The sequence below is a fragment of the Carettochelys insculpta genome, chromosome 17 (genome assembly GCF_033958435.1).
Source record: "Carettochelys insculpta isolate YL-2023 chromosome 17, ASM3395843v1, whole genome shotgun sequence".
In the NCBI taxonomy this organism is placed as follows: Eukaryota; Metazoa; Chordata; order Testudines; family Carettochelyidae; genus Carettochelys; species Carettochelys insculpta.
In genome coordinates, this window is record NC_134153.1 from 13,013,973 (window position 1) to 13,158,151 (window position 144,179).

At 42.9% G+C, this 144,179-nt stretch overlaps 3 protein-coding genes across 6 annotated transcripts; 1 reads left to right on the forward strand and 2 right to left on the reverse strand.

Annotated features, from left to right (window-relative positions):
* The first annotated feature begins 999 nt into the window (after nt 1-999).
* On the forward strand, nt 1,000-77,250 carry LOC142022386 (piezo-type mechanosensitive ion channel component 2-like). Its single transcript, XM_075012159.1, has 48 exons — nt 1,000-1,058; nt 2,064-2,244; nt 2,776-2,977; nt 3,547-3,760; nt 4,443-4,605; nt 4,959-5,051; nt 8,461-8,724; nt 9,955-10,060; nt 10,574-10,755; nt 11,515-11,663; nt 14,333-14,506; nt 16,578-16,619; nt 18,464-18,496; nt 19,108-19,211; nt 21,449-21,612; nt 28,117-28,293; nt 28,355-28,363; nt 30,028-30,128; nt 30,747-30,981; nt 32,861-33,065; nt 33,658-33,759; nt 33,907-34,072; nt 36,454-36,697; nt 38,439-38,535; nt 39,833-39,995; nt 41,810-41,899; nt 45,507-45,622; nt 47,018-47,178; nt 47,709-47,910; nt 49,292-49,363; nt 50,896-51,062; nt 52,531-52,679; nt 54,709-54,930; nt 56,203-56,461; nt 57,163-57,351; nt 57,954-58,149; nt 58,587-58,716; nt 58,911-59,058; nt 61,537-61,751; nt 63,186-63,344; nt 65,464-65,611; nt 68,355-68,543; nt 69,133-69,225; nt 70,563-70,732; nt 71,697-71,813; nt 72,724-72,803; nt 74,328-74,556; nt 76,495-77,250. The coding sequence occupies exons 1-48, from the start codon at nt 1,000-1,002 to the stop codon at nt 76,748-76,750; spliced, it is 7,386 nt and encodes a 2,461-aa protein (XP_074868260.1). The 3' UTR covers nt 76,751-77,250.
* A 927-nt stretch (nt 77,251-78,177) lies between these two features.
* Nucleotides 78,178-111,985, reverse strand: NPEPL1 (aminopeptidase like 1). Its single transcript, XM_075011434.1, has 12 exons — nt 111,811-111,985; nt 109,721-109,906; nt 107,886-108,056; nt 103,078-103,167; nt 102,104-102,185; nt 101,625-101,767; nt 98,230-98,307; nt 86,610-86,710; nt 84,881-85,004; nt 81,378-81,554; nt 80,483-80,593; nt 78,178-78,966 (listed from the first exon to the last, which is right to left on the reverse strand). The coding sequence occupies exons 1-12, from the start codon at nt 111,958-111,960 to the stop codon at nt 78,808-78,810; spliced, it is 1,572 nt and encodes a 523-aa protein (XP_074867535.1). The 5' UTR covers nt 111,961-111,985; the 3' UTR covers nt 78,178-78,807.
* A 6,719-nt stretch (nt 111,986-118,704) lies between these two features.
* STX16 (syntaxin 16) lies at nt 118,705-141,733 on the reverse strand. Of its 4 annotated transcripts, XM_075011436.1 has the most exons (9): nt 141,596-141,730; nt 136,338-136,349; nt 132,124-132,231; nt 130,906-131,046; nt 129,277-129,439; nt 126,818-126,909; nt 124,860-125,003; nt 124,045-124,125; nt 118,705-121,266 (listed from the first exon to the last, which is right to left on the reverse strand). In XM_075011436.1, the coding sequence occupies exons 1-9, from the start codon at nt 141,728-141,730 to the stop codon at nt 121,162-121,164; spliced, it is 981 nt and encodes a 326-aa protein (XP_074867537.1). In that variant the 3' UTR covers nt 118,705-121,161. The 4 variants fall into 4 exon arrangements, with proteins under 4 accessions (XP_074867537.1, XP_074867539.1, XP_074867538.1 ...); XM_075011438.1 differs by lacking the exon at nt 136,338-136,349 and having other exon boundaries at nt 141,650-141,733; XM_075011437.1 differs by lacking the exon at nt 136,338-136,349.
* Between the last annotated feature and the right edge of the window lie 2,446 nt (nt 141,734-144,179).

The window sequence follows — 144,179 nt, forward strand, 5'->3', positions numbered from 1 at the left end:
CGTGTATGCTCCAGCTGCTGAAATCCCACAATTGCTAGTCCTCTTGGGAATCTTGGCCCACAGGCTACACACATGCAAGTGAAACATTTTGCTTGTACAAACAATGAAAGCCATGCTCCATGGAAATCTTTTCAAAGTCTTTAAACTTATATAGATTACATTGCTGTCACCCTAATTTTGTTGCAGTATAATCTGATCCATGACAATAAATCTTTATTTTTGCTGTTATACTGCCCTCCCTGAAGACAATAACAAAAGCCCTCCACTATATTATTGTTCTGCATATTATACAGTACTTCCACAGTTGATAGGTTTCCTTTCCAGAAGAATGCAGGCAGGAAAGAGAGACACTAGCCTATTGATGAGAATGAATGTTTGAATTTGAAATCATTAGGGAATCTCAGTTTATGAACAAGCCTCTTTGTTCTTTCCAATTAGACTACGGCTGGGAGGACTCGCTTGGTCATTTTGGAATTCTAAGGTAGAGTATCATTTGCAAGTCTCTTCTATAAACTGCAGACACTGAAAATTTAAGGCTTAATCATACCAGAGAGGTTTGTTTATCTCTGTAAGAAGGTGCCAAATTATACATGAAAACACTACATGTCGCAGGGAATGATAATAGTTCTGTAAGCTTTGTGCGCATAGCTTGAAAGGGAGAATTGATTCTTTAGGGCAGGGATTGTCTCTTTTTCCCATGTTTATGCAGTACGTAGGACACAAAGGATCTGACCCCTGACTGGGGCCTCCAGGCCAGTGATGGGCAATCTGTGGCCCACAGACCTCCTAGCTGCCCCTACCCCTGCATGCGCCTTGCACGCACTGGGGTACTGGAGCCAAGCACTTCCTACACCTCCCACTCCGTAACAGCACTTTTGGAACACACAAATTGCCTGATTTGCACTTTATCCCTGCTCCTCCTCCCCACGTCTGCCCCAGAGCTGGAATGCTAGGAATCAGCTGTCCCTGGCGTTCCAGCTCTGGGAGGGTGGAGCAGGAATGGAGCGTGAATCAGCTGCTTCATGTGCTCTGAAAGTGCTGGGGGTTGGGGGGAGCAGGTAAGTTTGGGGTGTGAGAGGTACATGGGAGGTCTGGGTGGCTGCAGGTGGAACTCCACTGGGCCACAGGCTGTTGCAGCCTACTGAAGTAAAGGAGGGCCACTCATTCAGCCCATCCACTGTTTGGGGTTGCCCATTCCTGCTCTAGGCCATATTGTACTGTACTGTACTGTACTGTACTCTACTATAATTAAAAACAAGAGCAATACTGTATCTGTTTTCATGGTTGATATAGCAAGTATGATCAATTCAGTATATACTTAGATATTGCCTGTTAATATTGTCTTTTAATATTGTACATATCTTTTATTTGCTGATCTAAAAGATCCATATTGGCCTATGGGTGTGAGGGGAAAAGACATCTATTGAAGCTCTTTTTACAGAGGTCTCCACTTTGTCAGGCTTTCTAGTTTGCTCTGAAAAAATTTACTACAAATTCAAAGCCATTTAAACCAGAAATGCAGATTAAATGGACATGAAAGATGCATCCCTGGTGCTGGTAATTTTGACAAGGCATACTAAAGATGATTGTTCAGTGACCTATTGACTTTGTATTTAAAAAATCATTTATTAATTTATATTATAAGAGCATCAACCATTCTTAATGTTGTAACTATTATAAGCTACATTTGTTAACAAACTAAGGGTTTTATTACATTCTGCAATAAAAGATCAAGAGATTTGAAGATTATATTTCTTCACTTCAGCAGATGTTCAAAGCCACTTGTAGAAAAAAGGCAGCTTAAAATATTCTGCTCGGTATCTGAGTGTAATATTACCTACCATTTAATAATGTGATATTGTTCTCTGCTGATGAATACTGAAACTATAGTAAAGCAAATTGCAATAGGATAACCAAGTGCACTGCATTCTTGTGTCCTTTTATTAAAGTACAGATGCTTCTCTGGGATTAGTTGCCAGATTAATTATTAAAGGAGGATTTGGAAAAAATCAGGCTGCTGTTTCGGAGCTTTATGTCTCACTTGTACGCTTTCTGTTCTGCAGGCTCAGTAAAGTCAATGCTGGGAATATCTTCCGCCTACTGCTTCCTGATATTGGAATGTTTTTCACTGGCTTCGTGGTTACAAGGATTTGTAAAAAACAGGTGAAACCTCATATTTCCAAGATGCGCCTTCATTCTGAAGACCAGGAGCAGGATGAGGAAGAGGATGATGACGAGGAGATGGTATGTTTAGCATCCTCTTGGTTAAGACTTCAACAAGCCAACCCACTGGATGTTTTCAGATGGGGCAAAAAGGAACTGGGCTTCATGTGTGGGCACTACATGGGCGCTGGATTACATTCATGCTTAGAGATGAAAAATGAAATAACTGTTTCATAGTGGGACTGATATGCAGAGAACTAAAGAAACAATTCTACTCCCTCAACCAGTGGAGTGAGTCCTGCTTTATGTATACAGACATGAGATTTGCTTTTTTCCTATTCATCATGTCTGTCTAGCCTGATGAGACCCCAGGAACAAGTGTTCACACCTCAGACAGGATGTTTTCAGTGAGATATTTAGGGACTCAACTGTGCCATAACCATTCCTTTTTTCAGTAGGATATTGTGACTAATTCTGCATTGCTGTATATGCATGCTGTAAAATGTAGTCCTGTCAACGACTTGAGGTGGCACAGGTAAGCAGTATCAGATCTATTTGGCAACAACTTGATTTTCATGCTCAGTTCCTGCTTGGTCATTGTTATTTCTACAGGACTATGAAATGGAAGCAGAAGACAATGATGAAGAAGAGACCAACAATTTATCTGAAGAGGATCTGGGAAATGAGGAAGGTGACCAAAAACCAGGTTTCATTCAGAAAGTCACTGCATTCCTAGCAGGCTTGAAAATCATATTTGAAGCCATCCTGACAAGTGCTGGAAAGGTGGTAGCAACTCTCCTTTTAGGGTTAGCAGGTAAGAATATTAAAGCAGGGGTTCAAAGGAAGAAAGAATCTTTGTCCCCTAAACAAAGAACGAAAACCAAGGCAACCAGCTAGAAGCCTCTATCATTCAAGTGTCTTGCTTATTGTTTGCTGTTGCCCATTATTTTTAGTTTGAGCTATGCATCATCATTTTGTTGTCAGCCTTCATTTTCATAGGTTATTGTTGCAAAATTGCAATCTCTCATGGGACAACATTTCCCTTTCAGAGCAGAAACGAGACGATCACACAGCTGTTCTGATCTCTTAATGTGGGAGGTGGGAGAGGGGAATTTGTCTGCAGTGGGGAAATCTCTTGGCCCACTGAATCCTGAGAGGGCCTCACTTTTTCTTCTGGTTTGTTAAGATGATTGAAGGAGTCACTTGCGACTGTTCCGGTTGCTTAATTATTATTCATTTGGAAGTACATCAATGGCACTTCAATAGTGGCTTCTCTTACTAATTGTGGTAATTGTCCATTCATTGAGAAGCCTATTTGGCCTCATCTGTGTATTCTACTTGCTGTGGAATAAAAGCCCTTTCATGTTCTAATTTTCCCCCAAGGTATAATTTTGCCTTCTGTGACTTCTGCAGTCTACTTCTTCACCTTCCTGGGTTTGTGCTCTTGGTGGGCTTGTCATCGTCCCATTACCCTGGCCACCTTCAGCAGTTTGTGTGTGATGATGGCTATATTCAGTGCAGGCCACCTTGTTGCACTCTACCTGTACCAGCTGCCATATTTCCAGGATCTGGTTCCTCCTGATGACATTTATGCCAGGTAAAGATATCAACTTCTTTGCAAAAAAGGATAAGGCTAATACTTAAAAACAAACTGTTCTAAAGGCAGGACTGAAATATATATGAATGATTCTAAGTAGACCCACTGAGGCAGTATGGCAACAAGTGACATAGCAACATTTCCCAAGAAGAGGAAGCTGTAAGGAATATTTTTGCTTTCAAGATTTTAGGACTTCTATTCCTTTGCTGTGGCCTCGTACCGTTTATCTGAGGAATTCCTGGCAATTTATGAACATTAACTCAGGCATAAGTCTTCTGTGATTTATCAAAATTTCAATTTTATAGATGGAGCAGTTGAGGCTAGATAACTTCCCCATAATCACACAGGAAAACTGTGGTAGGAGAATAACACAATAAAATCCAGGAGTTTTGCTATTGATTTCAGTGGATCAAGAATTCACCTGAGAAATGATGCTCATTTACCTTTTCTAACCCCAAGGCCACATTCAGGAATTGTTTCTTTAATAAGCATGTTGACTTGCAAATAAAGGCAGTTTTCCAGAATAATAAAAATGAGGATGATCATTGAACTCTTATTTCTACTGGTAAAGCATTTAGTATTATTTGATGCATCTCTTAAAATTCTCAATATAAAAACAGCAATTGTGAAAGTTATAGCAGACAACCAGTGCAAGCACTGCCTCTAACTTTGGTTTTGCCAGGCTCCTGGGGATGGTGGCGCTCATCAAGACAAACACGACAGAAATCTGGAAGGTGCAGATTCATTCAGGATTAAGCTGGCCTGTGTTTTTAAATCCTCCTTTACTGCTGGTACTATATTATTCGCTGGTCATGTTGCTACAGCAGTGGACTCTGAGTCCTAAGGTAAGGCATGGGTCAAAGGGCAGAAGAGACCAGACAGATCACAAATGGCATCATAGATAAATATAGGCACATTCTGAAAAAATGTGCATCTTTCCACATTATTTCTCTGATTGCCCCCTGGGATTTATGAGGGAAGCCTTGCAGGAAGTTCTTAAAGTATTCATCACTCTTGTCCTGTGTACTGCACATCTGTGAAAACAGGACACGTCAGCTGTTCCAGTTGCCACCTGGATTTTGTCCATGGAATAATTATATGACTGGTAGCCAATAAAAGGACAGTAACAATTGCACTGGACAGTATGTAGCTGTGTCCAGAGGCAGTGTGACATCTTTATATTATTTCTGTAATACAGGAATGCAAAGAGCATATCCAGTCAGCACCCGAAGAGCAGAGTAACTTGGAGCTGGACACCATGCTCTGGAGGGCAAAGAACGAGAAGACAAGGGTAATGGCTATCTTAAATAGTTCTTGCCACTGTCACGGAGGATATTAGCAGTCCTGAACAGGCCCATCCTTTGGATTTTGTATGAAGGGCCAACATTTTCAGAAATGAATGCCTATAGGTAGGCCCCTGAATCCATTATTAGGTGCCTAACTAAGTGGTTGAATTTCCAAGATGGCTGACCACCCAAGAGTTCCCATAGACACCACATTCCTTGCCGTCACTCCACTTTGCTGTTTGCTTGGGGCACACTGGTGATGTTTAAAGGGTTTGCTGCATCTCTGCCCCCTTTCTGTCCTCTGAGTACACCCCCTTAGGTACCAGCCTTTGTGTTTTTTTCCTACCCCAACATGGAACAGTGCTGTTTTTCCACTCTTGGACTGGGCCCAGGGATGCAGTACCTTGTGTATCAGCTGAGCTTATACAGTTACATGAATTCTGACTGAATTTGGGTCCTTGGAGTTCTTCCCTTTGGAAGTCTGACCAATGGTGAATGCTGTGCTCAGACAGCTTTCTGGGAAACAAGTATTATTTATTCTAACAGTAGGAACAAAGGTTTTTAACCAACCAGTCCACATTCATCTTTTGCCTAAAAGCTTACCAGTTCCAATGGTAATCTAAGCAGGTGTAACTTCTTCAGATACCCCAGTATGCCTTCATCTTAATCTGGTTCTTCCAAACAGCCTCCCACTTTTGATCTCTTACATTTGCAGGACTTTTCCTATCCTGGCTTTTTCTCTTCAAAACTCTCAGGTGTTTGCTCTAAAGTGGCTTATCCTGAACCATTATTTGCCTTCCTGCATGTTCACCTGCTTCCAGTCCCCAATATAGTCATGCAATAAACATCCCAATAAGCAAGCAAGTATTCATCAGTTACAGCACAGCTCCACCTCTGTCGCATGAGCATCCTAGACTAAGGCACGGCACAGCGTTGGTAGAAAAGCGAGGCAGGAGAGACAATATATTTTTTTCCTTTTCTAGGTGGCTTATTTTCCAAATGGAAGCTGGCAGGACATGCCCCTTTTAAATTGTGAACGTAGCACTGTTTGTGAAGCATCTGCCGATGTCAGTGAAGGACACAGCACTCCTGTGTCAGGTACTGTACGCTGAGAGGGTGTTTGCATGGCAAAGCATGACTCACAAACCACAAAGTGTAGTAGGCAGCTAGCAGCTTGGAAATCAGGCCATAGGACTGAAAATTGGATTTCATTTTGCATTTGTCATACACCTGCAGGCCTGTCAATGGGAGGTGGGTAAGGGGGACAACTGCTCTGGGGCCTGGTGGTTCAAAAGGGAGATGCAGTGGCCTTTTCTGTCACCTCCAGAGACCCACGAGGTGTGCTTCGGGCAGCACTAAGGGTTAGTGGGGGAGGTGAGGTGGTGTGGTCTGAGCGGCAGTGTGGTCTAGAGGCCACAGCTCCACCCCTTCTGCCTGAGGCTCTGCCCCTTCCAGGAGTGGAGAGGCAAACCTCCTGGCACCTTGCCTGCAAATTCTGTTGGCCCCTCCACTCCCGATGCATATGGTATCCCCAGTACATTTTTCTGGTAGAGGTTACATGGGCATACAGGATTCCCTCCTTCTACGACTGGTTCTGTCACTGCCATCCTGGAAAATAAGCTAAGTACTGAATGAGGTGCGGAATGCTGCCTCCTCGGTGGGTGTGGCCAAGAAGTTTTGCTCATTATAGCATCCCTCCAGCCAGGCCAAAGCTGCAGGTAGATGAGCTTGAGGTATGGGGAGTTATATTTGCACATGTAATGCAAGAACTTATCTCCAGCCATTTAACATGGATTATATAGATTTGTGGACATTTGGTCAACTGCTTTCAAGGTGCTGGGGAGTTGCGTGCCTCCCCCTCAAGAGCAACCACAAACCCGCCCCCCTCAAACAAGACTTCTGAAGGATACAGAACATCATCAGTTCTCAGTGCAAGGGCTCAGCTGTGTATTATCAATCACCTTCATCTGTGTGTCAATATACTTTACATTTCTTCCAGAGAAAAGCACCTGTCCTGACAAAGCAGACACGGACGGTAATGGGACTAACAGTATGGCAGTACTGGGGCAATTCATTATGAATCAAAGTTATGTCAGTGCACTGATTGCCATGATGGTAAGATATGAAGTTGATTGGACTCTTTGTATATTTGGGTAATTTTCTGGGTTCCCTGAACCTTCTTAAAAAGTTTGTTACACAGGTTGAACCTCTCTCATCTGGTACCCATGGGACCTGACTGGTGCTGGATGAAAGAATTTGCTGGATGACGGGAGATCAATAGTGTCTAGCACACTACCAACACTTCCACTGCTTAGTGAGCTCTTAGAAGACATTTAGGGGTAAATTACAGCTAAATAACAGCACAGAACACTGAGAGCCAGGACTGGTGTTTGTAAAACAAACTTTATAGGACCACGGGAAACTTGGCCACACCCATAATAAGTGGACATCCAGCTAACTAAACTCATGCCGGATTACAGATTATGATGGATGAGAGTTCCAACCTGTAGAGTGGAATGCCTTAACTGATGTGGGAAGGAAAGCATTGTATAGTGCCTCATACCTTGTAAAAGACAGGGGTTCACTGCTTTCTTCTAGGGCAGTAACAATGAGGAGTCCCATGGCACCTTAAAGACCAACAGATTTGGGGATAAGCTTTCATGGGCTGGAGCATCTGACAAAGTGGATTTCCATCCAGGAAAGCTTATGCCCAAATAACTATGTTTGTCTTTAAAGTGCCACAGAACTCCGTATTGTTTTGGCTGAAACAGACTAACATGGCTTCCCGTCTGCAGCTTCTAAGGCAATGCTTCATACTATGCACCTCTTCCATGAAACCCAACAAAATTCTGCACACATTGTACATGTGGAATGTGACATAGCAGCAGGAGTGGTGAATAGATCAGCCATGGCCACTGCAGAGTAAAATGTTAGGAAGGAGTAATACAGCAATGACTGGATTCCGATACTTTGGTATAAATCCAGATCAAGTTCACTTTTAAAGCAAATTCTGAGAATATTCTCCCCTTGCCATTGTAATGAAGAAGACTAATAGAAAAAGCATATCTAGCAATAAGAAATCCCATCTACTCTGATTTTGTAATGGGCCACACACTTTGGGTGAAATTACCAGCTAATTTCAAACTGGCCTACAGTTTTGGGTCTACTCTTGTACGGATGAGCGCATGAGAGAACCTGCACATGGGTGTAAATCAAGCTGCTGGTTGTTTGGCTGCCTGACAGAGGGACACAAAATAGAAATATGTTCACTTGGCCATTGTCATGTGAATGTGCCGAAGTGGAGTGCAAAATTAAAGGATGAGGCTGATAATATGGCTCTTGTTTTTCAGATGATTTTGGCTCCATTAAGATTTAAACAGCAGCATTCTTCCACTTAGCTGTATCTGTTTGCAGGTGTGGAGCATCACCCATAACAGCTGGCTGACTTTTGTTCTGCTGATTTGGTCTTGTATCATTTGGATGGTCCGTGACCGGCGTCGTTATGCCATGTGTTGTTCTCCATTTCTTGCCATCTACGGGAACATACTGGTGATCCTCAATTTCTTCGTAGGGTTCAATATTTCACAAGAAGAGCTGTTTCCTGAAATTCCAACATCCGTGCTCACTGACTTTGATTTAAAACCATACCCTTTGCCATGTGTGCATCTCAGTGCTAAGGTACAGACTTAGCGTTTTCTTATTTAATTGCAAGGACAAAGGGCAGAACCAAGAAAATACAGATTCATAAACTGCACCTCCCATTGTGGAAAATAATTTAGAGGTCATGATCAGGACCAAATGAGAAAAACTCCCAGCCAGGATAGAAATATCCCCAGAAGATTCATACAGCATGGTTTTCTTTTACTTATCAAACCCGGCTTAAGTCCCGGCTGGACAAGGTCCTGGCTGGGATGACTTAGTAGGGGTTGATCCTGCTTGAAGCAGGGGGCTGGACTAGATGACCTACTGAGGTCCCTTCCAGCTCTATGATTCTGTGATTCTGTGAAACCCACTTCATTTATTTGAAAGAGCGGCAAAGAGAGCAGAGAGGCATGATAAAGTAAGTTTAATTTGCTTGAACTTTCAAGAGCCTTTTGATTCAGCACAGCTTGCTAAGAGATGGGCCTGAGTTACAAAATTGGGAACCAGATATCGATATAGAAATAGATATAAAGTTTCAGGAAGATTCAGGATGTTCAACTTTGGGGTTTGGGCTCAGTGCTTCATACAGATTGAGATCAGTTGCAAAATTCAGATCTGAATCCAGACTCTTCCAGAGTTTAGTGTTTTGCTCCAGACCCATCTAGTTGGTGGAGATGGGTTAATACACAGCTGGTTAAAAATTGGCTTTGTAAGAAAGACTGTGAAGTGGTAGCAAATAGTTAAGCTTGAGTACAAGTAAGTATAAACAGAGGTGAATGAGAATTCCTACAAATTAACAAATCTGCACAGCAAGGTTTTATTTTCTCTTTATATACTCCACCTCAGGACTTGGGTAGTTTTTATATAGGGTTCTGGGGAGGAAGAACGTTTGGGATGGTGTCACACAAGTCACATTTAGCCTTCTGCCTAAGCAAAAATCATAAAGTTGGCAACAAATAAAGCAATGTTTTCACTAAAAAAGTTGGTTTGTAAAGGAGTATTCTCAGTCAGTAGTGCATGGGATCAACCCCACACCTAATAAAAGATAGTTGTGGCCCCTAAGACTTTGCAATCGAGACTCTGTGCCTTAGTTATAAGTTAAACATATGCAAAATCTAAGCATTGGTCCAGCTGTTTTTTAAATAGTGCTTCTATTTTCCCACTGCATTTGCACAGAGAATTAAGAAGAATTCCTAAGGAGAGGACTTTTTGACTTTCTATGTGGGTTCTTTCAATGGAAAAGTAAGACATGTGGTTTAATTGCAGATCTTATATGCATTCACATTCTGGCTATTGCTGAGGCAGTATATGATCAAAAGACATACAGAGGAGAAGCAAGAAACCCTCACAGAAGTGACAGTGGATGCAAGTGGTAAGAGTTGTAACAGTATAACATCAACCTACCTGATATGCCATCTGTCTGTTTTGGTTTTAGCTCCATTGTACCCATGCCATCTGTCTGTTTTGGTTTTAGCTCCATTGTACCCATGAGTCGCCATTAAACAAATCTTGCAATGTATTAGGTCCATTAGCAAGAAAACTTTAGACCATTGCTCTATTATTACTACATTAACAATATATTATATTGCTGTATTATTTCTTTAGTAGTCTTACTTTAGTATTTAGGAGTTCAAGTCCTGGGCCCTGATCCCATGGTGCTAGGGTCTGTACAAACACGGAACAAAAGGATGATCCCTCCCCAAAAAATATGAGTATATAATTACAATTTTCATCCGTGATATAGTTTAGCATAGGACATAAAACACTTTAGGATAGACACTTGCGAGCCTGGGAATGCTGAACGTTAATAAAGGTATTAGCATGTTACAACAACCAATCACATCCTAGTGTCACACCTGACAGATCTGCATTGTTCTTGTTACAGAAAGGGAAGTAACACACAACCCTCTGCTGGAAATCTTTGGCTCTCTGATTAAAGGAATGCTGGTTAAATACTGGATCTATTTCTGTGCTGCCATGTTTTTCGTTGTCAGTTTCAATGGCAAAGTAGTGGTATACAAAATTCTGTACATTATGCTCTTTCTGTTCTGTGTAGCTTTATATCAGGTAAGCAAACTGGAATTTCAAGTGCTCGTATTCTCTGTGTTGTTTCCTACTGCGCAGGTCCAACTCTGGGGCAAATTGACAGAGCACCATAGACTTCAGTGCAGCAATGACAATTTGCACCAGCTATGGATCTACCCTTTTGTATCTTTGCTTTGCTTTCAGTATGATTATCTTGATATAGCTGCTGGCCTAAGTTTTATTCTTAGTTTAGAAAGCTTCTCATGCGGTATGGCCACCATTCCATTTAAATTAAAATCAAAGATTTGCATGCTCTCTCTCTCTCTCATTCATTCTCTTGGTCAAATGCTCCAAACTCATCAATAGGAGTTCAGCATTTTGGAGTGGAGAGGGGTTTTGCCCTAGATCAGGGCTCAGCAACCTTTCCGAGGTGGAGTGCTGAAATTTGACCTTTCTGTACAGTCTGAGTGCCAATAAAACTTTTTAAAGTCACTAATGGTCAGACTTACAACAGTTTCATTAATAAATAAATTAAGATGCTGAACTTTCCCCTTTGGATTGTGATGGTAGCATTAGCTGGTCTTTTGTTAATCCACCTGCTTTGAGCATGCTGCTGGCTGCTTGGAGGAGGAGAGGCGGGCTTGAGCTCTTGCCTGATGTGCCACTGAAAATTGGCTCACGTGCCACTTTTGGCCCCTATGCTGGAGGTTGCTGACCCCTGGCCTAGATGCTATCAGTGGACTGTCATCAGCTTACTTAGCAACCTGAATGTCATTTAACCTGAGATGCATTTGGTTTCAGGTTCACTATGAGTGGTGGAGACGAATTCTGAAGTATTTTTGGCACATGGTTGTCTCTTACTCAATGGTGGTCCTCATTGCTGTGTATGCCTACCAGTTTAAAACCATTTCTGGGTTCTTGCTCTTGACTTTGGGTCTGTCAGAGGAGGGGTAAGGACGCTATATTTTTTAAAAAATGAAACAAAGTTTTGTTTCTGGAAATCTTATGTCACTCATTTTATTTTGGAATCTATGTTATTATTTATATGGACTGTGGGTGTGGTTTGAGGCACTAATCCTAGATTAAGGCTCACTGTGCTTGGTAGTATACAAACATAGCAAGTAACATTCCCTGCCCTAAAGACTCTCATGCACCTGACGAAGTAGGTCTTTGCCCATGAAAGCTTATGCTCCAAACCATGTGTTAGTCTATAAGGTGCCACAGGACTTCTTCTTGTTTCTAAAGTCCTTAGAGTCTAATAGACAAGACAGAGATTATAGAGCGGACTGTGATGTGTTCACTTACCCTGAATGGTGCCCAGCTCCCCAAGTAGTGCTTTGACATCAATGGGACTTTGCCATTGAGGATGGGACTCAGAATCCACTCATCTGATGATGACCATACTGAGAAAAAATGATAATTTATTGACCCATCCAAAAAATCACTCATCCCAGGCAAGGATAGCTACTGATGTCAATGGAACTAAGAGTAATTATAAGTCACACAACATGAGTAAAGATGGCAATATCTTGCTCATGGATCACCCCAGACACACTATGTCAGTCTTCCCCCTTAACAGCCACATGAAGCCACTAAAATCTCCATCATCAGGTGTAACTGCTCCTTTAGTTTCCCATCAGGATCATTACCTAATGGGAGTGGACATTTTACCCCTTGGCCAGGTTTACAAGGCCAATCCTTGCAGAATATCCAGAGTCCCAAGAAAACTGGTCAGCCTTGCCACAAGAGTTCACTATGCACACAGCCTTCTCATCAGGTGCAAAGCCATAAAGAAGGGAAAGAGGGCCCCAAATACTCAGTCCCTGACTATTTGATCACAGGGTCCCTCAGCTGAAGTGAGGAATGGGGAGTTTCCTTCCTTGCTCTGTTGGCAGGAACACAAAACCCTGATCACTTTACCCAGGACAAGAAAACTCTTAGACAAAGCCCCAAATAAATTCCTTGTTCTAAAGCTTTTGTCTTTATCCCACCCCCGCAGCCTACTTTCTCAGATACCTTTGCTCACTTCCCAGGTCTATCCTGGAGAAATCCATCAGCAGCTACGACTCTTCTCAAAACCCCTCTGGGAGGAGAGACAGAAGGGTTTATAAACCAGACCCTCTTTCCCAGCATACCCTGCAGTCCAGTAGGCCTGTTTTTAAAGGGCTCATATACACAATTATACTAATCACCCATTCAATTATAATTCTCACCCCATTACTCTTTATAGTGCAGTTAAATTACAGCCTCCAACTCTCATATCCTATGAGTCCATCCTATGATCACCCCCAAAGGCCTGATTCTGAAGCCTAGGGGAAGATTCCCTTTGACTTCAGCAGGCTTTGGATTAGGGCCTAAATGCTTGTGAAGGTTACTAAGTGTGTGTCCGGAAGGTTAGCAAGTCTAGGCTATGGGGTATTAATTAATTAGTGATTGTGGCATACAGAGGGGCTTGGATGAAAGGACTGATATGAATACAGCCCTACACAGTGCTGAGTGCCGCCTGTGATTTCACTGTGAGCTGTGATGCCTCAGCACTTCTTTTGATAAAGCCAGGTGGAGGGATTGCTCAGTGGTTTGAGCATTGGCCTTGTAAACCCAGGGTTGTGAGCTCAATTGTTGAGGGGGCAATTTAGGGGTCTGGGGCAAAGGAAAAAATCCATCAGCTCTGGTGATATACGTCCTGCTGTGAGTGCAGGGGACTGGATGTGATGACCTCTCAAGGTCCCTTCCAGCTCTATTAGATACGTATGTATATCTCCAACACATTTCAGAGCATTATTATGAGATGCAGTCTGTTACCCTAATCACCTTGTGGGCATATACAAGAACTCCCAGTGGTTTCTGTACTTTCAATGCTGTGGCTAAGGCAGCAGGATGTAGGGCATAACCCAAACAAACCACAACAGATGACTTGCTGAAATATAAACCCAAGATTGCTTGAGGGACTTTCCGTTGGGAGCTATCATTGATGTTAGACTGAAAATACTGTAGCCAGCTTTTCTGGAAACACTCTGTACTTTGTTTAGTTAAACAGTTAGAGGGTTTTTATAGTAACTGTAGCCACTTAGTGGCAGCTTTTCTAAGATCAGTGGAGTTTAACCCCCGCATCGCCTCCCAAAAATTGGGTCTTGGATTTTTTCTGAATTGGGAGGTTAGACAGAGACAGTAGAAAGGCAATTTAGGGAATTACCATCTGTGCTAGAAAGAGACAACCAGGTTCTTCACGTGAACTCAAGATAACATTGAAAATAAAGGGATGCATTTCTCAGGATGAAGTGCAGTCAGTAGCCCCCGCCATGACTTCGCAATTCAAGACATAACTTAGGGAGATCATGACTGGTAGCAAAAGGCTCCATCAATCATCTAGCATCTTGAGATCTAAAGAGAAAGATATGGTCTCTCTGCATCCAAAAAGCCTCAGTGAAGAATTCTCTTGATGCTCATTAAAACTGAGGTCAGTTTATTCTCTGCGTTGAGGGACACCACAACAGCTCCATATGACTGGCTACCTCACTATATCTATCCTTGAGTAACCTTTTTCAGTATCCTTACCAGAAATGTGTCCCTTAGTTTATGAGGCTGGTCTGTGAGAGGTTTTTTCCTTTTTACTGGACAGGTTAAAAGATCTGGGTCTGGAACAGTATGACACAGTAGAACTGTTTGCCAAAATTCTGCTTCCTTCTACTTTTCTCCTGGCCTGCATCCTTCAGCTTCACTATTTTAGTGAGGATTTTCTGAAGATCACTGACCTGAATAATATTCCCATCGAGCCTGAATGTACTTCTGGCAGGTATGTGAACAGACTGGTACACTGGTAAACCACAAACTATGTGAGCATGTCCTTACCAAAGAGCTATTATCAGTGCCTTTTTTGTGAAAAAAAAGAGGAGCCAGTACTCAGCTGGCTCCCCACCCGCTATCCCAATCCCATGGCTGTGACTGCCAAGGTGCTGGTACGCAGTGCTGACAAGTACTGGCACAAAAAATGCACTGGGTATTATCAGTTAGAAGAGGAGACTTGAATGTGCTTTACATACATTTCATATACTTACAACAATTTGTATTATTTTTTTGAGGAACATGGGGGAACAAATGAACAACACAGATAAGTTAGGTCTGCATTTACGACATGTCTAATTGGTACATGCTTTTATTGTGGCTGTACATACAAAGTGGCAGCTGTAGAAATAAATGTTTAATTGCCATAATTTGTCCTGCACTTATTCACTTCACTTAGGCTATGTCTCCAGGAGCCTTCTGCTGACATCCTGGTCATGCTTGTTCCACAAGAAAGACGGGATGTGTCAGCAGAGGGGTTTCCCTGACATTTGACCCCTGTCAGGAAACACACTAATGCTTTGCGCAATAGGGTATCTTTGGCCGACAATTCTCGGCAATCTAGACATAGCCTTAATGATTAAAGGTCTAGAGAACATGAGCTATGAGGGAAGACTGAAAGAACTGGACTTCTTTAGTTTAGAAAAGAGAATACTGAGAGGGGACATGATAGTGGTTTTAAAGTATTTAAAGGAGAGTTACAAGGAGGAAGGAGAAAAATTGTTCTCCTTAGCCTCTGAGGACAGGACAAGATGCAATGGACTTAAACTGTAGCAAGGGAGGTTTAGGTCGGACATTAGGAAAACTTACTGTCAGGGTGGTCAAACAGTGGAATAAATTGCCTAGGGAGGTTGTGGAATCTCCCTCCCTGAGATAGTTCGGAGCAGGTTAAATAAACACTGATCAGGGATGGTCTAGAGGCTCTGGACAGTGCTTAGTCCTGCCATGAGGGCAGGGGACTGGACCTGATGACCTCTCGAGGCCATGTCCAGTTCACGTACGCACTAGTCACGTATGTACATGTGCAATTACTGTGCCTCGCTTATTTGAAATCTGGTCTTTTAATCATATCAGGCCAAATTTTAAAAGCCAGGCACAGTGATTGTGTTGATAAAGAGTGTGCACATCTTGCACCAGTAACCCCACTTTTTCTTTTCATGCAAAACTGTGGGGTTTTCTGAGTACATTAGCATGGAAATCATGCGTCTTGATTTGAAAATTTCCCTCAAAATAAGACCACGAGAAGACCAGAGCAGCACATCTTTTCCTTAACTTCCTAAACATTGACAGGAAAGGATTGTAATGGTTTAACTTTTACAAGGAATTTTCAAAGAAATCGTATTACTTGTGGAAATACCTGAATGTTACTTCCCTTTAATGAAGTCTAATGATCCCTGTACCTATAATACTCCATTTTGATTTTGCTGGTTTTCTTTGGATAATATATATTGCAGTTTTTTCGTGAGAGGTGGGGATGGGTAAAACAGAAATATGGCAGTATATATGATATATATCTAAATAGCCTGATTCTGCTCCCACTGAAATTCCTAGCAGCTTTGTTATTGATTTCAGTAGGAGCAACATTGAGCAAGTAAACTCATCTTTGGTAGAATACACATTGAAGCATTGCCACGTAGCACACAACATAGGAAAGTGTTCCTAATAGAAAAAAGGCCCTGTGTTCAAATTTGGGTGCCTAAAACCCTAACCCTCCATTAGGATATGTCAGCATGGAGCCCCATGCCCACAAATGCAAAAGTTATCCTTGAAACCCATACATTATGTGCTTATGTGTTAATTTGAGCACCCTGAAGCCCAAATACATTCCGTGATATAGTAACCCAGCTTTGAAAATTGGACTCTGTATAATACTGAACATATTGGGTTCATCTTATTTTTGGAGGGGTTTTTGGAAAGGAAGCTACTGGCACTGAACTTTATTGTGACTGGGAGGATGAGTCACATGCTATCAGGCCTGTGCTACAGAGAATACATGTTGAGTTTATGCTATATTTTCTCCCTAGTAAAAAGAAAACTGAAACTCAGGTGTATCTTCTGGCTGACATGTAAGTTCATTTGATCTCTTTACCCTTTTCCAAACTTTTTAAACTGCTTTTTAACATTTTAATGGAGTTCCAGAAGATGACTGTGTGTTGTGTGAAGAAATACTTCCTTTTGTTTAATAACAGAGAGGAAGCCGTGCTAGTCTATATACTATCAAAACAAAAAAGCAGTCAAGTAGCACTTTAAAGACTAACCAAATAATTTATTAGGTGAGCTTTTGTGGGACAGACCAACTTTTTCAGACCATAGCCATACCAGAACAGACTCAATATTTAAGGCACAGAGAACCAAAAATAGTAATCAAGGTTCAACCGCATCCTGGTTCAAACAAAGTGGTCCACTCCATTAAAACCTTATGAGGATTCTCACCAACGGCCATAGTCTATACTACAGTAACACCAGTCCTGGAACTTTTCCTTGCACCAAAGCCCGCTGCCAGCTTTGTCCACATATCTATTGTGGAGGTACCATCACTGGACCTAACCAGGTTATTCACAGAATCACGGGCACATTCTCATGTTTCTCAACTAACATCATATATGCTATCATGTACCAACAATGCCCAGATGCTTTGTATATTGGACAGACTTCAAACTCTCTCAGACAAAGAGTTAATGGGCACAAAACAGACATAAAAACACTCCTGATCCACAAACTGGTCAGCCAACATTTTAATGGAGTGGGCTATTCTGTTAACGACTTAAAAGTCTACGTTTTACTGAAGAGAAAATTTCACAACAGTCTTGAAAGGGAGGCTGCTGAACTCTCTTTTATATTCAAATTCAACGCATTAACATGTGGTTTGAACCAGGATGTGAATTTTCTGGGTCATTTTAGGGGCTCTTTTGCATACTTGGCTTAATCTAATTCTTAACTCCCCCCCCCACTCTCTGATTTGCTCACCTTGATATTTTTTTTTTCTGATTTGTCCACCTTGATTACTATTTTTGGTTTTTGGTGCCTTAAATATTGAGTCTGTTCTGGTCTGGCTATGGTCTGAAGAAGTGGGTCTGTTCCACAAAAGCTCACTTAATAAATTATTTTGTTAGTCTTTAAAGTCCTATTTTACTGCTTTTTTGTTTTGATGGCATATATGATGTTAGTTGAGGAACATGAGAATGTGCCCGTGATTCTGTGAATAACCTTGGTTAGGTCCAGTGATGGCATCTCCACAATAGATATGTGGACAAAGCTGGCAGTGGGCTTTTCCTTTTGTTTGTTTTAAACCTGCTGCAGACTAATTTCATTTGGTGACCCCCCACTTCTTGTGTTATGAGAAGTAAATAGCACTTCCTTATCTACTTCCTGTATAGATTTTATAAATCTCAGCCATATTCCCCGTCTTTTTTCCTAGCCTGAAAGTCCCAATCTTATTAATCTTTCCTCATATGGAAGACTTTCCATCTCTTAATAATTTTGTTGCCCTTTTCTGAACTTGTTCCAATTCTAAAGTATCTTTTTGTGAGATGAGGCAACCACATCTACATGCAGTATTCAGTATTCAAATGTCATCTAATGACAGCTCAATCTGGGACAGTTCTTCAGATTTGTCACTTGAAAAGAATTGTTTAGGTTTAAGAATCTCTCCAACATCCTCCGAGAAGAAGTCTGATGCAAAGAATTCATTTAGTTTCTCCACAATGGCTTGAGTGTTTTTGATTGTCCAGTGGCCCCACTAATTGTTTAGCAGGCTGCCTGCTTCTGAGGTACTTACAAATTTTGCTATTACAAAATTCCATGTTGGAAGGAAGGCTCCATAAATGTGTAAGGGATTCATATCAATGGCTGTAGAAAACTAGACAGATAGAATCCAATATTTGATGTTATTTTTCCTCTTAATTTTCAGGCTTAAAGAAAGTATTTGGAAAGTGCAAAGCAGGTGAGAATGAAATAACAGTGAGAAATACCCTTTGCTATATGCTTCATCAGGGGTTGGTCTGCTCTTGCTTCCTGGATGATGCATCAGTGTAGCTCTGATTAAAAGTAAATGGATTTGCTAACGTTACTTCTCCATGAACCTCTAATACCACTAACTGGTGTATTTTCTACATAGAAATCTGACATTGGGAACTGTCATAGCCCGTCTAACAAAATACTGGAGATGGATTTTTTTTTTAAATATTGATTAATATGAGATTTGTTTACTGTAGTCCCCATGCTCACAACACATTAATATTATTTATAAACCTAAGGTCTAAAACTTGCTCAGCTTTGGTCCAATTCTGTTCCATTAAAGTCAGTGGGAAAGCTATCTTTGATTTTAACTGGAGCAGAGCTAAGCAAACATTGAGTTAATTTGAAAATCCCTCCCATAAATTGTCCACAGTCACAGGTGTTTCTCTCTCCTTTGTACTCTGTTCCCTTTGGGGTTAGCTATAGACAATTACAAATAAATCACAAATTAGATTATATTAGAACATGCCTAACTTTTTGTCAAAGGATCAATGTCTAAGTTGTCTGGCATTAACAACTTTCTGGCTTTCTCAACAGGCTGGTGGCCAATGAACTGCATGGTGAAAATCAAACCACCTTGGACACAACAGAGAAAACAACAGTGGATGGAACCACGGGACAGGCTCAGCAGGAGAAATCAGGTGATTATACGTAGCTCCTTGCAGCATTAGTTAAATGATTTTTTTTTGTAAGGAGCAGAGCAAATAATGAGTCGTTTATAGACAAGTGCTTATTCTTATTCTAGGGGTTGGCTTAAGGCCTTGTAGATGTATAGCTGTGGGACTCTTGACCAATGGCTGGTCATAAATGCAGTTCTTGTCCTCCCTAAACACAAATGCTGTAGGGAGCAAGAACAATTATATAAATAGGGATGTTAATGATTATCCAGTTAATTAGAAAGTCTCGCCCTAAATGGATGAGGCTTACCAATTACAGTTAACTGGTGGGGGCTCGAGCAGCCCCTGCTGACCATTAAGCATAATGTTTAACCAGTTAGCTAATTAAACAGGATTTTTCATCCTTAATATAAATTATAATGGGTATATCATTTTTCCAGGTCTAGGTCCCATGGGTGGCAGGTATACCAGGCAAAGTGAGGCAGTGACTTACCTGCGTCTTAATACTCAACCTTTCTCCTATTCCCATCTCTATTTTGACCATTCCTGCCAGCTCCCATGGCAGGCTGCTGCAGCCTGGTGAGTCTTCCCCCTGGATTAGATCTAGTAACTTAAAATTGAAAGCCTTCCAGCTTGCCAGACTGATGAGCATAACATTGAACCTGTGAAAGAGCCCGTAAGCAGTAATGAAGGCATGTGCCAACTTGGGATGTGCCAACCTGTAGTGTCATTCTGTCATTTTCTGAATTTACAAAAAAAAATGTGTATTACTGTAACATGTCTACTGAACTTTAGTTTAAAATTTACTTTAAAGATTTAATTAGTTTATTCCTGAAGTTTATAAAATCACATCTCTAAAAGTCCTTGCATAGATTTTTAGATGCACAAGCTTGAGTACTCAGCTTTGGCTTTAATTGCTTGGCCTGCAGACATATAGTTTTCTAAAATAAATTCTTCAAAAACCCACATTTAATCTAAAATACACATTTTAATTTTCATTACTGTAGTACAAAAGCTTGCTTCCAAACTCCTCCTGTCCTTTATATCTCTATTGTAATCCTTCTCCTTTTAATCTCCCTGTGGAAAAGAGCCTTTAAAAGGGAGTACATCCCTTTTCTTCCAGATAGCTGGACAAAGCAGTTTCCTTTTCTTTACTTCTGACTATTTGATGAACTAGTTTTAGGCAAACCCTCTAAAATTACTGCTTTAGCACGAGATAAAATCCTTTGTTATGCCTAGAGTCTTTAGTAACATGTTTTTAATATAAACATATGGTGTTATGGAGATCACAAAATAAATTAATGTTCATTTTTTCTAAAAGCAATGAACTTTGTTCTGAACACACTAACCCGGTCTGACCGATTAGTTTAAAATAATGTCTTTGTTTCAGTGCATTAAATATATGTAGTAAACTGGAATGATTACTTTATGAAGGCTTAAGAGTACATTTAAAATACATAATCAGCATAGAAATACTGATTAAGAAAATGTAAAACAGAGGAGAGATGCCTCATGTATTCCATAATATTTAATATATTCAGCAGGACAACTGGCTTGCCCTAACTACAAAGTTTTGGCAAATAAATCTCAGGTATATAAAAAAAAAACCCTGTGACTGACATTTTTTATTCCCAAATTTAGTACTTTTAATTAATACCTTCTGCATGTCCAGTCTTCACAATCTGGCATGCAATGGAAAACATGCTTCATTTTCTTTAGAAAAATAGAGTTATTTTTTCTAAATGTCATTTGCTACATTTGGGTTCAGGGATTTGACTGGAAGCCATGAACAGAAAGGGGAGGGAAGAGAAGATAGAGGCAATGGTGTGGGGGTGAGGCCTGGACAAAGCAGAGGTGGGCGGGGCACAGGCTGGGGATCCTGCCTCCCCAGCAGCAGCTTCACCCAGCACCCATGCTAGGGTCCAAATACAATTTTACATGGTTCTTTATTCCCAACCTGACTTTTCTCTAGCAAGAACTGGCAGTGGAAATCTCAGCTCCTTCCTCATAGTTTAATTGTCCCAATACAAAATAGGCACCAAAGGCAGAGAAGGAAATAGCTGTCCATGTCTGACAGCTATTGTTGACCATTTCAATCCCATATTTCTCCATCACAATACTGCCACCCCTATACTCTCCCTTCCTTCTAATGTGATGGGCAAAGACAGCCAACAGGGCATCTGGCAAAGCTGTTTCTCTGTCTCTAAAGTAATCTCTAAAGGTTATTTTAAAGCTCTAACCCAGCATATTTGTTTTCTTAGTGGAAAAGTCTAATAAATGGAGTCTGGTGATCGACAAGTTGGCTCTTCGTCTCCTACAGCTTTTGGAAATGGTTCAGAAAACTCAAGTATTAGCATGGAGACTACTAGAGCTGCATGTCCTTAAAATTGTGTCTACTTGGGTCATCTGGATCACACTCCAGGAGGTCAGTGAATAGTCTGAGGAATGTGAAAATATCATTTGTTTTCTGCAAACTCTTTCCCTGGTGTTACAAGAGAGTCTGATATCCATGGCCAGTAATGTTGTTTGTATTTTAGATCAGTAACTGTAATCCTCTAAGCACACACAAATGTATACAGATTTACTGATGGTTTCTTCCCACTTCAGATGAGGTCTACATGCTCTGCATTTCCTCCAAACCAAGCAGCTCAGTCTAGACAATCCTCAGGCTAAATAGTCTCTGCAAGTCGGCTGTTTCAGGGTTTTCCATCCAACACCACGCTCCAGTTTCCTCTTTTATGTATTCTGGATGGACCTGACTGAATTGACCTAACTTCTGCTCAGTTTTAGTCAGCCCTGCCCTGAATATACTCACCCATTATGCCATTGGCAGTTTGTATGTAACTCCTATTAAGGATCATGATGGATGTTTCCCGTGTATATTCCCTGGCCATCATTGGCAGAGTGGTAGCCAGAAACACCAAAATACCAACTTACTATGCAGCTGGACTGCCCTTGCAACTGCTTAATCAATGATCCTTTTAATATAATTTATAATAGCACTCCCACATACTAGGGCTCTTGGAACACTGAACAGGATAACATAACAATGACTAATATACAATAAACACCCCACTTAACTTCTATAGGTCTTTGTAATACTAAAATAAGAAAGGTGGAAAAAAATTGCAGTATGAACTACTGAAGTACAATTTATTTGTATTTCTGTTATACTATGAATTACATATTAGAACAAATTTCCAATCAAAGCTCCAACAATTGTTCTCTGTACATCTGTAATTTATTTTGTTTTAAGAGCCTTTCCAAGATTGTCTGACACAATTCATTATTATGTAATAATGAATATTAGTTTTACTCGGCAAGTTAGTTTATTGTGACAGTTAGCAGATAGTGTAAATCAAGAAACTATTATGTGTGAAAAATGCACCTCTTGCAGCTGTATTGTATTTTTAAGTGAGCAGAAGAAAAGGTTTTTAATAAAGTTAAATAGGTCTTTTTCCTATTTTGGCTACTCAGTCCATCTGCTTTCCCCTGAGGTCACTCCTGAAAAAGACTCCAAACGAAGACATGAATGCTTCATATGGAGAGCACCTTCTGGTTCTCTCCCCTGTTCTGTCTGGCATTCCTACTGTTCTCAGGCATTGCCAACATACAGACAGAAAAGATAAATTTATTTCCATAATAATAAAGCAGCTGCTGAATAACTTCAAACAATAGTTTGCAAGCTACATAAAGCATATATGTGCTGTGTAGATATCATGCATCACTCAAAACGTGTTGCATATCCAGCAAATATTAGTAAGTTGCAGTTTTATCTGAATGCTGAATTACTGAATTTACAAGATTTTGAGTTGTCTTTGTAATCAAATATTAGAGTTTTATTACCCTTTTTCTTATATGTTTTGCTATACTGTTAACCAGATAATTTCTTATTTGGTTAGATCTTCATCAGGAGACTTCCACAAAAACTTGAATTTAGTTCAAGTATGTATAATCCCATTTACCGCTACTGCAAAATTTTTAATACAAATGTGTTAAATTTTGAAAAGTTACCTTTAATTCTTGATGAACTTGGAATTTAAAAATAATTAATCAAATATTTCTAGGGGACACCAAATTACATTAATGGGCAGTAGGTTTAAAACAAATAAAAGGAAGTTCTTCACACAGCTCACAGTCAACATGTGGAACTTCTTGCCAGAGGCTATGAAAGATTATAACAGGGTTTAAAAAAGAGCTAGATAGATTCATGGAGCTTAGGTCTATTAATGATGATTAGCCAGGATGAGTGAGGAATAGTGTCCCTAGCCTCTGTTTGTCAGAGGCTGGAGATGGATGGCAGGAAAGAGGCTGTTACCTGTTCAGGTCACTCCCTCTGGGGCACCTGGCATTGGCCACTGTTGGCAGACAGGATACTGGGCTGGATGGACCGTTGGTCTGACCCAGCATGGCTGTTTTTATGTTCTTGTAACTTACAGTATTTATCTGCTGTAGTTCCAGTGCACCACCGTAAAACAATTGTTTATATGTAGAGCCCTGGAGTCTGCCAACCTGCTACAATATTTCACTGTGCTTTTAATGCAGCTACATGCACACTGCCCCCCAGATCTCCTGCATGCTCCTCATTAAAGAAGGTGTAGGATTAACTCATCTGAAGATGAAGAGCTCTGCTAACTGCTCTGGTGGAAGATGCAGAGCCATGGCCTCTTTCCTTCCATGTTCTTTCTTATTCCTTTAGTTAAGCCATGTAGTCTTTGAATTCAGGAGAGCACAGTGACTTCTACTGTGCCCAGACAGGGAACATCACCTGACTTGTTTTAGATAGTTGATAATGATGTGATATGGTAAAACAGAACCTACTTTGGCTATGTCTACACTAGTCATAGCAGTCGACCACTGATATGCAATTTTAGCTACGCCACTTGTGTAGTTAAAATCAACTTATCAGCGGTCTGCTGCTATGGCTGTCCGCACAGAAGCAGGTTGATGGGACCATTTCTCCCATTGACCTACCTTAATCCTTGTCACTCACGAGGAGTTCTGGGGTCAACTTTGACCCCAGAAAGCACCATTCATACATATACAAAACAAAACCTCAGAAGATTGACCCTGACCGGGTTGATCTTCCATGGCAATATAGATGTAGGGTTTGTTTCCTTCTCGCTTTGCTAAGCAAACTCCTTTCCTCCCTGCAGCCATCATAAGAACATAAGAACGGCCATACTGAGTCAGACCAAAGGTCCATCCAGCCCAGTATCCCGTCTGCCAACAGTGGCCAGTGCCAGGTGCCCCAGAGGAGGTGAACCAAAGACAATGATCCAGCGATTTGTCTCCTGCCATCTGTCTCCAGCCTTTGACTAAAGGCTAGGGGCACCATACTTTACCCGTGGCTAATAGCCATTTATGGACCTAACCTGCAAAAATTTATCAAGCTCTTTTTTAAACTCTGTTAGAGTGCTGGCCTTCACAGCCTCCTCCGGCAAGGAGTTCCACAGGTTGACTGTGCACTGTGTGAAGAAAAATTTTCTTTATTAGTTTTGAACCTATTACCCATCAATTTCATTTGGTGTCCCCTAGTTCTTGTATTATGGGAAAAGGTAAATAATTTTTCTATGTTCACTTTCTCCACACCATTCATGATTTTATATACCTCTATCATATCGCCCCTCAACTTCCTCTTTTCTAGACTGAAAAGTCCCAGTCTCTCTAGCCTCTCTTCATATGGGACCCTTTCCAAACCCTTAGTCATTTTAGTTGCCCTTTTCTGAACTTTTTCTAATGCCAGTATATCTTTTTTTGAGGTGAGGAGACCACATCTGCACACAGTAGTCAAGATGTGGGTGTACCATAGTTTTATATAGGGGAAGTATGATATTCTTTGTTTTATTCTCTATCCCTTTTTTAATAATTCCTAACATCCTATTTGCTTTACTGACTGCCGCTGCACACTGCGTGGATGTTTTCAGAGAACTATCCGCTATAATTCCAAGATCCCTTTCCTGATCTGTTGTAGCTAAATTTGCCCCCATCACATTGCATGTGTAATTGGGGTTATTTTTCCCAATGCGCGCTACCTTACACTTACCCACATTAAATTTCATTTGCCATTTTTCTGCCCAGTCACTCAGTTTGCTGAGATCTTTTTGAAGTTCTTCACAATATACTTTGGTTTTGACTATCCTGAACAGCTTGGTATCATCTGCAAACTTTGCCACCTCACTGCTTACCCCTTTCTCTAGATCACTGATGAACAAGTTGAACAGGATTGGTCCCAGGACTGACCCTTGGAGAACACCACTAGTTACCCCCCTCCATTGTGAAAATTTACCATTTATTCCAACCCTTTGTTTCCTGTCTTTTAACCAGTTTCCAATCCATGAAAGGATCTTTCCTCCTATCCCATGACCACCTAATTTACATAAGAGACTTTGGTGAGGGACCCTGTCAAAGGCTTTCTGGAAAACTATGTATATTATGTCCACTGGATCCCCCCTGTCTGCATGTTTGTTAACCCCTTCAAAGAACTCTAATAGATTAATAAGACACGACTTCCCTCTACAGAAACCATGCTGACTTTTGCCCAACAAATCATGTTCTTCTATGTGTCTGACAATTTTATTCTTTACTGTTGTTTCTACTAATTTGCCCGGTACTGATGTTAGACTTACCGGTCTGTAATTGCCAGGGTCTCCTCTAGAGCCCTTTTTAAATATTGGCATTATATTAGCTGTCTTCCAGTCATTGGGTACCGAAGCTGATTTAAAGGATAGGTTACAAACCACCATTAATAGCTCTGCAATTTCACATTCGAGTTCTTTCAGAACCCTTGGGTGAATGCCATCTGGTCCGGGAGACTTGTTACTGTTTAGCTTATCAATTAGTTCCAAAACGTCTTCTACTGACACTTCAATCTGGGACAGTTCCTCAGATTTGTCACCTACAAAGGACGGCTCAGATTTGGGAACCTCTGTAATATCCTCAGCCGTGAAGACTGAAGCATAGAAATCATTTAGTTTCTCTGCAATGGCATCATCTTCCTTGATTGCTCCTTTTATATCTCCATCGTCCAGGGGTCCCACTGCTTTTTTAGCAGGCTTCCTGCTTCTAATGTACTTAAAAAACATTTTACTATTGTTTTTTGAATTTATGGCTAACTGTTCCTCAAAATCTTTTTTGGCTTTTCTTATTACATTTTTACACTTAATTTGGCAGTGTTTATGCTCCTTTCTATTTTTCTCATTAGGATTTGACTTCCACTTTTGAAAGGATGCCTTTTTATCTCTCACTGCCTCTTTTACACGGTTGTTAAGCCACGGTGGCTCTTTTTTAGGTCTCTTACTGTGTTTTTTAATTTGGGGTATACATTTAAGTTGGGCCTCTAATATGGTGTCCTTGAAAAGTTTCCATGCAGCCTGCAGGGATTTTACTTTAGTTACTCTACCTTTTAATTTCTGTTTCACTAACCTCCTCATTTTTGTATAATTCCCCTTTTTGAAATTAAATGCCAGAGTGTTGAACTGCTGCGGTGTTCTTCCCAACACAGGAATATTAAACGTTATTATAATATGGTCACTATTTCCAAGCGGTCCTGTAATAGTTACTTCTTGGACCAGATCCTGCATTCCAGTCAGTACTAGATTGAGAATTGACTCTCCCCTTGTGGGTTCCTGTACCAGCTGCTCCAAGAAGCAGTCATTTAAGGCATTGAGAAATTTTATCTCTGAATCCCGTCCTGAGGTGACATGTACCCAGTCAATATGGGGATAATTGAAATCCCCTATTATTACTGAATTTTTTATTTTGATAGCCTCTCTAATCTCCCTTAACATCTCAGCATCACTATCACTGTCCTGGTTAGGTGGTCAATAACATATTCCTAGTGCCATAGTCCTATTAAAGGAAGGAATTGCTATCCATAATGATTCTATAGAACAATTTGATTCATTTAGGATTTTTACTTCATTTGAGTCTATATTATCTTTTACATATAGTACCACTCCACCACCTGCACAACCCGTTCTGTCTTTCCGATATATTTTATATCCCGGTATGATTGTGTCCCACTGATTGTCCTCATTTCACCAGGTTTCTGTGATGCCTGTTATGTCAATCTCCTCCTTTGATATGAGGTACTCTAGTTCATCCATCTTATTAGACTGACTTCTAGCATTTGTGTAAAAGCACTTTAAAAAACTACCACTATCTATACGTCTGCCCTTCACTGATGCGTTGGATTTTTTTTTTTTATATGTGACTGTTTCTCATCTGATCTGGCCCATACTTTACCATTTCCCATCTTCTCTTTCTGACTGAGTTCAAGGCAATCTCTATCAATGGAGTCTCGTCTAAGAGAAGTCTCCGTCCGATCCACGTGCTCCCCTGCACCAATCGGCTTTCCCCTATCTCTTAGATGGAAGTCAAATGGCCTATGTCTTTCAGACCCAAGATTTCATAATTAAATACGTGTGAATGGCTAGTTAGGATTTCTGCATAACCCAAATCATTCCTGTTTGATTCTGTTAAGATCCAGGTTTTCATAAATGTTTTTCATGATTATGCGTGCAACTTCAATATCTGTCTGTGCAAACTGTCAGTTAAACATCTAGCTTTGCAGAGGTAGGAAACTACTTAATAGTGACCTAAATGTCACGTAGTTCCTTGTAAGGTAAGAGTTCACCTTAAATATTAATGAGAGAAATGTAAATAAAACTGTATCACTTACTAAATTTACTTGTGTCCTTGCCTGACCATTAGAAAATCATTCTGCCCAGCATTGTTATTTGCCATCCCAAACCATCAGGGCATATTTGTTTCTTTAAATAGTCTTTTGCTTTATCAAATAGTTTAGCTGTTATTCTGTATTGTGTGGTTGCAAATTCCACAAGCTGAATTCCTGAACTCACGTACACACCAGCAAGGCGGTAAGTTACAGTGAAATGACTCAGATTTTTTCTTGCAATGATTGTAGGTATCTTTGATGAATTACCCTTTCTTCGTTCTTTGGGTGTTTGCGCTGCCCTATCCTAAGCTCCGTCCTTACGCATCAAGGATCTGCACTGTGTGGTCCTGTGTGATGGTTGTCTGTAAAATGATGTACCAGCTGAAATTTGTCAGGCCCCAGGACTACTCCTCAAACTGTATGCAGGTGAGCACACTAGAACGCTCAGGCCCTGATTTGGCAAATACTTGGGATATACGTAGCACAGCCTTCTGGAGTGAATGGATGCAAACCTGCCAGCTTGAGTTGAAAGATACAGATCAGCAAGGCCCACCCTGGTACACTAACAATACCTGTATAGCCATCACTCTGTTGCTGCATCCCAGACTAAAGGTCAGGCTTTGAAACCCAGGGAGAGGGGCTGAGATTTTTAATGCATTATACTAAGCAAACATCTATGAACAGCTAGCAAGCAGTGTCCTTCTTCTCAAGTTCAAGAATATCTTCCATGCCTTATAAAGACAAGATTTAACACAGTCTTGGGAAAGCAGTTCTCTCAGCCAAAGCTTTTCAGAGCAGCTTTTGTAGGTTTGCATTTGATAAACATCCATGTAATATGAAGGGATGTGGAAAGTTCTGAAGCTACAATTTTCATGTCTGCAGAATGGATGGGTTCAATTTTTGTGTCAGAAATAAGAATTATGGTCTCAACTCTCACTGTAGGATGAATACCTACTTGATTTGCACTTGCACTTTGGATTGGTGGAAAAAGAAGAAAAAGAAGTTACTTGGTTGTGGTCAGACAGCAAGTAGGACCCCAGGATTCATGAGTCCTGACGGAGGGCATGTCTATATGCAGGGCTGCTGACAAAGGAGAGAGGGCAAAAGGGGCACTTCCCTTGATGCTGGGTGATTTAAAAGAACCTAGGTCTCTGGGCTGCCCCAGGCCCTTTAAATCACAACCGGAGACCTGTGCAGTACAATCCGGGTGGTGCTGAGGACTGGCTGGGGAAGGACAGTCCCAGGCTCCAACCCTTCTGCTGGGGGCCCCACCCCTTCCAGAGGCCTAGAGCCAAACCCCTTCACCCCTATTGCCCATGGGTCAGGGAAGTCTGTCGCCGGCCCTGCATACATGAATACTTCATGCACTTCAAACCAGATGTAAATCTACTGTTCTCCAACATGCCTTGCTCAGACAGTGAGTGTGGATCCTGCCCATTAAGATACCCTGTTTCAGCACTGGTTCAAAGTGCTCCAGAGCAGTGTTTCTTAGACTATGTTCCATGGAACATGAGTGTTCCATGAACGACTCACAGGTGTGCCACCAGCGTATGACATTTTTTTGATATCATATACTGATGGGATATATTTTCGGTTATTAAAACCAGATACAATGTTTCTTCTTCACTGCTATGACACCTGATTAAATTATTTCATTTTGGTTTTGCTGTCGATGTTTTTGTTTGTTTGTTTGTTTGATCTGAAAACAGTTTTTTGAAGAATATTTTCACATGTGTATTAGGTATCATTGCTTGGTGTGCCATGTTCTCAAAAGTTTAAGAAAGACTGCTTTAGGGAACTTCATTTCTTTTGCTCAGTTGCTTATCTCTCATGTTACTCCTTGTGCACAGATAAATGAATTGGCAGTAGGTTTATAAAATTAAAAAGGTTTATAAATGACAATGGTGCATACGGGAGTGATGCCCAGCAAGAAATGAACCAAGGACTCTTTGGTGAAATTTCTGGCATAGAAATCACCTATGCCTATGACAAAAGCTAAATTACACTCTGGATATATATTGGTAGAAATTAAAAAAAAAAAAACCCTTTAAACACAGTGGGAGGGCTCCTAAGACTCATGTGTCCCCCTGGTATTCAAGGAGTTAGTTTCTGAGAGAGTATTTCAGACAAACGTGCTTCTTTCCATAGGGCCTGTACAAGAACAAAACCTACTATCATGACAACCTGGATGAGCTGTTGCAGAAATCAGTGCTGTACGTTGCTCCTGTTGACCCTGCTGACTGGTATGGAGGATTACAGAAGTGCAATGACAATGTTTTACCCTGCCTGAAGGTATGATTCTTACTGTGCTGTCATCTGACACTCTCTCTAACTTGAGTAACTGGAGTAATTAGCAGCTTTACTCGGGACAAACCCTCTGCAGATAGCTGAGACTTTGTCACACGCAAGCAGAAAGTGGAGCTTGAAATAGGAAGTGGGCTCAGCATGGAGATCAGAACATTTCTTTTAAATAAATCCAGTTTAGAGCTTCTGCTTCAGCAGCTGACAAAACACCAGAAAATATTCTCCATACCTTCGAGGGTTATTATTGTTTGTCTCCAGGAACATCTTATCCCTTGAAAATGCCACTTCCCTGGATCAAGTAATCTATTCCACTCATATGGGGGAGAAGTCTATGGCGAGGATCCTTTCCAAGTCACCGTGTTGTAATGTTCCAAGAAAGAAAAGAAGCATTTATTGTTCAGTTCTCCTATCACTTATTCCCATGGGACATTTCTATAATGCTGTAAAGGTATCTGGTAGTCAACAGAACATAGCAAAATCAGAGTCCCTGGCATCCAAAGTAACAGTCTAGCTGTTGTAAACTTCATTTGTTCTGCTGTTTGCCTTTGTCAGGGGAGTTCATTCAACATCAACAGTAACATCTGGTACCATTTCATTCTGCCCTTGCAGAACCATCTTACCATGTTGGCATTAATGGTGATAGAAGTGACTGTGCATCACCACCAGTTCTTCTACCGGACTCAAAAGCAGCAAACACCGCCAGTTACGGGGATCATTTTTGATACCATCACCCGAGAGCACCTTGATGATGGGTTACTCAGCTGCATCAAATACTTTATCAACTATAGTTTCTACAAGTTTGGATTAGAGGTGAGCAAATATCAGTGGTGATCAGTCCTCTTTGGACTTGGTTCCCAACAACAGCTCACTGAGGCATTAAGGAGCCTGTGGAAAACACACATGGACAGAGAATTTAAATTCCCTTCTGCTATAAACTAGCACAGCTCCATTGATTCCCCTATAAAATGTGCTCCCACGCAGATATGGGGAGCAATTGTCAGCAATATATGATATGCACAGATGCAGAGTTCTTAGGGCTTGATTCACCTCCCTGGTTAGAGGTGGCTGCAGTTTCAAGTCTCTCCTGTCCAGGTCACTAGACCAGTGAGTAGATTACAGATTCAGGGATTCAATTTGGAGAGGGCAGCTTTAAAATCCAGGCTGCCTGCAGCTTCTCTGGCTAGGTCTTCTTGGGCTTCCTATGCTCTCCTTCGGGGTGGTAGCTAGTGGCTCCTGTGCCCTGATGTAGTGCTGCAGTCTCTCCCAATAAAGAAGGATGGAGTTGAGCAGAAAATTTTTATTGATTTCATAAACAGTTTTACATGTCAGCAGGTTCTTTTTTTGTTCTTCTGGTGAGGGTTTTCATTGTAGTGTGAGGAGAAAGCATTATTTATTGGGTTGGTCCCCTTCCCCAGCCTTTGAAAACCTATTGTCACAGCCACTCTTTTCACTACATGGGCCTCTTCTGGAATTTCCTTTCATAACATTGGTTCAGGGGAAGTCACCCTTGTGGAAGGAAAGGCAGAATTTGCCTCTTCATATCTTATTTTCTAGTGATGAACAAGCCTTTGTTTCATCTACCCACTTTGACTATGACCTCGTCTATGTGGGAGAGTTTTATCAGTGCAGTTCAAGTGAGCCAACAGACTTGCGAGGCCCCTGGGCAAGGTGGGGAGGGCTGGCATCACACTCCTGAAAGAGGCGGAGCCCTAGGCAGAAGAGGCAGGGCAGCCAGCCTTCAGTAGTGCCTGGACTGTGCTCCTGCCCCGTGTCTTCTGGAGCACACCACCCAGGGCTCTGCACTGTGCCATGCAGAGCTTAAAGGACCGGGGCTTCAGCCACTACTGCAGTTGGGAGGTCCAGGCCCCTTTAAATCACTGGTCCCAGGACAGTAGCCTCCTTGAACACCCTCCCTCACCCCCATCAGTGAGCCTGATACAGCTAAAGCATTATGGCTATGTCTACACTACAGCGATCTATCAACAGAAGTTACTGTTAGAAGAGATTTTCTAGCAAAACTTCTGTCAATAGATCACATCCACACACACAAGCGGATCAAGAGAGCAATCTGCTCTGTCGACAGACAGCAGCCAGACTGCCCAGCCATTCTCTCGACAGAATGGCAAACCAGAAGCTCAGCAAAGAAGACTGCCTGGTGAACTGGAAGCCCAGTCTGTTGACAGAAGACCCTCCAGAGTGTCTACATGGCTTTTTTTGTCAACAGAAGGTGTTATCTCTCATTGTGGAGAGGCAGAAAGCTGTCAGCAGAAGTGCTGAGTTTTGTCAACAGATTGTCGACAAAACGCATTTTGTATGTAGATGCTCTGCAAGTTTTTTTCGATAAAACCCTGGTTCTATCAACAAAACTCTCTGGTGTAGACATAGCCTATAGGTGGACATGTGGACACATTTGTTCTGGAATGAGTGCTTTTTTGCAGATTAGCTTGAACTCTGTCTCAAGCAATGTAAGGTAAACTGAAAAAAAAGCTTTCCTTATCCCAGTTGATCTGACCTTATCGCTTATCTTATACTGCAAAAATTATAGGGGTTTATTCACATCTCAGCTGATACCAGTAGGACTTTCCATTCCCCGCAATGGTGACCTTTGAAAAATTAAGCAATCAGGAGAGCTTGCGAGTGACCATGGGCTTTGACAAAGCTGGCTTAGTGGAAAATTCCGTTCTTTCAGGTGTGTCTAATCGTGGCTGTGAATGTCATTAAGCAGCGTATGGATTTCTATGCCCTTCTCCACGGTGGCTGGCTCATCTACTTGCTGCACCGCCGCCGAAGGAAGGCAGTGGCTGAAGTCTGGCCGAGATACTGCTGTTTCCTTGCCAGTGTCATGACCTTTCAGTATTTGCTGTGCATTGGCCTCCCTCCTGCTTTCTGCACAGGTAAATGCGACACAGTGCATTGTATGAGGAGGAAAGACCTCAGCAGTCGCTGATAACCTGACAGGGGACTGGCCAAAACATGAGTGGTGCGATCTGTTGGGCCACATTCAGGTCTGCTGACAGCAGGAGCAGACAGGACAGTTGCCCCAGGGCCCAGCATTTGAAAGGGGCCCAGAGCTCCAGCTGCTGCCACTCACACTTTGGCAGCAGCAGCAACCAGAGATCCAGGCGCCTTTGGAGTGCAATGGCAGTGCTGCTCCAGCACTGCACATAGCTGAGGGGGTGTCAGCACTGTGATCCAGTTGGCGCTAAGGGCTGACTGCCACCGCCCCAGGCCCTTGCATCCTTGGCCCAGCCCCTTCCAGGATGTGGAGCCCCGACCTTTACCCTTGGGCCCAGGGTGGCTGTCAGCCCTGCTGGCCACATCCCATTCAGCTCTTCAAGGAGAGGACACACAGGGAATCCCTGGTGATGATGGATAAGCTAGTGGGGGAGAAATGCCGGTGTGCTTCAATTTGAACATTTTGAGCCTGGAAGCTCAAAAATTAGCTTAAAATGTTTTGTGTGATGAAAAGAACCCTTTTGCCAACAGATTATCCATGGAGAACCTCCCGCTGGGCGATTCATTCCAATTTGATTAAGTGGCTCTATCTGCCTGATTTTGCCAAGAGACCTGATGCCAGTTTTCTCCTATGTAAGTATCAATCCTCTGATGCAACATTTTACTGCCTGAAATTCTTCCTGCTGATTACTAATCATGCTCACTTAATATTAACCATCATCAGAACAGGTTTATCTGACATTGCTCAGAAGCTGTTTGCTGTGGTTTCTCTCCTCCCAGATGACTTCCTGCTTCTGCTTTTTGCCTCCCTGCAATGGCAGGTTTTTGAAGACGAGAATAAGACTTGTGTGCGAAGAGAGGCAGGGGATAATGTAGAGATAAGCCATGAATTAGACCCAGCTGTTCTCAGCCAGTACAGCCCTGTGCCAAACTTTATTCACTGCAGGTAGGACTCAGCAAAATTTGCATTGGCCAAGTATAACAGGTAAAAACATGGAAGCTGGATTTTGAAAGTGTTTGAATGTAAGATTTTATCTGGGTCTTTCAGGGTATGTCTGTACAGCCTTATTTAGAAATATGCTACTCCAGAATATCTGATATAGAAATAACACAGCTACACACAAAATGCATTTTGAAATAGCCCTCACCCTATTTTGAAATAGAGCCATTGGACACACTATGGATTATTTTGAAATAGGCTCTATTCCCTGTCTACACAGCCCCTATTTTGAAATAGACACTATTCATTGTGGAGCAAGGTTGACCTATTTCAAAATAAGCCAGTCGCTATTTCAAAATTATTTTGAAACTATTTCAAAATAATGGTTGCGTTGTGTGGACAATAGCAAAGTTATTACATAATAAAGGTTGTTATTTTGAAATAACTTTGCGGAGTTGAAATACCCTAAGGCTGCATCTATACTGCCCCTCCCTTGTGGAAGGGGCATGTAAATGCAGTGGATTGAAAATGCTAATAAGGTGCTGATATGAATATTCAGCACTGTATTTGCATAATGACAGCCACTTGCCATATCAAAAGGGCTGCTTTCAAAATGCAAACTAGCTGAGTAGATGGGTTTCCTTTGAAAGGAAGCCCTGCTTTTGAAAGCACCTTTCTTGAAAAAAATTAGGAAGAAGGATGCTTTTGAAAGTGGGACTTCCTTTCAAAGGAACCCTGTCTACATGGCTAGTTTGCGTTTCAAAAGTAGCACTTTCAACAGGGTGAGTTGCTGTCATTATACAAATGAGGCACTGAATATTCATATCAGTGCCTCATTAGCATTTTCGATCCACTGCATTTACATGCCCCTTCTGAAAGGGACGGGCAGCGTAGATGCAGCCTAAGTGAAGTAAAAGGCAACTGTGCAGTTTGCATCTGGAGCCAGGTTTGTGCTCAGTGTCCCCTTCCAATCCAAAGTCTGATGGTGTTTGCAGGCAGAGTTCATTGTTAGTTATAAACCCTTTAAAATTAATTCATTTCAAAGCCCAGAGGGACCAGTAGATCAACCACTGTGGCTTCCTGTGCAATGCAAGACAGAGAATTTCACTGTATTGCTCCTCCTTGAGCCCAGTAACTTGTGTCTGACTAAATCAAAGTGGGCATCCAGTCTTTATCTGAAGACAACACAAGGTGAGGAATCCACAACTTCTTTACGTAGTCTGTTCCAACTATTCCTCACCCTCAAAAATTATAACCTAACTCAATGTAGTCAAATAAAAAGTCTTTTCATTACAAGGAGGTCCAATATCAGAGAATGTACTACTATAATATCCTAGGATAAAGATCAAAAATCAATTGACAGTTAACGGTATCACCTCATTAGCAAAAGCGCTGGAATGGGCCTATGCAAAAAGTTAATACTGCACGAAAAATTTTTGCAAGCAGAGGTTGAACCTCTCTAGACTGGCATGCTTGGGAACTAACTAGTACTGAACCAGAGAATTTGCTGAATCATGGGAGGTCACTATTGTCTCACAACATTACCAACACTTCCACTGCTTACTGGGATCTTAGAAGGCATTTAGGGGTAAATTAGAGCTAAATGACAGCACAGAACACTGAGAGCCAGGACTGGTGGATGTAAAAAAACTTCATGGGACTGTGTGAAACTTAGTTGGATGTCCACTTACAGTACGGGAGGTGGCCGGATATTCAAATATTCTGGATAGTAGTCAGGTATACCTAGCAATGCATAACACTGAGCAGAAACTGATGAGATATTAAGAAATTAACAAAAATGTATGCAGCGTACTTTATTTACCAACAATGGTATTATTGTATGCTGTACACTTATACTGTATTTGCCGTATTTATTTGTGTTTACTTTCGCTATACTGTACTTATGGAAAACTTAACTAAATTTACTTGTGGTTAAAATGCCGGTTATTTGAGAGTTCCAGATAATAGAATGCCAGATATGAAAGAGTTTACTGAATTATAGGTGCAGTCAACTAAAATCACACTGGACCACAAGTGTTGCTGGACCAGAGCGTGCCTTACTAGAGAGGTTCAACCAGTACCATCTTTCCTCTTCTTGTATAAGCCAGCAACACATGTATGAACTACTTTCGTTGTTCATGTAATGGGCAGATAAAATAATTGTTTGCTAAAGGAGCGGGCATGCCTGTTACTTTAGTTCACCTGGTGGAACTTCTAGCTAGGCAACACAAAGCTCACTGATCTAATCTCGACTGAGCTGTTTAATGTTGAGGCACATTGCGGTGCTGCCGTAAGTCAAGGAACACTGTTGATTTAAATATTTACAGTCATGACCACCAGTTGACAGACATAAGAATCACTCTGACACTTTATTTTCCCTCCTGCAGATCCTATCTGGATATGGCTAAAATGGTTGTGTTCAGCTATCACTTCTGGTTTGTGCTCTGCTTGATTTTTATCACTGGGACAACTCGAATTAACATATTCTGCCTGGGCTATCTGATGGCCTGTTTCTACTTTATGCTCTTTGGAAGCAGTCTCCTTCTACAGCCGGTCAAGAACATTCTCAGATTGTGGGACTATTTGATTACCTACACTGCCTTAGTTATAGTGATGAAGAATCTTCTGGCTGTATGTATTGTCCGGCACACAGTTAGGGAAATACCTGTCCTCTGTTAATTTTTTTTTATTACAGTAGAACCTAGAGTCACCAGCTGGGATCTGGGCCCCAGGGGGTTAGGAATTTTACATATGCATGGTGAAAAATGTCTCTTCCCCTAGAGTTTACAGTCTATGGCCCTCATTACATGAGGACCCCCTTATAGGCAGATCCTTGAAGTCAGTGAAGTTCTTGATAGACAAAAGGTGGACGAAAGGGACATATTAGTATCCGCACTTTTTAGATGGGGGGGACCGAGGGATACAGAGTTCATCTGACTTTCCTGAAAGTCACGCAGGTAGTGTGCAGCAGGGTGAGGTATGTCACACAGAACTCATGAGTACTGGTCCAGTGCTTGAATCTCAAAACCAGTCATCCTCTCTACTTCCACAGCCAAAGAATAACCACCTGGCAGCAGAACCATGGGCTTCTGCTGCATGTGTGTATAGGTGTGTGTGGGGTGTGGGGAAGAGAAGCTGGATGTGGAGATCATGGGATGGGGGCCCACATTTCCTGTGTCTACAGAGCTGTGCATGAGATTGGTTTTCAGGAGCTGTGGTGTGCAGGGGAAGTGAGTTTCAGGGCTTGATCGGCTAGTAACAAGGACCTGGCCAGGGCCTCTGCACTGAAGAAGCTGCACTGGCTATAACCTCTGTCTCCATGCATGAAGAGTTGGGGACCCATAGTCCTGAGGTCACATTGTGTCTGCATTTGGTCTCTGGGGCAGGATTCTGCCACCCTTTTACGGAACATCCCTGGCACAACCTGCTTACTTTCTCTGTGACAGTGATTGGAATATGACCCTGTTCGATTGTTCCAGGTCAGTCAATGTAAAACCTTCTATATCATGATAACTATTACACAGAAAATATGCACCTTTCAAAATAATTGCCTGGCCCTCTATCTGAATTACTCTTTCTCCAGAGAGCGGGGAAGCATTCACAGCGGTGCTGTGTGCTGTGGATGTCTTCTGGGGATAAAAGGAAGATGTCTTTCCCCAGCCTATTCATGTGGCAACTTTAATGAGAACTATATCCACCGAAAAAAGTAAAAAAAAAAAGTTGTCAAAAATGGCTTCCTGCTCATGAAAATCAGCTCAGTCCATCCATGAGAGATGCATGGCATGGCTCAGTCCCAGCTTTCCATGTGCATACCCTCTCAACAGCAACCAGAGAGCGAAGTATTCTTCTGCTGTTACAGGCTTGTCTTCTCTGGTCCTTTGCAGGAAAGGCTGGTGATATATGAGGGCAGGTCTACACTAGACCTGGAAGTCAATCCTAGGTATGTGATTCCAGCTGTGACAATTGCATAGCTGGAATCAACATATCTAATATTGACTTAGGCTGTCCTCACAGAGGGAAGTCAATGGGAGAAACTCTCCTGTTGATCTCCCTTACTCCTTGCACTAATGTGGAGTACCAGGATCAACTGTTGAGCCCTGATGGTTTGATTTCTCACATTCCCAGTAGGCATGCAAAATCAAACCCCAGAAGATTGACCCCAACTGGGTCGATTTTCTGGTAAGTATAGACATAACCCGACAATCCTCTTCTCTAAGCCAATTCAGGAACAGCAGCCAGAAAGGTTCATTAAAATGGCCTGCCATACTGGGTTGGATAAAAACAGCAAGTGCAATTACACTAGAACTGAGCTGAATGAATACAAAGGAACAGAATGCTACTGAGCCTTTCACAGCCTCCTTTTTGATTGTAGATTGGAGCATGTGCCTATCTTGAGAAGTTACTGAAAAACCACTGCTGGTTAATACAGACCTTTGGCATGTTCTGTACAATACCAGGGTACGACTTGGGTAAGTAGCAAATAATGAACAAGCAGAGAAGGGGTACTATGTGATGGTAGTTTCAGGAAAACATTTTCTTGCTAGGGGTAAACAATAGCCTACAAAGCCAATAAAACGCAGTATCAGTAGCAGTGTAAGCAGAGACGTGCTTTATTGAAGTGGAAGTCACAAACGGATGGTTTGATATGCAACAGTTTTGTGCGGAAATATACCAGTCACCCAGCTAGTTTGGGAAAGAAACAGGAGCAACGACTCTCTGCTCCAGAGAGATACAGAAAGCTACTGTCATGTACCCTTGTCATTCCAGTATGTTATTCCACATGAATGTATATGAGGGAGACAGCAACGAAGGGTCCTGTGGCACCTTATAGACTACCAGAAAAGTCTTGAGCATGAGATATCGTGAGCACAGACTCCCTTCATCAGATGCTGCAGCATCTGATGAAGGGAGTCCGTGCTCACGAAAGCTCATGCTCAAAACTTTTCTGTTTGTCTATAAGGTGCCACAGGACCCTTCGTTGCTGTTACAGATCCAGACTAACACGGCTACCCCTCCGATACTATGAGGGAGACAGTGACCACAAAAGAGCCCAGCAGCCTCTAGATAAGTTGGGTAATGGCTTACAGAGAAGCCATTGAAGCCTATGAGAGCATTTTAATTGACTTCACTGGGTTTTCACTCAGACCCATAACAAAAATGGAAGCTGAACCTGTAGTTCTGGCTTACTGCCTCCCTATTCACTGTTGCACTGTTTCAACCCAAGAAGTAGGCAGCCTGTTTAAAACGAACAAAAGGGAGTACTTCATACAACCCACAGTCATCCTGTGGACCTCGTCGTCAGAGGATGTTGTGAAGCCCAAGACTATAACAGGGGGTGCCAAAAAGAGCTAGATAATAAATTCATGAAGGATAGGAACATCAATAACTGTTAGCCAGGATGGGCAGGAATGGTGTGCCTAGCCTTTGTTTGTCACAGGCTGGGAATGGGTGACAGGGGAGGGATTACTTTATGATTATCTGTTCTGCTCATTTCTCTAGGGCATGTGGCATTGGTCACTGTTGGAAGACAGGATACTGGGCTAGATGGACCATTGGTCTGACCTAGTATGGCTGTTCTTATATTCTTATGGTGTCCATAGCAGAACCTGAGGGTTCTTTAATGAGCTTGAAAATTGCTGGACATTAAGCATGCGTGTCCGTCACTTTTCCTGATGTGTTGCACCATGGGGGCTGCCACTGCCTGTCCCAGAAGAACAACATGCAGTGAAGCAGCTGTATAGCTGATCTGATGCTTTCTCTGTCTAGCTCTTCATGAGGATGAGACATGCGAGCTGCCTGAGAATGAAGCAGGGATTCTTTGGGACACAATAAGTTTCATTTTTCTGCTAGTCCAGCGAAGAGTCTTTACGAGCTATTACTTCCTCTATGTAGTAGCAGATCTGAAGGCTGCCAAGATTTTAGCTTCCAGGTACACACACCAGATGTGACAAATTTAAACGAGTAGTCTTCAAGCGGTGCAAAGAGAAGTTGGAGGCTACTCCCTCTGAATAAGGTCTCTCTTGGATTTGGATTTTTGGGGAGAGCGGTAGGGAGCCTCCCAAGAGTTGTGTTCAAAAGGAGGGATACAATCAGACAAGTATTCATAGAATCATAGATTAGGGCAGGAAGAGACCTCAGGAGGTCACTTAGTCCAATCCTCTGCTCCAAACAGGACCAACTCCAACTAAATCATTCTAGCCAAGGCACTGTCAAGCCTCACCTTAAAAACTGCAAAGTTCAAAGATTCCACCATCTCCCTAGGTAACCCCATTCCAGTGTTTCACCACCCTCCTAGTGCAATAGTATTTCCTAATGTCTAAGCCTCCCCCTCTGCCACTTGAGACCACTGGTTCTTGTTCTGTCATCTTCCACCATGAGAAGAGCCAGCTTCATCCTCTTTGGAACCCCTCTGCAGGTAGTTGAAGACTGCTATCTAATTCCCCTTCATCCTTCTCTTCTGAAGACTAAATAAGCCCAGTTCCCGCAGCATCTCCTCATAAGTTTTGTGCCCCAGCCCTCTAATAAATTTTGTTGCCCTTTGCTGGACTCTCTCCAATCTATCCATATACTTTCTGTAATGGGGGGTGGGACCCAACACTGGGCCCAGTACTCCAGCTATGTCCTCACCAGTGTCAAATAGAGGAGAACAATCACTTCCCTCAATCTGCTGGTAGTGCTCATACTGATGCAGCCCAATATGCCAGTAGCCTGCCCATAGAAGCTAACAATCTGACTCCGGCTCTTACAGTACCCTAGGTGATGTTGCAAGGTGGGGCAGAAATTTTGCAAAGGCCATTGGTGGAAGATTTCATGGAAGGAATAAGACTGATGACCATTGCAATGATCATGCCATAGCAAAGTGGTTAGTGAGGTTGGAAATGAGGGGACTGGGCCTATGGTGAGCCTGGCTTTAGGTCTTAACTTTCATGACCACATAATTCACACAATGGGCAGGGTAGGGAATTAAGGCCCTTTTTTTAAAAAAGTCATAACATTCAGCTATAGTTTTGAGGATTTCTGTGGAAATCCTGAAAGGTTTGACACATAGGTCACCTGGCATTTAGGAGCAATGTTTGTGCAATATCAGAAAGTGGCACAGATAGAAAATATGGCATGTGCCATAAGAAGTCATCTAGAATAAAATGCAACTCTGACTGGCAAGGTTATAATTCCATTGGGCAGGTCCTGAGACACCTACATCATTACAGAGAAACTTCATAGAGTGGAGAGGATTCCCTTTACCCTTTCCACAGTCTATCTCACTTGTGGCTTCTCTCTCTCTCTCTCATGGTCCTTATCCATTATCAATATCTGATTGTGTGTTTCTGCATTTATAATGCACCCCTTACTGTGGTGTTTATTGTCTCTCAAGCTCTCTCTCTGGCCAAATTTCTGCTGGAGTGATTTACCCTGAACCATCCACCATACTGCCTGAGTGACTGTTCACTGAAATCTTCTGAAACTGCTATTTTTATTGGTGGGATCAGAAGTCAGACTCTTTCTCTCTCTCTTTTTTTAACCAAAATCCATCAATCAGAGCTCAGAGAATGGTAAAATTGCTGTCAATTACATTAAATCACCAATGAGAACTGAGCCTGAGGTATCACTCTAGTGATTGACCAGAGAGGAATAATAAACTGGTTAGCTGGATTTATTTTTTGTAGTCTGCCCCTTTGTGGTGAGAAGTTGCATGTTGCACTATGAAGCATTTAACAAATGATCTGGTTTGTTTCACACATGCAGGGGAGCCGAACTGTTTGAAGTGAAGCTGAAAAAAGCTGTGGCGCTCAGATTGGAAGAAGAGAAAAAATCATTACAAGCCATGAGAAGACAGTAGGTTTCCCATTCATTTAAAATCACTTACTAGTTATACACCACACATCTTACTGATGACTACAGAGATGTGTCATCTTTTCACTTCTCTCTCTGATTCTCCCCTTTTCTTCTAACCTTCTTAGTGACTCATAACACAAATCCTTTCTTGTCATTACCAAGAAAAGTTAGAGATAATGCTACAACCAACAACTGTGGCAATCAAATGAAAATAATGTCTGAGGACCTATAACAGCAATTCAAATGGATGGTCTCATACTGTGGCCTCACTGTCCAACACATGGTGGTAACTCCTGCCCATAATTGTCAGTAGAACTTTAGGATCCTGAGATAGTAGTAGAAGAGTTTTGGACTCTAGCCTGAAAGATCAGCAAGCTATTGGCTGCCCTATGGCTGATAATACAGGGGAACTGCAACAGGACAGCTGTTCAGCTGCTGCAAGATCCTTGCAATGGACAAAAACCAGCTGGTCTATCCCATAGAATTTTAGGATTTTCACTGTTCTATGATGGTATCCAATCAGAATGGATTGTCTACATTTGGGCCTTAGCTGGTGGTGTAGCTATTCTGATACAAATCCTATCTTATTGCACTGTGGTAAAACTGGGCCTGGCACAATTTACTCCAATTTGAAACCAGTATGCGTGGCACTGGAGTAAGTCTCCATTAACACACCAATATTTACAAAAGGGATCAGCACTGGTACAACTACACCAATGGCTAATGCCCCCCTCAACCCCCCCCCCAAAATCAACCTAGATGCGTATTAAAGCTTCCCTTGCAGACTGTAAGGATGTGTAAAATGGTGACCCACATTGTGCCTATAATCACTGGTCCCACAGGAGCAATAAATCTGATTGTACTTGGCAGTGTCAAGTCTGGGTTCCACATGATTATGGATGTGGTATATGTGGTAGCATTCTAAGAAACAATATCATCTGCCCTGTGCTGTCAACATTGGAATAATGAGACCCCCTATACATCTTGCAGTGGGGCCTGGATGAATCCTCAAGTTCTCATTAGATAAGCAAGGCTTGATCAAACATTCAGCTAATCTGTTGCAAGAATTCACAGATGTTTCCTTGCAGAACTCTCAAGCACAATGCCAAACATTTCCTTACCCCCATGAAAAGCTGGCCAAAAGCCAAACACTGGCTGAGTTTATTTTGGGTTTGTCTGAAGTATTACATGTATATGTCAAACGGCTTCCTGTTTTGAATACAAGCTCTTGGAATGGATAACTTCCAAACCTTAGCCAGATCCAAAATAAACTGTTCTCAGTAAAACAATACCAGCAACAGTATACACAGTAAGATGAATAATTATGCCTTTATTATTTCCTGGCTGGCTTGCTTGCATGTGTTCTCATGGAGGTGGCCAGCCTTTTCAGAGACGTATGTTGAGCCACTCTGGCCAAAGAGTATGAAACTCTATGTTATTATCACCCCCCTGATATCTTAGCTGTCAAAGGAGTGCTCCTCCACATCTGCCTTCAGAGCCAAAGCCAATTCCCACACAAGTCCATGCAAAGATTTCCCTTGATTTCAGTGAGCTCTGGGTTAGCCCTGCAGAATGTTAATAGTCTTGAGTAAATTTAAGATAGTAATGGACAGCCTGTGGCTCAGAGGCCACTTGCAGCCCTCTTTGTCCCTCATGCACCAGGGCACTGGAGCCCCACACTTCCTACACCTCCCCCTAACTACAAAGGCTTTCAGAGCTGTGAATCAGCTGTCTTCCCCCTGCCTCCCTCCCAGAGCTGGAACACTGCAAATCAGTGGGTGGGACAGGGAGGAGCAGGGACAGAGTGCAAACCAGGTGATTCTGTTTTAGTGGGGTGACCATCTGTCCTGTATTGGGTGGGACAGTCCCATACTTGGGAAGCCAAAATGGTGTCCCAACTTTTTTTCTTAAAAAGGGACTAATTGTCCTGTATTTGCCCTCCCCAGCTTCAGGGAAGCTGGGAGATCGTGGACAGCTGCCGCTTTCCTAGGCTTTCAGGGACTGCCAGGGGTTGCGGCTTCCCTGGGGCTTCCAGGAATCGCTGGTGGCTGCCACTTCCTGGGCTCCCAGGGCGCACCGGCAGCTGCCGCCTCCTTCGTGGCTCCCTGGGGCTTGGAGGAGCCACTCCTCTCCCCCACATCGCCCTGTCTCATATGTGACCGGGTCAATCTTCCCGGAAGTATAGACATACCCTCAGCTATAATATGTTACATACCTAGGTGGCAGGACTAGTGTTAGTGCTTGTAATCAAAACTTCAGAGTGGAGTGCATTGGTGACACTGGGGGTGGGGAAAGAGACTGGAAGATAGAAAGAGAAACAGAAGTGTCTAGTTGTTTGTATACAGGATTGGGTGCCAAAAACTCTGGAGATGCAGTCACAGCTCCAACAAGACCTCTGCTTCCTCTGTGTCTTTGGACAAAGCAAATAGGATGTTAGGAATTATTAAAAAAGAGATAAAGAATAAGACAAAGAATATCATACTTCCCCTATATAAAACTATGGTACGCGCACATCTTGACTACTGTGTGCAGATGTGGTCTCCTCACCTCAAAAAAGATATACTGGCATTAGAAAAAGTTCAGAAAAGGGCAACTAAAATGATTAAGGGTTTGGAAAGGGTCCCATATGAGGAGAGGCTAGAGAGACTGGGACTTTTCAGTCTAGAAAAGAGGAAGTTGAAGGGCGATATGATAGAGGTATATAAAATCATGAATGGTGTGGAGAAAGTGAACATAGAAAAATTATTTACCTTTTCCCATAATACAAGAACTAGGGGACACCAAATGAAATTGATGGGTAGTAGGTTCAAAACTAATAAAAGGAAATTTTTCTTCACACAGCGCAGTCAACCTGTGGAACTCCTTGCCGGAGGAGGCTGTGAAGGCCAGCACTCTAACAGAGTTTAAAAAAAGAGCTTGATAAATGTTTGGAGGTTAGGTCCATAAATGGTTATTAGCCAAGGGTAAAGTAAGGTGCCCCTACCCGTTAGTCAAAGGCTGGAGACAGATGGCAGGAGACAAATCGCTGGATCATTGTCTTTGGTTCACCTCCTCTGGGGCACTTGGCACTGGCCACTGTCGGCAGACAGGATACTGGGCTGGATGGACCTTTGGTCTGACCCAGTATGGCCGTTCTTATGTTCTACATTGTTTCTACATTGATCTGCTGGTGCTAGTAACTAGGGCTGCTCCCAATTTTTTGGTCAAAACTCTTTTTTTTTTTTTTTTTAATGAAAATAGGGTTTTCAACAGAACTCAGAATGTAGAAAGTGTGCATTTCCTGGAAAATGTGTAACTTTCCTACAAACAAACAAACCAACCAAACAAACATTTTTAGCTGAAAACAACATGTTTGGATTTTTGCAGTTTTTGGTACAAAATAAATAAAATTTTACATGAGAGGAAAAACCCTCCATTTTCTGATCAGTTCTATTACTAATACTATGTTGTGGATAAGAATGGCAAAGTTGGGGCTCACGTGTCCTGGGGATGTTTTTGAACATAACTATGAAATGTTTGTAAGGCATTTTGAAGTGAAGACAGAAAGCATTTACTTATCTAAAGCCTTATGATTTTTATACTCCTGTGATCTGTTTTAAACCTACAGAATGGAACAAATCAAACTGAAGCAGAAGAAACTTGACAGTGTGAAGCAGAAAATATCTAGCCTGGAAGACATGGCTGTGGAACAATCTGCCAAAGAGCAGCAGCGTCTAGATCCAGGTGAAATAGTCTTTTGATGTTAAATACCATATCATAACATGGAGAGCGATAGCCTCCCTTCCTACGGCTTTCTGTTTTCACACTGTTGTGTTGCATAGTACCCAGTACATTGCCTTTTCACAACACCAAGGCCACCGAGAGTGAAATTCACATTCAGGCTTCACATCCAAAACCAAAGAATTTTGGCTCTGTTCAGGGCTTGTCTGTAGGGTTTGTGGGATGATTAATCCCTGAAACCCACAGGTAGGCAACTCTCTCTGCTACTTCTCATAGTGGGGTCTATGCAATGGGATTCTGGAGTATGAGACTCAGAGAATGGATCCTGCTTGCAGTTCAGACCTGGTGTGAAAAATCTCTTCAGGGCTCACAAAGAATGAAGAAATAGTCAACCCACAGGCTCCACTACCAACCCACAGTGGGCTCTGCACAGGCTTGTGCTCCAAGAAATTTAATTCTTTTGAGCTATGGAGAAGGAAAAAAAATCTGTCCATGTTTCACTAAGGACATTTCACGACCAACTTTGCAGAGGCGGGTGACAAGAAGGACAATGAAGATAAGAAGATATGGTGGCAGCCCTGGGTGACCCACACCTCCAGTAAGTTTTCTGTGTGTGCTCATGGTCCGGGAGCTGCAACTACCTATAAGTTAGGGCAATGTATCCTGCTAGAAGCATTGTCTTTGCACGTAGTTGCTAGGAGTGTACACAAGAACCTGCCAAAATATTTTGTTGACAAGTAAATTGTTAGATGATTATGTTTTTAGCCCCACAATCCACACAAGCCTGGGGCTTCATGTAGAAAAGACTGGGAGTTTTGCCTTTAACTCCACTGGGAGCAAGTGGCCTGTGATTCTTCTCTCAGCAGAAGCCCCTCCCCTGCTGCACACAGGCCAGCAGGAAAAGGAGACATCATGGAAGGGACCAACAGTGGACAAGTGTTATTAATTCAAGAACAGCTGACAATTGCATGATTTTAAAAACACAGTTATAATGCAACCAAACGGCTCTTCAATAGCTGTAGTAACCGTCATCCCCTATTTAGGAAGGATGCTGTGTGTAGCTGAGCCAAAACAGTACCTTTTTTCTGCTCTCTGTCTCCCTCACAAGCCCTCTCCAACTCTATGTATTTCAGTGCTGTTGAAAGGAGGTTTTCCTCCAAATGTCCCTATTTATAGCCTAGAGCCACCCTAAAGCATATTAAGCATAAAGATATAGTGAATAAAAACTAGTAACCATAAAAATACCCACATGCTCCTCTATGCTAGTTAATATAAACTAAACATGTGTCCTGTTGAAACAGCTAGGCTACAATTTTCAAAACCACGTAGATATGCAGCTGCTCTTTTGATGGCAAATCCTATTCATTTCAAGGGGAATTGTGCATCTAAACCCCCTAGATGGCTCTGAAAAACTTCAGCCACATCTCTTTCTGGAACTGATTTTAGTGATTCGATCTGGGAGCTACTACCTTTTTGAGACAGACAGTGAAGAAGAGGAGGAACAAGGGCACGCAGAAAAGAGGGAGGAAGAACCAACAAAGAAGAAAACAGCATTTCAGGTGCAGGACTTATTCGTGATTATATTCAGCTGTGTTGCCTAAGAGATAGAACACTAGACTGGGCCTCAGGAGACTTTGGTTCTCTTTATAACTCTGCCACTGGATTGCTGTGTGACCTTGATTTCCCTGTGTCTCAGCTGCACCTTCTGTAAAATGGGAATAGTGATACTTACATCTTTTGCAAAATATTTTTAGAGTTATGGATGAAAAGAGTGAGGTATTTATTATTATTATTTTTTTACATGGTCACCTTTTTAAAAAAAATCCCAAGAGATTTACTGTAAATTGCCAAAATGTTTTCCTGATGTTGCTTTCCCATAGAAGCAATTGCTGTTGTTACTGAGCGTGGGGCATTAGATAACCATATAGGGAAATGTAGGGCCTCAGTTTATTGCCAGTGGGAGAAAAACCATGTAGAACCATGAATGGGAGGGGAGCAAAGGGGGTCAATGTGCATGGAAATGGGAGGGGGAATACACCACATATTTGATCCATTTTATTAAAATGTTCTGGTATCCCTGGCATACCAGAGTATGTCAAACAAAACAGAGTTTAGGCTTGATCAGCCAAATGGAAGCACCAGGCTTCTCACCAAAGATTACCGGGGCTTCTCCATGCAGCTTGCATATGAAGCCTGGATGTCCAGCTCCAAATCAGCTCTAAGAACACGAAAACAGGATGAAACCAGAGAGCAGAGGAAGAAAGAGGAGGAGGAGCAACTGCGACTGGCAGGTAAGGAGAAGAGTGCACAGACACATGTACAGGAGTGCCAGGGCAAATTGGACCAAAAAAAGAGAGAGAGACTGGTTTGAATGAGAGGCTGTAATTCCAACAGCAAGAGTCAGCTCATAAGAATGTTAAGGGAAGTCACTTACACATGGCTAAGTCAGGAAATGATGACACCAGCTTTAATGACAATCCATAGCACCTCCCACTAACACAGGGGTCTGCAACCTGCATCTCTGGAGCCAAATGCAGCTCTTTGAGGATTTTTTTTTTTTGTGGTGCTCAATACTGTAATTGCAAAGTAAAAAAAAACAAAAAACAAAAAACAAAAAACCTTCTGATTGTTTTCAATAAACAGTGAATGTTTAGAAGCCCAACAGTGAACAACTCATATTTAAATAGCAAACGATACATGATCTCGACTGTTAGATAGCTCCCTCTTTAATATGTGCAGTACATTGTATCTGTGTTTTGATTGTTTTGGTAATAAAGTCTTGATTTTGAAAAGGAAAAGAAACCCTGCAACATTTGTGCCATGAAGGGCAACACGCATTTTAAGAAAGGAAGCTGAAATTAAACATGAAGTAAAATGGGCAGAATTAAAGTGGGTTCGGAAGTGAAAGTCAGAAAGCTAATAGTACAAACACACACGTAAAGTGTGAGGAAACAGAATATGTAAAAAGTTCATGAACATCCTGCAGTAAACATGTATCCTATTACAAACCATTGTTTGTGTGCCGTTCTTAAAATAGGGGTGACAAAAAGTATGGTTTACATAATTTATGAAGGACTGTCTTGTACTCACATACATCGTGGTTCTTGAATTATTGAGTTTTTACTGAATTTGGAAAAAAAAAAAAAAAAAAAAAGGTTCTTCTTGCTTATTTGGTTGCTGACTCCTGCCCTGGCACATCCCACATGTTGGATGAGGACTTCCTTTTCCGTAGCACAATGCCCTTAACTCTGCCCTACATGCATATACATTCCAATGTAGTGTTTTGTTATGTGATTATGTAACTCTCAGAGAAATAATCCCATTGATTTTACTAGCAACGAAGGGTCCTGTGGCACCTTATAGACTAACAGAAAAGTTTTGAGCATGAGCTTTTGTGAGCACAGACTCACTTCATCAGATGCATCTGATGAAGTGAGCATCTGATGAAGTGAGTCTGTGCTCACGAAAGCTCATGCTCAAAAATTTTCTGTTAGTCTGTAAGGTGCCACAGGACCCTTTGTTGCTGTTACAGATCCAGACTAACATGGCTACCCCTCCGATAACTGAGTTTACTAGGCATTGAGCTGGGCTCATAATTCCTGAATAGGTGAAAAGCTGTGCAGGCAAAGTTTGTCTCCTCTATGGTTCTGCTTCTATTCCTGTATGTTACAGGAGAGGTGAAACTAGAATGCCATGAAGAGGAAGGGAAGATATCAGTCACTGAAGAGAACCTAGATAAGCCTGGTGAGTAGGTCAACACTGTAGCACAAACCAGAAGCCCTTTGTCACAGGTCTTCATAGACTTTTAAGGGACCACCAGATCTAGTCTGACCTCCTGAGCATTCCAGGCCACAGAACCTCACCTACACACTTCTGTAATAGACCCAAAACCTCTGGCTAAGATAATGAAGTCTTCAAATCAGAGAACTGACCATTTACTCCGGTTCAAACCAATAAGTGACCTGGACCCACACCTCCAGGAAGGCAACCAACCCACGATCTCTGCCAGTCTTACCTGTGCAAAACTTCCTTCCCACCCCCCAAAAATGGAGAACAGTTAGACCCAGAGCATGTGGGTGAGAGCCGGCAGCCAGATACTTGAGAAAGAACTGTCTGTAGTGACTCAGAGCCCTCCCCATTTAGTGTCCTATCTCCAGCTGTTGGAGATACATGCTATGAACAGGCCTGGCCTTAGGGCTAGGCAAGCAAGGTGGTTGCCTTGGGCCCTGTGCTTTCAGGGTTTCATGCTGGGCCCCACTGTCAGTGTGCCACTTTGGGCCTTGCCCACTTTACAGGCCCCTCTGTCAGCAGGCCACCTTGGGCCCTGCAAACACCTGTCCATTAACATACATGGATTGGCAATATGCCATTGTAGCAACTTCATTGTACCATCCTCTCCATACACTTACCAAGCTCACCTTATTTCCCCTCAGTTCCTCTCAGAAGGCTGATCTAGAACTTTATTCTTCTGATGGTTAGAAATCTTTGTCTAATGTCAAGTCTAAACTTATTGATGAACAATTTATAGCCATTTATTCTTGTGGCAACACTGACCCATAACTTAAATAACTCTTCTACCTCCATGGTGCTTGTCCTTCTGCTGTATTCACAGAGAACAGTCCTGTCTCATTTCAGGCCTCCTTTTGTCAGGCTAAGCAAACCAAACTCCTTAAGTCCCCTCTTAAGGTTCTCCACTCCTCTGATCAGCCTTGTAGCCCTTATCTGTGCCTTTTCTGGTTGGCATTCATCTGTCTTAAACATAGGAAACCACAATGCCGAACAGTATTCCAGATAAGGTCTCACCAGTGCTTTGTATAATGGTACTAATACTTTGCTATCTCTCGTGGAAATACCTTGCCTGATGGGTCCTAAGACTGCATTAGCCTTTTTTTTCATGGCCGCATCATATTGGTGGTGCATAGTCATCTGGTTATTGACCAATACATACAACAGATCTTTCTCCACTTCTGTCATTTCTAGCTGATTTGACCCCATTTTATAAGCATTAACATTAACTTTACACTATTAAATGTCATCCCATTTCTCTTAGCCCCATTTTCAAGGTGCTTCAGATCTGAATGTATAGTATTCTGGTCCTCCTCCATATTGACAATACTTACTTCAGTACGAAGCATCAGGATTGGAGGAGAATAAAGATGACCTTTCAAATTCTTTATGACTGAGTCTCAGCTAGTGCTGGGGAGCTGTTTGAAATAGATCATTATGTACATTCATTTCCTGTTTGTAGTTATACATCATTTTCCCCCTTTTGACAGAAAATGTAATTGAAAGAATAATCAATGCGATCAAGTTTACCTGGGTCTTTGTTCAAGCATTGCTAGATGATACTACAGAGGCACTGAACTCACTCTGTAAAAATAACCTAGATGTAGCAAACGTACTGAGAATTGAAAGGTGTATGCTATGGCGAGAAATTAATAAGGTAAGATCACTGTCATTTTCCACAATGTCCTGTTATTGTTTGTTTGTTTTCTTTTGTTTTGTTTTGGTTTATTTAACAAGATGTCTGACCAGATTTAACTGTAACAAGCTGGAAATTCTGGATTTCATACTGAAATTCTTTATATATAAAAAATGCACAAAATCATTAAGGCTACGTCTACACGTGCACCCAACTTCGAAATAGCTTATTTCGATGTTGCGACATCGAAATAGGCTATTTCGATGAATAACGTCTACACGTCCTCCAGGGCTGGCAACGTCGATGTTCAACTTCGACGTTGCTCAGCCCAACATCGAAATAGACACAACGAGGGAACGTCTACACGGCAAAGTAGCACACATCGAAATAAGGGAGCCAGGCACAGCTGCAGACAGGGTCACGGGGCGGACTCAACAGCAAGCCGCTCCCTTAAAGGGCCCCTCCCAGACACACTTTCATTAAACAGTGCAAGATACACAGAGCCAACAACTAGTTGCAGACCCTGTATATGCAGCACGGACCCCCAGCTGCAGCAGCAGCAGCCAGAAGCCCTGGGCTAAGGGCTGCTGCCCACGGTGACCACAGAGCCCCGCAAGGGCTGGAGAGAGAGTATCTCTCAACCCCCCAGCTGATGGCCGCCATGGAGGACCCCGTTATTTCGATGTTGCGGGACGCGGATCGTCTACACGTCCCTACTTCGATGTTGAACGTCGAAGTAGGGCGCTATTCCCATCCGCTCATGGGGTTAGCGACTTCGACGTCTCGCCGCCTAACGTCGATTTCAACTTCGAAATAGCGCCCAACACGTGTAGACGTGACGGGCGCTATTTCGAAGTTACTGCCGCTACTTCGAAGTAGCGTGCACGTGTAGACGCAGCCTAATAGAGCTGTCTGGAATAGAGAAAAGTCACAAAACATTTTTTCCCTGGTCTGCTTGATTCCACTGCAAGACTCTTTCAAGTACTGTAATTTTGTTTTTCATTTTCAAAATACAATTTCCAGTTTTTATTCAAGTTTGCCAACCAATTTCCCTTATCTGACAGTGGCCAGAAGATGAAACTGATGTAGGGAGAAAGCATTCACCTGTTGGCTCTAACAGAGATTGGCTTAAGTCACAAAACTAATTAATATTCCTTCCCAAATTTGAGCTATTATTAATTACCATAACTGTAGATATTCTTGAGATCCATCTAAATTACCATTACCACGTGTTTCTACTGACTACTTTTAGTGATGACTAAGAGATGTCATGCTTATATTTTGAAGGCCATTAACAGCAAGGGAAAGAAAATTCTTGTTTAGTGTGATATAAGGATGTAAAATGAGCACCATCCACTTGTTTCAAAAGTGGGAATTCCCAATGGGACTGTGGAGGTCTCGGCGAGTAGGACAGGATTACAATCACTTCGACTGACAGAAACAATGGCAGTATTTTTCTGATCGATTGATTTTGTGTTCACTTTTTAAGGGAAAAGAAGCCTCTCCAGCCACGATTCTCCAATATTATAACCTGAAGATGAGTCAGCAAGTGCAAGCAAGTCCTTGTGGAAGAAACCAAATGAACAGCACACAGGAGGATCAGAGTGATGACACATCAGAGTGCCAGCAGATACCCAGGTGGGAAACCCAACTGCCACACGAAAGCAGTGCATCCAGGTGAATAGACAGTAGGCATGTTATCATTATCAGAACTTCTCATAAGGGCTGTGCCAACCTGTAGTAAAATGATGAGCAACGAGGCAATCTTTGCCAGATTTCTTGCCAGAAGTCTAAGTTGTTCATTTGTCACTAACTGTCAGAGCAACTGAGCAGCTAACAATTTTTAATGTCTATATCTACACAACTGCATAGAAGGTGCTGTTTCCCCCATTCTTCAGCTGCAAAACTGAGGCAGGGGAGGCTAACTCACATGCTCCAGCTCACACAAGAAGTCTGTGGTGGAGAAGGGACTTACACCTAACTTTCCTCAACTGGCGGCTAGTGTTCTAACCACCAAGCCATCCTCGCACTCAAGCGGCCGACCTTGGGTCATGGTGTGAAACTGGTTCAGCACGAGTCTGGGATAATTGATGGTTTGATTGGAAGTGGGGTGCAGCATGGCAGCTTTGCCTTGCTTCACTTTCAGATTTGCTTCTTTTGACAAGGTAACAGGTAACAGGCTGGGGAAGAGGTATATGTGATATCTCTTGTTTTCAGTAAGGCTTTTGACAAAGTCCTACATGACATTCTCATAAGTAAACTAGGGGATTGTTGGGTCTGGATGCAATTAATATAAGGTTCATGTACTGACTGTTTGAAACATTGTACTATAGGAGTAGTTATCAATGGTTCACTGTCAAATTGGGAGAGTTTACCTGATAGGATCCCACAAGAATGAGTTTTGGGTCTGGCACTATTCAATATCATGGGCTAATGGAGTGGAGAGTGTGTTTATTAAATCTGTAGGTGACACCAAGTAGGGACGGCTTGCAAGCACATTGACAACAGGATTAGAATTCAAATGTCCTTGACAAATTGGAAATGGGTCTGAATTCATCAAGCTGAAATTCAGTAAAGGATTTCAGATGGAAGAAAAAAAAATCAAATGCACAGCTACAAAATGGGTTATAGCTAGCTAGATGGCAACACTGTTGAAAAAGGATAATGGATAACTGAATGAGTTAACAGCATGATGCAGCTGAGAAAAGGGCTAATGTCATTGGGGTGTGCGTGTGTTTTAATAGCCATGTCATATGAAAGACATGGGAGATATTTGTCTCTATCTGAGGCCCAAGCTGAGTACCACACTTTAAGAAAGATCAGGACAAACGGGAGAGAATCCATAGGAAAGCAACAAAAATTATAAAAGTTTTAGAAAATCTGGCCTATTAAGAATGGTTTTAAAAAACTGGGCATGTTTAGGGTGTTGAGAAAAGGAGAGCAAGGAAGGACCTGATAACAGTTTTCAAATATGTTAAGGCATGAGTATGGTGATCAGTTGTTCTCTGTGCCCACTGAAGGTGGGATAGGAAGTAATGGGATTAATCTGCAGCAAGTCAGTTTAGATTGGATATTAGGAAAATGTTTCTAATGGTCGTTAAAGTGTTAAATAGGCGTCCAGGGGAGGTTGTGGAATCCCCATCACTGAAAGTTCTTTACAACAGGCTGGAAAAACCACCTGGTGGGGTGTTCTAGGTTTACATAGTTAATCCTGCCCCAGAGCTGGGGGCTGGAATTGGTGATTTATCAAAATCCCTTCAGCTCAGTACTTCTATGGTTCTATAATTTTATGAAATAATATGTCCTAGGTACTGGCTACAGTCAGGTCAGTTAGCTGCAGCTAGAATTTGCTGGCATGAGGCTGGAGTAACCCATGTGCAGTATGCAGAAAGCTCAATTTGCATGCAGTCCGTGCAATGATTGCAAAGGCCAGTTAGCCTGCAACTAGCTTGATGCAACATGGAATATGCTGAATACTTAAAATATTAAAAGAACCAGGTTGTATGGACTAACATTAAGTTCCTTGTGACTCCTTTCTAATCACTGTCACTGCAACTTTAGATGTTGGAATTCTTAGCTGGATTCTGAATTTACAATGAGTGAGCTCCTTCTGTTAAGACACTTAGCTTGTGCTTTCAGTAATTTTTAAAAACTTATTTGGATTTAGGAGACCTGAGGAAGTTGCTAAGCAAATTAATGGAGAAAAGGCAGGAGAGAAGGTGGAAGATCAAGACAGCTTTAAAGGATCTGCCCCAGAAGCAACCACTCTACTTCCTTCCTGTGAAACCAAAGATGCTGTTTCCCTGTCAACTGAAAGAAGTGAAGAAGCAGACAGGCCATTAAATGAAGTTCCTGTTATCATGACTGCCAGTGAGCTGCTTCTGAACAGGCAAGAAAGACCTATCGCTAAACTAGCAGCATCCACAATGTATTAATGGAATGATGATGTAACTTAACCAATATGACATCACTTAATTGTTTCTAGCTCTTCACTAGCACAAGTGACATTGGACGTTGTGTTTGATATCAGACTAAAACTTTTTGGTGTCAGTCAGTTTAGCTGTATGCATAGTAAATATATGCCAGTTTTCACCAGCTAAGGGATATGGAACTATGGATTATATTCTCCGTCCATAAGATTAATGCTATTTTATGGTCATATTAGTCAAAAATTTTCACATTAGAAGTTTTTCTCCTAAATGTTTTTTTTTTAAATGAAACTTTCAACAAAATGTTGCTGAAATTCTCTCTCTTTTTGGAATTTTTTCACGATTTTTAACTGAAATTTTTTATTTAATTTTTTTTCAAATATTTTTGCTTTCCATAAATGGTTACTTATTGAAAATGGTAATTGGGGGGAAATGAAAAAAAATTAAAAACTTGTAAATTAAAAAAAATCCCTGAACCCCATAGAACATTTCAGGCCCCATTTGAATCTGATGAGATGGAAACAAGTCAGAAATTTCAAAAAATGTGACTACAGTTGGTTTTCGCTGGTTTGTCATCCCCCCTGCCAGGCCTTCCTGAGCAGCTCTCTATTAGGGCTATATTTAAAGGACTGTGCTCATGCATGTGTATTTGTGTTCATGTGAGCACTATGGTTGTCATGCACCAATGCTGCTGAATTGGTGAATTAGGGCTAAGGCCAAAAAAAATGAAGGCGCTCAGCACTTCCCTGGAGCTGCTTTGTATTTGGAGGTATAAATGTGCAAACACACCCATATTTTGTGGGGTCCACTGAGCAGCCACTCTGCAGAATGAGGGATGGGGAATGTGAGTTAGATCAGTGACCATTCTCAGAGAAGATTTAGTTGACAAACTACCACAGCTTTAAAAAGAAAAAGCAGTCAAGTAGCACTTTAAAGACTAGCAAAATCTATGGTCTGAAGAAGTGGGTCTGCCCCATGAAAGCTCAGCTAATAAACTATTTTGCTAGTCTTTAAAGTGCTACTTGACTGCTTTTTGTTTTGATAGTGTATAGACTAGCACGGCTTCCTCTCTGTTACTACACCACAGCTTTAGGCACGCAGTTCTGAAGAGACTGTATTATGCCATATATGGGGTCTGATATATACATAATCTCTTTTAAAATAATGACTTGCAGCCTTGCATCTATTTTGTGAAGAAATATAACTAATCTATTTTTTGTTCTGTGGTTTAGGATGTTTCATGACAATGAACTGGAGCAGTCAGACAAGTTTTACCAGAATCTGCCTCGATCCCTGAAGTTGGGCTTTGCTTTGTACAACGCAACGGTGTCCAAGTCAGAAATCCTCTGTTATTTTGTGATCATTCTCAACCACATGGTTTCTGCTTCAATCCTCACTTTGGTTCTGCCTATCCTTATATTTCTGTGGGCCATGTTATCCATTCCAAGGCCTACTAAATTCTTTTGGATGCTGGCTATTATTTATACAGAGGTATGCAATTGCCAGAAAATTACCTTACTGGAGACATAAATGTCTCTCTGCAAACAAGTACAGGTTGAAACTCTCTACTCCAGAACTCTCATCTGGCAACATCCGTAATCCTAAATGATTTTAGTTAGCCAGATGACCACTTACCATGGGTGTGGCCAAGTTTCCCATATTCCCATAAGTTTGTTTACAGACACCAGTCCTGGATCTCAGTGTTTTGTGCTGTTATTTAGCTGTAGTTTATCTCTAAATGTCTTCTAAGAGCCCAGTAAGCAGCAGAAGTGTTGGTAATATGGTAGAATATAATGACCTCCTGTGGTCTGGCAAATTCTTTCATCCAGCACCAGTCAGGTCCCCAGGATGCAGGACAAGAGAGGTTCAACCTATACTATTTTTCTTTACATTAAAGTGCAATAAAGGACACTGGTAGGTCTGAGGATAGTTCATGAACTGCAGGTAATTTACTGAAGATAAAGCCAAAAATAATAATTTAGAGAACATCTATACATGATAAAACTCCATGGTCAGCTCAGTAGAACCAAGGCCAGTTCTCTAGAACCTGAACCCAGCAAGAATTCTGGTTGGAGTTGTTCTCTGTATTTGGAAGTTCTACAGACTCTTGTGAAAACATTTAAGGTAAGCTGTTGCCTTAAGGCAAGACCAGGCCATGTCTTCCAATTAATTTTGTATTTTTTCCTCTCTAGGTAACTGTAGTTGTCAAATACTTTGCTCAGTTTGGATTCTTTCCCTGGACCACTAAGTTATACTGCGGAGTCAATGCAGAAGAGCCGTTTGTTCTGCCAAACATTATTGGGATTGAGAAAAAGAATGGCTATGTGCATTTTGATCTTGTGCAGCTGCTGGCTTTGTTCTTTCACAGGTCTATCTTGAAGGTATGTTGTTCTTTAAGAGAAGGAGAAAAGATGGTTCACTTCTTGGAGCTCTGCTGAATGTTTGCAGAGAAAAGCTAAATTTTTAATAAACTTGCCCCATCTTCATTTCTGTTATAAATTCAAAACTCTTCCCTTCCTTTGAAGACAGAGACTCAGACTCCAAACTCAGGTTTGGATTTAAATTTAACATTTGGCCTCCAACTCCTAGGGGCTGAACAAAATCCCATATTTGAACACTTAGAGGCCTAATTCTTCTATCTTGGGAAATAAACACCATTTGCTTTAATATGAGATATTCACATGCTACTATGGTAGCTTAGAGTCTTTGGGGAGAAATTCTAGCCAGGCTGAAGTTAATAAGAGCTTTGCCCCTAGATTTTAGAGGCTGTGATGTGTGGATCCAAATCTGGAGACTTGAGCCTATTCCCTACTCACTCTGAAACTATCCTTTCCTCTCAAGTGTAAACTCATCCTCTTTCTCATTCTGTGTCTGCCTGTGCCTCCATCTGCATAATGAGTCATGGTTGATGGAAGGTAAAGATGCTTTGTTAAGGATACAGTGTGTCAAACTGTATTCATTATTCTTTCAATGTTCTCATTAGTGCCATGGATTATGGAATTCCCAAGGGGTCAATGCGACTGATTCCAAGAGCAAGAGATTTTCTAGGAGGCAAAAGAAGGAGTTCAGAGATGGCCTGCAGGAAGATGAGCCTGCATCAGGTTCCTGGCATCTTTTCAGACATCACAATTCCTCACAGAGTGTCTTCAGAGGAAAGAAAACAGCTGCCATGAACAGAGGTACTAAGGGGCACAATGAGCCAGTTTTCGACACTAACAGGGCTTTCAATTTAAAATTAAGATGGAGAAAATTCTGGAAGGGCCAATTTTTCAGTTGTTTCATTTCCTTTTTCTGAAAATGGAAAGGTTGGGCCTTAGATGGTTGTAGTCTCTATACCTATCTGTGCTGTAGTATTACGTTTTTTTTATGTGCCCCGAGTGTGGCATATAGATACTAATTATTGTTATAACTTGGTGTACTTGCTGCCAAAGAACCTATATATAGGACATTCTCCAAGCAATGATTTCTTGTAGGATGACCCTCATGGCTGAATTAGTGTGCCTTATCATAACACCACAGGATAAACAGAATTGCAAACCTTTGTGACAAAATTAGGACATGGCTGTTAAGAAAAGAACAGATCCAGAGAGAACTGTGGTTTGTCTTCCTTTGTTAGGCAAGACTCAGAAGAAGGAAGCCAGGAAGAAGTGGAAGCTTTTTAGAAAGAGTCCCATCAGCAAGAAGAAGCTTCTTAAGCAGAAGATGAAACAACACATATTAAAAGCAAAGAAGCTGGTGATTAAAATGTAATTCGGGTATTATTTGTAATGTATCTTATGAAAATGAGACATTGTTGTACTTCAGTTCAACAGAGTTATGATAATTCCAGTTTTTATGGGTCTTCTACAGAAGACGTGCCCTAGAAACATTCAGCTGATCATTATGAAGATGCATTGTTACAGTTTCTCTTGAACCAGTTTATACTTGTTTTTTCCCCTAGTGGCCTTCAAATCTATCGACCTATCCGACAGTTCTTCTATGACATAATTCACCCGGAGTACAGCCCCGTTTGTGACGTCTATGCTCTGATGTTCCTGGTTGATGTGATCAATTTTATAATTGTCATCTTTGGATACTGGGCTTTTGGTGTAAGCACAAATGCAGTTTCCTTATACAGATTGCAAAGGAAAAGTTTGATGATTAAGTTGGGGACTGTAGTATAAAGTCAGCAATCACTCCCATGATTTAGGGGGAGGCGGGGTGGCATGGGCTTAGTTAATGTCTGGGAGCCAGGAGGAACTGCAGGGACCTGTGTGCATACATAAAGAACATGCTTTGAATTTGCTAGAGTTGACGCCTCTCTGTGGGCTACCAACAGGTATATGAGGGACTTTTCCCCTGAATTACAGACAGAGGTGGTAAAAGTACCCAAAAAGTCAGTTCAGTAAAAGTACAGCTGCTTTTGGGAAATGTACGTAAGTACAAGTCACCAATGTCCCTCTGGAAAACTACTGAAGTAAAAGTACACATGCACACACACACACATCATATCTTGATTGTGCTCAAGTATCCAGCAGTGAAAGCAGAGGCACTTTTCCTCACATAGCTTTTTGGGTACTTTTCCCACCTCTGATTGGGGATTCACTTTTTTGTCTGTTTTTGATTCAACCTTAAATTCCCTTGTGTAAGCAGTCTCCATAGACTAGAAAAGGAACCAACTACAAAAGACAGGCTAACAGATACAGATAACATAGTGATGACAATGGAGAAGGAAAAGGGCCAACCACAGACAATACGGAGAGAGTACTATTGTTTCCCAAAGAAAGCAAATGTTTCACTTTGTTTTTTCACCAACTCTGTCTTTGCTCCATCTCCCATCCTGGTACCTGATGCTACCTCTACACTAGAGGGTTTTGTCGACAAAACTTGCAGAACATTTATGCACAAAATGCATTTTATCAAGAGTCTGTCGATAAAACTCGGCACTTCTGCTGACAGTGATCTGCCTCTCCGCAATGATGAATAATCCCTTTGTCGACAGTTTCTGTCAACAAAAATGCCTGTAGATGCTCCAGGGGACTCTGTCAATAGCCAGGGCTTCCAATTCACCGGACAGCCCTGTTTACTGAGCTTCCAGTTGGCTGGTCTGTCGAGAGAGTGGCCAGGCAGTCTGGCTGCTCTCTGTCAACAGAGTAGATTACTCTTTAGATCTGTTTGTGTGTGTGAATGTGATCTGTCAATAGAAGCTTTGCCAGAAGATCTCTTCAGATAGTAACTTCTGTTGACAGATTGCTGTAGCGTAGACATAGCCTGCCAGTGCTTTATTTGTTTTACAGAAGCTGGCGCTAGACTGAGAGTAGGTCACCTCCATGCAGAGATTAGAGATGGAAAAACTAGTCAAAAGAAAGGGAGGTTCACCTAGGTCCTGTGAGGTACTGAACACCTCTTGCAATGGGAATAATACCAGAGCCATAAATGGGAGCTGAAAGTGGTCAGTTCCTCATGAGAGATGCTCAGTGTCTTTCTGGAGAGGGTCTGTGGGCACAGAGGTTGGAGCATGTTTCATTTGCAGACCAAACTGATAGCAAAGCAGTAGTGCGAGGCAGGCTTCTGGAACAGAAGCACAACACAGTCAACTCTGTGCTGATTATGCTCTCAGCATTGCTGCTTGCATGCTGTGCTGGGCTGTCTTAGCACTTCCTTGTGCTTTCCGCATCTCGATGTTGTTGTTACATCTCAGAGAATGTGGCTCTGCTTCCAAGTGGGGGAATGAGCAGTAATAACAACAGACAAGTCTCTCAAGACCTCTCAAAGCTTGGTTTCATACAAAATAAAAACTTAGGGAGGAACAAGAGAAAGCTAGCAATGGAGATGAATCCAAACCACAGATCTAAAGCCCTGATATTTTTAAAATGGGTCCAGTTAAAACTCCAGATCTGAACCCTCCCAAGATGAGGGATTTGTAATCTGAATATTTCCAAAACACAGGATGTTTGATATTGGGAGGTTCAGGCTGCAAAAAGTGGACCTGGCTCTGGATGCCCATCGCTCTATAACAGCACTTCTCAACTTTTTTTTTTTTTTTTTATAAAGTAACCCCCTTTAAAAACATTGTGGCTGTGTCTACACTGGCTCCCAGTTTTGAAGGGAGCATGGTAAGTAGGGTGTCGGCAGATTACTAATGAAGTGCTGTTCTGCATCTGCATCACTTCATTAAGCTAATTCTCCCCTGCACCAACGTCAAAGTGTTAAACTTTGAACTGCCGGCTTGCGTGTAGCATGGCTAACCCACTGGTAATTCGAAGTGCCCGGGCTACTTTGAAGTCCCTCTGCTCCTCAAAATTTTTATTTAAGATGCTTCTACTTAGTGTCTGCAGAGAAGCATTTACCTGAGGAGAAGAGAGATTAGAGTCTTGCCTTTTCAACCTTCACAGCAAATGCAGCACTTCCTTATAGCAGTAAGTCCCCTTGCACTGAGGGTAAATTCTTGTTTGAATAGACTGATCACACAAGTAACAGTCTGGAGTTTCTCACTACCTTATGGGTTACATAAAATCATTGGATAAAATGTGTGTGGTTTTGCTTTGTAACTAGATTTTACCCTTGTTTGTGTTGATTAATTTCAGAAACACTCAGCAGCTGCTGACATAACTGAGTCCCTATCAGAAGACCAGGTCCCTGAAGCCTTCTTGGTGATGCTCTTGATTCAGTTTGGCACCATGATAGTGGACCGGGCCATTTACCTGAGGAAGACCATGTTTGGGAAGTGTGTATTCCAGGTCGTCCTTGTCTTTGGCATTCACTTCTGGATGTTCTTCATCTTGCCAGGTGTTACGGAAAGGTACAACTGTAGCCAGCATCACATGAAAATCGAGAGGCACCATGGTGGCTTTGAAGCTTGACATTTCTGCAAGCTTTCCATGGCAATTTAATTTGTGCTCTTGGCACTTATGCTGGGATAGATGTGTTTTGAAATGGATAGGTGGAGAACTTAATTTCTTGCCAGTCTTCACACAGAAAGTGCGGCATGCTTTGGGCAAAGCCAACAGCGGAGGGTGCAGTATGTGTGCAAGCCCGCTGAGGTGGGGGAAGGGAGCAACCAGTGTAGCAGTGACTGGAGCCCCAGGGCATTTAAGTTGCGGTTGGGGCCCTGCGCCATGTGCTCTGGGCAGCGCTCAGGAATGCCTCGGGTAGGCATAGTGCACTCTGGCTACGTCTACACATGCCCCAAACTTCGAAATGGCCATGCAAATGGCCATTTCGAAGTTTACTAATGAAGCGCTGAAATGCATATTCAGCGCTTCATTAGCATGCGGGCGGCAGCCGCGCTTCGAAATTGATGCTCCTTGCCGCCGCGCGGCGCGTCCAGATGGGGCTCCTTTTCGAAAGGGCCCCGCCTACTTCGAAGTCCCCTTATTCCCATGAGCTCATGGGAATAAGGGGACTTCGAAGTAGGCAGCATCCTTTCGAAAAGGAGCCCCGTCTGGATGCGCCGCGCGGCGGCAAGGAGCGTCAATTTCGAAGCGCGGCTGCCGCCCGCATGCTAATGAAGCGCTGAATATGCATTTCAGCGCTTCATTAGTAAACTTCGAAATGGCCATTTGCATGGCCATTTCGAAGTTTGGGGCACGTGTAGACACAGCCTCTGGGTGGTCCTGAGGTTGCCTGGGGGAAGCTAATCTCAGCCAAGACCCTTCTGTGAGAGACCCCACCCCTTCTGGGGGCATGGTACTGCCCCCCTCCAGTTTGCCTGTGGACTGGGCGAGGTTATCAGCCTCTCTCTCTATATATATATATATCATACACACACACACACACACACAAAGGGCATACTGCATTGCATGCCTAGTGTATTTGAGCAAGGATTGTGGTTCACACGCAACCTCAGTTATGGAAACTCTGTTCCTGACTCTCTGAAAATGAGATCTCAGGCTTACGAAGAAAAAAATCCTGGCTGAAATACTTCCCCAATTTTAGACATACGTACTCCATTTTGAAGCTGCTCACTATTGGTCAGCATCCTCCATTTGTGGATGGGCATTTATTTTTCTAGCTGCAGGGAAAAGAAGCTCCATTTAATAGGACCCAGGGGCTCAAGGGATGACATATGGTCACTTGCTTTTCATCTCTTTTTCATTAGGTGCCAGCCCAGTCTGAGGAGGTGATATTAACATGAAAAATCAAGTTAGCAGTTGAGGAACTGTCACATTAAAACAATTAAAATACTTTGGTGACAAAAATAGTGTAATTAAATCTTTGTTCTGTTCATTTACAGGAGATTTAACCGAAACCATGTGGCTCAGCTTTGGTACTTGGTCAAATGTGTTTATTTTGGCCTGTCAGCATATCAAATCAAATGCGGCTATCCAAATCGGGTCCTGGGCAACTTTCTGACAAAGAGTTACAATTTTGTAAACCTATTCCTGTTCCAAGGGTAAGCAGGGAGAGGTTGCTCAGCTTTCATAACAGAGGCTAAAAAACTGTTTAAAGCCAATGGTACAATCCTCAGTTTCAGCTGGACCAACATTTAGCTCTATGAATATGGACTGTTCTTTTTCTTGTTGGTGTGATTTATGGGAAATATATCAGAAATTAGGCTCAAGCCCTAAATTTGCACTTTAGAGGAAAGGACAGCAGGGTCTAAATGCCATAATTTTACTCTTGAATACAACCCACATTTCTTGTTGCTGTAGCTGCACTTTTTCCCCAACCTGACTGCTACTTTTCCACATAACTGCTCAATAAGCTTTTCAGACAAATCATCTCAGTTCCTGGCAGTCTCCCCTTAGCTAGAGCCTCTTTGATTGCCTGGAATAGCTACCTATTCCTCCAGTACAGGTCTTTGAAATGCATATACTGTAATCCAGGATCAAGAGGCAAGGAAATATTAGCAGAATTCAATGTAAATATTGTATAAATCATCCTAAAATAGTATGGTTGTGAGATGAGCCAAAGACACTAGCTCAAAGTTAAACAGACTAAGCAAATAGAGACTAAATATATTCCATGCCTGAAATTGCCACTGGAATGCATCCAGAAAGGAAATATGTTGATACACAGTCTTGTGGCAGAGATATTAAAAAGCCATTGGCCAGTTTGGTGATAGTTGGGGTGGATTTTGTGTACTCAACTCATTTTTAAATATATGCTGAGTTACATATTATTAACCTAAAAACACTATGGAAAAATTCCTTTTCCCATATGGGCTAACATTGCATGGCAAAATCTGTGGGTTGTGCATATAGAAAGAGGCTTGGAAAGGAATTTTAAGGGAGAAATTTCTCTCCTGCATACCTGGGGCTTAGTTTTCAAGAAATGGTCTCCAGCAGGCCATGAACAAACACCGCAATGCAGTTTTGAGTGCTGTTACCCTTCAACTCAGGGAATAAAAACAATGATTTGTGCACAAGGGGATAGGCTTTGCATGCACACGCCTGCACACACCCAGAACCAATGGATATTCCACGAATAAATTCCATATCTGACATCTGCAAATAAGAGAATCTATCAGTTTGGGGCAAAGACTACACTGGATAGCATCTAGCACAAAGAAACCCCATTCTTCAGTGGTCTTTTGAACACACGTGCTGACACTCAAAAAGAGTGCACACAGGTGTCCATGCAGGAGCGATAGGGATATGTCTACATGGCAAAGTTACTCTGGCATAGCTTATTCCGGGGTTATTATTCCAAAATAATGTGTCTACACTACAGGAAAGCCCCAGAATAAGCATAATTTATTCCACAATAGTGTTTCTATACACAATAGAGACTATTTCAGATCAGAACCCCTGGAAGCACTAAAATACTATGTCTACACAGCAGAATTATTTTGGAATAAACTATTCCCGAATAGCTTATTTCGAAATAGCCCCCATTCCCTGTCTACAAAGCCCATATTCCAAAATACCTATTTCTGAATAGGCGCTATTCCTTGTAAAGTGAGGTTTACCAAATTCGAAATAAGCTGCCCGCTATTTCAAAATAATTTCAAAATATCATTTGAGTTGTGTAGATGCTCCCAAAGTTATTTTGAAATAACTTTGCTGTGTAGACATACCTTAGGAGGTCAAATGAAACCCCCTTTGGAAATTTGGCCCAAAAAGATGATCTACCAACTTTGAATCATCCCTTGGTGGATGAGTAGGTTTATAGGAACTGCCAGATAGGATCAGATGAATGATCCATCCAGTCCAGTTACCCTGCTTCTGACAGGGTATCAGATGCTCAGCCTTCCCATAATGGAAAATTGTGGGATAATTTGTCCATTGGAGAAGTTTCTTCCTACCCATAGCAGTTAGCAAGTGGTTCCTGAAGCAAGGAGGTTTCTGTAATTTCTGAAATCCTTGCGCACCCCATAATACACCTACATACTATAAACTGTTTTTCAGGAGCTGATAAAAGAAAAGTTACCCCCCAAATTAAGGATGATTATACCAGGAAAAAAGATGACAATAAATGCCTGAAAATTATCTGTTAAGACTCCAGGATGTTATTTAATGAAGAGGTCAATCTAAAAGGTTAATCTCATTCTTTCTTCCTTCAATTGGTAGGTTTCGCATGGTGCCTTTCCTTACAGAGCTGAGAGCTGTCATGGACTGGGTTTGGACTGATACCACCCTGAGTCTGTCCAGCTGGATTTGTGTGGAGGATTTGTATGCAAATATTTTCATTATGAAATGCCTGAGAGAGTCTGAGAAGGTGAGTGATTCCAGTTGTATGATCTCTTCTGATGAAATTCTCCAACACAAACATTTCGGAGGCCAGTTTAGGCTTTTGGGGGGAGAACAGTGCATCTTTCAGAGTGAAACTGGCCTTGGGAAGATGGAGAGATTCACATTCGAGCAGAACTTTCCCTTGTTCACTGTGAACTGCAATGCTGCAAACAAAAGGAGGAGCCTGTGGCAGCAGAAAGTATATACTCAGCAATGTCTTGTGCCTAGATGTACTTTACTTAGAGTGGGGATTCTGTTGGGGTCTTCTAGATCACCTGAATAAAGGCAATGAGGCCAACAGGAATCACACGTGTCAGGGCAAGGTAGGAGGGGGTCCTGGCTCTGCGCCCCCCAGAAAGGGTGCAGTTCAGGACAGTCAGCCCTTAGTGTCACCCAGACCACAGTGCTGGTCCCCCTCCCCACCTTCCTCACAGCCTCGTGGAGTGGCAGAGCTGCACTGCTGTGGCAGTTCAAAGACCTCCCTGTTGGTGAGCCTGACTAAAGACAAATGGTCCCGTAGACACTAGAGATGGGAGTTTGGCTTTGCTTAGCAGTACATCATAGTCCAGTACCACTTCAGTTCCAATGTTGGTCTGAGCCCATTTACAGGATCTTCTATGTTATCAAAAGCTACTCTTGCACTCAAAGAACAATCTCTGGGTGGCACCCTAGCTCCACCGAAGTATTAAAGCTCCTGTTGAGTTCAATGGAGCCAGGATTTCACCCTATCCCCTAAAATGAAGGGAATAAATCCTTCCCCACAGCTAAAAAGACTGTTCCTTAAAGAGGTATCCATCCACAGACAATTCTTCCTTATTTATAATTGAGGGAATCTATTAAAGTCACAGAAGTTGGAGCTGCAAAAGAACTATTATGTGGTCATGTTCATTCCTCTGACCCCTGCAAGACTGTTCCCTAAAGGACATTTTGTAGAATTTTGTCCAGTCTAATTTTAGCTCCTCTGAGTAATGGGGCTTCCACCAGTTGTTTTGGAATCAAATTGTAACCAAAGCTCTATCTCAGATTTGTCCACTCCAACTCCTTGACATCCAAATGCTATGGTCTGCCTTCAGCTGCTGCTGCTTTCAGTGGCGAGCAGCAACCATTCAGTGGAAGGAGATCAAGAACATCTAGTTACTACCAAGATATTAGGCTCCTGGCCCTTTTCCCTAGCCCTGTCAGCCTTTATACACTCTTATTCCAGTCTATTATTTCACTATTGCAGTTTCCTTTCAAAGAGCTGTTCTATTGCACTCCTGAAAGGGACCAGTGGGCTGATCTAAGAACGTCATGCTGATTATGCATAACATGACATGTATTACATTCCGCTATAATTTCTACTGAAAGTGTCTGCAGTGCATTATAACCTCAATCCTCACAAACAAAATAATGGACACTTTCAACTTATGGGTGTCTTTAAAAACTGGACAACTTTTCAAATAGTTCATTAAAAGCAAAGTTATAACTGGAATAACACTCTTCAGGCTATCAAAACAAAAAGCAGTCAAGTAGCACTTTAAAGACTAGCAAAATAGTTCATTAGGTGAGCTTTCGTGGGACAGACCCAGTTCTTCAGACCATAGCCAGACCAGAACAGACTCAATATTTAAGGCACAGAGAACCAAAAACAGTAATCAAGGAGGACAAATCAGAAAAAAAAATGATCAAGGTGAGCAAATCAGAGAGTGGAGGGGTGCGGGGGGAAGGTCAACAATTAGATTAAGCCAAGTATGCAGACGAGCCCCTATAGTGACTCAGAAAGTTCCCATCCCTGTTTAAACCACGTGTTAATGTGCCGAATTTGAATATAAAAGCCAGCTCAGCTGTTTCTCTTTGAAGAGCGGTGCGAAAGTTTTTTTCCAGTAACACACATACCTTTAGGTCATTTATAGAATGCCCCATTCCATTAAAATGTTGACTAACTGGTTTGTGGATCTGGAATGTTTTGATGTCTGTTTTGTGTCCATTAACCCTTTGTCTAAGGGAGTTAGTAGTCTGTCCAATATATAAAGGATCTGGGCATTGTTGGCACATGATGGCATATATGATGTTTGGTTTCCAGACAATCTACACATGTCCTTTGCCTTGTGCACATTTAGTGCATTGCTTGAGTTATCTGTCACTCACTGCACATGCAAAACAGTAAGGTTACTTCCCAAATGTTCTGACTGTTTCAGAGCCTCAAAGTACTCATCAAGTTTCTTCTAGCCCTGATCTCCCCTGCAATGAAGCTACAGGTTGCATCTCCTAAAACTGGCACTTTCTGGTCTGGCAACATACCTCATTAGGCAGGACCAGGGATATTCCCAGACTAAAGAGTCTGGACAGACGGGCAAGCTGGAGCCTGCATCCTCCAGCAGTCTTAAGGAACTGGAGCTGGTGACCCCAGCATCCTCATGGGGGGCAGCCACATGGAACTGAAGCCAGCACTCCCCTGGCACCCCACAGCAGTCTGCCATGCAGTGCTGGAGTCAGCATCCCCAGCAGCCCCATGAGGGGCAGCATGGCCAAAAGCCCCCATATGGGAGGATGGGGTAGGTCCCAGCAGCAGGTGGGCAAGATGAGCACTCTCCAGTGTATGGGGGCATGGTGGCAGTTTGGGGGCCTATGCAAGGAACTGCCCTGGTCCAGCACATTCTCTTGTTTGGGACTGGTCAGATCCCAACCATATTGGACCAGGGAGATGCATCCTGTACAATTGCAGCATACTCCATTTTTATTCTTTGCAGAAATACCCTCAGCCCCCTGGCCAGAAGAAGAAAATGATTGTGAAATATGGAATAGGGGGCTTCATTATCTTTATATTAGTCTGCATCGTGTGGTTCCCACTGCTCCTCATGTCACTGGTGAAATCCGTGGCAGGAGTCACCAATCAGCCACTGGATGTTTCAGTCAAAATTACCATTAGTGGTTATGAGGTAAGGGTTCTGTTCTTACAGGCGTGCGAGGGATACTAACACAGGTACACAGGCTAAGTGGATTTACATTAGGGTCAGAATCTTTTTACCTTATCAGTCACCAGTGTGCACATGGCCCATGGTAAGAGTCATTGAAGGCAGCTGCCCTCTGAAAGGTGTTCAGTGGCTTGTGTCAAATGGCAGGGGAAGCAAAAGAAACAGGAAGGTGGCAAATTCTGTTTGGCTTCATACCAATGGTATAGCTTCAGGCCAGCTGCCGGGGGCAAAGGGGGCAGTTGCCTTGGGCCCAGCCTTTCAAAGGGGCCTAGAGTTCTGGCTGCGTCTGCAGCTGAAGTAGTGGTGGTGGCAGTGGGCCCCTTTGAAATGTCACATCAGTGCCGTGCTGCAGCTCTTCCTCTTCTGCCCTGGTTCCCGCCCCCTCTGCAGGTGGGGATCTGGGGCCCCTCCAACCTTCCCCTGAGCCCATGGTAGCTGTTGACCCTGCTGTATAGATTTTCTCTGCATTGATATAGTCTTCCCTGGAAGCACAGGGGCCCCAGGCTGCACTCAGAATCCCATATCTGTGATTCCCCCTCTTTCTCTTGCCTAGTCATTATTCACCATGAGTGCTCAGCAGCGGAATCTGATCCCATTCTCTCCAGCAGCTTATAATGATCTGGCTAATCGATATGCCCTTCACCCGGTAAGTGTCACTCAAGTGTCTCATTTAATACAGACTCCAGGTTCCCTCCTGTCATCCTTCAGTGGTAGTGCTGCTCAGTGAGAGGCCTTGTGGGGGTGTCTTCCCTTTCCTGGGGTGAGCCCTTCATGATACTGCAGTGATAGCCCAAGTCTTGTTTACAGAGGGATTTCAGCAGTGCTTGAAAGTCGTGGCACATGCTGGTGGAGTGACTCAGCAGAAACAAAACAATGGTGCCATGAGCAACTGTTTTTCCTCAATGGGGAATGTTGGAAATTTAGGGCAGGTCTACACCATGGTGAAAAAAATCGATTTAAAAGATGCAACTCCAGCTGTGGGGATTGCATAGCCAGAGTCGACGTATTGGAAATCAATTTTTCCTGCTGTCCCCACAGTGGGAGGTCAACAGGAGAAACTCTCCTGTCAACTTCCCTTATTCCTCGTGACAGTGAGGAGTACCAGGGTCCACAGTGCAGCTCTGATGGTTTGATTTAGCCTCACTACATGTGCTAAATCGAACCCCAAAAGATCAGCCATCACGGCAATCTTCTGGTAGTGTAGATGTACCCTCAAAGTCAAAGCAAAAAACCAAAGTCACCAAATATTTCCCATGTAGAGCCCGGTGGTCCCCAGATGAATTCCTTTCCTAGTCACTGCCTTAAACAGCTAATTTCTAGTCCTTCCCCTCAGCAGTAGTACAAGCGGGGGAGGGAATGTTGAGCTAATATTAAGCCCTTGTTCACCAAGAACCAGGCAGTGCCACCTCATCCTGTAACAACTGGTTTAAATCTGACTGTACGTTAAACTGTTTTCTAACCCTACTCTAGTAGACATCCCTGCTTCTGTTAACCCAATTATACCCTTCCTGCACCACTGATGAAGTGCAAAGGAGCCATAATTCAACTATAAATTCCAGAGAGCTCCCTGCCAACATACCTGTGCTGTTGCTATGTCCTGGCTTCCCAACCAAGGCAGAAGGGAGATGCGAAGGGGCCGGGGGGTGAGGGGAGATGGCAAAGCTTTACTCCACTAGGCCAATCTTTCCTGGCAGCAGCTGTGTGGGAGCTGATCCTTTGTGACCCTATTTCTCAGCCCACTGGAGCTCTAGGACCTGGGCTGTGAGGCAGGATCAGGCCCAGCACTAGGCTTTTGAGCAGTTTCTCACACCGCCTGGCCCTGCTCTCAGAACTTTCTGACTAGAGGTCTGCAGTTGGGCCACTGTTGGTATAAGCCATTTTAAGTGGGTCGGTTACCTGTTGTAAAGGCTGTATGGATGAGGCCTGAACAAGAATCCAACAGGTTCCTGACTTGATGCTTTACCCCTTCTCCCCATTCTCAAGTCTGCCATGCAGTTCTTAGTGAACTACAGCCCTGAGGACATCATTGTTGCTAAAATAAAGAGTAATGCCAGTTCGCTGTGGAGCATCAGTCCTGCCAGCCGAGAGGCCATGATGGATGAGCTCGCCAGCTCAACTGCTGTCTACATCAACTTTCACTGGACAATTCTCAGGTAAATGCAGCATCTTGATTTACACAATAGTTTGATTAAAAAGGATGCAGCCAGTGTCCCTCTAATATTTGCCAGTCATATACAGCTTTTTTCAGTCCATGCTTGGAATAAATTTTATGTGCACTGAGGCATTTGCAAATGTGCACCACCCACAGAAACAGAAGACCTAGCTGTGGGTGCTCTGCTAATCTGCTGCGTGGCATTTGGAACTAACATACGCAGTTTATAGGGGACACCAGCTGCAGTTCAAGCTCTGTATTTATTTTACAACTGCTTTTCAGAGGAGCTACAAGTCAGTTTTAACCACCTCAGTTAATTAATTACATGGCCATTATACTCATTAATTCAAACTTCTCTGTGGTTAGCCTGCTGGTATGCTGAGCTCACTGCCTGCCTCACCAGTGCAGTTGCATTGTTTCTTGTGCTCCCCCGCCTCATACAGAGTGTGAGCTCTTTGGGGCAGAAACCATCTGTGCGCTCTGTGTTTGTACAGCACCTAGTACAAAGGAGCCCTGGTCCATGACAGACTCCCAGGAGCTATCACAATACATATACATAACAACAATGCAATTAGTTAATTAATGGTTCCCCTCTGGGATCTCAAAGCCAATTATAAACATTCATTATAAGCATTCATGACTTGAGCCTCACAGCACCTACCTCCATTGAGATACTGGTGTAATTATCCTTTGTGATCTCTGCAGCACCCTGCATTGCAGCTTCATCTCCAACATGTCCCCCTCCATAGGGCTTGCAAGAGGCCCTCATCAGATATCCCACAGCTGTCTTAGACAGTGCCTGCACCAGGGGAATTCTTTCCCCACCTGTGAAGCAACTTCTGCAGTGCTTGTATGCCACCACAGCAAGTGTGCAGGGTCCACAGCAGGCAGAAGTATACTCCCCAGTAACTCTTGCCTTGCACTGAATTTGTGTTCTGTACCTCCCTGGCTGTCCTTTGGGGCAGGAATGCTTCTCTGGTGAAGAACGTGGAGGCATCTGGCAAGCACACCATGCGATATGAAGAGAAGGAGATAAGAGAACAGATTGTTCAGATGCTAAATGGGACGAGGAAAGAGCCAATGTCAGTATTTTTCTTTTGTTTGAATGACACTTTCAAAATGTACCCTGGAAAGGAATTGTTGGTGAATATCAATAGACAGATTATTCAAATGCTAAATGGGAGAGTCATTTCTTTCACCAACATTATAACCATTCTATATTAGGGCTGCTGCTTCTTTGATGACACAGAGAGGCAGGGGTGTTCTAGTTGCTCCTAGAAGTATTTTAGCTCCCCTGTTCGGTCCTTCGTTTTTTGGATCTGTTGCTGATGTACAGGCCTAGAGATTGAAGCCCTAGGTTCCACAAAGCAGCTACAACAGGCAACAGCTGCCCTGTATGCATGCCTGGGTGGTTTGGGTAGTTGGTTTTCAGGGCCCAGTTGATGCTGGACTTGTCCCTGAGGCTGTGAAAAATGGAAAACTAAGGCAGCAGACTGGAAGGATGCTCTGGGTGTCAGGTACTGACCTAACACTCTCCAGACGTGGGTTCAGTTCCTGATTCCTGACACAGACTGCCTGCTGTTGGCGCTCTCAGTTGTAGATCCACAGTTATGTAGGCACCCATCTCCTGGTGAGGGCTAAACATCTAAATACCTTTGAGGGGCCAGGCCTCATTTCCCCAGTGGATAATGATACACCAGCTTTTGCATGTGAAAAAATCTTGAAGTTAAATATGGTAATAATTGGAGGTGCTCACATACCATAGTAATGTGAGGGGGGGTGGAAGAGCAATACATGTGCCTAAGCTGATATACTCTGTGAGAGCCGGACAGAGCCATTCTGTTAACAGATGTGGGTCAGAGTTGCAAAATTCAGACTTTCTCTAGGGGTTGGTTCAAGCACATTTCCAAGTGGTAATGCTATAGAAGGTGAATGTGTAGTTCTAAAATATTTGATAACACCAAGGCACTTTTGTTTTCCACTTCTATCTAGAATGCTTCCTGGTGTGGTACCAAGATACCTCAGGGCTACTGCTGGAGCAGAAGCTAAAACTGCACATCGCTTGCAAGTTGGTAAGCAGTTGCAATGAAAAAGTTAGGCTTTGGTCTCAGGGTTCCATAGTAGGCTAGGAGGGGAACCAGTGAGCCTCATACATATTTCCAAGTACCACCAAGATTCAGTAACAAACAACTGACTAAAATGGAAACTTTCTTCCAGTAAAAAAAAAAAAAACTCATAAAATTACATAAGAATGGCCACACTGGGTCAGACCAAAGGTTCATCTACCTCAGAATCCTGTCTTCCAGCAGTAGCTAAAGCCAGGTGCCCCAGAAGGAATGAACAGAACAGGTAATCATCAAGTGCTCCATCCCTTGTTGCCCATTCCCAGCTTCTCACCAAGAGGGACTAGGGACACCATTCTTGCTAACAGCTATTGATATATCTATCCCTCATGCATGTATCTAGCCTTGGACTTCACAACATTCTCTGGCCAGGAGTTCCACAGGTTGACTATGCATTGTGTGAAAAAGTACTTCCTTTTGTTTGTTCTAAACCTGCAGCATATTAATTTCATTTGGTGTCCCCTAGTCCTTGTCTTATGGGAAGGAATAAATAACTTATTAACTTTTGCCACACCATTCATAATGTCGGCATACCATGGTTTTATACAGAAGCAATAAAATATTCTCTGTCTTATTCTCAATGCCATTCTGAAAGATTCTTAACATTGTTTACTTTTTGGACTGCTGCTGCACATTGATGGATGTTTTCAGAGAACTATCCATGATGACTCCAGCATCTCTCTCGACTGATAACTCATTTAGACCCCATTATTTTATACGTATAGTTTGGATTATGTTTTCCAATATGCATTACTTTGCATTTAATGACATTAAACTCCACATGCTATTTGCTACCCAGTCACCTACTTTTGTGCAATCCTTTTGAAAATCTTCAGTCTGCTTTGAACTTAACTATCTTGAGCATTTTTGAATCACCTGCAAATTATGCCACCTCACTGTTTACCCCTTTCTCCATCTCATTTATGAATATGTGGAATAGAATTGTTCCCAATACAGACCCTGGGGGACACCACTAGTTACCTCTCTCCATTCTGAAAACCTACCATTTATTCATACCCTTTGTTTCCTGTGTTTTAACCTGTTATCATTCCAAGAGAGTATCTTTCCTTTTATCCCAGGAAACATTTGTGAGCACATCAGTTTTCACATGTGCAGGAAAGCAGATCCACTGCACTACTTTACAGATCAGTCTTGTCTCAGAAGTATTTGGAGAAGTAAATAGCATGCAGGAAAGAGAAGCATGGGAAGGTGTAGCTGAGTGGATCAAGCTCTAGCTTTGTAATCCCAGGGTTGTGAAGTCAATCCTTGAGGGGGCCAATATATTTAAAAAAAAAAAAATCAAAACTGTTAGGGATGGTGATGGGTCCTGCTGTGAGTGCAGGTACTGGACTTGATAGCCTCTGGAGGTCCTTTCCAGCTCTATGAGACACATCTCCATGCTAAAAGCATAGTACTAAATGGTGTTATGCATGCAGGGAAAAAGCTAATTTTATCCTTCCATTTGGGACATAGCTTATTCTCATAAACCACAAGACGTAGACAAAATGGCCTTCTTCAGAAACATAACAATAAAACTACGGCAGCAGGCCATCAACTCCTCTTCCGGCCACATTACTGAGTGGTGGGTTATTCAAGAGTGGATTCCTACCTGTTCGGGTAACACTTGCAGCAAGAATATGGAGCTTATCGTCTGCAATGACAAAGTCAGTCCTTCTAGTCTGGGATTCCTGGCAGGCTATGGGTAAGGATGGCATGCTGCATGACCATAAAATACACCGTACTGTTCTTCCTGAGGGGTGCAACACTTTATTTGGGATTATCAGGTAGTCACTCTTGGTCTACACTAGGCACCTAAGTCGACTGCAGATATTCAATTCTAGCTATGGTAATTGCACAGCTAGATTTGACTTATACCAAATTGACTTCCTTGGCCATCTTCACTGAGGAAGGTAGATGGGAAAGTTTTTCCCCATCAGCCACCCTTACCCCTCATGATAGCAAGGAGTACAGGGGTCAATTACCAACCCCAATAGGTCAGTTTTATGCATCCCTACTAGGTGCACTGAATCGAACCCAGAAGATCACCTTCCAGCTAATGAAGGCATGGCCTTAGGTGCTGCATTCTCCTACACAACTAGGCAGTATGTACTTGTGTGTTCGTGTATGTGTGCCTGCACACACAAACACACTCACATATGCATATATACACACACACACACAGCCTGCTTGTCTACTGTATTTGACAGGTTGGTTCTTTCATAATTTTTCAATATTTTGTATTTGGTTTCTATCCTTCCATGGTGAGATGGCTCAAGAGCGGAGTCTGTCAAACATGACTCAGGCACTGCACTGAAAGATAGGCCCCTGGCTGGATTATTAGCAGCAACTGAAGTGGAGGTGTAGAGTTGTCACAGACCAGATTCAATCTCCGATTACTCCTCTTTGACCCTGTTGTAGTCAATGACGTTGCACAGGTGTAACTGAGAGCAGAATTTAGCTCGCTATGTACAAAATTGCATGGCGGCTAATGCTTGATCTGTCAGTTTAATTGTTGCAAAGTGCTATAACTTTCAAACTTAGCAGTGATTGTGGCAAAATCACATAAGCTAATTCCATTTCTGTGTATCCTGCAGTAGGTTTTATGACCACCTAATAATTTAGTCATGTCTTAGGTTTGTGGTCCAAAAAAACTTGAAGTAGCGATGTTAATGGTTAACCACTCAGTCTCACTCTCAATGGAGGAAGCTTACTGGTTATGGTTAACTGCTAGGGTCTAGAGCAGCCACTCACTTCCTGCAGGCAGGGAACTGCTTCAGTGCACCAGTGCAGCTGGAACAGCTATTATCCATGACAGGCCTGGAAGCAGTGCAGGCAGGGACACCCCTGCCCAGCCACGCTAGAGTGGCCCTACTGCTCCCCCCACTTAATCAGTTAACTGGTTAAACTTAACATTTAATTGGTTAACTAATTAATCAAGTTTTACATCCCTAGCTTGAAGATGCAGCTGCTTTATTCTCCTTCAGAATCGTGAACAACTTGCTTGGGTTTTGCCAGTGAGTAGGCCTTAAAGCCCTTTTTAGTTTTATCTAAGTCACACGCACTTCACTAAAAGCAAATATGAAAACCAAGCTGGGGTGGCACTAGGATTCAGTTTTCAACCCCTGTTTTAGGATTTTAGTTCACGTTACAAATAAAGCAGAAAGGGACTAGTGAAGGTAATTAGCCATTGGCACATCTTAGCTAACCAAGTGGTGGATATAAAGAATTCAAACAATGGAAAATCCAATATTGGATTTCCTTCTAAAAGGACATGCTATAGCTCAGCCTAAAATATAGGTTTAATCTGGGCAGCACCAGGGAAGGTAATTCTATGGCCCATATTATGCAGGAGATGAGAAGAGATTATCATACTGACGACTTCTGTTTTATTAATCTACCTTCATCTGCACTGGCAGTCTCATTGAAATTAGTAGATCTCTGTAACGATTGAACATAAGAAGGTGAAGCTGGGCCCTTCAGGAAAAGCTAAGTTACACATCAATGAAAGGACGTGTGACTGGCTTGCTTGTGACAGATATTTATGTACAATGTCCAAAGAGCAGGTGCATACAATGAAAACAGGCTATGGTCCCATGTTTTGCCCAGTCCTAACCAACTTGTGCTCTGCTCCTCTCCTCAGCATTGTCGGCCTCTATATGTCTGTTGTCCTCGTCATTGGGAAGTTCATTCGAGAGTTCTTCAATGGCATCTCCCGTTCCATAATGTTTGAAGAGCTGCCCAACGTGGACCGCATCCTGAAACTCTGCACGGACATCTTCCTGGTGAGGGAAATTGGGGAGCTGGAGCTGGAGGAACAACTCTTTGCTAAACTCATCTTTTTGTATCGATCTCCTGAAACAATGATCAAGTGGACCAGAGAGTCAAAGGAACAATGACACTTGCTGGTTAGTGAAGATCAGGCTATTGTCATGGGTTGTTTTAGAAGCAAGTGTAACATTCAGGAATGGGAAATTTGCTTTGAATATTTCCTCTCCCTTGGGGTATTTTCACCTTAAGCTTTTCCACAAGTTCCTCACCAAAATGTATCATGATTAGGTGATAAGTGTACTTTTCAGGCCAGAGACTGTTTTGCTCAACCAGAGAAGTTGATCCCCTCCAGACTTCATCCCACAATCATGGGTGCAAAACCACAGACTAAGCCCACCTTATTTCATTTGCAAAGCAGCCAGAAACTCTCTCACAGCAGGAAGGATTCTAATCAACCTCTGAGGAACTGCATCTGGGCTAACCAGTCTGAGTGCCACCAATGGCTGAAGATAAATGACAGGAAGAAAATTTGAGTAGTGCTAACTTGCAAATGGAAGACTTTGAAGAAACACATAAAGGGCTGCAGGCGGCAGGAGGGTTCCAGTGTTCACTGCACAAAATGGACAGACTGAAAATAGGCAAAAAATTCCAGTTTACTCCCTCAAACAGTTCAAAGTCAAAATAAAAGAACAGAATGGAGCACTTGTATAATCAGAGCATGATCCCTCTAGCTAGACCCAAGGTCCCTTCAATTCTTAAGAGCCTTTACCCAACTACTATTCTACTTTATAGCTTGGAGAGGTTCCCCACCTTGCTCTGCTTTTAAGGAGGTACCTACTCCTTTCATGTGAAAAGTTCATCCGCTTTCTCCTTGCTGTCAATCACTGAAAAATGGGTTAGAAGAAAACACGAGCATTGGGCAGTGTTTGATTAGGCTTAAAGAAGAGTCAGTACCTAAACAGTGTCTGGCATGGTATCCTCACATAGGGATGAGGGGATGGAGCAGGGCAGTTCATTTACAAATAAAAAGTCTGAGGAGGCAGTATGCACCAAGTGGACAGGACACTGGATGGACCCCCAGGGTTTCTATTTCTAGTGCTACCAGTCTGCAAAAATTTGGGCAAGTTACTTCCTCCCTCAGTTCCTGGTTCCCCTCCCATCCTCTGTCTTGTCTGTTTAGATGAGAAGCTCCCAGGACAGGGCTGTCTCTGTGCACGCACAATCGTTCCCCAATCTCCACTCATTGAACTGAGTGAGAGCATTTGCTATTCTCACTCTCGACATTAGTGGAAGCTCCCTCTTCTCTTCAAAGCCCCCTACTCATTCAGAACAAGTGGCAGCATCTCTTTGGAGGAAAAGAATGCGATAGGTCTGGTCTGAAGCTGGACATGACAACCTTGCCCAGTGCAACTCCATCGGACTCATTTTATGAGCACCTGGTATTTTCACAAATGTGAACAATGCCATTATATTCCATGACTGGATATACAAACGGCTTTAACAAACTCATGCTATGCATGTGTGAAGTGGAAAAAAGCCAGCAGCCATTTTGTTCTGTAAACCAAGTTTATTCATAGTTCCAACATTTCTTCGTTATCATTAATACGGTCTTTTATTTGAAAGAGTAAGAGCAACATCGAACTGTGTTTTGGCCCACTCTTTTGTTGATTCTAGTGATCAGCAAAAGATTTAACATGCAGACACAACACTATTAAAATGAAAAAGCCTTTTCCCATGAAACCTTCTTTGCTACTAATCTGAACTGCCACTGAATAAGCCAAGCTGACAGTGGTTTTGTCTTCTTCACTTTGCTCCATTGTGGGAAGCAGTGGGGGTTGTAAGAATCTCTAAAATCTCATGTAAAATAACAGCCTGGTAAGCAAGAGCTGCAGTTGCTTTTTCATGCATTAATACACTCAGTAAGTTTTGGGAGGTGCCTCGGGGGGGACATTCTCCTCTCTCCAGTAAAGCTAGTGGAGCTTGGAGACTGCAATATAGTTCAGTAACCATGTGCACCAATAATTTAAAAAACAAAAGAATAACCCATTTAATCAAAAATAAGTAACCAATCTCAAAAGGACAGTAAAAAAAGACAGTGTCCTGTGTGTGGCATTTTCTTTGCTTCAGAAGAGATCAGTGCAAAGTGAGGTAACATGGGCGCACTATGGGAAAGGGCTGGGGAGCATTAAACCAGGCGCCGTCTTTTAGAATCTCTCTCCATTTCATCACCTGGAGAGTCTTCAGTGCACCCCAGAGGGGACACCATGTTCAGCAAAGGATCTTCAGATGCACGGCCAAACAGGGACAGCAACAAAGCCACTCCATAACCAGTAGCTCGTTCGCCCTAGAAACACATTGCTACACTTCAGATTTTAGTATCACTAGGATACTGCACCCACCCTTGCTCTCTTCCAAGCAGAATGCAAGTAACAATTCCAGGCAGAGAGCCACTGAGACATCTGCATGAGTTCTTTGGGTGGCATTTTCCAAGGCGCCCATGGGAGTGAGATGTCCAACTCCCCTAGCTGCCTGTGAAAATCCCATCTTCTATGCTGCCTCAATCATAACTGGCAGTCTGGCAGAAGAACTCTGAAGAAGCTGGCAGCTGTTAGCATCAAAGCAAAAACCTATTCTATGAAGCTGACCTACAGATGAATTAGAAGTAGTTACATGTCTCCCCTATAAGAACAGCCTCCTTTCTCTCTGGAATTGTACTCTTAAGTTAGGGCTGATATTGGTAAGTGGGTGAAGTCTGCACTCTATTATATCTTAGTAAGAGGCAGAGTACAGTTGATTTGCGTGACAGAGAGAGACGGACGGTGAGAGTGTTGCGTTTATCTTAAGACCTCTCAGGGCAAAGGATCCACAATTCAATAACCGAGTAGAAAATCCAGCTGCACAATTTTGTTCTTTTAAAAAGCAGCTGGTTGCTTAGTAAGAAAAGAATAAGGGTGCAAATATCTGCTGAGGTGGGAGGGAAGGTCGAAGCGGGGCTGACAGCCTCATCAAAATTTGACAGGCAGCCAAGACAAGCCAATTGGGAAGAGAGGTAAGAAAACTCTGTCCTATCACTATGAAAGAATATTGGGCTACATCACTTATCCACATAGTACATTTTATGTACTCATTCTTAAGTATGTAGAAGGTGCACACTTGGGTTAAAAATGCACATGTTGCTGCAAATCAGAAATTAGACTTGATAACATTCTGGCAGTCTTCTTTACAGAAATTTTTCAAAAGAAGTCCTTCTGGAAGATCTCTTCTGAAAGAATCTCTTTCGAAAGAGTGTGTCCACACACAAAAAAGCAGATCAAAAGAGTGATCTGCTCTTTTGAGAAAGAGTGTGCACACATCCCCCTCCCTTTTGAAAAAATGGGCCAGGGATCAAAAAATTGGGCACAGTGAGGACTGCTCTTTGGAACAAAAGTACCCGTGGAGTGCCTACACACGTTTTCTTTCAAAAGAAGCTTTCAAAAAAGGCATTGTCCCTGAAATGGGAGTGGAAGAGCGCTTTCTAAACGAGTGCCATGTTCTTTAAATTTAATTTAAAAAAAAAACATGTTTTTGTGTGTAGATGCTCCACTGGATACTTCAAAAGAGCCCCTTCTTTTGAAAAATATTTCAAAATAACTTACTTGTGTAGATCTGGCCTCAGAGATTAACTTTTAAATAAAAACCCAAATTAAGCTGCCTGGATAAAGCAGTTATGTCCCTGAAATCTACATCTTTGTATAGTCAGTCATTGCTTCCTACAAGAAAGCTTTCCTGCCTGTCTAATTCCCCATCACCTTCATCAGAGAGGTCTGTAAAAGGACCAAGCAGGAAAGGTGAAGTTTCACATGACAAATGAACACACTCACCGCATGGACAGGTGCTGCAATGTCTACATGAACCCAGACACCAGACCAATCAAAACCAATGTGAGACGCAACAAAAAGTCCAGCACAGGCGCTTGGAGTATTCTCTCTGTCCTGGAAAAAGAGTAAAAAGAAGTCCTTTTTAGTTAGACAGTTTGCTTTAAAAAAACTGTTTGCCTAAAAACAACTTCTGACAACTTCTTTACATTACCCACCACTGAAGAAGACAGTGTACAAATCCCTGTCTCATAAGACACTCTTAAAAGCAACTGTAGTTTACAGTTAAGAGGGGCAGCTGTGGTAGTCTGTTTCAGCCAGAACAGGAGGGAATGGGCTTCAGCCCAAAAAAGCTTATGCCCTAATAAATGTCTTAGTTGTTAAGATGTTACAGGACTCCTTGTTGTTTTTAGTAGCTTAAGGATCGCCTTAGTAGACTCCAAAAAGCTCTCAAGTATGCAAGGATAAGATAATGACTGCTTCTCCTTTTGGGAGTTACTGGCTGTTGCCTTTCAGCCATGTTTTCTCCTTGCCTTCTTTCCCCTTATTAAATAGAACCATAGTACTTTTACTCAGAGGTAAGGAAGGAGTTACACAGCCATGATGTTTGTGGGAGTTAAGAATGCAATACAGAATCCTCCAGCACATGAATTCCAATTCCTAAAACTCCTTTGGAACCTGTTTAGCTTAGATATACAAAGGTCATCAGCTGAGGTCACCACAGCCAGACCTGAGGCCAGGCCTTGCTCTCTCTTTCCAAAACAGATCAAAGCACATTTGAAGTGCATTGTCTTTGTATCCGCCAGCCCTTCCTGCAACTAGTACCCTATGCAGAATATCCAATGGAAGTGTGGCCTGAACAATTCTGATTAAATAAGGAAATAAAAAAAAATAAACCTACTGCCACAGAGTTCTTCATATCCGCTACAGCAGAGGTAAATTCGCTAAAATGGAGCTCAGGACAATATATGAGAGGATGGACCAGGTCTCCGCAGTTCCTTCCAGCTATAACACAGGCCTTCTCCCAGTCTTCATTGTTGGTGAGGACAGCAGCATGGTATTTCCCTGTTGCAATTCCCTAGTGAGGGACAAGACACAAGTGCGTAGGATTAATTTGGGTGTGGTCCCAAACTCCTTAGCAAACATGCTGGATATTCTGCTCCTGACTTGGTGCTAGCATGTTGCCTGCCATGCAAAATTGCTATCAGTGACATGCCCACTGAGGAAACATATCTGAAAACTAAAGAAGAAGATGGGCATGTTATGAACAAACAGAGGGGTTCTGGGCATCATTAAAACATTTCCTAATTCTGACTTAGAAATCCACTTCACAGTGAAATATTCCACCTACATCTGGACTAACACAATGGCGGACACACAAACTTCTCCCTGGGTTTCAACATTTCCATATTTGTTGGTCCAGCAATGAATTAAAAACATGGTGGCTACTGAGCACATGCAACCTCCCCTAGCATTTAGTGTCAACTGCAGAAAACAGACATTGCAAAAGCAGGAATGTAATGGGGTGAACTGGGCCCTGAATGCCCTTGCTGGAGGCACTCGCCCCAGCAACACCCTGTTGCAGGAACCACAGAGAGGTCCTCTAGGAAAGCCTAAATGGTCAGCCACGCAAAGTGGCCAATTAGGAGCCAAGATGACCAGTAAAAAGGAGGTGCAGCACTAGCACCAGCTCAGTGTGGCAAGAGCCCTCCAAGAGCGAAGACCAGGGCTGGCTGGTTAGTGGAGGGAGCAACAGTACCTTGGAGAGCTCTGTGTGAAGAGCTGGCCAGCATTGCGGACTGCAGCAGGTCCTGATGGACTGCAGGTAGAGCCTTCAGAAGGGCAAGAACTCCACTGAGGGACACAGAGCACTGGGGAAAGGGCAAGGATTCAGCAGACCCAACGGAAAGTGGTCCTGGGAAGTAGCGTGGTAAAAGGAGGACTTGGTACGTAACTGCTTTGTATAGGGTCCCTGGGCTGCGGCCCAGAGTACAGAGTGGAACTGTGCCCCTCAGCTCCCCAGCGGCAATGGGGAGGAGATGTGGGGGGAGACAGTGCCTGGACATTGGCATGGCAGGGAGTGGGGAATTGGAGGCTAGTGACCCAGCCAGAGGGCTGGAATTAGACGGGCTAGACAACAACCCAAACACTGTCTCCAGGATGGAAGGCCCTAGAGATACCACGCTCTCTCTTTGAGTAGGGAAACCAAAGTGGGAGACTAGCTGGGGCATAGTGATGAGCCCTGTTAACTATGTACCCTGGAAAGGGTTTGTTTGAGCACACCTGCAGCGTGACTCGGCTGGAAGGGTGTGACAGGCAAACAGAAGGGGACTGTTATATACACATGCACAACCTATGATGTGTGCAAGAAACATGCTCCTAGGAGCCTACCCAATGTCTGAATGAAGATTCATTCTACCCACAGGACCAGTGCTCAGCAACCTTTATCACCTTGTGGCACACTTCAGCACTCATTATAATTTCACGGCACACCCAATATATATAACCCAGTCCCCTCACCCACAGCCAGGCACCCTGGACCTCAAACTCCACAACAGAACCCAGGACTCCTGGCTCCCCACCCCCTGCTCTCAACACCAGGGGCTAGACTCCCACCCCCACTCCTTGGGTTGGGGGGGACAGAACTCAAGAGCCTCCGTCCATTAGACTGCCACCCCAATTCCTGAGTGCAGGTGTGTGTGGAACTGAACTCAGGACTCCTGGCTCCCAACTCCCTACTTTAACCAATAAGAGTCCTGGCTCCCAGCCTCTAGTCCAGGGGTGTGCAAACTGGAGTGTTTGCGCCCCCCTTAGGGGGGTGTGAAATTTCAAAATGGGAGCCCTCCGCTGCCTCCCCACAGCCGCCGTCAGCTTAGCTGTCCCGTGGAGCATTGTCTACCTCCCTGCCTGCCTCTGCAGTCTCTGCCATCAGCAGAGGGCCAGCTTCATTTCTGGACCCCATCCCCATGTCTTCACCCCGCCGACCACGGGGCTTCTGCAGCCACCCTGCAGCTTCTCTGGGCTGGGCTGACCTGTGCTGCCAGCCCACCTGCCCCCTAGGAGTCCACCGTTCTCTGGGAGAGCTGGAGTCATTTCTGGTCTCCCAGCCTGAGCAAGTTGAGAGGCTTGTGTGGCAGAGTCAGCTGAGTGTGAGTAAGAGGTGTGCACTTTTACTGGGACAGTCCCTTTGTACAGCTTCCCAAGAGAGTTCAGGCTTGCCTTTTTTCTTTTTTTTAAGTGCAATTATGTTGATCTTTTGGTTCGTTCTTTTGCTCAGCTTTGCCTAGGAGGGCTGGAGAAGGTGCAAGGTGGGTGCGGCAGACAGAAATCAGGCTCTTCAAACAGCAGTGAGCTACTGTCCCCCCACCCCCCCAAGCTGGAGAATGGGTGGGACAGGCTCTTGAAACAGCAAGATAAAGAGTTTTTATAGATATAAAGCACCCTGTCTCATTAAAAATTTTGAAATATGTTACTGTTTTTATACATGACTAGTTGCATTTACATGCTGATTAATAAAGTTTTTACATTCTACATATTTATTTTCCTATGCGTGCTGAAAGGATGTTTTTCATATAAACAAAACTGAAATTTCTGTTTGTTTGGATTAAAAAAAGACAGGTTTGGGGGCCCAGGCTAATTGCAGAGATGAAAAGGGGGGCCTGACATATGAAGTTTGCTCACCCCTGCTCTAGACTGAATTCTGAAGCACACTCAGCAGCACACCAATGTGCCACATCACACCAGTTGCAGAGCACTGCCATAGTCAGCCAGGAGCTCACTTCAGGACCTACTGCCTGTCTGCATTATGGTCTATCAGATGTTACAGTTCTGCAGTGATATTTCAGTCAATGACAATGTAAACGTGATATTTCAATGTTATATTTTACCCTTACATTGGTATTATATATTGTGTGGAACGTACACCCTACGTTACACAATACACTTCGTAAATTAAGACTTGGTCAAATAATTACCTGCAGATTCTGCACCAGATATTCAGCTGGTGGAAATCAGCATAGCTCCACTCACTTCAGTGAAACTAGGTTGATTTACATTATGGATGTAAAATCCTGTTCAACTGGTTAAATGCTAGGTTTAACTGGTTAACTGAATAAACAGGTGTGTGGTGGGCAGTCACAACTGGGAAGGCTGTGACGAGGGACTGGTCTGGCTGGGCTGGAGTGCCCCCACTCACAGTGCGCTGGGGACTGGGGCTACTCCAACTTAGCTGGAACATTGAATCAGGTGCATCCTTGCCCATGGCACCACTTTGGGTGGAGGGCACTCCAGCACAGCTGGAGAAGCCCGTCTACAGTGGCCCTGGGCATGCTGTGAGCCGACATGCTCCAGCTTGGCTGGAGCAGTCCTCATCCTCCAGTAGCCCAGAGGCTTTGAAACAAGTACCTGAGCTCCAGTGAGAGTGGCCATGTCAAGAATGATATCTGCTCCAAGATCCTTGCATGCATATGCCACTCCATCAGCCAACACCAGCCTACCCTCTGCATCAGTATTGTTGATTTCCACAGTTCTAGGAAGAAAGCACATTATTTAATACAAAAACATTCTGGGTTGGGAATTACATGCACTCCTTCTTTAGCCTAAGAACTAGCAGGCGGAATAATCTGATACACACTGATCTGAGGCAAAGATATCCTGCTCTAAGACCTAACAGTACTGAAAAGCAAAAAATACAAAGAAAATGAATCTACTTATTTGCAGAAAGGAGCCCTCTAAAGTTCCAGAACAGAGCGTATCTGAATGTCTAGGGCTGGCTTCATCATAAATCCTACAGTCTGCAGGACAGGGACCATCCTTTCATTGGGTTAATGAAGTCTTTCGCGCAATAGGCCCAAGATTTCTAGGCACTACCACAGTATAAATAAGAATATATACATCAGCACTAGCTGCCTATCTCCAGCTTGAAGAGCCCTAAATGCTCAGGCAGTGCTAACCTACTACTGAAACTTGGATGGAAATGAACAAAACCTGCTGTTCTTCTACTCCTAAAGGGAATGAGTTCAGATGGATATCTCAGAATATGCTAACAAGAAGAAAGCATCTACTTCTAAACACACAGGAAATTCACAACTATGGCTATGTGAAACAGCTGTATCTGGATTTGAGGAGGAAAATATTAAATTTGAGGTTTTTGCATTTGGGTTTGTACTCAGAAAAAAAAAGTATGCCATTTTCCAAAGAACCTGTAAAACTTTGAGGGTGCCCCCAGTTGCATATCAAAGTTAAACCCTGTGTGAAAATCATCTTGTTTTTGTCAAAATGGTGAAATTTCAAGCAAACAGCTCCAAACTTTCAGCCAAGGACACAGTCTGTGATGTTCTGCTCATACTTTCAGTGTAGTCACTTTCCCCAATGTCATTTCCATGACTGCTCTTCAAAGAAAAGAGGGCTTTTTGCTCTCCCATCCAATGCTAAATATGTGACTCTGAGCAGCTTTACCCCAAGTGCTTTATACAAATCCTTTAATGACTCAGAATATTCATCCAGTTGTTTTGAAAGCAGGTAAAAATCCTTTATCATTTTGGCCCATTTCAGGAGTTAATGAGCATATTTTCAAGATATTAATGAAGTTTTGTTACAAAGATTTGTCAGAAGAACTGGTTTAATTTTTCCAGATTTTGAAATTTCACAGGGAAAAATATGGCCAAAGATTGTCATTTTTCAACAAGCTCTAACTAATAATAGTGATGTAATGTGAGATTTTACATCAGCATAATATTGCCTGCAATAAAAATCTTCCAAACATCTTCTGTCTTTTTATACTCTCCAATTTAAAACTTGCTAAAGGTGTTAATATTGTTTGTTTTATTTTCAGTCACTTGGCCAAGGTATTATAGACTTCACTTGGCATCTGGAAAATGTATTAGCCAAAAGCACGTTTATTAATTGTACTGCAGTAGCACCTGGAATTTAGTGATGGATCAGCACCCTGTTACATTATCTAGTGTACAGACACAAAATGACAACAATAAAGGTCCTTGCCCCTCTAGGCACTTACAGTGTGGGAAAATATATTCTAGAGCTACACCCTTTATTCACTTGAACTGGAACCATTTCAACAAAGCGAAGAGACAAACCGTTACTACATGTCTACGAAAGGGACAAACGATCTTACTTTCCTGAGTATAGGACATGGATGTCATCAGGTCTTGTTGCATTAGGCCCGACAGAATTTTCAGCCAAGCAAAAAACAGCATGAAGATTGTCTTTAAAGCCCTGTAACAATAAGAGGAGAGATGCAATTCACCATAATGTACATAGTTATTTACTGGGACTGAAATCAGTGAGAAATTACAGCTTTTAGATGGAACTATTACCATGAAATGCATGTAGCACATGTAAAATCTGGAGCAGATATCCGGATAGGTAAGCTCATCGGGGCAAAGAGTTTTGTTTGTACAGTGCCTAGCACAACAGAGTCTTGATCCATGACAGGGGCTCCAAGGTGCTTTGGTAATAAAATAATAAAAAATGACAGCAAAGGGATTGATTGATTGATTGTAGCATCTGAGTTATCAGTGGAGAGGTAATAAGGAATGCAACGAAGGAAAGCAGCACATACTGGGATGAGAAAATGTGTGCGCGCGCTAAATTAAAATTGCTTTCACCAGCTGGAAAAAAGAAATCACTGATTTCAGCCTCTTTCCCTCTCTGGCACATGAAGTTCTCATCTCCTCTGGATCACATTTATTTTGGTCTTGTTTCTGTTGTCAGTTTGAGTGGCATCTGCTGGGCAGTGCTGCTGTGCTCTGACATCCAGAAGTTCAGATCAGATGACATGGCAGTCTCTTCTGGACTTAACTCTCCAACATCAGAATTAAAGTGTCTTCTGTTCAAGCTGTCTGCATGAACAGAGCTGGCTGAAACTTTGAAATTTGATTCTCTGATAAAAATAATCTCGACTTTTTGAAAATCACTATTGCTCTTTTTGATCAGCTCTAATAAGGACAACACAACCCAAAGCCTGTTGAAGTTGACAGATGTCTTGTGACTTCAGTGGACTTTGAGTAAGACTCCAACCAAGTACCAGCACTTTATACATAAAACCAGAGTGTTACTATGTGAACAACACTGGCAAAGATTTTCAAAGATGTGCAACTGCAAATGTGAAGCCTCGACACAGCCCTAAAGGCATGCTCAAAACACAGGGACTAGGGACATCTGGACCAATATTAAATCACTACTTCATCACCTGGAGCCACAGAGAAAAGACCTGTGGAATAAATCCTTTCAACATGATAGCTATAAAGACTTGTGACAGCATGTTACAAAGCAGTTCATGATGAATGGGCTTTTAGTTTCCAATGCTTATGATTTCCATTACTTCAGTCTCCAGTGATTCCAAAGACTATAACATAGGGGCCTTTGATAAATTACTCCCATTCCCATCACTTTCTAAAATCTCAGGGAAAAGCCTGTTGTGGTTATGAAGGATAGATACAATAGCTGATCTACAGCCATTTGTAAACTGTAAGCCTTTTAAAAAGGAACCCTAAAAGAGCCTGTCCATGTGACCCCAACTTGATTGAACCAGATGGCAGAAGGGATCTCCTGGAAGACTGATTCACCAAACAAGCTGAGCAACCTGACTGCCCATTATCAGTCTATTGTCCTGCACAGATATAATTAGAAATCTCCCCAGAAAGGACAAGCCAATACCTCCTGTCTTTTAGAAACTCTGCCATGGAGACTTCATTTGGAAGACAACTGATAGTCCTAGAGTATGATATGTGTCACTGCATCACTGTTCATCCCATATTCATCTACTGCAAAAAAAAAAGAAAAAAAAAAGGGGGCAGTCCTGTAGCACTTTAAAGATTAAAAAAAAATTATTAGGTGATGAGATGCCAAGAAGTGGGTCAGTCCTGGGAAAGCTCTTCACCTGATGAATTGTTTTGCTAGCCTTTAAAGTGCAGCAGGACTGCTTTTTTTGTTTGGTGGAGATACAGACTAATATGGTTACCTCTGTGGGAATCGTCTACTGCAAGGTTTCTTGCACCTCAGTGTCCATAAGAGACAAGATTAGTCCATCCAGTCCCTGGGGCCAATCCAATACAGCAATGCCTATGGTTCCCCTACATCTAAATTGTACATAAGATGTCTCTCTACCAAAAAGAATTACCACCACTGTGTGATTTTCTGTTTTGCTGTGAGCTACAGCACATGTTCTGAGAAGCTGGCCAATAATTCATATTTTCTATTCCCCCTTTTTCACTCAAGTCCCATTCTGGTTTTTTTCCTGATTCACAGCCAGTTTATATTTTTATTTTGTTTGATGATATTTTAAAATAAATCACTGTTTCCATGTATTCAATGTGCTGAGGGCCCTGGGATTGGGGGAGGGGAGGAAAGAAGGAAAGAGTGGTGAAAGTGTCTTAATACATAAATAAAGCTGCTTTGATCCCCTTTCAGAGTTTTCAAAAGCAGCAATGGCTTTTGAAAGGAGCAAACTCCCTGCTCTGTCAAAGGTCAATTCACTAGGAATCTTTAGATAAACTTCACCTGCTAGAGATGCCAGGACTTGCTAAGCCAGCTCATGGTCTTAAGTCCAAAGTGCTAAACCAAGAGTTAAAACTGCCTCTTTGCAGCTTTTCTATTCACGTTACATAAATGGAATTCTACCAGGGAGTTACATATTTACTCCTCTAAACATGAAATGCGTATATGCCAGCGCTTAGAAAGGTGGACGTTGCTTCACATGATCCAATGTCCCAGACAGATGACTGAAACCTGTTGGTTTCTCCTGCAGATTCTATGTTGCTTTTGAAATACCCCTAACCAGCAACTAAAATGAATACTCCCCTATTGTCCAAATTACAACCTTGAAGAGAGCTTCTTTTTTGACTTACTTACCTGGCATTTGTTCTAGAAAATTTTAAAACTAAGCAATAGACTAAGCAATAGACTAAGCAACAGACTCTTAGGCTGTGTCTACACTAGCTCCCTAATTCGAAGGCAGCACGGTAAGTAGGGTGTCAGCAGATTATTAATGAAGTGTTCCCTTTGAAGTAGGGAGCTGAGGTAGACACAGCGTAAATGTTTGCAAATGTTCGCATCTGGATTTTCTGAGAAAAACAACAGCCTTTGCCAGCTTAATTTGCCCACATTAATTTTACTGCCATATTGCACAGGCACAGTAATTATGTGTGAAAATGACCTGTCATTTACCTGCACATTTATGATGACTGTGAGTACAACTGCAATACCTGAACACACTTAGGTGCACCTGCACTTGTGAAACTGTTGCACAACTGCTGAGGTATGAAATGAAGTCAAGCTGTCAGGCTGACAGCATACATGGCTTTCGTAGCCTCAGAACACTGTGAAAATTCTGTGTCTAATTTAAATGATTTGGGGCATGAGAGTTACATGCTTTAAGATGCCCCTCTCACCTCTGCAGATAACTGTGAAGTTTATAGTTGTAGAACGGCAGCCATGTTAGTCTGCAGATTCAGCTTAGAGACTAACAAACGTATTAGATCAGGAGTTTATGTGGACAAAACCCAGTTCCTCAGACGAAAAATGGAAAGGAAAAAAATGAGGGTGGGGGACTTTGCCTAAAAAGTCTGTTAGTGTCTAAGGTACTACAGGACTGCTAGTTATTTAAGAGGTTTGTAGTCCTTCACCATCAAATGCTCCCGTTGCAGCCAAACATAGCTAAAGTAACAAACTACTGGGAAATGGAAGCTTGGCATCTGATCACCTCCTGGACAATTCTTCTATCAGATCTATATCTTAATCCACAGCAGCAAATGTTCTTTGCTCCGTGTCATGGCTCCTTCCCCACTCTAGCAAGACAAATGCAGAAGTGAGGGCCAGCAAAAGTACCCCCAACACCTTATCTACCAGGTTTTGGTATAAACTTCCCACCCCCTGCCCCAAAATCCTAAAAAAACCTTAGATTTTGGGGATAAAATTTGCTGCCACCACCCAAGTAATAATAAGAAAATCAGGGAGAGACTACTTGGGAAATCTCAGCCCCAAAAGTAAAAACCAGGACACAAACATTAACCAACACCAGGTTAATAAAAAGAAAAAGAGAGAACTTTTATTATTACAACAATATTCATGTTGCAAGCCTCATGACTAGATGGAAGTAAAGTAAAACACATGGGGAGTCTCCACCATGGGCCTAGAAAGAAAGGTTACTCACCGTAGTAACGGTGGTTCTTCGAGATGTGTCCCCGTGGGTGCTCCACATTAGGTGTCGGGCTTGCCCGGCGCCACAGATTGGATCTTCCAAGCAGCTTCTGCCGGACCGCGCATGCGCCGGTGTGCGCCGCTCCCTTGCGCGCTCCTGGCCACGTGCGCGATCCGGTCCCCGCCAGTTCCTTGACCAACCGCCTTGGATGCTCCTGCAAAACACTAAACAGAGATCCGAAGCGGGGAGGATGGGCGGGTAGTGGGGCACCCATGGGGACACATCTCGAAGAACCACTGTTACTACGGTGAGTAACCTTTCTTTCTTCTTCGAGTGTCCCCATGGGTGCTCCACATTAGGTGACTACCCAGCAGTAACCCAAGATAGGAGATGGGTAATTGGATTATGTGCAGCTTGTCCCCGAGAGGACCGCTGTCGAGAGACGGGTATCCTCTTGGAATACCCTGTGAAGGGCGTAATATTTGGTGAAGGTGTCATAGGATGACCAGGTCGCCGCTCTGCAAATGTCTTTTAGTGTAACACCCTTGAAAAAGGATGTTGATGCCGCCACCGCCCTAGTGGAATGAGCCCTGGGCGTGGCCAGTAAAGGAGTCTTTTTGAGTTCGTAGCACATTTTTATGCAGGATACGATGTGCTTCGAGATTCTCTGCGAAGAGAGACCTTTTCCTTTCGATTTGGGAGCGAGAGAAACTAGGAGTCTATCCGTTTTCCAGAAGGACTTGGTCCTGTCTATATAGAAGGCTAGCGTCCTCCTCACGTCCAGGAGGTGTAGGCGCGCCTCTTTGTTAGAGTTATGAGGCTTTGGATAAAACGAGGGTACAACAATAGGTTCGTTAATGTGAAACTCAGAAGAAACTTTAGGAACAAAGGCTGGATGCAGCCGTATGGTTACCGCCTCCTTGGAAAAAACAGTGCAGGGTGGCGTTGCCATAACTGCTGCAAGCTCGCTCACCCTGCGAGCTGAAGTGATTGTGAGAAGAAAGGTCGTCTTTATCGTAAGGAGGCGGAGGGACACCGTGGCCAAAGGCTCGAACGGTGGTCCCGTTAGCACATTAAGCACCAGGTCCAAGTTCCACGAAGGTGGAAGCGGTTTCCGAGGGGGGTATAGGTTTACCAACCCTTTGAGGAACCTGGTAACCATGGGATGGGCGAACACCGTGTGCCCTTCCTCTTCGTGTCTGAACGCCGAAATGGCAGCAAGGTGGACCTTTAACGAGGATAGTGAGAGTCCTCCTCTCTTGAGGTCCAGTAAATACTCTAATATTACAGGTATAGGCACCGAAAGGGGGGCTAGCTGTTTGGTAGAACACCATGCCGTGAATCGAGTCCATTTCTGCTTGTAGGTCTTCCTGGTGGAAGTCCTCCTGCTACTTTCTAGGACTTGTTGCATTTCCTCCGTACATGTGCTCTCTAGGGAGCTGAGCCATGAATTAACCACGCTTGTAGTCGCAGGCCTTGGGGGTGCGGATGCACTATGGACCCCTGGGCTTGCGTGAGCAGATCTGGCGCCACCAGAAGGGGCATTGGTGGACGGTCCGACATGCACAGGAGTACGGGGAACCATTGCTGTCGATCCCACGTTGGGACTATCAGGATCATTTGGGCTCCTTCCCTCCTGGCTTTCTGCAAGACTTTGTGGATCAGCACTGTGGGAGGAAAAGCGTAAAGCAGGGGGCCCCTCCACGAGATCGCGAATGCGTCCCCCAGGGACCCCCGTCCCAGTCCTGCCCTGGAGCAGAATTGTGGGCACTTCTTGTTGTGCTGAGTGGCAAACAGGTCTATCTGGGGAAAACCCCATGCGTGAAAAATCGGTCGTAGCAGATCGGGATGGATCTGCCACTCGTGCGTGAGTGCAAAACGCCTGCTCAGCTGGTCTGCCTTCACATTGTGAGCGCCTGGTAAGTACGAGGCTTTTAAAATTGTATTGTTGGCGATGCACCAGTTCCACAATCGGACTGCTTCCGCACATAAGGCACGGGACCGAGCTCCTCCTTGCCGATTTATATAAAACATGGTGGAGGTATTGTCTGTACTGATCCCGACTACTTTGCCTTGTATATGGTCTCGAAAGTGTCTGCAGGCGTTGAACACTGCTCTGAGCTCCAGTATATTTATGTGCAGTGACTGCTCCGTGGAGGACCACAGCCCTCGAGTCACCTCTTCGCCCATGTGTGCTCCCCACCCTATGAGGGAGGCATCTGTAGTAAGAAAAACCGATATTTGTGGTTGGGGGAAGGGTACCCCTGCTAGCAAGTTCTTGGGGTTTACCCACCATTGCAGGAATTTGCACACCTCTGCTGTGGGTGACACCACCCTGTGAACGGTGTGTGCTGCCGGTTTGTATACGCTCGCCAGCCAGTGCTGCATGCTGCGCATGTGTAACTTGGCGTTCTGTACTACGAACGTCGCCGCTGCCATGTGGCCCAGCAGCTGTAAGCACGTCAGGACCGGCACCGTAGGGCTGAAGGTGATGACCTGCACAAGGGAGCCGATGGCCCGAAAGCGAGTCTCTGGTAGATACACTCTCGCTGTAATAGAATTTATGCGTGCCCCTATGAACTCTATGTCCTGTGTGGGGTCCATCTTTGATTTTGCCAGATTGATAACCAGGCCGAGCGAAGAGAACATGCCTTCTGTGACGCGTATCATGCGTAGTACCTCCTCCTTCGAGGCCCCTTTGAGTAGGCAGTCGTCCAGATACGGGAATATAAATACCCCCTGTCTGTGCAGGTAGGCTGACACCACTGCCAAGGTCTTGGTGAAGCCTCTGGGGGCCGAGGAGAGGCCAAACGGTAGGACCTTGTATTGAAAATGTTCTTTGCCTACCATGAACCGGAGGAATCGTCGGTGAGCCGGATGGATAGTTATGTGAAAATACGCGTCCTGTAAGTCGAGGGCTGCGAACCAATCTCCATCGTCCAGTGCCGTAAGGATGGAGGCGATTGTGATCATCCGAAAGCGTTGCTTGCGCAGGTACCGGTTGAGGCCTCGAAGATCTAAGATGGGCTTCCAGCCTCCTGTCTTTTTCTCTGTGAGGAAGTACCTCGAGTAGAACCCTTTCCCTTGCAGTTGCTCCGGCACTCTTTCCACTGCCCCTATGAGCATGAGATGGTCTACCTCCTGCTTGAGCCTCGCTACGTGGGAGGCCTCCTGGAGGTGGGGCCTGGGTGGAGGTCGTGGCGGCGGGAGCGACTGGAAGGGGATGGCGTACCCCGTGGCTATGATCTCCAGCACCCATTTGTCTGTGGTGATCCTTTGCCACTGGTCGTAGAATGGTCAGAGGCGATGGTGGAATAACCGCTTCGGATGACCTTGTACAATGGTAGTGATGGCACAGCCCTGGATCTGTGTGTCAAACTTGTGGCCTTTGGCCCTGCCCCGAGGACGCACGGCTCTGTTGGGAATGTCGCCCGGGAGTTCTGTACTGCTGGTGCTGTTGATGTCGCCCTTGCTCGTAACCTCTGTGGTACTGGGGACGCTGTTGCTGGTACTGTCTTTGTTGAGGGTAATGCTTTTTCTTTCTGTATGGAGGGGTGTAAATCCCCAGGGTCCTAAGTGTGGCTCTTGAATCTTTACTGGAATGAAGGACCGAGTCAGTTGATTCAGCTAACAGCTTCTGCGAGTCGAAGGGAAGATCTACTATCTTTGCCTGCAGATCCCTCGGTATACCCGAAGTCTGGAGCCAGGACTCCCTTCGCATCACCACTGCCGTAGCTGTGGAACGTGCTGCTGTGTCCACAACATCCAGGGCGATCTGAACTCCCTTCCTCGAGGCCGCGTAGCCTTCTTGCACGATGGCCTTGAGCACCGGTTTCTTGTCCTCTGGAAGCGAGTCCATGAGGGAGGTTAACCTAGTATAGTTGTCGAAATTATGGTTCGCTAAATGCGCTGCGTAATTTGCCATTCGCAACAGTAGAGTGGAGGAGGAGCAGACCTTTCTGCCGAACAGCTCTAGCTTTTTGGCATCTTTGTCTGTTCCCCCTGTCTTGAATTGAGATGTCTTTGATCTTTGTTGCGACGACTCCACCACCAAGGAATTTGGTTGTGGGTGGCTGAACAGGAACTCCATGCCCTTCGCCGGCACAAAGTATTTCTTATCCGCTCTCTTGTGCACAGGCGGAATAGTCGCAGGGGTCTGCCATATCATAGTGGCGGACTCCAAGATTGCTTCATCAAGCGGTATTGCTATTTTGGAGGAGGCCGGAGGTCTCAGATTTTTGAGGAGCTTATGGTGTTTCTCTTGCACCTCTGCTGTCTGGATGCCTTGCGTGAAGGCCACCCTCTTAAACAGCTCTTGAAACTGTTTGAGATCGTCCGGAGGATGGACGTCCCCCGGGGCCGTAGCCTCGTCCGGGGAGGAGAGCGAGGAACCGCTAGGGTACGCCTCTCTGGACCCTTCTGGTTCCTGTTGGTGATGGTACATCCGCTCGCTGGAAGCTTGCAAGGGAAAATCTCGGGGTTCCATAACCAGTTCCCCCTGAGATACTTGAGTCTCTGTCCCCGTTCGCGATTGCCCTCGGGGATACGGGACCGTCTGTGGGGATCTTTCCCTGGTAGATTGCCGGTGGTGTCTCTGCCCCGCATGATAGGGGCGACCATGGCAGCATGGGCACTGTTCTTGGGAAAGTGACCTAGACCACTCCCTTGGTGCATACCCTCTGTGTCTGGGGGAGCGAGATCGTTGAGAGACCTGGGACACTGGAGAGAGCGATTTGTGATAGTACTCCAGCGGCTCAAACCCCAGGAAGGGTGAAGGTGGTCCCAGCCAGGGCGAGGCTGGTTGTAAAAATGGAGATGGGGACTCCGGGTAGGCTAGGGGGGACCCCTGCCTTCTGGTTGGAGTCTGCAGCATAAGCGGAGGGCTGAGAGAAAGCAACTCTGCAGCCCTGTCTGGAGAGTGGCTGCAGTGCCTTGTTTTGTGTGCAGCCTTCCCCCTCCCTTGAGGGGGTAGCTCCGCCCCCTGACGTATAGGGGATCTCGGCCCCGTCCGCGCCGTGCTCGGCACGCTCATGGGCGGTGCCGCATGGGCGGTGTCCTCTGGTGCCTGCAGGCTGCGTGCCTGTGCGCTGTGCACCGCCGGTTCCCCGTGGGTCAGTGCCGCTGCTTGCAGTGCCGCCGGTACCGGCGCTTGTTTAGCTGCCGCCCTGCCTGCGGTGCGGGGCGGCTGTTTGATCATCAGAGGCTGAGCCGCCTCCACATGGCTCTCCGTGCCGCCGCTGATCAGCTGTTGCTGCGGCTGGGGGCTGTGCGCTCCTCCTGTCCCGCTCGCTGTTGCTGCCGGCAGGGATCGGGCTGGGGAGACTTTCCTCCGTTTTTGCGCTGATGGGGTGAGGGAGGCGGCTTTCCTTTTATGGGCCCTGGAGGGTCCCTCCTGCTGCGGCCGCTCCGGCACGTCTGGCTGGAGGGCCTTGTCGAAGAGCAGCATTTTAAGCCGCATCTCCCTGTCCTTCCTTGCTCTGGCTGTTAATTTTGCACAGAAGGAGCATTTCTGCGTAACATGGGACTCCCCCAGGCACCTTATGCAGTGACTGTGCCCATCAGACGCTGGCATTGCCTCTCAGCAGGACTCACATTTCTTGAATCCTGAAGAGGACATTGTTGGTGAGTCTTTTAGTTGTTAATGGGGTACTTAGCACCTTCTCTGTGCTGTTTTCCCCCTCTCCGATAGCCTGCCGCGGCAGGAGGGCTAATGGCCCTAGGCTCCTGGCCTCCGGTGCTCTGCTTGTTACTAGGACTGGACTGAATGCCGTCCCGCTTCTTGTTTCTTTCTTTTTTTTTTTTTTTTTTGAAAATAACAACTGGCTAACTTAACAGTAGCCTAAGAACTTGAAAACTTTAAAGAAAAACAGTTAAAACCATTGAATACGCTAACTTGGCCGTAGCCTAGTCGGATTCCGTCTGCAGCCGACGGCGGTTAAGAGGAACGGGCGGGGACCGGATCGCGCACGTGCCCAGGAGTGCGCAAGGGAGCGGCGCGCACCGGCGCATGTGCGGTCCGGCAGAAACTGCTTGGAAGATCCGATCTGCGGCGCCGGGCGAGCCCGACACCTAATGTGGAGCACCCACAGGGACACTCGAAGAAGAACTTAGTTATAAGGAGAGTAAAAGAACATTTCTAAAAAGTGCACAGACATCAGATCCCACTTCCCAAACCATAAAACAATAAAGCCTAACGGATTTATCTGAACTTTACCCTACTTACAGAAGATTGGAGGGCCTGTTCTTGGAGGGAGATATTCTGTGTCTGTCTCCCTCATGGCTGGAAAGAAGAAGGAACAGAGGACAGAAAAGGGAGGAGCCAAAAAATTCCTTTGCCCCAGTTTGAAATTCTTACCTACATTCCTATAGGCCAACCCCACCTGGCTAATGAGGTTAACCCTTTTACTCCCAGGCTGCTGCCTAACCCTCATGATCATGACACCCCGGGTATTTTTAGAGGCAACAGTAGCTCCATCCACAACACTTACTGTGACTAGATTAATTGTGAGACCTGAATTCATCTGGCAGCATTCACACCAGGTGTTTTATCATTATTCAGAATGGCTCCCCATATTTCCAGCTTTTGCTTGATGTTGGTCTCCTTTTACCTTCTGGCCACAGCAGCAAACTAAAGGCCCTGGTCTTTGTAGGGTCATAAACTGACCATCACCTCAGATGATGTAAGAACTGGCATGTGATTCTGGACACTGATAGGGAAAGGTAAACCCATTTTCCCAGTGTTCACATCTTAGCTCGCTGTTTGCTGATGATAAAGAGAACACCCAAAGCCCTCCCCTGAGGCAGCTGATTACAGAGTCTGGCAACACTGCATAACAACAACATAGGAAAAGAAGAGCAACACTCTTGCAATGCTGGGTATTACTAACACACACACACATTATTTTGCAACAGACACTACTGACAACTTTGCAAAATGATTGTGATCCAAAGACTAGAACTGATGAAATCCTCAGGATATGAGCAAATTTAGTACTTACATATATCAACTCCAATTTGGGAAAGTGAATTCCTGAATCAGGGCCTCAGTGCTTTACACACATTAATTCCCAAGAGCTCAATAATGCATGTAAAACAGTAAGCTCTCCATTTTACAGGAAGAGACAGGTGCTGATACATACTGCAAGTTGTCCAGGGCCCATCACAGAACTCTGGAGCTCCAGGGAACATACCACTAGACTAAAACTACAAGTTGAACCTCTCTAATTCGGAACTCTCTCATCCAGCAACATCCATAATCCGGCATGATTTTAGTTAGCCAAATGACCACTTATCATGGGTGTGGCTACGTTTCCCGTGGTTCCACAAAGTTTTTTCACAGCCACCAGTCCTGGCTCTCAGTGTTCCATGCTGTTATTTAGCTGTAATTTACCCCTAGATGTCTTCTTACAGCCCAGTAAGTAGTGAAAGTGTTGGTAATATGCTCGAGAATATTGACCAAAATTGCTCAGGCAAGTTCTCTCATCCAGCACCAGTCAGGTCCCAAGGGTGCAGGATGAGAGAGGTTCACCCTGTACAACTTTTTGGCAATACGTGAAATTAGTCAAGAAGATATGTTGATCAAGATTTTACTTACTTGCTTTACGGTGGCTTTAAAGGCACCCAAAACAGCAGCTGCTCCACCACAGTCACGTTTCATGCCAGGCATAGTGGTCTATATTAAACAGAAAAAAAAAGATCTCTCTTTCCATAGATATAAATTTATATATATGCACATGCTTGCGTGTGTGTCTATATCTAGTGATTTATAAACTCAAATGTACAAGAGTCACAGTTTTATTCCCTCTTAAAACTAGATGCAACCTTCACTCTCATCCTGTGACTGCTTGTTCACAACACAGATTAGGAGGGCACCTCACCCTGTGTGAAATGACTGCCATTATAAAATCACTTTTCAAGCTGTTAGCTTTTGTTCTGCAGCTTAAACCTTGAAATGACAAACTGTATGAATGTTATTGCTAACCCATTGAAAATTAACATCTTGCCCCTTTTTCCTACAACAATGAAGCTTTCACAACATGATCTGCACACCAGACAAGCAGTGTTTCATATTAAATGTAATCAATTCTCTAGACAGTGCTTGTCTGTCTGTCTCTTATTGGATCTTGTTTTAGAGCTGAAAATACAAAACCTCTGGCTACGTCCACACTACGAGATAAATTCAGCTTTATTAATATCAATTTTGTAAATTCTGAATTAAAAAGTTTGAATTTGACCATTCTCACCTTCCATGTGCTCCTCAAAGTCAACTCACTGCTGTAACACTTGAATTGATAAACAATGACTGTTGCAGTGGTGCATTGTGGGAAACTATCCCACAGTTCCCTCATCCCCAGAGCATTCAAGGTATGTTCGCTGGTCTTTGACATCTTCCCACATTGCATTTTCCTCATTCCCCTCCTGTGCTAAACAAACATCCGTTTTTCCCATTGAAAGGTTGAAAAGTACGGCATATGAACATGCAGCAAAAAAGTTTACAGAAATATCTTTTTTCTGTAGCTGAATTCTCAACCGGCCATCTACTGAGTGTCCCCCCTCCTGTGACTGCATCCAATCCCTGAAAATAATACACGGACCCTGACTGTATTCTCAAGGTTAGAAGAAAGAGGATAGAAAAGTCTAAGAAAAAAGATTTTTGACTTTATTGAAAATAATACAGCAACCCCAAAAAGCATGAAGAAAGAGAAGATAGAAAAGTTTTTCAGAAAAGAGAGTTGCTGATGGGGAGTGTCTTTGGCTTTCCAGTGCACTATGAGGCTTCTGTGCAATGATTATTTTCTCAATTGGCCATCCACTTCATGTCCCACCTTCTGTCATCGCATATGATCCCTGAAAATAATACAGGGGCCCAAACTGTACTCTCAAAGCTAGAAGAAAAAGGACAGAAAAGTCTAGGAGAAAAGAATTTTTGACTTTCCCCTTCACTACACAGACACTGCCCGCATGGGGAATGGCAGTGAAATATCATACACTGAGCTTATAATGGAAACAGGAATCACAACTAGTGACCACGCCCCCCCAGTATCTCCCGGGTTTCTGAAGGGGTCAAAGCATGAAGACAGAAAGGAGATGTTAGCAAAAAATTTTATAAAACCAGCAGGGGTCTGCAATGGATAACAAGCACCCAAAAATATTTGGGTGGTGGTGGTGCAGAGCCACTTGGAATGCTGAAGTAGTGCCCCAGGCTATCTTAGCCACCGGGGTAGACTTCACCCCAGCGGTCCCATGCTATGGGCATGGGGGGTTCAGTAGGGGCCAGTTGAAGCAGTCCTCCCCAAGTATCTTAGCCACTGGGGGAGACCTCCCCCACCAGTAGCAGCAAGCCCCTGAGTATCTTAGCTGCTGGTGGAGACTTCACCCCAGCAGCAGCAAGTCCCCGTGGTCCCACGCTACGGGAACAGAGGTGTTCAGTAGGGGGTGCCAGTTGAGGTGGTCCTCCCCGAGTGTCTTAGCCACCAGTGGAAACTTCCCCCCGGCACCTGGAAGCCCCCGAATATCCTTCCTGCCCTTGGAGCCCTAAACACGTGCAATCTATGACAGGGTGTTGCCTGGTAGCATGGCCAGCACCAAATGACAGAAACATCCTTTTATTGGGTTGGGGGCTACTCATGTGATGTCGCTGAACATGGAAAAGACCCAGACTGCGTGGCGCCTGTGGGGGAGGGAAGTGGGTTTGCTCACAAATATAAACCACTGAGAAGAAGTTTCTCGGTGCCTTCTGCAAGCATGACCCCCACAACAGCCTTGTTGCCATGTGGTTCGGTGGGGCAGCAGCTGGCGCCAGGCAGCACAGGAAAAAAACAACAGGTGTAGAGACAGAACCACAAACTCCCTGCAGGGGCTATTTCTAATGGGTAGATGCGCTCACAGTGCTAATAGCAAAGAAGGAAAAACATTTCTCAGGCTCTCTTACAAACATGAGCCCACGGCCAAAAGCTTGCTGCTCCCACTTTGAAATTCACAGTCCTCCTGTTACCTAGTTAACTGGAGAGCAGCAGCCACAGCAGAGCAGTGAGGGGCACTGTGGGTTACATACGGGACACCTCTGGAGGCTAATAAACTCGATTTCAAGATGTGGCGCTTCCACACTGTCCTTCAAACAAACTTTTGAATTCGAGCTACGCACTACACCCATCAGGTAACTGCAGTATTGTAATCTCAATGTTAGTGCTCCCTAAATCGAGCTAATAGTATTTACAGTGAAGACAGTCACGTGGTAATATCAAACTAACTGCTTTACATTTGAATTTATCTCATAGTGTGGACACAACCTCTGTTGCTATTTCAGTATACAGTCAACAGGCTGCATGTTCTCTGTGCCTGACAGCACGAAGTGAAATGCACAAGTGCCTTTCCATTGACTTGGAGAGGCTTAGGGTGAGGCCATGTGTTCAGGAACTGAGTCCTTCAATCCTGGCTTATTTATAACTCTGCAAGCTACCACCAGAGGAAAATGTCAGCAATCGAATTGCGCTGCCACATGTTCACAGAACGTGGTTTGCCACTTTCACCCTGCCTCTTGTTCGGAGATATACAGCACTGCAAGTGGGAAGTATCTCAAGCACAAGCATTTAACTCACGGAAAAACCTCTCATTTTCCATGCATGTTTCTAACCTAAATTATCCACTTAAACTTGCTCACAACCAAAAGTGCAAGTCGGATGCTGGGTATGACTACACTGCAATCAGAGCTGTGACTGGAACACATGTAAACATACCTGAGCTAGCTTTGATCCAGCTACCACAAGCAGCAGTAATTCAGCCATGGCACCGTGGACTATGCATTCCTACCCCGGATCCTGGCTACGTAGTGGAGTGAGTAGCCCATGTTGTGAAACATGCTGCTGTATCTTAAATGCTCATCATGTGACATAGCTAGAAGGAAGCTACTCTGGACATCTCTGCATGTTCTGACTGAACTGCAGACAGTCCCCCCAGCCTCATACTTTATCTACAGGTACATTTACATACCTTTCCCTTAATGCTGAGGCCTCCGGTGTCATACACAATACCTTTCCCAACCCAGGCAATGGTTTGAGTGGCACCCTCTGGGGTGTGGCTAAGCACTGCTAGGGCAGGAGGATGTACAGCTGCCTTGCCAACTCCATAGATACCTGGAAAAGAAAGATTGAAAATCCCAAGCTGTTAGGAAAGTAAATGCTTAAGGCCAGGCCTGGCCTTAGGGGAAGGTGAGTGAGGTGGTGGCCTTGGGCCCAACGCACCAATTGACTGCAACATCCACCAGTCCCCACTATCTGTGACCCACCAACCAGCCCAGCCCTGCTATCTGCACGCTGCCTTGGGCCATGGTCACTCTTTGATTGAGCCTGCTTGAGGCAAAGGAGATGGGCGGGGCAATGTATAACACTGTGTTGTGTTTGAACCAGTTATATGAGGAATTTCAGGGCTACAACACTGTGCCCAATTTGCGTAAATAACACAAGTCATACCTCCAAATCCCTTCTCGTTCAGCTCCTCACCACGAATAATGGTTGGAACAATCCCAAGATCTTTGCCAACTTTTCTGATTTCCTTTAAATTCATCACAAAAAACAGAAAAGTTAGCCAACGTTCATTGGAATGCGTGCACGCCTCTCCACAGCTAAAGATACCCAGCCGCGTACCCAGTGAGAGCAAAGCCATGAAACAGTCAAGATCTTGGGCCAGATGTTAGTGCACTGCTTTTGATTTCAGCAACGAACCCAATGATTTATTGTGCTGTGAGGGCTGAATGTGGCACTTAAGTTCTAACTGAAGACTTTTTTTAATAGAAAGGCCAGTCAGCTTCCACAGAAGACACTTCCCTATATCAGGCCATGATGAAATAGAGAAGCTCATGCTCTCAGAAACTGCATACAATGGTTAATAATTTGGACTTATGGCTCCTTTCACCCCAAAGGTCTCAAACACTTAACAGTGATAATTGAATAGCATTCCCTTTCACAGAAGAGAAAAAAATACAAACGAGGTAAGGGGCATATCTCCAGCAGGGGGCAGCACCCTAGAAACAGTGGGAACTGTGAAACCCCCTACCTCTGAAATACGAATTTAAGTGACTGGTTCAAAAATTCAGGAGCAGGCCAGTGGCAGAGTCAGACAGAGAAGATAATCTAGCTTTCCTGACTGTGATCTAAGTGTTTGACTGGGTTTTCCTCAAACACCACTTGCTCTTGAGATGCAAAAGGGTCTCATGTAAGGATGTAAAATCCTGGTTAACTGATTAAATAGAAGGTAAACCATTTAGGATGAGGCTTACCAGTTAACCGATGACATCCCCAGTCAAGATGTTACTGACAAGCCTGTAACAGCTTCTTGGGGATACCTGCCATCATTCACTTGGTACAAGATTTTGCTAAGACATGCCAACATTAATTCTAGACCACGACATTCAAATCACACTTCCAATAACCAAGGGACCACCAACCTCCAGGAAGCTGCTAGTGTTCATCTCATTGCACGGGGTGTCCACAATACGAGCAGCCAGCCTCACCCCTTCTGTAGCGCTTGCCAAACACTAGAAATAAAAGAAGCAAAAAGGCAGAGACAACTGAGAGCTGGTTGACTAACTGCACAACTCTGCACAGAAACTGGGTTCAATGAGCAGGCAGAAGGTCTGCAGTTCCCCCACTCTCAACTGCAACAGATCCTTGTTCAAGACTAACACTGTGATGCTGCCTATTCTTAAGTGCCAATTGATTATGCTGTGCTGAAATTTCTAAGGTAACTGAATTCCTTCTCAGAGTGAGCTAATAGCACAATGTGACAGTCTTTTTCACTGTCCAATCAAACAATCACACAGTACAATATCAAGTGATGAAGGCAACTGAGAGGGCATGAAACAGAGTCACATAATCAAGGGATCTCATAAAAAGTGGGCTGCTTATGCTGGAAGTCTATGGAAATGATACAGTCTCGTGACTGTGGAGTTGATACCTCTGGAGGCTTCAGAGTTGAAGTTTATTACTGTGATACATTCTGCAACGGCCTCCATTGCAAACCAGCCCAGACAATGGAGACAGAGCAGACTACAGCACCCTGCCTGGTGAGTGGTGCATCCAAAAGGAAGAATATGACTTCAGTGCTCTGGGATCTGCACTGGCCATCTTATATTTTCTGGGCTGAATTTATGGAGTGTAGTCCTCGTCTCACTGAAGTCCAGGAGAGTCTTTGCATTGAAATCAGCTGGGGAATGGGACTCAGGATTTCACTCTAGGACAGTGGCTCTCAAACTTATTTAATCCTGCTCCCCTTCTTTGTGTCAGTGGTGGCTTAGGACCCCACCACCACCCCAGTACAAATACTGATAAACAAATCAACACGCAACTCGCTAAATATTAAAAACAGTAAGGCACTTATTCACAAATAGACACTGACGTATATAGCAAAGCTATATCATGCCACTTTTTCTTCTGCACTGCTGCTGGTTGCAGCACTGCTTTCAGACAAGAGCAGCAGCTACTGGCTGGACACTGAATTCTGAAGGCAGCTTCTCATGCCTCTCCACCTGCTAATCTGCCCCAAAAATTCTGCACCCCTGCTCCAGGGGTTAGCTTTGAGCCATAAACCCTGAAGTGACTTTGTCCCTTCCTCCCACACAGGGTTCATTATCAAAACAAAAAGCAGTCAAGTAGCACTTTAAAGACTAGCAAAATAATTTATTAGGTTTATTATGAGCTCACCTAATAAATTATTTTGCTAATCTTTAAAGTGCTACTTGACTGCTTTTTGTTTTGATAGTATATAGACTAGCACGGCTCCCTCTCTGTTAGGGTTCATTATCATTACTCAGAGGTGATTTTCCCATTCGAGGTGAGGAGAAGGTGCTGTTACTTGACTGCACTATATTTTCAAAGCAGAGAGAAAAATAATAACTGAAAATGGCAGAAGTGCTTAAGGACTTCTTTGTTTCAGCTTTCGCCAAGAATGATGGTGACTGGCTGCCTAACACGTGAATACTAGTGAAAATAGGGTGGGTTCAGAAACTTAAACAGGGAAAGAAGTTAAAAATTACTTAGACAAGATAGATGTCTTCAGATAACCAGGGCCTGATGAAATGTATCCCAGAATACTCAAGGAGCTGACTGAGGAGGTATCTGAGCCACTAGCTATTATTTCTGAAAAGTCATGGAATATGGGAGAGATTCCGGAAGACTGTAAAATGGCATATATTGTGCCCATCTATAAAAAGGGAAATAAGGACAATCCAGGGATTTACAGGCCAGTCAGCTTAACTTCTATATGAGGAAAGATAATGGAGTTAATAATTAAGGAATCCATTTGCAAATACCTAGAAAATAGTAAGTTAAGAAGTAACAACATGGATTTGTAAAGAATGAATCACGTTAAACCAGCCTGATATAGCAAGCCCTGTGGATAAAGGAGCAGTAGATATGGTATAGCTAGATTTTGGTGAGGCATTTGATACAGCCTCACATGACCTTTGCATTAACTGATTAAGAAAATATAAACTAAATGGAGCTACTATAAGGTAGGTGTATAACTGGTTGGATAACCATTCCCAAAGAGTAGTTATCTATCGTTCACAGTCATGCTGGAAGGGCATAAAAAGTGGAGTTTCACAGGGGTTAGTGTTCTCAGTATAGCTCTGTTCAGTATTTTTGTCAATGATTTAGATAATGGCATAGAGAGCACACTTACAAAATGTGCAGATAAGCTAGGAAGGGTTTCAAGTGCTTTGGAGAACTGGATTAGAATTCAAAATTATCTGGACTAACTGGAGAAGTACTCTCAGGAAATAGGAAAAATGCAAAATACTCCATTTAGAAAGAAACAATCAGTTATATGCATACAAAAATGGAAACGACTATCCAGGAAGGAGTACTGTGGAAAGGGATCTGAGGCTCACAGTGGACCACAAGCTAAATATGAGTCAACAGCGTGACACTGTTGCACAGAAAGGAAACATCATACTAAGATGCATTAGCAAGAGTATTGTAAGCAAGACATGAGAATTAAGTCTTCCACTCTAGTCTGTGCTGGTTTGGCTACACCTGGAATACTGTGTCACGTTCTGGGCATCACATTTCAGGAAAGATGTGGAGAAATTGGAAAAAGCCCAGAGAAGAGCAATAAAAAGGATTAACGATCTAGAAAACATGATCTCTGAGGGAAGAATGGAAGAGCTCAGGTTTGTTTAGTCTGCAAAAAGAAAAGACTGAGAGGGGACACAGAGAATATCTTATTGCCTCTACAGAAATCCATGGTACTTGCACATGCTGACTACTGCATGCAGGTGCAGTCACCTCATCTCAAAAAAGATACCTTGGCATTGGAATAAGTTCAGAAAAGGGCAACAAAAATTACTAGGAATATGGAACAGCTGCCATATGAGTCACAGTAAACTCTTTGATATCCAGCAGCCCCGGGACCAGGATGTTGCTGGATATTCAAATATGCCAGATATTTTCCTAGCAACTTGTTGGCCCTGCAAAGAGAAAGAGTTCCTGTCAGATGCTGACCTGCCTGGGCGGAATGAGCAAAGATGAACTTTTCCGTGGAAAATCCCAGCACAGCAGAGGAATGGATCTGGAGGCTGATTTGCAGCAACTAAATATTTGGCTTGTGAGCTGAGCTCGCGTGGCTCCTACTCAAACAGATTTCAATTAAAGCAGATGGCTAGAGGGAGGGCATAGCCATCACCACTCCTTCTATCAACTGCAGAGCTTCAGCAAGCTCAGGTGCTGGCACTGATCATAACGGTCAAGAGAGCATTTGCTTTGTCCTGTGGGAAATTGCCCATTGGCAGGAGGGCTGGGGTGGTGGGGCTGTTCCAGGAAGAGGGAGTGACCAAGCCATCCGCATGGGGAGCTGCTCTGGGTGGGGTGAGGCACCACGTGGGGAGCTACTCTGAACAGCTCATGCATGGCTGCACTGAGTGGGAGAGCGGAGGAGCTGCCGACCACACACACACAGGCAGGAATGCCGGCTAACAGAGAAGTCCAGTTGTTTGAGTGCTGATTAAAACAGAGTTTACTGTAGTAAGTTCAGGACTTTTCATCTCAGAAAAGACAGAGGGATATGAAGGTGATCTATAAAATCATGACTGGTGTGCAGATAGTAAAAAAAAAAGTTATTTACTTATTCCCATAAGAACTAGGTCACCAGGTAGCAGTCTTAAGCAAACAAAAGGAAGCATTTCTTTACGCAATACACAGTAAACCTATGGAACTCCTTGCCAGAACAGCTAGATAAATTCAAGGAGAACAGATCCATCAATGGCTACTAGTTTTGATGGGCGGAGATGGGGTCCCTACCCTCTGTCTGTCAGAAGCTGGGAATGGGCAATAAGGGATGGATCACTTGGGCTTGTGCTACACTCACCCCTAATGCCAGTAGCTTCATATAAATGAGCAGTCTCAAAAATTCAAAATAGCCACTCATTTGCATATTCAAACAGTTCGTCTGCATATTCATAGTAGAAAACAAGCAGTGAGGATGTTGTTCTGCCGGCAAACCCCGCCCCTGTCGCCAGACTCTTATCCCTGGAAAAAATCAGGCCATGAAGCTGCTGGCACTCGGGGTGAGTGGAGAACTAGCCTTGATGATTAACAGCTCTGTTCATTCCTTCTGGGGCACCTGGTATTGGCCACAGCTGGGAGACACACTACTGGGCTAGATGGATCATTTGTCTGACCCAGTATAGCTGTTCTTATGTCATGATAACAGCTCGAGTACCTAAAATTTTGTTACAAGGAGGAAGAAGAAAAAATGTTCTCCTTAACGCCTGACGATAGGGCAAGAAGCAATGGGAGGTTTAAATTGGAGATTAGGAAACTTCCTGTCAGGACTAAGTCCCCTAGGGAGGTTGTGGACTCTCAACCACTGGAGATTTTTAAGAGCAGGTTAGATGAACATATACCTGAACCAATGAAGATTAGGTCAGAAGTTAAAATCTAGTACTTGCAGCTAAGACAAATAGTATAGGGGGGGGTGTGTGTGTATACAGTTCTGAGGACAAAGGACTCTGATCCCTGACTGGGATCTTTCAGTACTGCTGCAGAATATCTTCAGCACTGCCAATGGCAAATGCTGTAAAGTTATAGTCACACATGTGGTAAGAAAACTGAGCTGATCTGTGACCATTTCTTATCTTATACGCAGTACATATTGCACATTCATTAGATACAGCATGGTAATTCATAGCTCCTGAAAGAAAACTGGCCTGTGCACAGTGCAATGTGACAGTTAACTGTGGGAAAATCTGTAACTTACGTTAAGCGCTGCTACTTCAATAGGCCCATTGTTCTGTCCAACCAAGAAAAACTCCACAGTTACAGTCTTCTTCTCTGTGCGCCTGGACGCACTGGACCGGTGTGTGAACAGCGGGAACGCCCTGGCTAATGCACAAGCCGAGGCAAAGACATCAGAGCGCTCACATACCATCTGAAATACAAACAAGACCAAGAACACCACAAATTGTTAGAAGGGGGTAAAACTTGATTATGGGGTTTCTTAGACTTTATAAGAATGCCAGTGACAGAGAAGAGGAATTTAGGCCTGGCATAACTGCTTAAACATTTCAGTTAGGGGCTAATCTTTTTTTCTTGAATTATTTACACTGATACACACCCTTGTGCAGACACAGTTTTACTGGGACAATGGGTTTTTTCTGCTTTCCATATGGGGATAAACTATAATACAGGACTATACTGTAGTGCTTTTTCTCCAGATACAAGTAAGCCCATACAGGGAAGGGGAAGGAATGTTGTACCAATACAATTACAGTGACATAGTCAAAGCGTTTCAACTTCAGTTGCATGGCCAAAGTCTCAGCAGCCTGGGAACTGCCTGTCTGTATTCTACAAAAGTTGACAGCAAATTACTACTATGAGAAAGGCTGAATGTTAACTTCTAACTCTTGATGCATGCAGTAGGTTCTTGAAGTTTACAAAAGGAAAGAGAAGTGGAAAACTGCTTTAGTGAAATGTGACAAATGTTAACTCAGAAGGAACAAATTTAGACCAATTGATCTCCCTACTATTTTTCATATGACAAGTGTTGTAAATAGTCTAATAGTTCATCTAGAGAAATATTTCATTACTGACAGTATCCTAAAAGTCTCCTTCAAAACAGTCTGCAGAAGAGTCTTGTCAAAATTAAAAAGTCTCTCCATTTGCACTAATTTAACTAAATACTCATCCAGACTAGAATTTCAGGCATGCCATTAGCAGTTGTTAGCTGAGTCTAGACAAGATACATTGCCTCTAATTTGTTCTAAACTGATTGTGTAGCATGTATTAAAGGCAGGAGGCTGCTTCTACATTAAACTTTTAAAACATGCTTACTAATATGTCTGAACATCACACCTTAACTCATTGTCTAGATAAGATACCGACTGCTGCAAACTTTTTGTTTGGACTCTTCTTCCAGATGCAGCGTGCATTACACCAATCTAGCTTAAATCTGTTTAAAAACACCATAATAAAACAATTTTTAAAGTTATTTAGTTCAACACTGTGTGCAAACTAGCTCTGCCCCTTAGTCCTTCGCTATGCCATAAAGTTGGGTCAAAATTTTTATGTTTACACTGCAGCTGGGAGCATGCCAACAGTAGCCAGTCATCCAGGCAGTCCAAGAGCCATGCTAGCTCCCAGATTTGCAGCTTTTAAGCATATTAAGTAAGACAGAGTACAAAGTGTATCTACTTGTACTGAGAAACACCTTCCAAACTGTAGTGTAGAGTGATCTAGTTATACCTGGCCAACCAAACCCCCCAGCATAGATGAAGTCATATTGCTATAAAGGTGTAATATACCAGTATAGTTAGTCCCTTATGGAAAACAGAATAAGCTATACCACTATAAATCTCCTTTATGATAGTATAACTGTGTCCACATTATGCCTTTTATTGCTTTAACTGTTTTTGGTATTAAAAAAAACACAAAAAAAAAAAAGAAACAAAAAACAAAAAAAACCCCTACCTTTCCTAACTGAAACAGTTATGTTGATAAAACTGTCAAATACAGACCAGGCTCAGTCTTCCTTCCTCCAATACAAGAAAATGTTTAATTTGGCTTTTCACCAGACAGTTTCTAATTGTTACTTACAACAATACATCTGTTGACGCCTCCTGGAAGACAGTTTCGAACAAGGCGGGTGATGAAGTGAGCTGCAGATGGGCTATTGTGTCTGCTAACTTTGGAAGGTAAAGCAGCCACGGTGGCATAGTTCAGGTAGAGTGGACAGCTGTCGGTAGGATTCGGATTCAGAGTGCTTAATGCAGCCTGCCATATCTGAGAGAAGGAGAAAGGGGAAGAGACTAAAAATCAAAGGACTGGAAAGCACTTTTCTATCATTTTCACTACGGGTATTTCTGCTGGTTCCTTAATTGTAATATTTGGGTGCTGATTGCTGAAAGTGTACAGTGAGGCACCTGAGTTTAAATGTTACTAGATACATGGAGGCAGCTTTCTAAATTATATTTTTAATACTTAGCTATACGGAACCTGTGTTAACCAGGAAGATACTACTTTCCACACAAACAACACGTCTGTGTTTCCTTCTCCCTCGGCAATGCAAATTAAGTTTGATACTACATCAAACATGGAAATTGGCCATTTAGGCTTCTTCAAAGTCTTTTTAATTAAGACTGTTGTATTAATGATAAAAAGCTGGTTTGATTTATTAGCACAGAATATACAGCTGTTTCACATGGTCATTTAATTTAAAAAAAAAAGAGATCTGCACAGTCTACAGACACAAGAGACACACACACCGTCCAATCAAAAACTGCCATACAGCTACCAAGCTAACTATCATGATGTAAAATATATGTGAATGTCTTATAACTTTAAAATAGTTATTAGGAACATAAAAAAAAAAATTGACACATTCCTTCCAAACAGCAGGGGTGTGGGTAGGACATGTTTTGCCCTTTTCTAAAAATTTGATATAGGTCCCAAGCTTGCCATTTGGCATGCAAGAACGTATATTTCAATAATTACTTTAATGACAGTATCCTTATCTTGCATTGCTTAAATACCTGTGAGCTCAAAGGAACACAAAACTCTTTACATCCAAGAAAACAGAAGGCAAGTTCTAAATTGTAAGAGTTCCCTCTTTATGCAGGCACATGGCAAATCACATTGCAACAACCTCATGTCAGAAGCTGTTATATTATCTGCTTTGCCCCAAAGTCCTACCAAACCCTCCCCTAGGGGAAGTGATCTGCCAAGTGTCTCTCTGCTGTGGGAAACAGGGATTCCTTTGGGGGGAGCCATTTTAAGGTTCATTTAAGCCTCATTCATTGAGGTGGCAAAAGAGTTTGCTTTGTGAGTAACTGCTCTCCTAGGTAAGGCAATCAGAGCTAGTTACTTCCAATCACAGCAACCATACTTCATGCTCAGAAACTACAGCAGGTATCGGGTCAAACACTCTGTGATGTGCTGACTTCACACTTCCTCCTACACTACAGTAGTGCCTGGCCCCAGCGGCAGACCAAGGAGATGAGAGCCCGGCAATCCAGAGCATGCTTGGAAGGTGGTTTGGTAGAGGGCAGGTACAGAGAAGCTGGGTGTGCCACCACTCAGAACAGATTCAAGTACCGCCCAGCTGATTAGCAGAGTGCCCACAGCTAGGTTCTGGTCTCTACTGGTGTTGCACATTCACATATGCCTCAGTGCAACTAAAAAAAATATTCCACACGTGCACATGAAAAATCTACACACGGATGGGAAAGAATAAGGGGAACACTGGCAAAGGCTACTCCTGGAAGGCCGCTCATGCCAATCACAACCTCCCATGTGAGACTTTTAGCCCAGGGCATTAATCGACCCTCCCCAATAGGGGCTTGGGAACCCTGCGGCCCCGGATACCCACGCCAAGCGCCGCGCTGCGCCAGGAGTGGAGGAATCCTGAGGCACCTTAAGCCCTCCACAGTCTGTCTCCACACACAGGCAGGGGGGACCATCCCGCAGGGGGAAGGAGCGAGGGGGAAAAGATCAGCTGCCACTACCCCAAGCAAACGCAGCTCGGGGGCCCGTGCGGCCCCAGGGAAGGGAGGGGGAACGTGGTCCAGGCAGCCACCAGCCAGACAGGGGAAGAGAAGAGGAGAACCCCAGGCCTGGGACTCGCGTCCCCGCAGCCCCGGGGGAGTAGCGGGGCGGGAGATCGCGGCCCCGGCCCGCCCTGGCCTCACCTCCTCGGTGACCCGCGGCTGCAGCTTGCCCCGCAGCTGGACCCAGGGCAGGCGGTGCAGGTTGCTTAGCTGGCCCAGCACCAGCAGCGGGCGGCTCTGCGGGTCCGCCTCCCCGGCGCTGGCCTGGAACTCCAGCTGCACGTTCGCCATCTTCCTGTCCCCGTCCCCAGCCCGGCCGCGCGGCGCCGCGCCTCGGGCGCCCCATGCGGGCGCGCCGGGCACAACAGCGCTCGGCGGGGCCACGCGGGGGCAGAGAGTCGTGGGCCGCTGCGCGCGGCTCGGCCCCGGGCAGACGGGGACACACAAATGAAATCCCTTCCCCTGCTTGGTGGGAGGAGCTGAACAATTTCCGAAAGGCCAGAGGTCTTGAGGCAGCCCCCAGCTTTCTCCTGCACCCATAGGTGTGGGAACTGGGGGTGCTACTGACCCCCCCGCCCCGTTTGAAGTGGTTTCCATCATATACAACAGGGCTGACAATTCGGTTTAATAGCTGTAGGCACCCCTACCCCACCGCCCAAACTGTCCTGGCGGCCCTACTCCACCTCTGCACAGGGCAGTGTGGGGGTTGGAAAAGAAGGAACATTTCTAGGGTTATATCTGAACTTTCAAAGAGACCTGACCCCCTGAGGGGCAGTACGTCATTATCTGCCAACTCAGGGTGTATTAATGCTCTCCATCTGCTGTAACAACCCCCTTGATAGATGCTGATACAGATACACTCCCTCTCAGGGGTGTCCTCTTTTTTGAAAGTTCACGTTTCCACCTGAGCTTTGCACCATTTGATCCCAGGTTGAAGACAGGCCTTTTTCTGGAGGGAGAGCCTCAGTTATGAAGGGTGAAAATGGGGTTGATGGTTTTCCACAAGGACAAACATCTAGAAGAGCCTGCCACCACTTTTAAGTTATGGGCAGCTGCTGGTTCCAAGAACACCCAGGCTACATCTCCACTACAGGGATCTTTCTAAAGCAGCTCTTCTGGAAGATCTCTTCCAAAATAACTTCTTTCAAAAAGAGTGCATCCATACACAAGAAAGCCAATCAAAAGAGTGATCCGCACTCTCGAAAGCATCCACACAGCCCCTGCCCTTTTGAAAGAACAGGCCAGGAACTGAAAAATCAGGCCCCTGGAGGACTGCTCTTTTGAGAGCCAAAAAAAGGCCTGTGGGGCATCTACACACATTTTCTCTCAAAAGCAGCTTTTGAAAGGGAACACTCCTCCTGAAATGGGAAAGGAAGAGCAATTTCGAAAGGAGTACCACATTCTTTTGATTTACTTTTGCAAGAACAATTTTTGGGTGTAGATGCTCCCTGGGATCTCTCAAAAGAGCCTGCTTATTTTGAAAAATCTTTTGAAAGAACTTGCTAGTGTAGACCCAACCCAGTGTAGAGGGTAGGCTAGAGGGGCATTGCCAAGGCTATTACCCCTCCAGTACAGGGGGTCTGTGAGTGGCTACAGCTCTGCCAGAGCAGGGTCTTGGTTAGTAGGTTAAATGGCAGGACCTAGGTGCAGTAAATGAGGATGGAGCAATGGGAGAAAAGGAGAAACAGCTGTAGTGTACCTTCAAAGATGAGAGTAATCATTGAGAGAGGAGGAAGGATAACTAGAGGGAATCTAATATAAAAGGAACATTTTAATTAAATATGAATTAAAACATTTCATAATAAAAACAGATGCTAGACTAGTTTACTAAGGGAAGTGGGAAAGCTTGGTTGCTTGGGATATTTAAGTGTAGGCTTGATAAAGCACTAGGAAACATGACCAACATAATGGTGTGGGGGCTTCAGCTTTTTCCTGTTGACCTGGGGTCACCCTTCCAAGACAATACGAAGGGGTAACTGGTCTTCGCTGTGGTCTCGTTTAATATGCCTTTGCATTTAATACAGCTTTCAATAAATATACTAGGTTTTTAATGGTCTACTTATACAGTTGACAGTAAAACAGGAGAACATATACATAGTTGTTCAAAACATGAAATCCCTCAGGCTACAGGTTAACAGGGTATTTCATGTGTTGGGGAAAAAGAATGGAAATTACTAGAATAATTCCACCTACCATCCATCTACAATTAAAAGTATGCACTGAAAAGGAAAAGCTTGAATGACATTCTTGAGGGTTTTGTTTTTATTTTTGGGGTTCTTTTTATATAACTTCTAACAGATGGAAACTGTAAACAGGCTGAAAGTATTAATTACGTAACTGATTAAATATTAAATCTAAATGGAATGGTGAATTTTCTTCTTTACGTTAACAGAACCATAAATATGTTACCATTCCTGATGTCGGATTTGTTTCCATTTATTCTTTTACATAGAGACTGTCCAGTTTGGCCAGTATAAATTGCAGTGGGGCATTGCTGGCACATGATGGCATATATTATATTAGTGGATGTGCAAGTGAGTCCCTGATGGTGTGGTTGATGTGGTTAGGTCCTGTGATGATAACATTGGTGCAGATACGCGAGCAGAGTTAGCACTGAGGTTTGTTGAAGGAATTGTTTCCAGGTTTAGAGTTACGGTGGTGTGGTCTATAGTTGTTAGTGATAATTTGTTTCAGATTGGCAGGCTGTCTGTAGGTGAGGACTGGCCTGCCTCTCAAGGTCTGTGAGAGTGAAGGATGTCCAGGATGGGTTTGGGTTGTAGATCACTGATGATGTGCTGGAGAGGTTTTACTTAAGGGCTGTATATGATGGACACTCCAATCTCCCTGGACACTCAGTAACAGATTAAAAGTAGCAGTTCTACAAAAAACAAAACACACACTTTATGAACAACCTCCAAAGAGAAGCTGCAGAACTGCAATTCATTTGCAAATTTGACAACATCAACCAAGGACTGAACAGAGACTGGGAGTGGTTGGCCAATTACAAAAGCAGTTTCTCTGCTCTCAATGTTCACACCTCCATATTAACTGCTGCTAATGGGCCACATCCTCCCTGACTGAACAGACCTTGTCAACTTTGGCCCTCCCCTTGCCTAGACTCCCTCTTTAAACCCTCCTCTGGAACCCCCCACTCATGCATCTGACAAAGTGGGTCTTTGTCCACAAAAGCTTATGCTCCAAAATACGTTAGTCTATAAGGTGCCAGAGGACTTCTTGTTTTTGAAGATACAGACTAACTCAGCCACCCCTCTGATACTTAACAGATCTAAATTATGTTTAAAAAGGAGCATATCAAAAACCAAACAAAATGGACAAACTGTGCCCTAGCTTACAGCTTGTGGATTGATTAACAGCAAACTAAGTTTTCCATATGCCACCTTTAGTAGTAAATGAAAACATGTTTAAACCAAACCTATTGGGGTATAGTTTCATTTCTGTATGTTTGGTCAGCCAGAGAAAGACACAATAATCTACATTCTATATATGAGAGAAGAAGGGGATTCATTTGTGATAGCAAAGCAGAATGTAACTGCAAGTAAAGAGAAGACATTTTTAAAAAGAAAAATTTAGGCTGAATACCAGAAAAAACTTCCTTATGGTCAGACTTCATTAGGCTGTGGTGCCACATCCCAAAAGGAAGTGGTGAAAGCCTCACCATTTAAATAATTTAAAACTATCCTACATGCAGAAAGTATATTGTAGAGAACAATTCTGCATTGCTAAGGGACTGGGAGGATGACCTTGTATACAGGTTCTATCTGAAGTGATATTATTAAGCCCGAGACCATACTTCCACTAGGGAATGCAGTCTATTCCAATACACATGGGTGAACTATGGTGGGAAAAAGAATAGCAGTGCATAGCAGTATGTTAGATTTAAACATTAAAACAACCACTATTGGAAAAGAACATTAGATCATCTAGTTCAAATTTCAGGATGTTAACATGCTCAGCAGGTAAGATTTGAAATGTTAAAAAGTAGAGCTGTTGAGTGATTCAAAAAAGAATTGTGATTATTCACATGATTAAAAAATAATCGTGATTAATCATGCTGTAAAACAATAACAGAATACCATTAATTTAAATGTACTCTACATGTTCAATAGATTGATTTCAGTTACAACACAGAATGCCAAGTGTACAGTCCTCACTTTAGATTTGATAAATATTTTCATTGTAAAAAACAAGATACAGTATTTTTCAGTTCACCTCCTACTTTAGTACAATCACTTTATTGGGAAAGTTGAACTTATAAATGTAGACTTAAATGTACAAAAATAAAAGCATTCAGAAATAAAACAAATGTAAAATTTTAGACCCTATGAGGCCATTCAGTCCTACTTCTTGTTCAACCAATTGACTGCTCAGACAAACTCTTGCTTACTATTTTGCAGAGATAAAACTGCCTGCTTCTCATTGACAATATATTACATTCTACATTAAAAACCACAGTGAATGCTAAACTATTAGTCATAAATCCACCGCCAATTAGGCCTGATGCCTACAAGAAGTGTTAATGCTTACATTGTGTGTTTTATGCAGAACCACTGCACATTTTCAGTTTTTAGATGGGGTGAAACTTGCACCTACTATCGGGTTGACATGAGCTTACAAGACTCTAATAAACTCAAATAAAGTTTGATTCTAGTAAGTATGATTTACACTAAACCATAGATTTGGTCATGTTTGTAAATTTGTTTGTATTTTAGGCAAAATCTAGATTGCAGAAATCTGTCGGCAAAAGATAAGCAAGTGTGTTGCGCAATTGGTGTATCTCCTGCCAGCAGTTCTGTTGGGAGAGGCTCTCCTGATATTTGGCCCATCTGCATGGGCCCCAGTGTTGGGAAAACACCCTCTGCCAATCTATCCCTTCTTCCTTGTGGAACAAGTATCACTGGGATGTCGGCAGAGGGCTCCTGGAGTGGCAGACTTCTGTCAGGAGACCTCTGGGCTCCCAGCACAAGCCTGCAATCTAGACATAGCCTTAAAGGAGAACTTTAATACAAGAGGCTGGCCAAGAATGTATTCTGGACAGGTAAGGAGAGCCACATATTCTTGGAGAACACATTCTTATACATTTTATTCTTTTGGCTCTCGCAGATGTCTGCTTTCTCAGTTAAACAGCTTTTCACGTCAACAACTGAATCCAACACTCCCACTTTGCCTTTTGTGAGACAGAGGTGCCTCTGGAGACCAGGAAGAGATGCCTCCCCCATCTCAACCACAAAATATTTTGCACTAGCTTTTTCCACAGCTTTCAAGGGAGGTGAGGAGAGGAGGAAGGTCAGAGGCCAATAAGTTGAGGAGATCATGCTGATCTAATTACCCAAATCCTCTGTGTAGGTGTAGTAGCTTCTGATACAACTCACAGGCTGCTGTGCCTGTTCAGGCGCTCCACAGCCTTGGTTAGAAGAACACCACCATCCACCTTTAAGCACATGGGATTTCCTCTGCAAAGACAAATTACTCCAGCTTTGCATAAATGACTATGCTTTGGCCCTGTACAAGTATCTAAAATGAATGATATAAAGAAAATCAGACATTTGAAATGATATAGGAAATGATTACCTACCAAAGGTTGTCTCTCTCAGATAACACAATATCACTATATGTCAGCTTCAACAATTTCCAGCTCATTATGAATTTTGGAAGACACTGCATCTCAGGTTAAACTTGTCATTTGCGGCTTGAATACACTGTGCACCTCTATTTGAAATGTTTACATTTGTTAAAGGTTTTCTATCATTTTAGCATGACTAGGCCATCACTTCCATTTCAGCAATACTAGATGAATGCTGTTCCTTTCCTAATTCTAGCTACATACAAGTAAAGTGTTCATGCTACATGAGATTTAACTTTAGTTACAAAGATAATTAATTTTCCAGGATTTTCTATGTTGTTACTTCTTCCATTACATTTAAAATGGACCTACTACATACACAAAATTATTTTTGTTTAAAAAACAAAGTGTTTAACTGTTTTATTTTAGCATAAATATATAAGAAAAATGAGTAATAACTAAACAATTAATTTGAAAGCATTTTATTTTGCTTTTGAATTCATCAACTATGATAAAATATCAAAACCACTGGTCAAGACAAATAAATAACATCTTACAGTGAAAGCTGCAATACAGCGTATTAAATTAAAGCAATGTTTACTGCTTCACACCATACGATGCAGACAGCAGTAACACAATTAGGAGACAGTAGTTTTAGTCACAATCATCAAAAGCCAGCACACCAGCTAAAAAACTAAAGTATTTTATTCTACTTTTTACAAGTTGTGTGGGTGAATTTAGTGCTGATGGAAAGTCTACATTGGTAGTTTCTGGAGACCAAACTCCTCTTTACCCCAAAAACAATATGAGTAGAAGCGGTGCATGGATTCCAATGATGTCCCACATTTCAAGGTTTAGAAGATAGACCAATGAGACGGGACTATCAGTTGAAATTTGCAGTGTCTCAGTTAGTGCCAGTTTGCAAAACTGGCATGAAATTATCTTATTGCACATAAACCATGCATTATCCCTCCAGTGGAAGTAACTATAGGTTGTTACCAACTTGGAGCAGATGTAACCTACAGGTGAATAGCTCCTCATGTTCCATCACCAACCCAAAGAACCATCCACACAGGCTGCATCTACACTTAGTAGAAACTTCAAAATGGCCATGCTAATAGCCAGGTCAAAGAATACTAATGAGGTGCTGAAATGCATATTCAGCACCTCATTAGCATGCAGTCAGCTGTGGCACTTTGAAATTGCCCTGTTTAACTGCCACGCTGCTTGTCTACACCAGGGTCCTTGACCCCACCGACTTTGAAATCCCCTTATTCCTATGAGGCCATAGGGATAAGGGGATTTCAAAGTTGGTGGGGTCCTTTCGAAAAGGACCCTGGTATAGACGAGCTGTGTGACAGACAAATGCACCGATTTCAAAGTGCCACAGCCGGCTGTATGCTAATGAGGTGCTGAATATGCATTTCAGCGCCTCATTAGTATTCTTTGATCTGGCCATTAGCATGGCCATTTTGAAGTTTATATTAAGTGTAGACACGGCCCCAAAGAATTTATTTTGCTCTACTCCCCATATCAAATGGGCATCTTCCAAGTATGAGCTCAGCCCAAGCAAGGAACACAATATTCTGAAGGGACACTTCAATCAGCAAGAAATCAAATGTCTGAAGCATGTAACTCTGGGGGTAGTGGTGCTGCATGAAGGTAAAATATTCGCTCAGAATTCTATCCCATTTCATAGGTTACTTTGTATTATACAGTTCTGTCTTCACTAAAGCAATCACAACACTTAAATGAACCGCCTCCCTATTATTCTTCTATCATCCGCTTGATTCATAAAAACAAAAAAGCAGTAAAGTAGCACTTTAAAGACTAACAAAATAATTTATTATTTTGTTAGTCTTTAAAGTGCTACTTTACTGCTTTTTTTGTTTTTATAGTATATAGACTAGCACAGCTTTCTCTCTGTTGATTCATAAAGGACAACAAATACTTCTCCCAACTGAGACACTCTTGGAACTGGATTAATTTTCACATTTTCTCAAAGTTCCCTGGTGCACTCCTCTTACAAAAAGCAGTAATTCAAGCACATGCGAGGGATTTCTCTCTTTAGCCTCCAATATCTTCTCCATTTCTAATACAGAAAGAAAGAAAAAAAAAAACATTATTGTGACTAATCAGTATGGAGGACTTCCAGGACTGCCCTGCAACTACTAACTGCAATTCTTCAATGATGTGGTGGGAGGTTGGGTTCGTGGAGAGGTAAGGAGAGAATATCCTCTTAATTAGTGAACCTCTTTCCATCAGTCAGTCTGTTCAGGTTGACTGCCATATATGACAACCAGAGACTTGGAATGGAAAATGAAGTATTAAGCAAGTAAATATATACCTTAACACTCTAATGAAGGAAGATCTCATCAAAGGAAGATCTGTAAGCTAGCTAGATCAAGATACTTTTTAAAGGGCCATAATTTAATATTATGTCTTAGTAAGCCAAGGGAGACCCATGGATACTATCATTATCAAGGAAAGTAAAGGCTGGTGGATGGCATGAGAAGATCTGTGTACTGATATGGACGGAGGATCCCAATCCCCCATGTACTTTAGATTCACTGTATTGTGTGCCTGTGCTCTAGAGGCTTTGGGCACATCACTGCAAGCTTATGCAGACAATTGCACAAATTGGAACAGCAAATGCCATTAGTACAAGCTGCAGCCCCTTAGAGAAACCAAATATTTAATAGAGAAAATCCTTATTAACAATATTAAGGCAATGCCTCTAAAATCGCACAACATTTTGGACCACATTAAACAACTAACATCTCACAGCTCAAGGTTTCCCTTCTCTCCCCCCCATGCCCCCTACAGCAAATTGTATTGCTACAGAATCACAGCAAGTCAGAAATCCCATACCAACCTCTGATGTATGCCCATACCAGTACATCATTTGAGTCATGATCATCACTGCAATACATACTGTACCAATACTGAAATACTTAGCTTGGTGGAGTGTATGAATGGATATACTGTACATCTTTGGAGTTATTTGTACATAAAGTACAAGACAGACTATCATCTACTGTTGTGGGACACCTGATGGAGGGAAACATATGAAAGATACAGGGGGCTAAAAAAATTTCCTTTCCATTGTAGGTTGAGCTCAAACCTTTAAAGCCATTTTAATATAGACTGCTTATTATATAATAAACAAAAATTTGCAATAGAAAATAGAAAATGATATTTTCATGAGGAAAAAAATCATCCCTATGATTACTTAGGCTTAGGAAATTATTTTAATTACCTAAATTTGTTAAATAATGACAACAATTAAGTTTTGTTATTTACACTTTTAAATATCACCTTGACAATTATTAATGGTGCAAAATCTAAACTAAGATCAGAGGGGCTCAATTATGCTCTGTTTTAAGAGGTTTCTTTTTTTAATAGTCAATCCAAATATATTTTTTAAAAGTTTGGAGGAGAAAATATGTAAAAATCACTTATGATTTTGCACATCTTTTAAGGCATTTAACCTCCAAACCTTAGTCTCATAAAAACCATTCTAGTTTAGGAAATTGCAAGATAAGACTACAAAGAACAGCACACCATTTTTGCACACAGTGAACATCTAATTACTGTACTTTCTTGTAAACTTCTACTCTTATTTCACATAATTTTTAAATACTGCACAGTATTCCAAGTGTTTGGATAAAGAACTGGATGACCACTCTGGTAGCATTATCAACGGTTTTGACATTTTCTGTACAAGTTGTGCAAATACTTCTTGCATCACCAAAGCATGTATTACAAAGAGTTCTGTTGAAACACTGCACAGACTTTGTACCACTCGGGCTCACACATTCAAAGGCAACTTTCAGGAGTGCAGGTCCAACCATTCAGAAGAGAAAAAAAATTACATATGCACAAAAACAAAAAAATCATATAACTGTTGCCTAGTGTGACTTTACACCAACAAGAACAACAATAAGGACAATTACTATTACAAATAAAATTAAAATGACAAGCATCTTCCGATTCTTCTTCTGATATTGTTCAGCCTACAGAAACAAAAGAAAGGTAATTAGTACGTTAATTTCAGCACTGGTCAAAAGCAAATTTGGCACACTTACACTATTTGATGACACATATGACATTTCACAATATACTGCATGGTGGCCACTTTGGGTACATCTATGCTGCACCTCAGTTAAACATCTGCAGTTGCTCATGTCTACTGAGTCAGGCTGTGGGATCAGATAACTGTGGTGTAGATGTTTGAGCCTGGGCTCAAGCCTGGGCTCTAGGAATCTTTCCACTCATGAGCTCCAGTCTGAACCCAAATGCCTACATAACTTTACAGCCCAACTGCCCAAGCCCCACAAAGTTAATTCAGCTGATATGGGCCAGCTATGGGTGTTTATCTGAAGTGTAGACATAACCTTATGACTCAATGACTCAGGTCATCACTGTAAAGGGACATCTTTAACTTGGTTTAGATATACTGAAGAAAAGTAAATGCTGAAATCCCATTTAGCCACATTAGATTAATTCAGATACGAGGGAAACCTCATAATCACAGAATTTGACCTCTTGTCAATTAAAGTTTGGCTCTGCATATAGTTCTTGGAACTATAGTTCTTGGAAAATCTGTGTACCCATGGGGTGCTGTGTAAAATATTACTTTTGTTAAGATAGAACTGGCAAAGCCGAAAGTGTAAACAATAACTAAAATCAGAATTTTAGATTGTTTAAGGTGTAAAAATTACTTAAGTTGTGGACACAAATCAGGCAGTTGCGCATACAAACATCTCCAAGCTAGACAGCTGGTCAAAATTCTTTAATTTTTTTTTTTTGGTATTATTTTTACAAAAGTGGTTTTTGAAAGAAATTAAATTTTCACAAAAAGTTTCGTTCTATTTTAAATGTTTTTGATGCAGGAAATCAAAGTGAAATTTTTCCTTTGGTTTCAATTGGGATTGAAATTTTGATTAGATTTTCAGCTTTCTGCCCCCTTTGGCATCTTCTCTCCATTCTCCCTCTTGGGAGTCATCCCCCCTCCCCGCCCCAGAAAAAAAAAGCTCAAACTACAATTTTAAAATTGAAACGGAACAATTCTTGTTTTGATTTCTTAAATCAAAAGAGAGAAACTCCATGACAATTTTTGAAGAAAATGAACAAGTATGTTAGAAATTCTTCCATCAGAAGTGTTTCATAGGGCTAGTCAAGTAATGTTAACTAGCCACTTTCATTTGCAATCGTCTGATGTGCAGACAGCATAAATGCACACCTAATAAGCCTGGAAACCTGGTTGTTACCATCCCAAAACAATGGCTTGTGTAATTTATATTTTTTTTTAATGAAGGAGGAATATTTGAATAATATTAATGACATTAGGTCTCCAAAATGAATTAAATGCAAATCAGTTGGTACGTAGACTAAGAGGTAGCTTGATAGTTTGAAAGAGCGGTCCACATTAAAGCAGAAAAGAAAATTGACAACATATGCCTTAAAGAAGATACCAAATATACTGAAAATAGCAGGAGCTATGTTTACATTATCACGATGATTTGCACATATATGTTCTGTGACTACAGGTTGAACCTTTCTAGTCCTGCATGCTTGGGACCTGACTGATGTCGAACCAGACAATTTGCTGAACCACGGGAAGTCAATATTGTCTAACATTATCAACATGTCCACTGTTTACTGGGCTTCTATTAGACATTTAGGAGTAAATTACAGCTAAATAACATCACAGAACACATAGACACAGGATTAGTGGCTGTAAACAAACTTTATGGGACTGCGGGAGACTTGACCATACTCATGGTAAGTGGACATCTGGCTAACTAAAATCATGCTGGGTTACAGATGTTGCCAGACCAGAGAGGTTCAATCTCTAACTGGATTTCTATCAAGAGCTTAGTTACAGCCCACATCTATAGGAAACAGTTAGTATAAAATGCACATTGTACTAAGGATCCAAGCTCTAATCAGCATGCCCCAAGAGATGTGTGGCACAGTCACTACCAATGACTGCATCTTTTCAGGTCTTATTTATTTATAGCCCATTTTGTATGAACTGGTGGTCATTACTTTAAAAATTACAGCCAGGTAATCAATGCCATGTTTTCAGTGTTCACCAACTGATCTTTATACCCAAGGAGAAGGAAACTGATAGCAATCTGCAATATGCAAAGACCGAGTTTACAATACGTAGACTTCCCTTGTTTCCAAAATATAATGGCCAAGGAGATTCTAAGGTTGAGCATAAACCTCTCATTCCATTTTTCTCCAACCATGAAACTAACAGAACAAAACCCTACATTTAATAAAGAAAAATAAAATAATTTTTGTAAATTTGAAAAGTCCAATCTTTTCAAATACCTCACAGCAAAGATATTCAGAGCAGAAGCATAAGGCTGGACTTAATCCTAACGGATGCTGAGAAAAATAAGTAGTGTTAAACCCCACAAAAAACAATGCTTGCCTATTAAACCCAAGCCTAAAAGCCTTGAGCATGTTAAGTGAGGGATTTAAATCCACAATGATGGACCTAAGTAGCCAGCCTGATTTTCTGTGGAAGCTGCATGTGGTTGAACAACTGGAAGTCAAGCCACCTATACTTAGATGCTTAGCTATTAATCAGGGGCTTAATTCCAGGAATCAAGATTCACTTGCTTTTACGTTCACAATTGGCACTGAGCAATTGTATTTGACAGAAGAGATACCATTTTTTTTTAAGTTTAGCCGTGATGTTTGATTAATGCTTTTAAAAAGATCAAAGACTGTCAAGTAACCAAATATGCAGCATCTTACACATCCTCTTTGTTTACCTTATGTAGTTGTTTCAATCCCTCTTCAGTTTTTATACATGACTGCTCAACATTGTAGTCAATTCTGTCCAGAACCGTACCCTGAATAACAAACAGTTTTAATTAGCATGAGCCTTAATCTAAATAAATACCACAGAACAAATCAGTTACAATTAACAACAGGATGGTAAATAGGGTTCATGGCAAGACAAATAATGAATTATGCAGGCTATGCACTTCTTCAAAAGAAAGAACTGGTCAAGAAAATGAATTGTCATCTTTAAAGGAGCTCCTAGCTTAGCTGCCTAAACAACGGGACTCTTACATATTTCAAATTGTGAATGTATTAATGGTGATCTTTTCAGCTTTCAAAGTGTAAATGCAGGTCCAGTTACTTGTAATGACCAAAAATGTCTTTCAACCTTAAAACTTTTCACAATCCTGGGAAACAATGTTGGAACTCCTGGTTGGTTCTCTCAACATCTCAAATCCTTGTGCCAAGGAAATGAATAGAAACAATGGACTTCCAAGCCCTCTGGGTATGTCTACATAGCAACCAGGTGGAGACTTCCAAGCAGTGATACATAGACATGTGTTAGAAAAGGAGAATTTTTTAACATGTGCAAACAATTTTCCGTAGCCTGGAAAGCACTGGGGAGGGTGGGGGATATGCAAACTGGCTTGAGGCAGACACCAAGCATGGAATATTACAGCCCAAAAGGTTAAAATTTGGCAAAGTTATAAGAAATTGAAAAGAGGATCTTACAGGGAGCACTCTCAGACACCCATAATACAGGCAGCGCTACCAGCAGTATAGATAATGTGGGTCCACACACCTGTTCCACTATCATTGCTCCAAGGTCTCTAAATATTTCATTGAGATCAGAGATTGATTGCACAATCTGGCGGATTTCTCGTTCCCGTTCTTCCACCATTAACGTGTTTTGTTCCACCAATACTAACTGGTCATCTGTAAATCCCTGTAGAAATGTAAGATTTAAATGATGAGCCAACAGTAACAACAGTAGTAATAAATATAAGTAACTGTCATCCTAATGCCGGGGGGGGGTGCGCTTTGGAACTCCAATGGCAGTCACAGACAATATTAAGAAAAAAATCTCCGTGTGCAACTGTGCATTAAATATTTAAAAATTTGGGGCTGCCTCAAAAATAAGTGTGGATTGTCATCTGTTTTTCTACTAGAGATGTTTTAAATCAAGCCATGAATAATTTAAACAGAAACTTCCACACCCAAAATAGCCATAGCCGGCTAGCCGTAAAAATCTGCCTCAAAGTAAATCTGTCCTCATGTATAAAACGAAGAAAGTGACAAAACATACAAGTCAATTGTAGTTTTGACGTATCTACTGAATGCTCAGTATCCAGAACATCTTATAAGGTTAACTGCAGTTAAAGTGTGTATGTTACAGCAATGATTGTGTTTGCAGGATTCTTTTTCATTATACAGACACTACTATTTTTATATCCCAAGGCCATTCACTACAAAGCACTGTGATCATTTTCAGGCTTTCTTGTTTCACTTCAGCTCTAAACGCTACATTTATTATATATATAAAAATCAACATGGAGTCCGGTGGCACTTTAAAAACATATTTTTATTACGGTGTTAGGACATAAGTTTATTGAAATATAACTCGCTTCCTTGGATGCTGAAGAAAGAGCAGCCATACAGAGATGGGAGTGCAACATCAGTGCTCATAGAATCAGAGTGGCTGTAGCTTGTCTCCAACAGTGATGAGACAGTGGGAGAAGCTAGTGGAAATACAATCCACCACCTTTTCCATAAGTTCACCACTTAACCCTTTGGCATTGGAAGTTAAGTGTTGTGCATGGCTAAACAGAAGCATACTGAGAAACATGGACATGGCAGGCTCAAACAGTTCCCTCAAACACTGATGTCGGCACTTGTAAGGGACACATCTGGCATGTGTGGTGGCCCTGAAGATGTATATTGTGTAATATACCAAGTAGGTGAGGTAGAAGTGAAGCATTAAATTTGACCCATACTGTGTAACTATGCTATGCCAACAGAATTCCTGGGTCTCTGGAATGGGGGCTATGCCTCTGTGCTCCCAGAAGGGGTGAGACCTCAAGTGGAGGGGGTGGGGCTGAGGCAGCCACCCTTCAGGACCACCCAGAATTTGCAGCACAGGTCTCTGACAGTGATTTAAAGGGCCCAGGGGCTCCAGTAGACACATGTAGTAATGGTGGCTTCCAGGAGCCCTGGGCCCTTTTGAATCATTGGGTCCTAGGGCACTTGCCCCCCTTTGCTTCCTCCCCACCGCTTGTCAGCTGACCAGCTTTTCAGAATCTCTCCATGTGCCCTGGGAAGGAGGAGTGAGGGGTGACAGTGCTGCCTCCGCAAAGCTCCCAGTCCCCATCAGGGAAATGAGAGTTCAGAAGTCAAACTCATGTCTCCCACACAGCAAAAAAATCAAACCTAATCCCAAATTCCTAATATTATGAAGGACAGTCTGTACTCTCCCTTTTCATCAAAAAATTACGGCATGGTATGTACTACTGAACACATCTTAGAGACAATGTGTCAGAGCAGAAAAATACCTTTTTTTTTTTTTTTTTTTTAATAATTAAAGTCTTTAAAAACCCTCCACTCACTTGCTACAGTGCTACTAGGAAAACACTACAGCAACTGGCAAGACACAATTCCCAAATGGTTTGATGCAATCCGATTCTCCTATTTATGAGCACAGTGAAAACAAACAAACAAAAACCCCACTCTCCAAGAAACTTCACTTAACCCCTACTAATTTACCCGATCATAAAGAGTATTGTCCTCTCCATCATCCATGAGTGGGACTGATGTATCAAAGAAATGCTTGGATCTTTCTTCTCGATTCTTCATGCCTGTATAAAGAGAAAAAACTGTGGTTGAGTATAATATTCAGATACACAAAGCAGAAAGTCACTCAGATCCACCAAAACCATTTTGAAATAAGGCATTTTGAATATTAATGTATATTAGGCAAACAAGTGTTTGTACAAAAACTTAAGGATGCAAGAAACGTGAAGGAGAGGGAAGAGCAATACAGCTTGAACCTTTCTAATCCAGCACCCATGGGACCTGACCTGTGCTGGATGAGAGAATTTGCCAGATCACAGGAGGTAAATATTGTCTAGCACATTATCAACACTTCCACTGCTTACTGAACTCTTAGAAGACATTTAAGGATAAATTACAGCCAAATAATGGCACAGAACATGGTGAGCCAGGACTGGTGGCTGCAAACAAACTTTATGGGACCATATGAAACTTGGACATACCAACGATAAACTGGTTGTCCAGCTAACTAAAATCATTCTGGTTTAGGATGTTGCTGGACAAGGGAGTTCTGGATTAGAGAGGTTCAACCTGTATCAGGTTATTAGCCAGAAATTCCTAAGTGACAAACACAGAATTTTAATCACCATAACCAGTTGCTATTTACAAAGCATGACCAATTTTGACTACACAAGATGCTGGTTAGATCACAACTCAATCATTATGTTCCCTTAACCTCAAGTAATTTAGCATGCTCTAACATTCAGCATATCAAATTTAAATGGAGCTTTTTTTGTTGTTGCCCAATCTTTAAAAAAATATTTTATTTCTTTTAGCAGAAAAGTGCATTATTAGGAGCGAGCAACGCTAGAGGTGATGAGTAGATACAGACACGAAGATGATTGGGGCCTAAAGTATTTAGGTAGATACTTTGTCAGATGCACGGGTCTTTGCCCACAAAAGCTTAAACTACAATAAATCTGTTAGTTTATAAGGTGCCACAGGACTTCTCGTTTTCTTTTTCTTTTTGCAGACACAGATTAACATGTCTACTCTTCCAATAGGTAGATACATGCACACTCGCTCTCCCTGGGCAGCAATTTTCAATATGTCGCCCCGCAAGTTATTTTCTAGGAAAGAAATCCTCTCAGGTGCATGTCTCCATGACCCCAAATCTTACCTGTGAGAAATATAGTGCTGGGCTACAGGATGAAGAGATATTAGCCCACTATTAAATAGATAAGGCAAAAATAAATTGGTGCATTTGCCTACTTACAGAATTTTGGACACTGCACAGTGTATGAGAGGTATATTGCATATGCCATTTTACATTCGTCTTCTCTCTCTCCTCTTTGACTGTCAGGCATTAACATTTATTAGCAATCAGTCTGAACGTGTTGCCTACAGCACCCACAGCTCCAATCTCTGTAGGTCACTTTTTAATTTAGTTATTAATTCCTTTTTTTTTTTTTTTTTTTTTTTTTTTAATACCCACTTATATTTTGGTGTCAGCCACAAACATAAATTACTTTTATTTACACGCAAAATTCTACTGAACTTAGACAAAAGAGGCATGGAGCAACCATGTAGTGCTCTTTTACTTTCTGAATTTATCCTGTCAAAACACACCTTTGGAAGTCCAAACAACATGCATCACTGTTTGAAGACTAACCGCTGCTTCACCAATGTAACAGAAGTAGTTCAGCAGAAGATTTGCAAGCAATTTGCATACCACGTGTTCACAACACAATTTCAGAAAAAATTAGGTAGTTTCAACCACGATTACAGAATAAGTTAGTCTGTACATAAGACTCTGTATTCATATTTATACTGGATACTTGTACCACGATGATGCAGAGTATATTCACTCATTTTACAAAAAGAACAAAAGGAGGCACAGTTAGTGGTTTCACCAGTACTTAGCGCCAAGAACTCCTGAATTCTACTCCTCACTCTCTGTGATTTTGGACAAGTCAGGGTAGATCTACGCAGCAGTTAGTTTGAAACAACAGCTGTTGTTCTAAAATAACTTTGCTAGCATCTACACAACACTTATTGGCTTATTTTGAAACAGGTAAACCTTATTCCATGAGGAGTAGTGCCAGTTCTGAAATAGGGGCTGATAAAAAGGGAATAGAGCCTATTTCAAAATAAGTTGTGCATCCAATGACTATTTCGAAATAGGCTCTATTATGGGTAGATACTATATTTCAGAATAGCTTAGTGCTATTTCAAAATTCATTTTGTGTGTAGCAGTGTTATTTTGAAATAAGCTATTCCAGAAGTAATGCTGCTGCGTAGAGATACCCTCACTTAACTTTTCTATGCTTGTTTCCGCAATGCAGAAAGTGAGGGAACCACCTTCACAACACAAAGGGAACGGGGTGAAACTATTTGTTCAATAATTTACGGACAGAAGGTACTTAATATTATGTGTCTTTGCAGATGCTTACGTTTCAGATAGTCAGACTGTGCATGCCTAAAGTTGGTGGATAGCTCCTGAAGGGACTGTGCTAAGGAAGACACTACATTTCTAAGAACACGCTCCTCTTGTTCTGTACAGTTACGTGACCTACTTTGCAAGGCCTGCACTGCTCTCTGGCATCTGTGAAATAGCTGAAAAAATAACTATCATTAGTCAAAGAATAGTACACCATTTTAATCACCACATGGTTCAAATGCTCAATGAAGGACGGTAATATTTCAAAATAAGGATTTTTGAAAAAAAAAGTGAAGTACACTGATGTCCAATCTGTCACTTAAATGGATATAAAAACACAGAATACAGATGAACATTAAAACGCCAACAAATTTTCAACTAAATGTAAACAAAAGTTTTCTGTAAAGATTTACAGATTTTATAAGTGACTAACAGAGTTGTGATTAATCAAATTATGATACTTACTTTGTGAATAAAAAGGCATTCAAGAGAACATGCACGTTGTTCTACACAAGAACAGTATCTACTCCATTAGCAAGCAATTACAGGTTGAACCTCTACAGTCCAGTACTCTCTCATCCAGCATGATTTTAGTGAGCTGGACAACCACTTATTTTGGGTGTGGCCAAATTTCTCATAGTCCCGTAAAGTTTGTTTATAAGAGTCCTGGCCCTCAAAGTTCTGTGCTGCTATTCAGCTGTAATTTATCCCTCAATGTTTTCTAAGAGCCCAGCAAGCATGGAAGTGTTGGTAATGTGCTAGACAATATTGGCCTCCCACGGTCCAGCAAATTCTCCAGTTCGGCACCTGTCAAGCCCCAAGGGTACCAGACTATAAAGTTTCAAGCTGAACTTCAGTTCATAATGGAGATTCATATTAGTAATACTACTATATATTTTATAATTCCTTTACAAACATCAGTTTCTTGAGCCTTACAGTATTACTGCGAAGGCATTATTACAGATGGGTACACCGAGGCACAGAGCAACTAAGTGACTTATCATTAGAGATGTTAATAATTAATCGGTAAGCCTCACCCTAAGTGGATGAGGCTTACTGGTTACAGCTAACTGCCAGTGGCTCCCCCACCCCTCCATCTCCCTCCCGCAAGCAGGGGGTTGCTCCTGCCCCACAAGACTGCCGAAAGTAAGGGCTGCTCCAGTGCAGCTAGAGTACCCTCGCCAGTGGTGGCCAGGGGAAGGAGATGCCAGAAATGCTGCTCTGACCTCCCTGCCATGGACAAGAGCTGCTTCATGCCCCCCTGCAGCTTCCTCCACCCGTTTAATGATTAAGCAGTTAATCCTAGCATTTAACTCTTTAAAATGGGATTTTACAACCCTAGCCATCATAGACTCAGTCAGTCATTGAGTATAAGGTCAGAAAAGACCACCACCATCCAGTGTGACCTTCTGTATATCTCAGACCACCAACACCACCCAGGATTTCAGTGACATAATGGAAGAACTACACACAGAAGCCAAGAGTTCTGTCTGAATCACCTGTTCTAACCACAAGATTGCACTGATTAGCAAATGTAAATAAACATTATTTCAAACTAATCAGTGCCACACCACAACAGAGCTAAGTAAAGCAATGACTTCAAAACTGAACATAATTAGCATCTCTGAAACTTTATCTGCACCTGTGTGATTTCTTGGGTAGTAATTTCTATTGCATGTTCTTCTTCACTGCTATCATCCAAAGTAGGTCTGTTTAAATATTTGTCATGAAGACTGGCTAATTCTTTCATCTTCAGTTTAATTCTACTGATATCGTCCTGAATCTAAAAGAAATGAAAAAAGGATGTAATGCCACAGAAGAAAAGGTTCTGACAAATATCAAATAAGTCTATCTAAAGGCATAATTAACAGAACATGTATTGTACAAAAACAGGCAAAGTCATAATATATAATCCTGTCCTTTGAACGTGTGGTCTCTGACCTTGTTGCTCTATTGACATTTTAACTTAGCATAAACCTTCCACAAATACACACTGGATGGGGACTATGGTGCTTTCAAACATCTAACTCCACTAGATTGGACCATAATATAGTCAAAGAACCAAATTATATAAAACTACTAGTAGATCAAAACTTTAAATTTAGAAGGGAACATGAAAAATACAGATTGAACCTTCACCCATATCACATGGGGTATCTACACATTAGGAACGAACTTGGAAGTTAGGTACTACTTCAAAGTAGCCAGCAGAGAGTCTACTATATTTTCCTTTCCTTTGAAGTTAACGTCGAGGTAGGGAGCCCAACTTCGAAGTCCTTGCTCCATTCCCAGAATGGAGTAGTGCCCTACTTCAAAGTTTAACTTCAAAGTAGGGTGTGTGTAGATGCTCAACTTTGAAGTTGCTTACTTCGAAGTTATTCTTTGAAGTAAGCAACTTCAAAGTTATTTTTGTAGTGTAGACACAGCCATGGTGTTATAATACAAACCAAGTAAAATGTATAAACTAAAGGACATAATTTAAAATTGCTTCTTGCAACACAACTATAAGGTGATTTCTTACAGATGTCTGCAAGCTACGTACTGTGCTTGTAAAGTCTGAATATGCATCTTTGTGAATATATGATGGTTTTGTATACAGAAAAGGTCATAATTGTAAATTTTGGGAGAACATTTTTAGAGGCCTTTTTGAAATCCGTACTAGTAGATCAGCCTTACTTTTTATACTGTGTTTTTTGCATTATGTATGTAAAATAAATTTTAAACTTAAGACCTCACTGAACTAACTTCCTTGTAAATTACTATACAATAAACCTTATTGCCTTAGTATTGTCACAGCTATTTTCCTGATAAAATCCTTGAAAGAGAAACTATCCCTAATAACATCAGCTAAGGAACTTACTTCTCCCACTCCATCAACCCATCTGGGAGGTAGTCGCTTTGTTACACCAACTGCTGCTTCAGGATCTAAACTGATCCCGGATACTAGCGCCATGCGATCATCTGCAAGCTACAGAGGGTAAAAGCAACAGAAGACAAAAAACTATGACTATATATATATAGCCAGTTAATTTATTTGTGAAGACTGTAATTTCATCCTCCTTTCAAAAAAACCACCTTAAAAGGGTCTAAGAGAATAGTTAGTGCACTCCATGTACAGATTACTCATTAGTGACAGGTGCTCATTTTCTGGCTTGTATCTTGCATGCTAATTAGCAACATCCTTGTGTACTACCAGGATTTGAAAGACAGAATCCACTCTGCAACTAGCAGGCAGCCAGACATTTTCCTCTCTGTCGAAAGCTGGGAATCAGGAAGCCCTTGAGCTGGACTAAGGGAAGTGGCCTCACTCAGAGTCTGTTGCCACAAGATCCTCATATTAGCCACAATTCTCTACTGACCAAGGATGCCCAAAATATTAAATTTTCATTTCAAGGACTTACTGTATATACTCATTCATTAGCCCATTCATTTATAAGCCAATACCCACAAAATGGGTAGGGAGAAATTGTAAAACACTATGATTCTTTCATAAACCAACCCTATACTTTGGGGATTGGCAAACTTCATTTCCCAGCCCCTCAGAGTAAGTGGCTGATGTCAAGAGATTTTTTTTTTTTAAAACCTGAAACATCTGCAGGCATGGAGCCCTGCAGCTCCCAGTACCTGCAGTTTGCTGGTCCCAGCCAATGGAAGTGGCAGGAAGTAGCCGCCAGCACACCCCTCAGCACCGTGCCACTCCCCTCCCCCTGGTTTCCATCCAGCCACAGTCACTGGGAACTGAAGGCCTCTGGGTCCACCAAAGTGGACCCACTGACAAGCTGATCTTTGCTCTTTGATGATTCACTTTTATCCCCCTCCAAAAAAAAATAAAAACAATCAACTTATGAGCGAGTATACATGGTATATTTTTAAATATGTTGTCATGTCTCAAATAATATGAAATTTCCAACTAACCAAAGATAATATTTATTAGTTCCCTGTGTACCTAAGAAAAGAAATTTTAGTCTACAGTGAGTTCAAGTCACATAAAAACCCATTAGGAATCTCATATTATGGTGGCATGGGCTGGATAGGGAGATAGACCACTATATTTAGTAATTAATCACTTGAAATGTCTTCTAGAATTGATATGAAGAAAAAAAAAAGAGGATCGAAATCACAATGACCAGCACATTGAGGCAGCTCACTGAGGCATGGGAATACTCTTCCAAGAAGCCCTACAGATTCCTAAGAGATGGAGTGTAAGGCAGAGCCCAGATGTGAATTCCCTCTGGTCCACAGCAGCATTCAAGGAGCCAGGGGTAGGAAAGAAATCCACTTTTGCTTCCAAAACCCATGAATCCATGTATGTTCCCTATATCTTCTCAAATGAGGAAAAACATCATCTGTAGGCAGGCTACCCACTTGGAGTATACCAGAAGACCCTCACTGGCACTTTGAGCCTCAGAAACTGGAGCATCAAGAAGCTACTCCATACCTAAACAACAAATTTTCTGAGGTGAGGAACCTTTCATGGCTTCTGAGCCTCACATGGGTAGGTGACCGCACCATCCAAGTGCGGTAGAGGGATAGTTTTACATTTAAAAAAACCCCAAATAGTGATAGGTAGAGGAGCTGTCTGGAAAAGGCAGGAGAGAAAGCTAAAGAAAATAAAATGGTACATTATAAGGCAATGTGCCCAATTATTTGGGGTAGAAAAATTTTAATGGAACTTGAGGGCTTATGCTCTTAGGAGGCATGTTTACAAGAACTAAACCAGTATAAATGATCATCTATACCTGTGCAATATGTCTATGTAAGCACGTTACCACTATCTGCCCTCCCAAGTTCCCTTCTGCATGTTGCACTTGCTTGGCGTATCTTGTCTACGTAGCCCCGTTCCTGATGAGATCTGCAACAGCAAACACCTGAATCTGTGCAGGGCCTCACTGGCTTTAACAAGGGTCTGTCTGCATGGAGCTGGTTGCAATATCAGGGACTTGGATTGTACATAAACCTGTAGTTGTACAGTGCTTAGTACAACTGAGCCTTGATCCTAGTTAAGGCTTCTGGGAATAACCAAAAATAAGTAATGATAGAACAACCCTTGCAAGGAAATCAGTAACCATACAGGCAAAGCTGCCAATAGAAATGTTTTCAGAAGAAAATCAACCCCAAAACCTTTTTGTATATGCACATGCATTAACTCTCCTAGCAAAAGTAAGCCTTTACAATGCCCCACTAGCATCACAGCTGTTTCAGTGGGTAGTATGATACTGAGTTTAATGCTGTTGGTAGTTGAAGTGCACTGATTTTTTGATATCAGTGTGAGGACAGCTTTAAATAGAGGTTGAGGAGCTAGTTTACAGTACTCGAAAGTGAAACAGATTTCTATTTAAAAATAGCGTGATTCCAACCATATTTGAAAAGCTGAAAGACTTTAAAGGAGAGAGAAAGAGAGAGAACTAATCACAGAGGTTATCTGCAGAGTTGCAAATGCTCACAGTAAGTGTGCAGCAACCTTATTTTACAAATCTTACTGTTAGCTGTAGGTCAAAAAAGTTTCACTGCACCCTCAACAGGCACCTAATAAAGCCTTACTATAAAATAAAGAATAAAAAAAGAGCATAACATCTTTGCTCAGTCTGGCAACGACTGAAGGTTCAGTGCTCATCTCAGATATGCTAATACATATCTGTTACAAGATTTGAGATAATCATGTAATACACTTGTTTATCCTCAGTCAGAACTGTGTCCTTAACATGCCCATTTTTGCCTTAGCAATCTCTTGGTGCCCTTCCTGCCACTCCTCTTTACCACCAAAAAGTTAGCAGCAGAAGACTCTTAATTGATATAGACACATAAAACAAGGTAGTGTACCTGAATCTGTTCTTTTTGTTGTTAGCTGCCGCAAATGTCAATGTTTTTGATTTTTTTTAACGTGATTGAAATAACTTGTCATTAAAAAGGGAAGTGAACACAGTATGCAGTTAAAATGAGTAAGACTCATTACAGGTCTGTACAAACAAGAAAACTCTGAGGTAAGGCAAACAGTTTGGTAAGCAATATACAATACTTCATACTTCCATAGCACTTTCCTTCAGAGTACCTCAGAAGAAAATGTTAACAAAATCTTCAAGTAATATCTTCATATAACTAAGGGGTAAACAGAGGCATGGAAAGGTTAAATGACTTGTCCACAGAAAATTTATGGAAGAGCCAGGAATGAGACCCAGGTCTCTTGACACCCAGTCCTGTGCTGCTGCCATTAGACCATGCTTTCTAATTTATGTCAGTCAGCCTCCTCTCTTTCCTGATGAAGAACTGCTGCAATGCTCTGCTCCAGCTACAAATGGAAACAATCAGCTTCTATATACGACATTGGAAAATGGTAGAATGGATTTATTGTATAATTGAATAAAGCTGCATGAATGGTATTTGATAACTGTACTTTAAGAAAAGCTATCGGAAAACATTTTTGTCAGTTCATTTTGTTTAGGTTGCATTTCAAAGTAGGTCGCTGTATCAACAGCATATACTATACATGATTGCAAAGGCAAGATTTTTCAAATGTCACGTAAACAGGATGTCATATTAGAGAAACCTCTCAAGAACTACTTTGCGTAAGCAGATAGCAAGATGTACTTTGTAGCTGTGCAGATCAAAAGTTATGCAAATTGTTTCTGGTGTACAATGCTTTTCTGATTTAAAAGCTTAACACTGAAGATATGCTGGTAATAAGCATGCTCCCCAAAGGCCCTGCTGCTGGAAACATTACTCAGCATGATGCTTAGTCCACTGAAACCTAAGGGACAGTAATAAGCCCTCTGCCTGCTATAGCTTACAAAAACAGGAATAACAGTTAACAGTTCACCAGGTAATGTTTTTATATGTAGCGCCTACACACTACAAAAACTGTCTAGCTTATACTTTAATGTGACTATACTGCACAACAAAATGTCTCACAAAAACTCTCCTGCCCTCTAATGAAAAAAGCTGTCTCATTTGTATTATAAAAAATCAGTGATCTCACACTGTTAAATCTCAGAAATGAACAGTAAAAAGACCTGTATTCTAACTAATTATCATCTGTATTAGATGCACCATGGTTAAACAAAACATGAAAAACGATACCTCATCCAGCTCCTGATATGATTTGTTGATTCCATCAGCCCCATCCGTTTAGAGACATCAAAAGGTAGAAAAGAGAGAGAGACACACACATAGGACAGAGATAGGGTACAGTCAGTTGAGAAAGTACTGAAGCTTTATTATTTTTAATACATAGTTTACCAAGAACAAATCACAGAGGATCAAGAATGACTAATAAATACAGCACTCATAGGCATTTAGCCTGGTACACAAAAGCACATTTTTCTTTAACATTTATTTTGGGTGTCTTCCAGTAAACAGGAATACAATTTGCTTCTTTTAAATCAAGAAAAAGTCAAAGAATTAAGTACAATGTGACTTTCATTTACCAACTATCAGACAAAAGAACTGCCATGTAAAACACGTTTAAAATGAGCTAGAATAGTTTAATGTACCAAGGATCAATCATGTATATGCTCATAATAGCCAAAATCTGGTATATACTTGGACACGTGATTCAAGAAAGAGATTGGACGAGCTGTATGAATTATCGTTTGATATTTTTATTAGGCAATACTTGAAAAATTGACTTAACATACACATTTACTGATCACTTTAAGAGGAAATGCAGGGCATGGGGACAGGGGGGAAGCCACATCCAAATCCCAAAGGATGCAAGAGATAGTCTATGTACAACTCTCTAGTGTACTATAGTTATCAAAAAATGTTGCTGTCCGCACAGCTAAAAAGGACATAGACTAACAACTAAAACCATTTGTAACATTAGCAGTATAACTAATGCATTATCTTTGTATTGTATAGTGTAAGAAAGGGAGTCCAGAATGATCATTGAAAAATTAATAAAGCAAACATTACTTTTAAAGCAAGGAAAAATGCTACAGTGGTAAAACGGTGTGTCGTGCTATATTTAAATAGTTCTTATATTCATATAATCAGCTTCAGAAATAAAGAATTTAAGAATGCTAAGTAATTAAACCTTGCCTGAGTACCTACAATTTCCATTACATTTGCTTAATGACTGTCAGCATCAGGAGAAGGAACGATCCTACTGCAGAATTTTAAAAAATAACTTTTTACAGCAATTTATAGTACTCATGAAGGGTGGTACATGAACATCCTGGGAACTCTGTTTATCCAAAAACAACATAAGGCAAGATAGTGAAAATTAGGGCTTTGCCAAACCTGCCAGTGTGCTTCAAACCCTGCTCTGGAGGAAAAGGCAAATTGCACAGATGCTACACTGACAGGCATATTGATATGCACAACGTAAAGATAATTCAGTGTATGCAATTTTTGACTTCTTGTTGAGACAAGCATAAATTTAATGAAGTAAAAATCATGGAACAGACACATATCCACTAGGCAATAGGTCTAACTCTTAATTCATTTCATGCAAGGCAACAAGGAGACAGTGAAGCTTTACAATCACTGTCCACATTGACTGCAATTGTACCAGCACCAGACAAAATAGTTTTTTAGTCTATCAGAGCTAGTAAAAGCTTTGAAAATGTAAAGGTGTAAACAAGTGCTAAGTAGGACCATCCCATTACTCTTTCAGGGGAAGCTAAAATTTAGCACCTCTAGTTACAATCTGGACAAATTAAATTTTAGAAAAGCCAAACACAGTGCTAGAATAAAGTACATTTAAAATATACAGTAGTCCCTCGAGTTACGCAGGGGTGCTTTCTTCCCCAGCAGAATGCATGTTCTGCAGCTGGGGAAGCAGCAGCAGCACCTGGAGCTCCTTTAGAAAGGTAAATCCTGGGGCTGGAGGGGCAGTTGGAGAGGATTAAGCCTGGCGGTGGGTTGGGGCTGTGGGAGGGGGTTGGGGCGGGGGGGTTAAGCCTGGGGTGGGTTAGGGCTGGGGTGGGGGGTGAGGGGTGGAGTTGAGCTAGAGCCATGCAGGGGGGTGGTTTAAACTGGGGGCAAAGGGGTTGAGCCAGGGCCAGAGACATGAGTGTGGGGGAGGGGTGGAGCTGGAGCAGTGCTTGGTGGTGAGCTGGACCACGGAGGAGTTGGGGTGCGGGGTGAGAGAACCAGAGCCGCACACAGGGGGCTGAACCAGGGCTGGGGTGGCGATCCAGAACTGTGCGTGGGTAGTGAGCTGGGCTGCAGGGGGTCTGAATGGGGTGGGGTTGAACTGGGGCCGCACAGGGCAGGGGACGAGGTTGAGCACATTTTGACAGTCTACTGTATTACTAGGCGTGACATTTCAGAATAATTTGTACAAAGATAAGGGGAATATAGCTAACTATGAACAAAGATTAGTCTGCAGCAACATCCAGGCTGGAATGGAATTTACAGAATTAAGTACAGTTTCTCCTCACAGAAAATGCACTAATGAACATAAAGCAAGAAAGGAAGGAGGATCCATATGTTTACTGAAGGCTTTTCTAAACAAATGAAAAACTTGACCTAAAAGTGGAAGTGGACAGAGGTAAGTCTATACTAATATAATTTCAGCTAGCAACCAGATTATCTACATAGTTGGGCTGTTAAATGTGGTGCTTCATTACTTACTGAAATCCAATTTTTGAACTCAATTCAAATTGCCCTCTGTGTGCATTTACAAAAACTGCTCTCTATAATTATTTCACTGGAATCTTAAGTTTTCCATTATGGTCTGACTAGACTAACATTTACAAATCGCCACAGGTATGGAGTCTGTCCTCTTGCACTTGAGCTACTTTGTGGTATCTGCACCATGTACTGTAAGCACTTTGCAATAAAATACAAACAACAAAAGGTATAAAAACCAAAAGAGGAGACAGAGTAAACAATAAGATATTGAGGAGCAAAACAGAAAGGCCTCTCATATTTAAAGCATCTAATTTGGGGCCTCAGGTGCTAGAGAGAGCAAGAGAGAGTGAGTGTTTAGCTGAATAAATTAAAAAAAATGTACAGTTGTGTATGCTGGATTTTTGCCTATTTACCTGTACATATATCAGTGAACTGTGTTCAAAACGGAAAAATAGCAAAGCTAATTCCTACCAAGGAAAGAAAAACTGAATGACACATAACTAAAAACAAGCAGTCCTGTAGCACCTTAAAAAATAACAAAATGTATTTATTAGGTAATGTGGTTTTGTGGGTAAGATCCACTTCTCAGGTCTTACCCATGAAAGCTTATGACCTAATAAAAAAGTTTGTTAGTCTTTAGGAGCTACAGGACTACTAGTTTTTGTGAAGCTACAGACTAACACAGCTACACCTTTGAAACTCTGACACACAACAAATCACTTAGGGTCCTGATCTCAGTGGCACATGTGCTAATGAACGAAAGTGACTATCCATCCTGTTTTTCCCTGGACAGGCCCTTATTTAAGCTGTCTCACAGGTGTCCCACTTTTTTAAGAAATTGGACAAATTGTCCCATATATTGGAATGCTCCTGTTCCCTAGCACTCTGTGTTTTGGGATGGTAGCCTCTCCTGCCAGGGAGCTCCTCCACTGGGTGGCTGCCCTGTTTCCCAGAGCTCTGCACCTTGTAGCAGCAGCTCCTACTGTGAGAACCTCCTCTGTGGGGCAGCTGCCCCATTCCCTGGCACCCCAAGGTAGCAGCCCCCATTCCTGGTGAACTCCACAATGGGGCAGCTGCCTTGTTCCCTGCTGCCCTACACTTAGCTGTGGTGCCTCATTCCCCAGCTGTCCATGCCTCAGGGAGGCAGCCCCTGCTTCATTCCCAGCCCCCCTCACCTCCCTGTCTGCAGGCTTTGGAACATCCCCCACACCACAGCATTCTGGAGCCCCCATACTCCACTCCCTTTCAGCCCCGGTGCCTCCCCACTGGAGGCTGCAGAGCCCCCATGCCTGGTGCCTCACCCTGGAGCAGAAGCCACCATCGCCAAGGAGCCCTGACATATGCCAGTGTCCTGTACTTGCCACAGGGCAATGTGGTCACCCTACAATGAGCACTTTATGGCTGCACAGAGACCCACTCTAATTGCATCTTGTTGCAGGAAGGGTAGCTGTAACTTAGCCTTCATACAGTGGGACCAATTTTAAGATCTTTCTTAAGGACTCAGGGGGGACTTCACCTGAGTGAATCAGTATTAGACCCTGCACACACATGCACATGTTCTTTAAAACAAGGAGAATCAAAGTATGCACTAAAAATGCACCTGGTTTCATACTGACACAAGGATATATAAAGCTGAGTGGCCACAGCAGGTTTTAAAACAAGAATAAGTTTAATTACTTTTATTTAAATGGTTTCTTACTTTTTCATCACTCCATGTGGACTACAAAATGGGTGTTTGCATTCCATGCTCACAAACAGAAGTCCTAATAAAGTTCAGCTTTTAGATTGCATACAGGTGACAAATTCCCTATAAGAAATAGTGTAATTGTGGGGTGGGGTACTAAAGAGAGGCAAACAAGCAATGGCTCTGCGAACAAATATAAACTGTTTTACTTCCTTTTTCCTACACTTTCACTAAGTGTCCTTAACTAAGGCTATTTTCAGAATTTGGAGACTGAATCATGGTAATTTGGAATGCATCTATTGATTGAAAAACCACCACAAGAAAAAACAAAAAGACCTCTCAGTTCTAAGCATGTCATGCTACATGCACTTCAAAAGGCATTCAGGTATTTTAGCAGATTTATGACACCATGATGCATATGTCTCTTTTTTGCCTTAAATACAAATGGTAGAGATCACAGTCCTCCATTTTACTCCAGAAAAGGGAAAAAAGATACCAACAACTTGTCTCAAAATAAAACAAGGTTAAAGTAATGGTAATTTGCGTTATAGGGTTTAACAGTGCCCACAAAGTGAGAAGAAACCAGAATGAAAAAGATAGCTTTGTTTCTTTTACTTGGTAAGGGAAATGAGGTTGGGGAAAAAAAGAGGAAAGACAATTTAATATCTAATAATAATGTGAAGATATTTAAATAATGAAGTTTATTATTTATTGAGCAAACAGGCAAGATCAATTTGAAAGTAGGTATCTAGTCTATTCAATTTACATAGGGGAGAGGATGGGGTGAGGAGAGGTGATGTTGGAAGTGCAGGAGATATGGAAGGTGGGAGACGGAAGAGAAAGAAGTGTAGAGGAGATAAGAGAAAAGGAGATGGGTCAGCTGCAGGGTAAGGTGAAGTCAGGGAAGCAGGCAGTTTAAGGAGGAAAGGTGAGGTGAAAGCGTGTATTGGGGAGTGGAGATGGGATGAGGAGAGGATGGAGGAGACAATTAGAACACTTGCTGTCTGACAGTCCTAAACTGATGGCATTAGAGCAGCGAGTGTGGGATACAGTAGGATGAAGGGAGGAGACTCACCGCAGCAGCCATGCTACGTGAATTCAGAGGGCTGGAGGAGCGGTAACTACTCACTTGCTCGGCCAGCAGCTGCCGATTTTGGATCGCGTTGTTCCGCAACAACAAGAACGCGTCTGTTAAACGCCGGGTGGCCATGGCTCTACTTCTAGGGCCCCCCCCCCACTCCCTGCAGAGCTGTATGGAACCCCCGGCACTCCCGGATCCCCCAAGCCTTCAAGGGTCCCCTCCCTGCACTCCCGGATCCCAAAAGCCCTCACGCCCTCCCTGCACTCCCGGAGCCCCCAAGCGTCCCCCACTCCTGGAGCCCCCAAACCTTCAAGTGCCCCTCGCACCCCGAAGCCTTAAAGCACCCCACACACTCCCGGAGCCCCCAAACCTTCAAGTGCCCCTCGCACCCCGAAGCCTTAAAGCACCCCACACACTCCCGGAGCCCCCAAACCTTCCAGCCCCCACCACCACTTCCGGCCGTCCCCGTATTCCTCGATCCCCTCCGACCCTCTGGACCTCCAATGACTTCTCCACTTAACGGCTCCCAAGTCAGGCCTGTGCCCTGAGCCTCCCCACCCCTTTCCGGGGACCTCCTGAGCCTCCCCGCCTGTTCCAACCCCCAAACCTCCCAAGGGCCCTCCTAGGCCTGAGGCTGCCCCCGTCCCCAGATGAGCCCAGCTGCCGCGGGGCGGATACAGCGCGAGTGCCCGGCAGCTCCTTCCCGCCGCTCACAGGGGCCAGGGAGCGGGAACGAGCCCCGACTCCCTATGGAAGCCCTGGGCTCCATCCATCTTTCCTCCCCGGATCTGACTACGGCCCGGCTCACTTCCGCGTTGTGCATCGCTATTACTCCCTCCCCCGGTCGCGCAGCGCAGCGCCAGCGTTCCGGCCCCGGCTCGGTCTGGCTGGGCTCCTCTGAGCCTGTACTGTATGGGGCAAGGGTCAGGTTGGTGCCTTAGCTTGAGAGCAACAGCTGATTCATTAACAGGACAAAGTGCCCCACTGTGTGTAGGATCACCAAGCCACAAGCATTCAGAAACTGCATCATCCAGGCCCTCCAAACTCACACCACTGCCTTAAGAATCCCCAGCTATTAACACTAATAATTGTTGGGTTCTGCTGATTTGCCTTTTGGTTTTCCAGTATTTACTGTTTACAAGTTCCAGCTTTCCTGTGCAACCAGGAGGGCTGAAAATGAGCTTCTTGCATAATCACAAGACTCCAGCAGGTGGAGCTAAAAGAAAAGCCCGGGGCATTGACAGCTGACAACGCTTACATAAGTATCAGGCCTGGACACATCTACAGTACAGAGTTATTCTGGAATTGCTTATTCCAGAGCTATTATTCTGAAATCAGCTATTCCAGAATAATATGTCCACATTACAGGGAAGCCCTGCAATAAGCAAAACATATTCTGAAATAGCCCGGCCACACACACAGCCTATTTTGGATTAGAGCCACTGGAAGCACTCCAGGGAGGGCACCGGGGCAGATACTTCCCATGCCTGCTTGGTCAGGTTAGCTGTTCTGAACAGCTGTCTCACAAATCACGCCACCACTGCGTTCCCCCTGCTGGGACATAAATGGGACACACTGGGCATGTGCAGCCTTGCGCTCTGGTTGTCCTTGCGGACACCACAAAACATCCAGCATGGAGCCAAAGTGGCTGCAAACCACTGCCAGACTCACAGGCTGCTTGCTGCATATCATGGCACATATCCTCTAAGCTGCCCATATGTTGTTCCAGTGGGATGGCAACAATGATCAGCCAGATCACCTCGCCCAGGCTTCGTCACTCCTGCTGCTGCACGGTACCCTCAGTCCCCTGCACACAGCGCAGAGCTGCTTCTGGCAGCATGACACCATTGCTTCAATTGAGGGACCACATCATCTTGCAGGAATGGGACAATCAGCAGTGGCTGCAGAACTTCCACATGACGAAGGCCACGTTCTAGGAGCTCTGTGAATGGCTCACCCCTGTCCTCAGTGGACAGGACACCCTCATGAGACCCACCATCACCTGTGGAAGCTCGCCACACCAGACAGCTACTGTTCTGTTGGAAACCAAGTCCACCATCAAGCTTGTGCTCCTGCAGATCATCCACACCATCAACTAGGTGCTGCTGCACAGAGTCGTCATCTGGGAAACATGGCTTGGCCACCATGGGCTTCCCCAACACAGAGGAGGCTCTAGGTGGCACTCACATCCCCTTACTGGCTCCTGCCCACTGGGATGTGGCCTATGTCAACTACAAGGGCTACTTCTTTATGGAGCTGCAGGCTGTCATGGACCACAAGGGATGCTTCACAAACATCAAAGTGAGATGGCTGGGAAAGGCTCATGGTGCACACATCTTCTAGAACTCCTGTCTCTTCTGGAAGATGCACACTGGCACCTTCTTCCCTGACCATGTCATCAGCATCGGAGAGTGGACATGCCCATCATCCTTCTAGGCGGCGTGGCCTTCCCTTTGCTTCTCTGGCTCATGAAGCCCTACATGGGCAGCCTGGACCCCGGCAAGGAGGACTTCAATGCCAGGCTAAGCGGGTACCACATGGTGGCGAAAAGTCTGTTTGGCCGTCTCAAGGGACAATT

Bases quoted from the DNA above. Each gene is read 5' to 3' on its own strand.
- LOC142022386 (XM_075012159.1), top strand. From the start codon at position 1,000: ATGGAGCGTGAATCAGCTGCTTCATGTGCTCTGAAAGTGCTGGGGGTT. The intron at 10,756-11,514 runs GTAAGCAAACTG...ATTTGGTTTCAG, and splicing joins TCTGTGTAGCTTTATATCAG to GTTCACTATGAGTGGTGGAG. The intron at 52,680-54,708 runs GTGGGAAACCCA...ATTTGGATTTAG, and splicing joins GAGTGCCAGCAGATACCCAG to GAGACCTGAGGAAGTTGCTA.
- NPEPL1 (XM_075011434.1), bottom strand. From the start codon at position 111,960: ATGGCGAACGTGCAGCTGGAGTTCCAGGCCAGCGCCGGGGAGGCGGAC. The intron at 81,555-84,880 runs GTACTTGTTTCA...GTCCCTCACTAG, and splicing joins CCACTCTCACTGGAGCTCAG to GGAATTGCAACAGGGAAATA. The intron at 80,594-81,377 runs GTAGGTTTATTT...CTCTTTTTCCAG, and splicing joins ATATGAAGAACTCTGTGGCA to GACAGAGAGAATACTCCAAG.
- STX16 (XM_075011436.1), bottom strand. From the start codon at position 141,730: ATGGCCACCCGGCGTTTAACAGACGCGTTCTTGTTGTTGCGGAACAAC. The intron at 125,004-126,817 runs GTAAATTAGTAG...ACATTTCTACAG, and splicing joins ACAATACTCTTTATGATCGG to GGATTTACAGATGACCAGTT. The intron at 124,126-124,859 runs GTGTGTGGACCC...TTTGTTATTCAG, and splicing joins GAGCAATGATAGTGGAACAG to GGTACGGTTCTGGACAGAAT.